Source organism: Capricornis sumatraensis, chromosome 9, assembly GCF_032405125.1.
Source record: "Capricornis sumatraensis isolate serow.1 chromosome 9, serow.2, whole genome shotgun sequence".
In the NCBI taxonomy this organism is placed as follows: Eukaryota; Metazoa; Chordata; class Mammalia; order Artiodactyla; family Bovidae; genus Capricornis; species Capricornis sumatraensis.
In genome coordinates, this window is record NC_091077.1 from 7,362,785 (window position 1) to 7,503,771 (window position 140,987).

Below are 140,987 nucleotides of genomic sequence, written 5' to 3' on the forward strand. Positions count from 1 at the left end.
TGTATAGGAATTTCCGGAATGGAAAACTTGATGGCTGATACACACGTGGAAAGGCACACACTTCTGGTAATCAGAGGATGAAAATGAGAGCCACAGTGGGCTCTCATATCATATTATATTATATTATATTACCAGGGCTGATACGGCCATGCAGAACCATCTTTTCATCTTGCTTCTTCTCCCTCAGGGTCCAAGATGTCTGCTCCAGCTGGTGGTAAAGGGGGAAGGCCTGAGGAGGTCAAATGTCATCCCTTCAGGCAAGACCAAGAGGCTGTGACCATTGCTTCCATTAGGAGTCCTCCAACCAGAACCTCCTTCTGGCGTGTACCTAGTTGCAAAGGATGCTGGGAAATGTGCTCTTTGCGGCCATTTTCTCAACCATAGTTATAGTTAAGAATGTTATTGGGGCAAAACCAGAAGTTTCTACAAGCACAGAGAACTATATTCCATATCCTATGATAAACCATAAGAGCGTCCCTGGTGGCTCAGATGGTAAAGAATCTGTGGCAGTGTGGGGGACCAGGGTTCAGTCCTTGGATGTGGGACGTTCCCCTGGAGCAGGAAATAGCAACCTACTCAGTATTCTTGCCTGGGAAACCTCTTTCTCAGAGAAGCCTGGCAGGCTACAGTCCATGGGGTCACATGGGGTCACATGGACACGACTGAGCAACTAACACACACATAACATGATAAACCATCGTGCAAAGGATATTTTTAAAAAAGAATATACATATATATAATTGAATCACTTTGCTGTACAGCAGAAATTAACACGTTGTCAACCAACAATAAAAAATACATATTGAGTGAAAAAAAAACCTAGCAGTTTCTTCCAGGTGACCCAGCTCCCAAACTCATTCACTCAGGAGTCAACAAATTTTTTCTGTAAAGAGTCAACTAGTACATGTCTTAGGCCATACCGTTTCTAACACCACTCTTCAACTTTGCCACTGTAGCATGAAAGCAGCCACATGTGAATGATGGCGGGGTTCAGCGACGATAGAACTTTGCTCGGAAAAACAAGCTGCTCTAGTTCAGGGGAGCACTGCTCACAGTGGTCAGGGGTTGGAAACAAGCCCAGGTGTCCATCAACAGATGAGTGGATGAACACAACGCAGTCCATCCATACAGTGGAGTGTTACTTGGCTTTAAAAAGGAAAGAAGCACTGATGCATGAACAATGTGGATGACCCTAAAAAGCATGGTGATGAAAGAAACAAGACGTAAGAGACTGCGTAGATATGATTCCATTCATATGAAATGTCCAGAGGAGGAGACAGAAAGCAGATTGCCAGGGGCTGCAGGGAGGGGACATTGGGGAGTGCCTGCTCAAGGGTACTGGGTTTCCACTGGGGTGATGAAAATGTTTGCATAACTTGGTGAATGTATCAAATGGCATTAAATTGTACACTTTCATTGGTTACTTTGATATTATGACAGTTTCACCAAAATGAACAGTAAATAATTTTTAAAAAAGAAATCGGGGGCTTCCCTGCTGGCTCAGTGGTAAAGAATCTGCCTGCCAGTGCAGGAGACACAGGCTGGATCCCTCATCTCAGGAGCTCCCACATGCTGCAGAGTAACTAAGCCCGTGAGCCACAACTACTGAGCCTGTGTGCTGCGACTACTGAAGCCCTCGGGCCCGGAACCTGCGCTCTGCAACAGGAGAGGCCACCACAATGAGAAGCCCCCACACCGCAGCTAGCGAGGAGCTCCTGCCCACGGCAACTGGGAAAAAAGCCCTTGAAGCAAGGAAGACTCAGCACAGCCAAAAATAAAATAAGTAATTTTTAAAAAAGAAAGGGGGAGGGAAAGAAGGAAATGCAGACTTCCCTCGTGGTCCAGTGATTGAGAATCCACCTTCCAATGTAGGAGACAGTCATTTGATCCCTGGTTGGGGAACTAAGATCCCACATGCCATGGGGCAATGAACCCTGTGTGCCACAACTACTGAGTCTGCAACAAGGATCCTGCCTGCTGCTGCTGCTGCTGCTAAGTCGCTTCAGTCGTGTCTGACTCTGTGCGACCCCACAGACGGCAGCCCACCAGGCTCCCCTGTTCCTGGGATTCTCCAGGCAAGAACACTGGAGTGGGTTGCCATTTCCTTCTCCAATGCATGAAAGTGAAAAATGAAAGTCAAGTTGCTCAGTCGTGTCCGACTCTTAGTGACCCCATGGACTACAGCCCACCAGGCTCCTCCATCCAACTGGGACCTGATAAATAAATAAATCCTTAAAAAAAATTTTTTTTTAATGTAGCCACTAAGGAGCATTGGATGAGAGGTCCTCAAAAAATTAAACAGAATTACCATATGATCCAACAACACATTTCTGAGTGTATACCCAAAAGAACTGAAAATAAATATGGAACAGATACTTGTACACCTATGTTCACAGCAGCTTTGTTCAAAATAGCCAGACGGTGGAAGCAATCCAAATGTCTGAAAAGGTAAACAAAATGTGGTCTGTACATACATGCAGTAGAACTGAGGCAGGAGAGCGATGAGCTCCAGGCTGAGCAGCTGAAGTCTGTTCCCTGTGGACAGATACTCCAAGATAAAGATAATGGCAGGGACAGAGAGGAGCTGTGTCCTGTCCAGATAAAAGATAAAGAGATCACATAGTTCTTGAGGTTGAGGAGACCTTTCTAACTACACACGTACAGAGAGGCTCCTTGGCGGCCAAAAGGGAGGCAGCGCCAACCCATCATAGGTGGTGTCAACCTTCCCAGAGGCCTCTGCGCTGGAATCCATCTTGGCTACGAGATGCTCACGCACACAGAGGAAGGCCCTGAGTTATACTAAATACAGGCTCAGAGCCAGGGAAAGCAGTGATTGGCTAGAGGAAACCGGGAAGAAAGGGCCGCATATAAATGATTTAGACTACGGCAAAGAAGAGATTCTCCGAGTCTATTCACACGCGCGCTTATTCTCTCCTGATACACACTTTACTTGTTTCACCACTTCCTGTCTCTTTAAGAATTCATTTCCACAAAGCAGAAAAGCCAGGGCCTCGCACCTGGCCTCTGGCCCTCATGGTCTCCTGGTTAGCAGTCAGCACTCTCGTTGCTGCAGCCTCTGGTGGGTGAGCTGAGATCCTGCTTCAAGCCGCTGCCGACCAAGGCCACCCAGATCAGAAAATTGTTCAGCCTTAAAATGGAAGGCAATTTTCAGACTTCCCCAGCAGTCCGGTGGTTAAGATTCCACACTCCAAATGATGGGGTCCCAGGTTCAATCCCTGGTCAGGGTACTAGATCCCACATGCAGCAACTAATAAGAGAAAGAAGAAAAAATAATCCCACATGCCTCAGTGAAGACTGAAGATCCCATGTGCTGCAGCTAACACTTGGGACAGCTAAATAAGTCAATAATGTTTTTTTTAAAGGGAGCCAATTCTGGTTCTTGCCACAACATAGATGAGCCTGGAAGGTACTATGCTGAGTGGAAGAAGCTACATACAAAATGACAATCACAGCATAATTCCACTTATATGAAGTCACTAGAGTTATCAGATTCATAGAGACAGAAAACAGAATGGTGGGTGCCAGGGGCTGGAACGGGGAGAATGGCGAGTTAGTCTCTACTGTGGACAGAATTTCAGTTTCGGAGGATGAAAATGTTTGGAAATGGCTAGTGGCGATAGTCGCACAGCAATGTGAATACAGTAAACGCTATGAGGTTGTACACTTTAATATGACTAATTTTCTGTTACCTGAGTTTCACCTCAATAAAAAATTTATTCTTATTTTTTAATATTTATTTATTTATTTCTGGCTGTGCATGCGTGCTCAGTCATGTCCAATTCTTTGTGACACCATGGACTGTACCCCACCAGGCTCCTTTGTCCGTGGGGATTTTCCAGTCAAGAATACTGGATTGGGTTGCTATTTCCTCCTCCAGAGGAATCGTCCCAACCCAGGGATCAAGCCCATATCTCGTGTCTCCTGCATTGGCAGGCAGATTCTTTACCTCTGGCGCCACCTGCTGTGGCTCAAAGGTTCAGTAGCATCCCCAGGGCACGTGGGATCTTAGTTCCCTGACCAGGGATCGAACCTGAGTCCCCTGTACTACAAGGCAGATTCTTAACCACTGGGCAACCAGGGAAGTCCCAGTTTAAAAAAAAAAACAACAACAACGATGAAACATGGCTGGCCAGATTTGGCCCTCAGGCCATAGTTTGCCAACAACTGACTTAATCCATTTTTTTAAAAAATATTTATTTTTTATTTGTTTGGCTGAGTTGGGTCTTAGTTGAGGCATGTGGGCTCTTTAGTTGTGGCATTCAAACTCTCAGTTGCAGCGTGTGGGATATAGTTCCCTGACCAGGGATGGGAACACAGGCCCCCTGGATTGGGACCTCAGAGTCTTAGCTACTGGACCACCAGGATGGTACAGGACTTAATCCATTTTTCTTCAACTTCCCCTCCTGGTTCTCCTCACTTCTCCCAACCTTAGGCTAAACTCTATCACCACCTTCCTTATACTCACCCCACCCTCCACTCTCACCTGAACCCTCTGCTCCCCCTTTAACTACGTAACCCCACTGTCTCCCCCATTTACCCACACCTCTTCGTCATGACACCTGCCAACACAGCAGGCTGTCTCAGAGAAAGTCAACAAAATGCATACTCAGTTCCTGGAGGGTGTAACATGACTGTGATGTCTACGTGAGATTACATTTCATTCCGTAATTTGTTACACTGCGTTATAATTATTCAGTTCCTAATCCTGCAATTACATAGAACAGTTTCTATGATTATGCAGTCTGTAATTACACAGTCATTCTTCCCACCATCACAATGGACAGTCACTAGATGAGAGGGAGTGCTGGGCTGCCATCAGCACCCGCCCCCACCCAACTCCTCTCTGGGAAGAGGCTGCAGAGCTGCAGCCACACTGCGAGAAGTCCCCGCATCAGTGTCTGCGCTCAGGTCCGCAGGCCACAGGAGCCCTCGGGCGGGAGTGGAGGGTTGGAAGGCAGAAGCAATCGGAGGTGTCTTGGTTTTGCTTTCACTTCACGCTGCCGGCAGTGGGGCATGGAAACATCTGATATTTTGGAATTCAAATTCCCTTGTTCAGTGACCAATTTGGAAGGCATTGAAAACCAGTTGTGGGCCTTCCCTGCCAGTCCAGGGCTTAAGACTCCATGGTTCCATGCAAAGGCACAGGTTTGATCCCTGGTCGGGGAACTAAGGATCTTGTATGCCACACGGCATGGCCAAAACTCAGAACAACAATAAAAGAAAGGCAGTTCTGATGGAGGCAGATACAAGGTATGTGCCCCCAAGTTGGAGCTTCCTAGAGTCTCCCAACTGCCCCTTCTGTGAGGGTGGGGAGCCTCAGTTCCCCCCTGGTAAGCCAGTTCTGTTGGAATGTTCTAGAAGGATGTGGTTCTCCCAGTTTGAGAGAGCAAAGGAGACATCCAAGTTAGATAACAAGATACCCACGTGTGCGCTCAGTCACCCAGTTTTGTTCGACTGTTTGGGACCCCATGGACTATAGCCTGCCAGGCTCCTCTGTTCATGGGATTTCCCAAGCAAGAATATTGGAGCGGGTTGCTATTCCCTTCTCCAGCAGGATCTTCCCAACCCAGGATCAAACCTGAGTCTCTTGCATCTCCTGCATTGACAGGTGGGTTTTTTTTTTTTTTTTTTACTACTGTGCCACCTGGAATGCCCTATAGACAACTGGACTGTTGCTGTTGTTCAGTGGCTAAGTCATGTCCAACTCTTTGCAACCCATGGACTGTAGCATGCCAGGCTTCCCTGTCCTTTACTATCTCCCAGAATTTCCCGATTCACAGTCAGTGATGCTATCTAACCATCTCACCCTCTGCTGCCCTCTAAATAAAACTCTGGTTCCTAGGCATCACCTCCAAGATTCTGACCTCTTCAGTTTGGAAACAGACCCTAAGAATCTACATTTGAATCAGAGACATTTCATAGCAAAGGAAATTTTACTCATGCCATGAAGAAGTCTCTTCTAGAGGCTCATGTCTTCAAGAGGCTGAATGGAACTGGGTGTGACTGTGGACTTTTAAGGCCCAATCATTCTGTTATGGACCTTCTCCATGCACTGCATGGTGTTTAATTTCTGTCCACCAGATGCCAATAGCACCCACCCCCAGTCATGACAACCAGAAATGTCTCCAGACATCACCAAATGTCCTGGAGAGACACAATCCAATAGTGACCCACCAAATTTTAAAATCCTAATTTAACCGCTAAGAGTTAAGATATGGAAACATCACTCGCAACAGTAACGCATGAGAAATGATTCCGGTGTTTGATGAGAGGGGACTGGACACCCTGGTAGACAAACGATGAATAGTTAGGATTTAACAAGAGTAAATATGGTAGTCTCTACTGAAACATCAAGCGTTCATTTCTGTTAACCCAGCAATCTCATCTGTATCAACTTACCCAACCGAAATAAAAAATCCAGTAGGAAAGATGTGTTGTACAATGCCGTTCACTGCCAGACTGTGATATTCTTCAATCAGGATGATTGAGTAAATGGTGGCCCATCCTGATTATGGTATTTTTTATTATTGGTAACAATCCAAAAAGAGCTGGTAGGTGCCTGTGCTGATTAGAATGTCCACAATATGCTGTTAAAGTTACAAAGAACCTTGCTGGGGGAGAAAAAAAAAAACACCCGGGTACAATTTGATCCTGTGTTTCTGAAATAAAAATGTGTTGTGTGGGAGAAAATACAAGCAGGCTGTAACAGAGTTTATGTAATATGAAACTTCTTTTTCAAAATATGTATATATTTGCACCATGCACATGGGTAAGACTGAAAAGTTCTGTCACCAGAAAGTTAAGTTGTTGTCTCTGAGGAGGTATGATTTAATTTTGCTTTTTTTCAGTTTGCTTAGCTGTAAATTCTCATTTCTTCACTAGAATCACACACCATCTGTTATTTTGTAAAAGCCTCCGGTATATGCCTCCAAGCCCTAAGGGCTTAAGAATCTTGAAAACGTTTTAAGTATTTGACCCAGAAAATGTACATGTTGTTGAAGGTGGATAAATGCCCCACCTCCCTCATCTGGGGGCTGGGACCACTCTAAGGTCAATGCTATATATTGCTCAGCCCCATCTACGGTCCCCAGTTACTGGTAGTTAATGGCTCACTGTCACAGTGTCGGACACAACTGAGCGACTGAACTGAACTGAATGGCTCACTGACGACCCCTGCAGGACTCCTTCCCGCTCTTCTTTGCGTCACCCTGGTGGCTATCTGGGGGTCATCTCTTGGATAACTCAAGTCCTCATCTCAGGGTCTATTTTTTTGAGACTCCAAACTATGACCGCGCCCTCCTCATTCTGTCCTCTGAGACAGTCCTGTAGCTGACCCTATAGGGTAGAGTGCGGCTGGCCGTCTGTCATCCCTGCACTATGCTGGGTAAGTTCCACAGGGCGCGTTGGGGCACCAGGCTCTCATTCCGCCCTCACCTGCCTCACTGGCTCCCCGCCAGCACCTGGTCTCCTCCCACGTCTTGGCCTGAAGCAGGGGGTGGGGAGTGTGGGTGGTGTGTAGGCAATGAGCAGACCATCGGGCCAAGAAGGGAACACAGATCTATGTGAAAACCCAACCAGGAACATTTAATAAAAAAATAAGCAAGTTATCCAGAACCCGACCGGGACAGCAGTTAGTTACCCCTCAGAGGACGAGGCACCGCTGGCCGGTTCTGACATTCGTTTCAGGCTTGAAGGCACGGTGAGTCCTCCAGGCTGTGCTGGGGGACGTCCTGCCCAGGCCATGGATAGCGCCCCAGTGCAGCGGAGCCCGTCCGAGGCCCCAAACACATGATCCCACCAGAGGCTTGGACAAAAGAATGCCATCAAGTAGGTAGACCACACCTGAGATGCAGGGCAGGGCGGCCAAGCAACCGAGGACAGGGGGGTCCTCGCCCCCTCCAGGGGGGCTGGGACTAGGGGAGCCTTGCATGAGGGCGGGGGGTCACTGAAACTCGTGGCTCTGCTGAGGGAAGAGTCACCCCTGCTCCTGGGCAGTGGTGGGGGGATGTTATGCACACACATTTCAGGTGGTGGGGGCGGTGCAGAAGAGGAATCAAACTCAGTCAGCCCCACCGGGAGTCCGCGAGGTCAGGCACACAGCAGGCACTCAGTAAGTGCTCACTGCATGAAGAAATGGAAGGACTCGCCCACCTCTGTGGGGGCTCGAATGCTGACTGAACAGCTGTTGTCCGGTTTCCTGCTTCACTAGCGCAGGAGATGCTCTCTGGATGTGTGAAGAAACCAATTAGAGTGAAAAGCACCTTGATTATCTTCCGCCCTAGCACCACGCTCAGCTCCCGGGCACACAGCAGGCACTCCATAAATGCACTGAGTCGGTAAGAACTTTTGTGTCACAAGTACCGGGCACAGAGTTGGTGTTCAGTATGTGTTCAGACAAATGAAAGTATGCCTCACTTGTCCCAGAGCCTGGGATGGTGCCTTGCATACAGTAGGCACTTAATAAATACTCGCAGGAATTGAAACAGTGAATGTGTATCACTAGGGCCTGATTCTTGATGGGGGATCGATAACGCTTGCTGACTGACGCCATCAGCAAGGGAACCTGGCACCCTGCGACCAATCCAAGTGTTGGGTGCACCCAGAGATGAACAGTTCCCACCCAGGCCGCCTGGCATACAGTAGGCACTCCATTAATGCTGCCTGCGTGCACGTGATTGCTGAGCAAGAGCCGGCTGGACGCCGCCCAGTGAGGGGAGCCCTCCGGGGCCTGCCAGGGGCCACAGGTCCCCGGTGGGCGTGTGGGGGCCGGGCCAGCGACCGCTGCTTTGGCTTCACGGCCACCGCCCCTCAGAGCTCTCAGAGCTCATCCCGGGCGGCACTGTCCAGCGGGGACTGGAGCACGTCGGAGTTCTTGGCCTCGCGGCTCAGGGCCTGCTGTTCCCGCATCTTCTGGGACTTGGCGCGGTCCCAGTCGGTCTTGACGTGCTCGTTGTTCCACACGACTGAGGTCTCCGTGTCGCTCACGTACCCGTCGTCCCCTGTGTAGTGCGTGGGGTAGATGAGCAGGGGCTCCACGGAGAAGGCGCGCAGGTCCCGAGGGGAGAAGTGGGCCTTATATTCAGACCTGCAGGGGAGGAGCGGGGTGGGGGTCAGAGGCAGATGGAGACAGAAGCGCGTGGCGAAGGGGACTCATGAAGGAAGCGGCAGAGGAAGAAGGCAGAGGAAAAGCCCCCTCCTGGGGCCCGCGAGCCTCACACCCCCTAACCAGGCCAGCTGCACAGCGAGACCCCAGCTCCCCTTGCCCACTGCCACCCCCGCTCACACTGGGTGCTTGTCAAACATGACTGGCAAGAACTCGTCCACAGGCAGCATTTTGGAGAGCGGCCGGGCAGCCAGCAGCTTGCGGGCGCCTTGCAGGGAGATCACGTAGGCCAGGGTCCAGTACGAGTAGTCGGCCTCCACCAGGTTCCTCACGCGGGGCACAGCCTTCTCGGGGTGCTCCACCTGCATCCGCTTCCGGCCCACGTAGCTGGGGTGCAGAATGGGGGCTCTCTCACCCTCCGCCTGTCTACCTGCCCAAGAATGCTAACCCAGGGAGCCACTGAGCCGCTGTCAGACCCTGGGGTGGGGGAATTGGGGAGCACTGCGGAGGCTGGTGTGACTGGACTGGGTAAGAACAGGTCCACAGAAGTCTAGGGCCCACAAGGAGCAGAGTGCGACTGAGAAAGAAGCTGCTCTGGGTTCAGAGGGCAGTGGGACGGGTGGGCAAGGTGGAGGGTTCAGGTGAAGCGGTCAGGAGTGAAGGGGACCCATTACTACTCATTTTAATGACACGCTGGTGAGTCTGAGGCTCAGAACCCGGATCAGGGCTCTGCACAGGGGAGGGATGAACCAACCCACCTACATGAGACTGTTCTGGAAATACGTTGGCCACCCTCCACTTAGAAGTGGTCTAAGATCCAGGCTCCCTGGGCCACACCCCACGCACCAAAGGCTCCGCCCTGCTTCCAAGCCTTGACCACACCCACCCAGGCCACACCCCCAAGTTCTTTAGCCACACCCACAGGCTTCCAAGTCAAATCTCAGCCACACTGGCTAAGTAAGAGGAAGGCCCCAGTCAAGCCTCCAAGCCCCGAAAGAGCTGGCAGGCTTCCAAGACCCCCGACTTCCAGGTCAAGTATGAGTCCTCCTGCCAACCTCCCACAAAACCCAACCTATTAACCTGCAAAGGCCCTCAGAGCTAGTCTCCAGGCCACACCTCCAAGTTCCGGCCCCACCCAGGCCCGACTCACATGAGGTCCCAGTCCAGACCCTCCCGCTCCACATCCCGCATAAGGTTCATCAGTCGCCTCTTGAAGAAGATCTCGAAGCGTAGGTCATCCTCAAACACGAGGGATTTCTGCAGCCCGCGGTCCACAACCTGAGGGAGGAGGCCCCGCTGAGATCTTGGAGAGATCAAGCCCAGGCTTGACCCCAAAGCCAGTTCTTAAGAGGTCTGGGGCACCATAAAAAAAGCAAAACACACACACACACCCCACCAGAAGTTCAGATCCACCTCTTGGCCAAAACCTTCTCCTTACCACTTGGAAGCAGACTCCACAGCCTCAGCCTGGCTGCCCCTTCCCACCCCAGGGCCTGGGCCTGCCCTGTGCCTTTGATACAGAGCACCCTTCTCCCATGCAGCAGCAGGCAGGATCCCTCTCACCCTGCTGGCCTCAGTTCCAATGTCAACTAAAGAGATCCTTCATGACTATCACCCAAAACTGCTAGCTGAGGACGATTCATAACCCTGGACCTCTCCTGTAGGTGCCTCTCACTTATTTCAACGTTAGTCATTTCTCTGTGGTTTTAGCATCAGTCTTCCCAGCTCCCAGGGCTGTGAATCCCCTGTGGGGGGCTGGGTGTGCCTTGGGGGCTGTCGTGTCCCCTGGACCAGCATCAGGTTGGGCACGCAGTCGGTACTTGACAAATCTTCCCTGAACGAATGAACTTGATAATCTTCATGGCTGAAGACTCTCTTCTTCATCTGGGAAAACGAGGCTCAGATTGGGAAATGCCTTCCTTGCTCACAGAGCTCACCCCGCTCAGAGGCAGGGCTGGACTTGAACCTGGATCCCCTCTGGCTCCACAGCTTCCTGGACACTGCAACCTTTGCCCCGTACCTTCCATGATGAATGTCAGACAAATAGAGCAACCTGGGCGAGAATGCACTGCCTCAAACACCAAATGTGGCCTCAAGTTGGATGGTTCCAGGTTCAAAGCCCCATCTGGCATCCTTGCCCATCATAACCTTTCCCTCCTAGGGTGTCTGATGAGCCTCTGTGGCTAATGGGACACCAATGTGTGGGCTGTGCACTAGTTAACATCACTGTGGCTGGTGCTATTAGTAAGCTCTGAGCACGGTGCCCAGGCTCTAGATACTTGACAGTGGCTGGGTATGAAGAGGCTTCACTTGGAGGTCCCGGGCCTCAGACCCCACCTGTTTCTACAGTCAGGCTCACCCCTCCTCAGATTCAGGACTCACATCTGCACAGTGGGAAGATGGCAGCTGCCCCACCCGGGGTTCAGGTGCCACATTCACCCAAGCAGAGAGGCTGAGTGTCCTGCAGTGGTTTGGGAAGCCTGCCTGGGGTGCAAGGGATTCCCTTCCTGAGCTGTTAAGAAGCCCAAGGAGGGGACTTCCCTGGTGGTCCAGTGGCTAAGAATCTGCCTTGCAATGCAGGGGACACGGGTTTGATCCCTGGTAGGGGAACTAAGATACAGCATGCCGTGGGACAACTAAGCCTGTGAGCCACAACTAGAGAGGCCGAGTGCGGCAACTGGAGAATCCCCTAGCTGCGACGAAAAGCCCCCGTGTGGAGGGAAGATTCTGAGTGCTGCAGTTAGGACCGGAGGCAGCCAAATAAATAAAAATCATAATACATAAGAGTTTTAAAAATAAAAAAAAAGGCTGAGGAGGGTCCTGCACCCCTGCCAGACGTACCTCCTTCCAGATGTTATAGTGGCTGAGGAAGCAGCCCAGTTCGCCCTTGGTGAGGGGCCGCCCATGGTAGGGGTCCCGGTAGCCCGGCAGCATCTGGATGCCCAGAGCCTCCACCTGGCTGGTGTTCATGGCTCTGCAAGTGGGGAGGGGTGGGGGGCAGAGGAAGGCTGTATTTATCCACAATCCCACCAGTTAGTGAGCCTCCCTTCCCCACCCTCCCCCAACCCATCCCGGACCGGATGTGGCCTGCCTGGGTGTGGTCTGCAGGTCTGAGCACCCGGCCAGCGTCAGACCAACGCCCCCTCCGCGGGGCCATCAGGGTGGTCTATACCCACCCGTGGCGCCGCTCCTCCCCCAGCAGGGTTCAACTCACTTGCCGTCCACAGCCTCCACCAGCCGGCACGCTATCTCCTGCTCTTCCAGGGCCCGCAGCATGCGTTCCCGCCGGTCCTGCCGCCGCTTCAGGTTGATCATGAAGACCTGCGGCCCACAGCCTCTGTTGGACCCTCTGGGCCTGGCCCCCGGCTTCCGGCCCCCACCCCGAGGGAAGGCCCAGCCTACCTCGTCAAAGCCCATCTTGTCTGGCGTCTTGGTGGCCACTGAGATGAACCGCGAGGGCTCCGAGGGTGGGTGCTTCACTGGGGGGCAGCAAAGCCGAGGGGTCAGCAGGGGGTCATGGAGATGGAGGGCTCCAGCCTCGCTCCTGATGCCCCCTCCCCAACCTCTGCATGGCTCCATGTCACCCCGGGCTCCTCAGCCTGATGCTAGAGACCCTGCCTGACCCAGCCCCGCCCACAGAAGCAGTGCCAGTCTCTCTCCTCTGCCTCTTACACACTCTGGCTGTTGGCACTGCTCCAGACTTACCCACCCCCTATTCCTGCCTCTGGACCTTTGCACATGCTGGGCCTCGCTGAAACCCTGTTCCTTCCTCGCTTCCTTCTGAGTTATCAGCTAAGATGTCTTCTTGGGGAGGGGGGCGATGCACCAACAGGAGTCTCCTGACCTCCCCAGGCTGAGTCAGGTACCTCTCTGGAGGCCCTCACAGCACCCAGCTTTCCGTCAAAGCCTCATTCGGCTGCCCTAAGTCCCAATTCTCTGATTATCTCCCGTGAGCTCCACCAGACGGACACCAGGTCCACCCACTCACGTTGGCTCCCTGGCACCCAACAAGGAGCTTGGCACAAACTCATAAATCAAGCAAAGGAATGACATTCCTCATCTGTGTTGTTGTCCAGTCGCTCAGTCGTGTCCGACTCTTTGTGACCCCATGAGCTGCAGCACACCAGGCTTCCCTGTCCTTCACTACCTCCCAGAGTTTGCTCAAACTCATGCCTATTGAGTTGGGGATACCATCCAACCATCTCATCCTCTGTCGCCCCCTTCTCCTCCTTCCCTCAGTCTTGAAAATGGACTAAAAACCTCTCGAGGTTTCTATCATGAGGCGATGCCATGAAATCACACGTTATTTTGGGTTAAACTGTGTCCTCCCCCCAAAAGATACACTGGCATCTTGATCCCCAGTACCTCAGAAGGTGACTTTATTTACAAACAGGATCTTTAATGAGGCCATTAGGGTGGTGGGCTCTAATCAATATGGGCTTTCCCGGTAGCCCAGACGGTAAAGAATCTGCCTGCAATGCAGGAAACCCAAGTTCGATCCTTAGGTCAGGAAGATCCCCTGGGGAAGGGAATGGCTACCCACTCCAGTATTCTTGCCTGGAGAATCCCCTGGACAGAGCTGCAGTCCATGGGGTCACAAAGTGTCAGACACAACTGAGCCACCAGCACATATACACTTGGCATGTAATCAGGATGATTGGGGTCCTTATAAAAATGGGAAATCTGGGCACAGAGCCCCCCACGGAGGGTAGACGGGGTGAGGACACACAGGGAGCTGGCGGCCCTGTGACTGGAGTGGCGCCTACAAGCCCAGGTATGCTAAGAATCTCAGGGTGGTCATGAGCGCTCCCCTTTTAGCTGCTGTGGGCAGTGCTCAGACCACATCCCCAGAGCCCTGTCTTGGCCCGTCCCTGATGGCTTCCCATAGAAGGATAGATCCAGGGGGACTATGAGCCTGCTGAGGCCCAGAAAAGCCCAGCATGCCGGTGAGCGTGGCATCCACCTCCCCAAGAACAAAGGCCCTGTGTGAGCTAGCAGGGCAGACACAGGCCCCTCTGTCTGGGAGAGGCCTGGGTGAGGCCCAGAGTCCACCCGGAGCCTCCCACCTCGAAGCCTGGGCCTCTTCCTCTAGGGACACTGCACCCTGAGGCTTCTTCCCATTCGGGACCCATCACAGCTTCCTGCCACCCGCTGCCATCCTCAGGGGACCCTGGGACCCAAAAGGGCAAGGCTTAGGGATCTGAGAATCCAGCTGCAAATCACTCTCCCTCTCTTTCTCAGTCTCTGCCTGGCCCCCTTGGGGTGTACGTGTGGGAAGGATCTGCCTGTGGGAAGTGGAGGTATCTCTTTATCCTGTCTTATCAGTTCTGGGCAAATAGAGCATATTAAGGTCCAGAGAGAGCAAGGCAATGCAGCTATGTCACAGTGATATAAAAATGCAACACCCCTAGGGACTTCCCCCGTCGTCCAGTAGCTAAGAATCCGCCTTCCTGTGCAAGGGATGCAGGTTCAATCCCTAGTTGGGAAACTAAGATCCCACATGCTCTGGGCAACTAAGCTGGCACATGGGCCCGTGAGCTACAGTGGAAAATCCCAGAGGCTGCAACTAACTCCAGACACAGTCAAATTAACCAAAAAAAAAAATGTAACACTGATAGACCTATCATAGGGTGAAGGATTAAACTTGACCAGAGAGGTCTGGCCTTTGCTCTCTGCTCCTGGGTAGTTGAAGACCTTGGAAATGTCTTTGTTTATTTCAGGCCTTGGGCCATAATGGGTATCTATGCCAACAGTGTAATTTAGCGGGGGTCTCGGCTCAGGCTCTACAGCGACTGGAGACGGGGGTCTGCCACATGGCATCAGCTGTATCTGTATGAGCCCCAGCATAAGCCCACGACGCAGAGGCTTGGGGAGCAGCCCGGGCTGGCAGTACACCATGGATGTTGCCATGTGCTAGCGCTGGGAGAAGCAAGCACTGTCCATGTGACTCCGCAGAGAACGGACACCAGGAATCCCTGTGCTTGGAACTCTCCTGGATGCTGCCCCACGTGCCTTTTCCCTTTGCCAAGACTGCAACTTGTGTCTTTTTGCTGTAATAAATTGTGAGTTTAATAGCCTGCAGTGAGCTCTGAGTACTTCTAGTAGATGACCCAACCTGAACATGTTCTTGGGGACTCCTGATGTAACTGACGTAAGAAGTGAGAGCAATCTGGTAAATATCTCCTAACTTTGCACCTACAGAAGCATGTCTAGAACTCTCTGCAATGCTGGCAAACAAGAAATGCCCTAAATGCCCCAGAGAAGATGGGTAAAGTGACCTATGACACAGCTAAGAGTAGATAAATCTGTAGCTGAACATCTACATGGAATACGAGACAGCAAGGCAAGGGAATGAGTCACAGCCACACTCAGCAGCCAGTGACGGCACAGACAGGGGCGCTGAGGGGGAGATACCGCACTTGAGCAGCGCACGGTGTGATTCCGCTGACGCGAAACACAAAATGGGAAAGCCTGTCAGCCGGTGGATTCGGGGCAGTGGGGACACGGGAGGGTCAGGGCTTGGTCTCCATCTGCGTATAAAGGGATATAAAACAATCATCACTGCACACCCATGACCCGTCACTGCTCTGTGTGCTAAGACTCAGAGAACAGGCCTTACACTGAGCCAAGTGTATGGGGCCAACTGGGAAAGACACTCCATGAGCAGGCAGGGAAGGGAGCAAGTTGCTGGATTCCCCCATGAACAGAGGGCATCTCTCCGAGGTTTTCTGTAAGCTTGAAATTTTATTGTAAGAAAGATCTTTGAACACATGTAAAATCACATGCATGGCCTGGGACCAGGTACCCACATACAGGTAGAGAGAAAAGAAGGTTTTCAGAAGAACTGTAAAGAAGGATTTGCACAAATATCTGAAACTTCCAGACCCTCCTTCTATCTGTCCTGGGTGATCTGCCTGAGCCCACAAAAAAACAGGAAAATATTCATGCCTCTGTTGTGTTTGAGTTTATAACAGTGGAGTGAACAGTTTCCTAACCAGAAACAAGAATATACGTGAAAATTTAAACTAGGACCATTAATAGTAGCCACAGAGAAGCTTCTCAGGGTCCAATCACCAAAAGGAGTTGCCAATAAGCAGAGACCCACCTCTTGTGACTATGGCGGGTTTGCCGTGCTGGGCCTGGGCAACCGCATGGGACAGACACTTGGGTGTTGGGGGCAGGAGGGGGTCTTCGCCCTGGTGACCTTGCAGCCTCCAGGTGTTATCTCAAAAGACCCGAAGTGTTAAGTGTTGGTCGCTCAGTTGTGTCTGACTCTTTGTGACCCCTGTGGACTGTGGCCCACCAGGCTCCTCTGTTCACAGAATTCTCCAGGCAAGAATATTGGAGTGGGTAGCCATTCTTTTCTCCAGGGGATCTTCCCAACCCAGGGATGGAACCCAGGTCTCCTGCATTGCAGGCAGATTCTTTACAATCTGAACCACCAGGGAAGACCCCAAAGCCCCCTCTAAACAGAGAGCAGAGTGTCATTCCATCTTCAACCACAAGGGGGAGCCATAGACAGAACCTTCTAGAAATGGATGGGGTGATGGGGACTGAGCCCCAGGACAGGGGCCTGGCCCTCCAATCCTCTCTCTGTGCAGTGGAAGGAAATGCTGTGCTGTTTCACAGGCCTTCACAGGGAAGTGGGTGCTCAGCACAGGGCCAGGCCCCCACAGGGGAGGATGTTGCTCCATTGTCTGGTTGCTTCAGAGACTCCCCAGCTAGGGCAGAGGCCCCTTCCTCAAGCAGCCTCAATGGTGGCTCAGCCCTGTGCACTCAGCCCACCTCACCAGAGGTACAGGTGCTAATATAATAGCTTATGGACTTATTTGTATATGTATTAGAAAGACATCAGCTTGCAACCACAGTAAAAACACATATTAAAGTTTCCTTTTCAAAGTGTATTCAAATAAAAAAAAGAAAGTGTCCGATAAGATAAACGTTAAACAAATAGTGGGTCTGGGGGCTGGCAGGGGCATGGGTGATGAAATGGCTGACACAGCCACACACGTGCAGGGTCATTAGTGAAACCTACTTTCCACGGCTCCTGCCTACCCCTGGGGACAAGACCCACTCCTAAGTCCAATGTCTGATGCCCCCACGGTGGCCCTGCCTGCTGGCTCTGTCCACCTTCTGCCCCACCAACCTTGCCTGTGTCCTGAGCTCACAGCCCCTCCAGCTGCCCAGCTCCTGCACATGCTGCTCCCTCCAGCTGCAATCTCCCTTCCAGCTAACTCATCCTGCATCTTAATGCCACCCCCACCAGAAAGCTCACCCTGATTTCCCCAAGCATGCCATGCATAGCCGCTTGCAAGCCATAAGAGCGGGGGCAACTGTTCACACTGGATTCTCAGTGCCCGGCAAAGAGACAGATGCCCAACAGACACTCGATCAGCGTTCACGGACAGACGCGAGACGGTGGGGAGAGGGAGGCAACGTGGCCCTCCCGGGGTGGTGCGGACAGACTCACCCATGACCTCCAGCTGCACGTGCATGAAGCTCTCGGCCTCGTCCTGGAGGGTGCTGTGTGACCGCAGCGGCACCGGCAGAAAGCCGTACACTTCCCTGTTGCAGACGTACATCTGGACCTCTGGGGCCAAGGCAACACCGATGAGAACTGAACACAGAGCAGTAGGGCCGCGGAGGCAGCCTCCTAGCAGCAGCATTAGCCTCACTGCCCGGCGTGGGGCCGGGGCATAAATGGGTCCAGCTGTTCCCAGCAACTGGCAGAGACCACCCCAGCACTCCATCTGGGAACTGCAGTCCGAAGAAGGGTTCACAGTGCCAGGCGAGAAGATAAAAAAACCTCCACCTTGCATGGGTACTGACCGTCCCTGCAGGCTTCCGTGACAAAGCAAACCACAGAATGGTGGGTGAACGGCAAATACTCACATTTACGCACAGAAATGAGATGCAGTTGGACAAACCGTGAATATCATTACCTCTGTCTGTTTGTCCTTCTCTGAATAGCTAAAACATTTTTTTGAATGGTTTAAAACTTTACAACAAGTATATATATATATATATATATATTTTTTTTTTTTTAAGTGATAATCCCAGTGAAAATGATTTTCATTCAAGGTGTGTGGGTGCTAAGTCGCTTCAGTTGTGTCTCACTCTTTGTGACCCCACGGACTGTAGTCCATCAGGCTCCTCTGTCCATGGGATTCTCCAGGCAAGAATACCGGAGTGGTTGCCACGCCCTCTTCGAGGGGATCTTCCCGACCCAGGGATGGAACCTACATCTCCTGAGGCTCCTGCATTGCAAATGCCTTCTTTATTGCTGAGCTACCAGGGAAGCCCTTCATCAGAGGGCCAGATAGTAAATGTTTAGGTTTGTGGGGCAAACTTCTCTATCTCAACATCTCAAGTCTGGCTTCAGAACGTGCCCAGAAAGGGCATGGAAGCTCTGCGCCCCTCGCCACACCGTGCTCCATGCATCTCTTCCTGCAGGTTGTTCCGGGACTATATACACTTTTATAATAAATAGTAACCTGAGCGGCTTCACTTTCACTTTTCACTTTCATGCATTGGAGAAGGAAATGGCAACCCATTCCAGTGTTCTTGCCTGGAGAATCCCAGGGACGGGGGAGCCTGGTGGGCTGCTGTCTATGGGGTCGCACAGAGTCGGACACGACTGAAGCGACTTAGCAGCAGCAGCAGCAGCAGCAGCAGTGAGTAAATGAGTTTCCTGAGTTCTGAGCTGCTCTTGCAAATCAGCAGAACCCAAGGAAGGAGCTGTGAAACCTCTGATTTATAGCCATTTGGTCAGAAGCACGGGGGCTTCCCTGGTGGCTCAGTGGTAAAGAATCCACCTGCAATGTATGCAGGAGATGTGAGTTCTATCCCTGGGTGGGGAAGATCCCCTGGATGAGGAAATGGCAACCCACTCCAGTATTCTTGCTGGAGAATCCCATGGACAGAGGAGCCTTGCGGGCTACAGTCCATAGGGTCGCGCAGTCAGACACAACTGAGCGACTGAGTATGGAGTAGAAACACAGGTGACAACCTGAACTTGTGGCCAGCATGTGAAGCAGGAGAGGGGTCAGTATTGTGGGCCTGAGACCTTAACCTGTGGAATCGGATGCTATCTCCAGGTAGACAGAGTCAAAATTGAAATAGAATTGAGCTGAACTATCAGACACCTTGCTGGTGTCCTAGAATTGCTGGTTGGCATGGGACATTACCCCATCTCCAACATACACACACGGGAGTTGGATCCTAGAACCCAAAAGACATTCCAGCTTGGGTCCATATGAGTGAGTACAGATGGTGGGCTGCATTTGGCCCACGGGCCATGAGTTGCTGACCCATCTTTAAAATAAATGACAAGTCAGCATTCAGTGTTCTCTTTCTCTTAAAAAAATTTTTTTTGCCCTAAGTATACAATTAGAGAGCAATTATGGTCAACTATAGATAATTGGAAGAATATAGGAAAATATCAATAAAGAGACTTAAAAGACCTGGAGAGTGAAATCACCCAGCAGAGCCAGGGCTGGATATAGCTGCACCTGAAGTCATCGCTGTACTCTGTAGTGCTGGTTCTGTGAACCTTCTGTGGGCTGAGAACTGGTCCCCAAGAACCAGACAGACACCCCATGACGGCAAATCCCCTGTGGGCTCACCTGCCTGCTTGCAGGAGAAGGCAAAAACAATGATGTCATCAAAGGACCAGGTGTAGTCAGGGTGCGGAGGGTAGAAGGCCAAGTTCCTGGATGCCGCCTTCCGCAGGTCGATCAGGAAGGTTGAGTGCACCATGGGGACTGCAAAGCAGCCCCGGCGGTCCCGCTTGCGGATGGGGATGTAGGCAGGCGTGCGCTTGTAGTAGCCCTGCGGGAAGTGGAGGCAGAGTTCTGCGTGGGGGTCCCTAAAGGGCAGGCTGGAGACCAGAACAAAGGGAGGCCCAGGACACCTGGAGAGTAAGACCAGCTGTCAGCTTCTGGCTGCAGTGGCCATTCCCTGAGTGCAGAGCTCTGGGCAAGGCCAAGCAGTCTCCAACCCCCAAACCTCAGTCGCTGGGCAGTGGCAGAGAACACAGGGAAATAGTCACTCACAGACCCAGATCAATACTTCTGATCAGAAAGGCAGCATTTGGGAAGGGAAATTAAAAACCTGAAAAGGGACCAGATACTTGAGCTTCTTTGATTTTAAAATTAAAACACCAGAAGCAGGACTTCAAAAAAGTCAGGGGGAATGTTTTAGAAGTTCTAAAAGCTTCTGGAACAATCTGGAATTGTTATCTATCTTCCTTGTACCCTTTACAAATTGGAATTGTTAGCATATAAATTTAGACTTCTATGAATACTTTAAAATATAGACACCACTGAATTATTCACTTTTAAAATGGTGAACTTTATATTCTATGAATTATGTATCAATTCAAAACAAAAAGACAGGAAGAGATAGGACAGGTCAGCATCCTGGCTCTAGCCACCTGGCCCCCTTCCGGTGGCACAGCCCTGCTCCAGCACCTGTCCCTCACTCCCTCTGGCTTTCCCTGCAACCCCACCCTCAACTCTGGGGTGGGGTGATCAGAGCCTGGCATTTTTCTGGCTTCAGTAACTGGTTCAGGTGGAGAAGGAGACTGGACAAGGTTCAATCAGAGTGAACTAGCTGAATGCTGCTGGAATTATTCCCCAGGAGTTTGAAAATGAAGTCTCTCAAGGGAAGGAGGAAGAGGAGTGTTGGCTGAACACAGGGATCAAGCCTGAAGCCCTACCCTGGCGCTACCACGTCCTAGCGATGTTTGCACAGGCAAGTCACTCCCCCTCTCTGTATTTGTGTTTCTGCCTCAGGGTATTGGTGGCCGGGGGCAGTGGGTGGGGTGGAAACAATCTCAGACCATCCCCTAATTTAAGGATTGTCACAATGGTGTTTATAAAATTTTCATGATGAGGCAGCATGGTAATAAGCTAGATTTCAAACCCAGCCCCTACTTGCTCTGTCCAGCCCCCGCCACCCCCAGGCCCCTGCCCTACCCCAGCAGCCCCCTGACCTGGGATGTCATCCCACACCAGAAGTTGGAGTATGCAGCCCGGGAATCCAACATGGGGGCCACCACCGTCTTATTCTCTGCGATGAGCAGGGTCAGTGTGTCAGGGTTGAGGATCAGGTTGTCGGCATCCACAAACTGCAAAACACCCAACGTGGCATCAGCATGGGCCATCAGAGTCACCTGGGCTGACATCAGCATGGGCCGGCAGAGACACCTGGGCTAGGCCACGGCTTGGAACAGCTGGAGCCGAGGCCAGAGTCCCGGGGGCCTGGGGTACCCTGAGCAGCACATGCGGCCTTGGAAGCCCCCGTGCTTCTCAATAGACAGCGCTGACCTAAGTCACCATCAGTGTTACGATCACATGATCAAATACACTACACGGCAAGAGAAGGGATGGGCCCCATGCACAGTGCTGGCGAGACCCCGGAAGTGACAGCCGGTGTACCACGTGGCTCCATTTATGGGAACTTCCAAGATGGGCAGCGCTGGTTGACGAGAAGGACGGTTGGGGCAGAAGCCACCTCTGCAGGGAGGGGCCGGGAGAAAGACACTTTTTTCTATGTGAGTTAAACACCAACCAAAAATTTTGTAAAAATGGGATCTTTATGTAAGGTTCTTTTTTCCCTTTAACACTTTGAACATCGGAGTAAAAAGATGATCACTCATTTGCAGCAACCTGGAAGGAAATTCACCAACCCACAGACAGGGTCATCACGGAGGGGTGTGCGCCTGCTGGTGCCCCCCATAAGCCACATGGCAGAGTTGTTCATCACACAAGCTGGGAACGACTCAGGAGTCTAGCCGTGGAGAATCAGCTACAGAAACTCTGGCCCTGTCGCACTGTCTGGCTAAAGAGTCGAGACAAGTGAAAATCAAGCAACAGAACACAAGTAAGGACCTCTCTATCGACCGGGATGTGAAAGCACAGATCACAGCATATTAGAGAGCTGTCAGGAGGTGGGATTCTTGGTTTTTCTTTTTTTTTTTTAATGCATCTAGTCCACAGAACGTGCTTTCCGTTACTCACGCAGGGTTTTCAGAATGCTCAAATCATTTGCTGCCAACAGCAAACACTAGTACACCAGGCTTCTCCAGCAACAGGGGAACGGCATTCCCACAAGGCGAGGCGCAGCTGGAGATGGGAGGTGGCTGCCCCTTGGGGCAGACCGTGCAGTGCTGTGACATCCCCAGCCCAGCCGCTGCGGACATTCAAATCTGCGACCTTGGAATATACACACGGTGAAAACGGCCAGGACAGTCCGGTGGTTTCTCAGAAGTGGAACGTCGAGTTACAGCGAGTTCACTCAGAGACACAGAATGAGGAACCTGGGGACGTGGGCTTAACGGACATTTGCGCACCATGTTCAGCAGCATTATCTACAGAAGCCAAACAGTGGAAACAACCACGCGGCCGTCAGCCGAGGAAAACAGAATGTGGCCCTTTCACGCACAGAACATGACTCAGCCGTGACGAGGCGTGAAGCAGGGACATATGCTGCAACACGGGCGAACTCTGAAAACACCAGGCCGAGTGAAGTCACACCGCATAGTTTACGAAATGCCCTGAACAGGCCAACGCACAGAAACACTCAGCAGATCAGTGGCCACCAAGGACTGGGAGAATCAGGGGTGACTGCTCACGGGCACTGGGTTTCCCCTGGGGGTGATGGAAGCTAGTTTTGGAACCAGACAGAGGCTGTGGTTGCAAAACACGATGAACGTACTAAAGGCCACTGATCTGTACACTTGAAAAGGGCTAATTTTATGTGACGTGACTTGTACCTCAATTAGAAAAACACAGCCAGAGTGAGTCTCTCTAGGAGGTGACATTACAAGGTATGTTTTTTTTTTCCCTTAAGCTAATTCTTACTGTTTCTTGTGTATTTTCTTACACGTAACACCCACAGTATCCATAAATAGAGAAAGAGGGCTTTTTAATAACGATTTTGAAACACTAGGGACTTCCCTGGCAGGACAGGAGATGTGGATTTGCCTGTCAATGCAGGGGGGAGTGGGTTAGATCTCTGGTCCAGGAAGATTCCATGTGCCTGGTGTAACTGGGCCTGTATGCTACAACTACGGAGCCTGCACACCCTTGAGCCCGTGCTCCGCAAGGAAAAGTAGCTCCTGCTGGCCACAACTAGAGAAAGCCCACGTGCAGCAATGGAGACCCGGAGCAGTCAAAAATAAACAAATAAATGCATGTACTCAGGTACTCAGCCATGTCTGACTCTTTGCAACCCCACAGACAGAAGCCTGCTAGGTTCCTCTGTCCATGGAATTTTCCAGACAAGAATACTGGAGTGTGTTGCCATTTCCTCCTTCAGGGGGTCTTCCCAACCCAGAGATGGAACCTGGATCTCTTGAGTCTCCTGCATTGGCAGGCAGATTCTTTACCATGGCACCATCTGGGAAGCCCCAAATAAACACATAAAGTTATTAAAAAAAAAAAAAAACACTCAACAAATGATTTCACATTCCAATATGGATTACCAAAGCCCTCAGTTAACAAAAATACATCAGTGTGTCAAAAGCTGCTTTGAGTTCTGAACCAGATCCCTGAGTTCCACCCAGGTTTGCTGAGGGAAAAAAGTGAAAACCAGCCAACCTCAAACCATGAGAGCAAAACCCAGGGAGGCAGACAAGGCGGCCCTGGGCTGGATGGTTCCAGGAGGCCTGAGCCCACCTCTGTCCCTCACTGGTTCTGAGACGCCACCCAGCAGGCTGTCACCTCTCTAAGCCTCTATTTTCCCATCTGTAAAATGGTCTGATAAGGCACCAAGTCACAGGGATCCCAGGACGAGCCTGTTACCTCCTTCCTCCTCCCAGGAGATGGCTCTGTCCTCCCCACAAGGCTCACGCCGGGATGTGAGGTCCTTCTGGCATCCAAACATCCAGCAGGGACTGTTCTCTCAGCCTCAGAACACATCCTGAAGCCACAGCCCCCTACCAGCGCCCACCCTGGCCTCCCAATGGCCCTATTTCTGCCCAATCGGCTCTGCCCCCATGGGAGCCACAGGGACTTCTAAAAATCAGAAATCAGAACCTAGCCCTCCCCTGCTCACACATCCTCCATGGCTCCCCATTACCCTCAAAGTAAAAGCCACATCCCTCCCTCTTGGCCTGTATAGTCCCGCCCCCACCCACCACTTCAGCACCACCCCCTCCCTCCATCGCTCCACTCTGGCTACTCTGGCTTCCTAGCCAGTCCCGGAACGCCCCACACTTGCTTCCTGCTCCGTTCGCTCTGCCTCAGACACTGACCCCCAGCTCCCACTGAGGCTGGCTCCTCTGCTCCTTCAGGTCTCCGCCAGGGCCCCCTCCTAAGGGAGGTCCCCAAGCCCTGGTACCTGTGACTGTGACCTTATATGGAAGCTGGGTCTCTGCAGATGTGATTAAGGTGGAGTTCATCCCTCTTACGCTGTTGGTGGGAATGTAAGTCGGTGCAGCCACTATGGAAAACTATGGAGACGACTCAGAAAACTAAAAATAGAATGACCGTATGATCCAGCAATCCCAGGTCCGGGCATATATCCAGACAAAACTCTAATTCGAGAAGACACATGCACCTCCCTGTTCACAGCAGCCCTGTCCACAACAGCCAGGACGCGCAAACAACCCGCATGTCCACCAGCAGACGAGCGGGTCAAGAAGACATGCGTACACACAATGGGACAGTGCCGTGCGCAGCAACAGGCATGCAGCTAGAGAGGCTCCTACTGAGTGAGGTAAGCCAGAAAGAGAAAGGCAGACACCGTATGATATCACTTACACACAGAAGCTACAATATCGTACCGATGAACCTGTTCTATAAAACAGAAACAGACTCACAGACTTTGAGAGCAGACTTGCAGTTGCCCAGCGGGAGTAGGGGTGGGGGTGGGAGGGGTACGGGATTAGCAGGTGTCAGCTATCATACACAGGACAGATAAACAAAAGGTCCCACTGTATAGCACAAGGAACTAGATGCAACATCCTGTGATAAACCACAGTGGAAAAGAATATAAAATAAATAAAACAATAATCACTTTAAAAAAGAGATGGGATTCATACTACATTAGTGAAAGCGAAGGTGTTCGTCTCCAGTCTGTCCTGACTCTGCGATCCCGTGGACTGTACCCGGCCAGCCTCCTCTGTCCACAGAGTCTCCAGGCAAGAATACTGGAGTGGGCTGCCATCTGCCTCTCCAGGGGATCTTCCTGACGCAGGGATTGAACCTGGCTCTCTCATACTGCAGGCAGATTCTTTTCCATCTGAGCCACCAGGAAGACCACACTAGATTAGTGCATGCATGGCAAGCCGCTTCAGTCGTGTCGGACTCTTTGCGACCCTATGGACTGTAGCCCGCCGGGCTCCTCTGTCCATGGAACTCTCCCGGCAAGAATCCTGGAGTGGGTTGCCATGCCCTCCTCCAGGGGATCTTCGGGATGCAGTGATCGAACCTTTGTCTCCCTGAATCTCCCGCACCGCGGGCAGGTTTTCCACTGCTGAGCCACAGGGGAAGCCCCAAGCTAGATTAGAGTGGGCCTTAAATTCAGTGACTGGTGACTTTATAAGAAGAGATCACGTGATCACAAAAGCCGCGCCTGCAGGGATGCTGCTGCAAGCCAAGGAACACCTGAAGCCTCCAGAAGCTGGAAGCGGCAAGGAAGCCCCCTCCCTTAGGTTTCAGACTGCTGGCCTCCAGAAGTGTGAGACAAGAAACTTGCATCATGTCAAGCCCCTCGGTGCTGGCCCTTTGTTACAGGAGCCCCTGAGCACTGACCACGCTGTCCAGTGTCTTTCGGAGCACTGGCCGCCTTCTGATACTTCCTCGTTCGGTTTTGTTTGCTTTCTGGTCACCTTCACCTTTCCTGGGAAGCTAGGAAGGTGGGGCTCAGCTTGTGCTTATGTTCACTGTGTCCCCCAGGCCTGGCACGAGGAGGGCAGGCACGGGGAGTGGCTGATAGCCACATGCTGATTGATACATTAAGAAGGTACTGATCAGAGCTTCCCTGGTGGCTCAGCGGTGAAGAATTCACTGGCCAGTGCAGGAGACACAGGTTGGATCCCTGATCCAGGAAGATCCCACATGCAACTAAGCCCGAGCTCTAGAGCCCATTCACTGTAACTACCGAAGCCTGTGCTCCCTAGAGCCTGGGCCCCACAACAAGAGACGCCACCGCCGTGAGAAGCCCGTGCACCTCAATGAAAACTAGCTCCCACTCGCCACAACTAGAGAAAGCCTACATGCAGCAACCAAGACCCAGTGCAGCCAAAAATAAATAAATAAGAAGATAGAGACCAGGACCTTCCTGGTGGTCCAGTGGCTAAGAATCTGCCTGCCAATGCAGGGGACACAGGCTTGACACAGGTTCAGTCCCTGGTCCAGGACAATCCCACACGCCACAGAGCCGCTAAGGCAACGCACCACAACTACTGGAGCCCACGTGTTCTAGAGGCCGTGCTCCACAACAAGGGAAACCACTGCACCGAGGAGCTCGCGCACCGCAACCAGAGAGTAGCCTGCACGCAGCGCAGCCAAAAAACATTTTTTTTAAGAGAAGGAAAAGATCAAAGCTTGGGGTCTGGTGCATAGATGGGAAATCACCATAGGCTTACTGTTAGTCTGACATTATTACATTCAGCCTCCACAGAGTTAAGCTCAGTGGTCAGTGTCCCCTGCCCACCGCACCAAGTGAGGGGACCACGCCTGGTCACAGGGCCAGGCTGAAGGAGCTCACAGGAGACTCGTGATCTGTGGGCATGTATCCCAATATTGCACTCAAACCTCAACCAGCCCCTTCCTGCCAAGGGCCCAGGAGGAGGAAGTGAAAGTCAGGGGTTAGCAGATCAGTGTCGCCAACATTCCCCAGCCCCCACCCCACCCTCCTGCTTCTTGGAGTCACCCAGAGGTCATCACTGCAACTGGGCAGAGATATCAGATCACCAGTGATGGTGATAAAAGGGGAGATGTCCAACCACAGGGGACATAAAAACCCACTCACTTCTGATGATTAAGAACCGAGGTGGCCTAGGATCAAGACCCAGCTCCTCCACTAACCAGCTGTGTCACCTCTGACAACTCACTTCCCCTCTTAGAGTCTCAGTTTCCCCCTCTGTAAAATGGGGTTAAGGTTGGTCTTTGAATCCCACGGCTCCGCCTTCCCTTGGAGATCTCAGACCTTCTACTGGGGACCCCTGGGTTGGGTGGCGGAGAAACTCACCAGGATGTAATCAGCCCACATATCCCGGGCTGATTTCAGAGCCGCCTGGCGCAACTTCATAACATGCTCGTAGCGTGAGTCAGACCAGTGTTTGGGGCCCTCCTCATCTGGGTAGGACCTGCGGAGAGGCAGCTGTGAGGGGAGACGCACAGGGCACTGTCGGAGCCCAGAGAGGCCTTGAGCTGGCTGAATGTGGGGTAGTCAGAGAGGGCCTCCTGGAGGAGGGGATGTGTAAGCTAAATCTGAAGGCTGGGAAGAAGCAAGGAGAAAGTAGAGGAGGACGGAGGTATGGTATGTCCCAAGTAGGGGACACAGTGTGTGCAAAGACCCAGAGGGGAAGAACGCTTGGAGAGGGGTGAGAGACAAAGGGGCCTCTACTGCCTTGTAGGGACACGCCCCCAACTCTGAGGGGATGGGGAGTCAAAGAAAACTGGGAGCCTGTCCTCCTAGACTCCTAATCTGGCTTGGGCAGTGGGTGGGTACAGAACTAAAGCCTGAAAGAACAAAAGGAACTTTCCACGTCGGCCAAGGGCTCGTGGGAAAGGTAAACAGCTGAGCTAAGAGAGGCAAGGAATAAAGCAGCGGGCGTCCACCACAAAGCCCAGGGAATGCAGGAATTCCAGGTGGAATAAAAAGAGGGGGTAAAAGTCCAGCAGGAGGATTATGGCCCACTGGGGAAGCTGGAGGCAAGGTGGGTAGGTAGCCAGAGCCGGTGCTAAAGGCTGAAGAGCTGGACTGGAGCGTCAGGGGCTGGAGGGAGGGGGCGGGCGTGTCTGTCTCAGGACAATGGGAGCCGTGGAGGGTGTGTGAGCAGGGACACAGCCAGGTGCAACCGGAGGAGGGGACCAGGGCAAGGCCTGGCGCTCACCTGGGCTCCTCCGACGGCCGCCACTCCACAGAGTGGTACAACCCCTTCACAGCCACCAGCCACTCCCGAAGCACTGCTGACGTGTTGTCTGCATTGTGGTCTGTAGCCACCCTGTAGGCGGAGCGGGACAGGGAGTGAAGTGAGGGAGACGGAGGCAGGACAGGCAGCAGTGAGGCCACCAGGGCTGCCACCTACCAGCTGGGCCGCACACCAGCTACACAGCCCTGGGCATGACACGCCCCCACCACGCCCCAGTTTCCTCATCTGTAACACAGGGGGTGAGGACTGGGCCCACTTCCCTGAGTTGTAGAGGGGACTACACAAGATCATTTTGGAAAAACACATTAGATATGATGCCAGTATTCTAGGGCATCTAGGATCTTACAACCATATTTGTTACTAAATATGTACAATTTAGTAAAAATACATTTATATCACACAGTCCGGTCCTGCCTTCTTCAACTCTCTCCTGTGAGCAGTGGAGTTGAAACATTTCTTAAGCACCAACTAAGTGCTTGGATTATCTGGACTGGAGAGAAAAGGAATAAGCCATCAGCTGAGAACTATTCTCCCAAATGAATTGTTTTTTAGTTGCCAACAACGATAACACTGATAACAGTAATAACAACAAAATCGAACAAAATTATTATGATATTCACAACTCGGGCACAAGGGCTTCACACTCATTAACTGGTTCATCTTCAAAAACAACTCAATCAGAGTTATCTTAGTATCCCCACTTTTCAGATGAGAAAACTGAGGTAGGAAGCAATGAGTCATCAGCCAGATTTGTTCCTGGCCCTGCCCCATTCCGCTTCCAGGAAGGACCTGCTCCCCCCATACCCGCAGCCATCCGCCGGGCACCCCACCCACCCACTCCAGTAGTCAGGAGGCAGGAAGTCTGATTCAGGCTGGGCTCAGGGACCAAAACGGCAGCAGGAGCGAAAAGACGTTCAGTTAGTAGAAGTGCAATGTGGGCCACGGCAACGCCCCAAAGCGGGGGGCGGTTCTCAGGCTTCCCAACTTTCAAGCTGTGAATGCTCCCAAGTGGGTTAGGGGGTTAGTCTCGGGCTGCGCGGCACGGGTGATCCCGGATATGTCCTAATGGGAGTGGGGGCAGGGAAGCCAGTAGGCGCAGAACAGTGGCTCGCCCCACCCTAAAGGGGCCAGCGGACTCAGCGCGGTTCCGCCGGTGCTAACGCGGCGGAGGAAAGCAGGCAGGAAGGCACACGCAGCTCTGGTCCGCTCTGATGCGGGACAGCAGGCAGGGCGCGCGCGCGGCGCGGGTCTGACCCGCCCGAAGGAGACAGCAAGCAGAGGGCACGCGTGGGTCTGGTCCGCCCTGCCCAGTGCGAAGACAGAGGGCAGGGCGCGGCGTGGACCCGCCGGGACAGGGACAGCGGGCCTGATGCGGAGCCGGTGGGCGCCGCGCTCACCACAGCGCCGTGCGCTCCCGCGGATGCCGCAGCCGCTCGAGCGCGCCCAGAGTGGCAGGCAGCGCGTGGGCCGCGTTGCGCGCCAGCAGCGCGATCAGCACTCGCGGCGCCTGCAGCGGCGACTCAGGGCTCCAGCGCTCCTCGGGGAAGTAGGCGGCGGCGCCGGGCGGGCCCCCCAAAGGCGGCAGCGCCAGCAGCAGCAGCAGCAGCAGTACCGGGAGCGGCCGCCCGTGTCCTCTGCACGCGCGTGGGGCCGCCGCCATCGCGCCACGAGTCGCCTTTAAGCCGCTTTTCTGCCGGCGGACGCGGACCGCGCCTTAAAGGGGACGTCAGGACCCCGCCCCTTCTCCGCGTCTTAAAGGGGAGGAGAGCTCCAGGCGGAATCAGGCTTTAGGGCCCGCCTCCAAAGGGTCTTAAAGACACAAGTGCCTCGTACCCTCAGCAGCAGCCGGCTAGGAGGAATGACGTCAACTTATAGGCAGGCTTGGGATCCCCCGCCGCCTCATAGACTTGGAGAGCTCTGAACTTGGGTCTGTGCAGTAAAAGTGTGCAGAGCTCAGAATCTGGCTTGCCTCAGAAACTGCTCCCCGCCGGGATCAACCCGATTCTCTGTCCCACTTCTATTTGTAGCTCAGTCGGTAAAGAATTTGCGTCGATCCCTGGGTTGGGAAGATCCCCCTGGAGAAGGAAATGGCAACCCACTCCAGTATCCTTGCCGGGAAAATCTCATGGACAGAGGAACCCGGTGGATTGCAGTCCATGGGGTCGCAAAGAGTTGGGCACGACTGAGCGACTAACACACACACCGATTGTGTCACGAGGCAGACCTGGATAGTTAGGATCTGGGTTGAGACTCCTGAGGTCTGAATCTCAGTTTCCTCTGCTGCAACATGGTTTTACCGTCTTAGTTTTCGATCTCCCAGAGATGTCCTCAGGGGTTGTTGGATACTAAGAGCATGGGCCCACAGACCTGGCTATAAATCCAGCCCGCGCGTGGGTCGTTGTGTGAGCCTCGGTTTGCCCATATGTAAAATGGAGTCATAACGACCTCAGGATTGTCAGAAGATAGAACTCGCTGAGCACACGCTCTGGAGACAAGGTGGGCGTTTCCCTAGAAATGCTACAAGGGGATTGTTTTTCAATAATCTAATTTTTCCCAATAATCTAATGTGTTTCTAATCACTTTTTGCTGTCAGTTGCTAAGTCGTGTCCCACTCTTTGCGACCCCATGAACGGCATCACACCAAGCTTCCCTGATCGCTTTTGTGTTGTTATAAAAAATTGTTTTAAGAAAGATGCTCCGATGTCTGTTAACGTGAGCGGTGGGGGGAGCCTCAATATTGTGAAGTAAAATTCACAGCACAGATTGTGTGTCCTCGATATGCTCAAGGGACATGAGGCAAAAGTTTAGGAGGGAAAGCTAAGGAGAAGCTCATTCTCCTGGGGGAGGATGAACATTCCAGGGCAGAATGGGAGAAAACCAGGGAGTCTGCATGTCCTCCCTCTGAAAGCTGAACTGAGAAAAACATTGGGGAAATCCCTCTTGGGACTGGTGCCGGAAGCAGCTGGAAGGCTTGTGATGTGCAGAAGCTGCCAACCTCCAGTGGACTGATGGCTTCTGGCAGGCAGGGGGAAACCAGTAAAACCTCTACTGTCAGCTGGGAAACTTGATACTAAGTTAAGATTTGGAGCAAGTAAACAATTCCAAAGGCACACAGCAAGCTGTGGGAAAAAAAAAAATCTATAGCTTGTATCACAAAACTGTTAATATCCTTAATATATAAAGAGTTATTAGAGATCAATAAGAAAAAGATAAACTCTCCTGAAGAGAAAAGTAGGTAAAAGCTCTGAACAGGCAACTCACTAAAACAAAGCAAAACATAAAAACACACAAACATATAAATGGTCAGTAGAGATATTTTTAGGTGACGCTGCTGCTGCTGCTGCAAAGTCACGTCAGTCGTGTCTGACTCTGTGGGACCCTATAGACGGCAGCCCACCAGGCTCCTATCCCTGGGATTCTCCAGGCAAGAACACTGGAGTGGGTTGCCATTTCCTTCTCCAATGCATGAAAGCGAAAAGTGAAAGTGTCGTGTCCGACTCTTCGAGACCCCATGGACTGCAGCCTACCAGGCTCCTCCATCCATGGGATTTTCCAGGCAAGAGTATTGGAGTGGGTCGCTAGTGCCTTCTAGCTAGTGGTAAAGAACCCTCCTCCCACTGCAGGAAACGTAAGAAATAAGGGTTCCATCCCTTGGTTGGGAGGATCCCCTGGAGAAGGAAATGGCAACCCACTCGAAGATTCCTGCCTGGAGAATCCCATGGACAGAAGAGGCTGATGGGCTACAGTCCAAAGGGTCAGAAAGAGTCAGACACAACCGAGTGACTTAGCATGCATGCACATAGTCATCAAAGAAATTTAAACAATGCAATCTGTGTGTGTCTATCAGATTGGCAGTCTTTCTTTTATGAAAAGTTCCAGTGTTTGGAAAGGAGAATATGCACAAATATTGTTGGTGGGAGTGTTAACAAAAGGCACAGCCTTTCTGGAGAGGAGTAGGGGTCATAATAAGCCTTGAAATGGTACATATGTTTTGACTCAGAAATTCCACAAGTAGACATTTATCTGCTGAGAATGACGATAAGTGTGGGCAGAGCTTCAGCGCTGGAATGTCCCCGGAGGAGGCCGTGGGCATACTGGCTAGACCTCGGTGCTGGGGCCTGGTTGCCTGGAGCAAGTCCCTCTCGGAGCCTCAGTTTCTACATCTGTAAAATGGAAAAGTATCGTAATGATGCCAAAACATTTGGACATATCAGGTGCCTGGCATATAATAGATACCTAGGAAATGGAAGCTTAGTGAGAAAAGCTTAACAGAAATGTAAAAGCACCCAGAAGATACGTACGTGGGCCACCAAGAGAAACAGAGTTTCACAGAGAGGCTCCTAAACACATGAAAAGACTCTCCACCTCACTCCCAATAAGATATGTTCATTGAAATGATGCTGAGACATTTTTCATCCAGAAGATCTGAGAAATCCCAAGTCAGCTGACAGCCTGTGGGGAAACAGTCCACCTCCAGCTGAGGGGGTACCAGATGCGACCACCTTGATGGAGAGCACTCTGGAAACTGCTATCGAAATGACAAACATATATGCTCTAAACCCTGAGATTTCACCTTGGGGGATTTACCCACGTACATGGAAAGTACATGAAAGGTCATTCACAGTGGCATTAGCTATCAGTGCAAAAGACTAGAAGCAAAATCCCATCATCAATTAGATTCTGGTTAAATTGATGCTGGGAAAGGTTGAAGGCAGGAAGAGAAGGGGACAACAGAGGACAAGATGGTTGGATGGCATCACTGACTCAATGGACATGAGTTTGAGCAAGCTCTGGGAGATGGTGAAGGACAGGGAAGCCTGGCATGCTGCAGTCCATGAGGTCGCAAAGAATCAGACACAACTGAGCAACTGAACAATAGGTTAAGAAGCCCATACACAGTTCCTCATCCTAGTTGCAAATCCCCAAATATTCTGACATTTCAGGATAATTTTAATCATTTAAAAATTGTCCAATCTTCATCCATCCCAGCGAGTGTGAATATTCATCAGTTTATCTGCAGCAATTGACTCAGTTCATTAAAAGGCACAGCCTTTCCGGAGAGGAATAAGGTGAAGGTGTGGGGGTCATAATAAGCCTTGAAATGGTATATATGTTTTGACTCAGAAATGCCACTGGTAGACATTTAAATCTGTTGAGAAATGACCCTGAGCTCAGTCACTTCAGTCATGTCCAACTCTTTGCAACCCTATGGACTATAGCCTGTCAGGCTCCTCTGTCCATGGGATTTCCCAGGCATGAATACTGGAGTGAGTTGCCATGCCCTCCTCCAGAGGATCTTCCTGACCCAGGGATTGAACCCATATCTCCTGCATCTCCTGCATTGCAGACAGATTCTTTACCCACTGAGCTACCTGAGAAATCCGATTGACTCTGAGATGCTACCCCAGATCAGCTGGGATGTGTCTCAGCTATTGCCACATAACAAAGGACCCCAAAAGTTAGCCACTGAAAACTACATTTATTATCTCAGAGTTTCTGTGGGTAAAGAATGTGGGAGCCACGTAGCTGGGTGGATTCCCAAAGCTCTCGAAACAGTGATACCCAAGGGAGTTGAGGAGCTGTGAGCCACTCCAGAATCCCTACATCCACCCTGGGCTCTGAGCACCCAGATTATAAACATCTTGCCCATTGGTCAGCTTCCAGTTGCACCAGCTGTTTTCTGTCCCATTTCAGGGAATTCTTGCCCTACACGCATTTACTGTTCCAACAAGGAGCTTGCTGTAGGGTCCTATAGTAGGAGGCCAGGCTGCCCCAGCCCTGAACACAGTTCCTTGCATTGTTCGAAGTGAACTCAAAACTCCCATCACCACTATCTTCCCAACCAGTGCTGGGAACCAGTAGCTGCTGGGAGAGGCCCTATAGAGTCCTGACAAGAAGAAATGGGACACAAATTCATATGCATGTCAGAGGATACCTCTATCACTTAGGTACACTCTGTGGCTTGCCATTGCCCTAGCTCACTATGAGCCTGGCCACCTGGCCAAGTCAGCAGACAAGGTGCATGCTGCTCCATCCAAGAACCCACACTCACAACCCCCCTGGAGACTCCCCTGCCTGACCCCCAGCAATTCACTGGCATGAGCCAAGAACCTCTGAGCACCTCACCTGTTTCTGCCTGGTCCCATGGCTCCTCTGAACAGTCATCCAGAATGCAGGACATGTTTCTGGCCCCAAGGGCCTTTTTCAATTCTAAAATAAAACAGAAACCCCTGGGCCCACGTGGATAAACCCTGGAATCCCAGGGCTTCCATGAATTTTCCCAGGGAGGCCACAAGAGGGCAAAGGATGGGGGATGTGTCTCAACCAGGAGCCCTAAGGGAAGGGCTCAGACGAACCTATGCCCACACCTGTGCCCATGGCAGACACTGCTAGCCAACCCTCACACTCTCACTGAGCCTGAATGGGACCTACTCCACCTTTCAGCACAGCACTTCAAACAGACCTCACAAATCAGTTCAGGGTGGAAACCCCGCCCCCAGCCACCCACCATACCCCACCCACATGACATGTAAAGCTTCTAGGAATAGAAACTTGTTTTCTAAAAACTTTTTCCATTTAAAATGTCCCCTGTTCTAAGATAACTGGGTTCTTTTTGTGTGGCCATGCACAGAACAAGGAAGTTTCTCACCCTTACTTCCTGGCTCCCAGAACTTTGCTATCTCTGAGTTTCTCCTCTGAGATTCTCTGTGTTTCTTCTCACTCTTACTTCCTGGCTCCCAGAATTTTGCTAACTCTGACTGCTCTTTCTGCATCCCTTCTTACTCTTTTTTTTTTTTTTAATACATATACATATATATGCATTGAATTGTATTTGTCTTTTTTAAAGGCTGCACTGGGCCTCTGTTGCTTCGTGGGCCCTTCTCTAGTTGCAGCGGGTGGGGGCTACTCTCCAGCTGCAGGGGCTTCTCTCGTCCCAGAGCACAGGCTCTAGGGCACATGCGCTTCAGTAGTTGCAGAGCATGGGCTTAGTTGCCCTGAGGCACATGGGATCTTAGTTCCCAGACCAGGGACGGAACCTGTGTCTCTGCACTGGCAGGCAGATTCTTAACCACTGGACTGCCAGGAAAATCCCCTTTCTTCTTTGTGTCCTTCAAATCCAGGCCCTTTGGGACACCTCTATAGTCTATCCACACTATTTCCAGGGTTGTGGTCCCTCCCATGTACCTAGTAACACCCAAGGCCAACAACAGCCTCTGATTTCTGCTTCTTCCTCATGCCTGGGCTCTGTCCCCTTGGTTTCTGCCCCTGCTCAAGTCCATCGTTTGCTCCCAGGACCAGGTCCTCAGCCTCCTCTCTAGCTTCCAGTCTGGCCTCTGTTGCCCTCTGCTCACACACTCTCCATGGCTCGCTATTGCCTGCCACGAAATGTCTAAACTCCTCTACCTGTCATGCTGGGCTCTGCACATCTTCCCTGACAGCCTCCAGCCTCCAGCCTCCTCTCCTTCCTTCTGTGTCAGCTGTGGCATTCCCTGAATAACCATTACACATTGCTCATTACCCTGTGAGTACACATGTCTCAGCAGTCACAGGCATTGGGTCAAGAAGGAAGCGACAAGGCAGGAGGGAGAAGAGACTGTTCAGGAGCCTCTTCCCTGCCCAGGAAATCCTGAGAGGCCTACTTGGGGCCTCAATGCCAGCTCAGAATAAAACAGGGAGAGGTTATTTGAATGAATAAATGTAAATATGTATCCCAAGTTTTTAAATTTTCCCTCCCTCCTTTCAGCCTAAGAACTCCTACACATCCCTCACAGCCCCACTCCAGTGCCCCCTCCTTCAGGGAACTTCCATCACTGTCCTTATAGGCTCTCCCACCCCAGATACCTTCTTTCCCAGTCCTGGCCCTGAGTCAAAAGGCTAGTGTTCACAGGAAGTGAGAGGCAACGGGGACGCTGGTAGGGCTCAGTAGATGCAGCAAGGAGTCACCAGGCTCCCCTGAGCTGTAGGGGGAGGGGCTCACCTCGATTGATCCTCTGGAGCAGGAAACCCCGGACAACATCCTCGTAAATCCCCTCGATGGTCAGTGCAGGGCTGCCCACAGCAAGGACGTCCCCTTCAAACTTAAGCAGCTTCTAGAACCAAAGCAGGTGAGGGGCTGAGCTAGAGGAGTGGGCTGTGTGTGACATGGGTTCCAGCCCCATCTGTGTCACTGATTAGTCAGTGAAATTTTGGCCTCAGTCTCCTCATCTTTAAAATGGACTCCTTCTCCAGCTTTGTCACTGATTCAGTTCAGTTCAGTTGCTCAGTCGTGTCTGACTCTTTGTGACCCCACGGACTGCAGCACCCCAGGCTTCCCTTGTCCATCACCAACTCCCAGAGTTTACTCAAACTCATGTCCATTGATTAGCCAGGGAAATTCGGGCCTCAGTCTGGTCATCTTTAAAATGGACTCCTTGACTCATTATTCCCTTGGTTGTTGTGGGGATTGGTGAAACAAAGCACATCACACCTCAGTGGGAACAGGATAGGTTTTCCTGCTGGGTCCCCTCACAGCCACTTCCTGCCTGACCCCTGCTGCAGACCACTTTCCAGTGCCCCTAAGCCGTGTGTAGCCAGGTGCCTGTGACCTCTTCCCTTGTCTACTTCCCACCTTCTCGCTCGCCAAGCTCCAACCACACTGGCCTTTTCACCGTTTTCCAGCATTCCAGAATCAGATCTACCTCAGGACCTATGCATATGCAAAAAACACCCTTCCCCTGACACGCCTCAGGCCTCTAGTTCACTGCTTCTCAAGCATCATCTTCTCAAAGAGAGCCTCCTAACCACTCAGAGCCCTCCCCCCACACACACTCCCTCTCTGCTTCCTCCTTTCTCACCTGCTGATATGTGATACATGGGACCCCATGCCAGCTCTCAAACGGCAGACATCGAGCATTGTCATGGGAGAAGCAGAGAACATTATGGAAGCCCAGGAGAGCCGTCTGACCCAGCCTCAGGGCTCAGGGAACCGAAGTCTTTAAGCATCAGGGTGGCTCTATGATGCTTGGTTGTTCTGTAGGGCCTGTCCCCCATCAGCTCACCGCTTTGCAGCTCGACTCCAGCTGGCCCAACACAAAGGGCAGGAAGATGCAGAGCAGCCAGCTGTGGATGAACCTCCTCTGTGCCGAGCTGCTATCCGACTGGAATTTCTGCATGACACACACAGCAGCTGGTCCCCCAACCACCTGAACAGTCAGGCCCATCGCCATGCCCTCCTCGCAGACCTCACCTTCAGCATGCGCCCCCTGACTTTCTCCAGCTGCTGGGTGGCCTGGTCGCAGTCCAGAGTCGTGGTCAGACACTGGTCAGCCAGCTGTAGGAAGGTGGTCACGGCGTCAGCCATGAGCTGTGGGAGGAGATGCTGAGATGAGCCTTGGAAATCCATGCTCTTTCTGGGCCCTGCGCCTGCTCAGTTGAACCCTTCTCAGTATCCAGCCTGCCCTGACCAGCTACCTTCCCCCAGGCTCCTTCTTGTCCCAAGATACAGTACCCTTGAGACTTCCCTTGGTGGTTCAGTGGCTAAGACTCCGAGCTCCCAATGCAGGAGGCCTGGTTTGATCCCTGATCAGGGAACGAGGTCCCAAATGAGGCAACTAAGAGTTGGCATGGCACAACTGAAGATTCCCATGTGCTGCAACTAAGGATCCTGCATCCAAAACTAAGACTGGGAATAGCCAAATAAATAAATATTTAAAAATACAATTTTAAAAAGGAAAAATATAGCACTCTCTTCCTCTCAGGACCTAAGCCTCATCCAGTCAGTGCCAGGAGGCCCAGCATGGGGAGCAGAGAGTTGTCCAGAGTCCAGGCTTCATGTCTGAGCTCTCTTGTGCAGTATGCAGACCGAACAACTGGGCCAGGCAGAACTGGGTCTTCTCAACCTCTATCTCTCTCACTTACCACGTCCATTAGCAGGTCCCATCCCCTTGGCCTTCAAAACCCCTGGCTTCTCTCCACCAACCTGCTCTGGTTCAGACCTTCTTGCTTCCATTCCTGCCACCGACAGCCACTGCCCCCCCCCCCTCCCATGGCAGGCAGGGCTTTCTAAAAAACTTTCAGTTTGCTCGCGCCCCTCTCCTGCTCACACACTTGCTGTGGTTCCCATTGCCCTTGAAAAGAACCCAGCCCCTGCAGCCCCATTACTCAAGGCCCTGATTCATCTGCCTCCTCACCTCTCTGTCATCTCTCTCACATAGTTGCCCACTCTTGAAATCTACAACCCAATGTCTCTAAACTGCTTTACTTTCCCAAAGGTGGACAAGCTCTCTCACCTTCCAGGGCTTAACCACACTGTTCATTACACCCAGGACATACCCTATTCCCATTCCTCCCATGGCTGCCCCAGCCTGGCAGTCCTCTCCTCCTGGAAACTCTCCCAACCCTGGAGATGGATCAGGTGCCCCCTCAGGGTTCCCATAGCACCTCGGGTGTCCCTGTCACAGCCCTGTCCATCAGATGTGGTTACTGCCTGCTCACGAGTTCGGGTCTGCGTGACCCTGGGAGCCCGGCCAGGGAGGCTCAGGTCTGTCTGGGTCATTGTGGTCTCCTCAGCACACACGTTGTACCTGTTAAGTAGGGGCTTCCATCCTTGCCTCGTCTCCTCCCAGCCTCCAACTAACCCTTACCTGCTGTGCGAGATCCTGGGCCCCAAACACTAGGCTCTGTGTTCCAAAGAAGCCAAACAGCGCTGCCAGCTGCCCCAGCTGCCCCTGGCTCCTCTTGGCCTCCCGGTAGCAAATCTGCATCAGCTCTGGGTCCCATGGCATCTCCCCAAATGAGTACACCTGCATTCCAATGACAGTCAGGTGAGAAAAACACCACCAGTGGAAAAGTAGGGCCAAGGGCCTCATGGCCAATTCACTGAAGGGGAAACACGACTGGAAACACATCCCAACTCAGCTGTCACAAAAAAAAAAAACCCACAATAAAGGTGAGGTATGGTGTGATGGACATAAAATGGTGAAACTTGAAAAAAATGATACTGTGGTGATGGCGTGACGGAGGGGAAATGGGCACACCCAGCCCTTGTCCCACCAATGCCATCACCTGATGTCCTTTTTGTGCTAGATCCTGGGGCTGCAGAAGTGGAATAATCCAAAGTGGTATTTTCCCTCAAACTGCCCACGCAAAAGTTGGAGGAGACAGAGTTTAGACAAACAACCATAGTAGTGTGTAAATGCTCATATGAGGAGGGAGGCATAAGCAGCTGCAGCTGCAGAAAGGACCAGGGAAAATTTCTGGAGGAGATGACTATGAAATGGAGATGTGAAGATTCATGAAGGGAGTGTTAGTGTTAGTCACTCAGTCCTGTCTGACTCTTTGAGACCCTATGGACTGTAGCCCACCAGGCTCCTCTGTCAATGGGATTCTCCAGGCAAGAATACTGGAAACCTCATTTAAAATGAAGTTGTGGGAGTTCCCTGGCAGTCTAGTGGTTAGGATTTCGCACTTTCACTGCCATGGCCCAGGTTCAATCCCTGGTCAGGGAAATGAGATCCCACAAGTCGAGTGGCTGGGCCAAATAAATAAATAAAATGAAGCCATTAAGCCCTAAAGGGAGAGCTCTCATGCACTGCCACTCCTTGCCCTCTGCCCTCCCCTCCAAACAGGGAAAAGAAAATTACTGCTTTACCAGTTCCACAGGAGGAAGATTTTCTCCTTACCCAGCAACAGCCCCAACCAATGAGAAACTACCACCACTCAGCCAATGAGAAAGTGTCAACATTCTGAACTCCTGCTTTCCTTCAAAGTCACCCCTCCCAACTTCCTCCTTTTTCTCTATAAAGTAACATTCCTCCCCTTTGTGAGATTTGCCTATGGTTTTGCCCTAGCTTGCATGTCCCAAATTACACTGTGGAGGCTGTCTCTCTCTCTCCCTAAAATGTTTTGTTGGTCAAATAACTGGCTGTTTCATTTTAAAGGTCAACAATGAGTTGAATGTTTCTTGGCATATAGTATGCTCTCATTTCATAGCAGAAGAACTGAGCTGACCTGCATAGAGCAGAATTCTGTCTCAGGAGATGGGGTGGGCTGTGGCCAAACAAGTGAATGGGAGGAGGAAGAGTTTCCGGGTCGGTGACTCCAGATGAATGTTACTAACTCGCTAATCTTGTCCTCTTACTCCTCCCCGCCCATCGTGGCCCACTCTGAGTAAAACGCAGCCTAGAAGAAAGTTCGGAGATTTTCAAAAGAGGATTTTCAAACAAGAAAGATGCAAGGTTCACGTGACTCTTCCATAAAGTTAAGACCCTGCCCATAAGGCCCGATGAACCAGAGCCCCTGAAGTTCACCTCCTTCCGCAGCTGGGTGCTGGAGGAACTCCCACGAAGGAGGCGGAACAGGCGATCCATGCCCTGGGTTAGAAGGGTCCGCACCGCCGCGAGTTCGGCTTCCACAGTGCTCAGCAGCGTCTGTGTGATCCGGGGCAGCTGCGCATCCACCTTCCCGCGCAGGCACGACTCCAGGGGGCCCTGGACCTCGGCTGCGAGTGGAAGACACTGGCCTGGATCTCCTCCAGGTGCTCAGCAAATAGGAGAGGGGAGGGGGGAGGTATGCGACTATTTGCTCAACGGGGTGAGGAAGATGGGAGCGCAGACTCTGAGCATCCTCCTCTATCCTATTGTACAAATGAGAAAACTGAGGCTTCAAGTGCGATGAGGATCAGCTCAAAAGTCGCACACTAGGAGGCTGAGTCCGGATTCAAACCCAGTTCTCTTTGTTACTGCGCTGAGTAGGAGCCATCTCCGCTGTTTGACGGGACAACCTCATCCCGGGTCAGACCCGCTACTGCCAACGCCTCGGCCCATCTCCCCACCCAGTCAGGGTCTGGAGTCTCACCCTCTGCGTCCCTGGCTCTCCCCCTTCCCGCGGCCCAGCTCTTCCTCTTGACTCGGCCCTTGTCTCACCCCACCCTCAGCCTAAACCTCAAAACCACGTCCATTCTCCCACTTCGGCCCCGCCCTTTCCTTTTCTGGCCCTGCCCCTGCTAGGTCTCAGGGTTCCAGATCATCGACCCCCAACCCTTACACCCAACCGGTTCCCCTTCTTTTTCTACGGCTGCCAGCCCCGCCCCTCCCACTCAAGCCCTGCCCCTCTAGGCCACGCCCCCAAACCGCACCCTTCAGCCTGGAAGCCACGCGTGCCCGCAGCCGCAGCATCTGATCCACATCTGGGCGGATTGTCTTCTCCAGGGCCGCAAGCAGCTCGTCCTTTTCGGGCTGGAAGGCGCGGAGTCCCGCGGAGGCTCCAGCCAGGACTGCAGCGTGGACGGCGTCCAGGAGCTACTCAGACCAGCAAGGGGACCCGACAAGGGCCAGGGCCGCGGTAGACCGCCAAGACGGGGCGGGGATGAGAGGGACGGAGAGACAGAGACAGGCATAGAGAGACGCGCAGAGAAACTGGGCACTCAAGTCCGACTCCTATCCCCCTCCTGGCCTCCCGAGCGTCCCTACTCCACCTCCTCGACCCTGTGCCTACCTTGGTCCAGGCCCAGGCCCGGGCGCGGCCGGCTCCTCGCAGGCCGGGCAGGGTCTGGGCTCGCAGCGCTGGCAGCAGCTCCCGCATCAGGACCGAGGTCAGCACCTGCGGGAAAGGTGACCATTGGTACTTCAGTGGGCCGAGAGGGGGCCTGGGGGTCCCGGGTGCGGCCTGGTGCGGCACTGACCTCAGCGTCGGAGCCTAGGGTCACGTCGTCGTTGCTAAATTGGCCGTGTTGTTGCCGGTAGAGCCGTATGGCATCTAGGAAGGCACGGGCTGCCGGCGCTTGACTTCGCTGCAGGACTGAGGGGGCGACTCCTAAGTGTCCACCCATTCCTCCCCTACTCTCCTCAGGCTGCCTGGTTCCCCATCACTTCAGGAGGAAGCCCTCCACCTCCACGCCAGGTTCAAACAGCTAGGTCAACCACTTCCAGACCTTTGCACAAAGAATTGCCCTCCGCAGGAAGCACACCTCCCTAAGACCATCATCAGCCCATAAGCGAGCTTTATGTTTTGTTGTTCAGATGCTCCGTCGTGTCTGATTCTTTGTGACCTTGTGAACTGTAGCACGCCAGATTCCTCTGTCCTCCACTGTCTCCTGCAGTTGGCTTAAATTCCTGTCAATGCCGATGCCATTTAGGAAAAGACATCTCCTACAGGCAGTCACCACCCAGGTCGCAAGGCAGTCTCCAATTGGCTCTCCAGTTAAGTACATTTGTTCAGTCAACAACCTGCCCAACTGTATGTGTCAGTTCTGTTCCTCTTCTTGACCTGGCTGGTCCCTCATCTTTTTGGGACTCCAGCTCTGACTTCCCCTCCCTGATCCCCAGGCTAAGCTCCCACAGGCCTGTGTCCTCATCACAGCCTTGGCCATGCATAATTGCCTGTTTCCCTTCTGTCCTTCCCCACGATCCATTTTATAGATAAGGAAACTGAGGCTTGGAGAGGATTCCACAGCCAGCAGGAGCAGAGCCATCTGACCCCAGATTCTGCACCCCACCACTGCCTGCCCTTTGCCAGGACCCACCTGTGCCTCGAAGCCGGATGCCGCCCTGCAGGGCTAGTCTCCAGGCACGCTGCGCCTCCCCTGTGGCTGCAGAGAAACAGAGGTGCTGGCGGAAGGGGTGCTGCAGGAACAGAGGGAAGCTAACAGGCATTTCCAAGAGGGGATCAGGCTCTTCCTGTGTGTGGTCTCCTGAAAGCAGACAGGGAAGCTCGAATCTTCATTCATTCATTCCGTTCATTCCCCATGAAATGCTTCCATGTGTGAGCTCAACTGCTCAAGTCATGTCCGACTCTTTGCGACCCCATGGACTGTAGCCCACCAGGCTCCCCTGTCCATGGAATTTTCGCAAGAATACTGAAATACTTAGAAGATCCTTATTCCAGCTCAGTCCCAGGAGGAGGTGTGCCCAGGGCAGATATTAATAATCTGCCTCAGCATTCTCCTCAACACAGCGGCCTGGGGAGCCACCAACAACCGTCTGAATTGGCATGTGATCTGAGTCCTGCTTGCTGGAGGGTGCTGGAGTCAGCTAGGCCCAGATTCATACCTGGCCAAACCATTTTCTAGCTCTTCGCACAGATTTCCATCACCCTAAAAAAATCCCTCAGTTTTCTTGTCTGTAAAATGAGCTAAAAAGTGATACCAATGACCTAGAATAATTGGGAGGACAAAAATGAGTGAATTTATTTCAATTAATTAAATTGGCAGTGATTTAGTTGCTAAATTGTGTTGGACTCTTGTGACCCTATGGACTGTAGCCCACCAGGTTCCTCCGTGCATGGAATTTTCCAGGCAAGAATACTGGAGTGGGTTGCCATTTCCTTCTCTAGGGGATCTTCCCTACCCAGGGATCAAACCCAGGTCTCCTAGGCTGCCTGTGGTCTCTGGCACTGCAGGCAAATTCTTTACCAACGGAGACACCAGGGAAGCCCAGATTAATTAAATTGAGATCTTGTAAATCCTTAAGTGTTTTGTTCAGATTTTCAGAGTGATATATATAAACTGCAGTAACATACAATAATGCAGAAAGAAGTGGACATTCCTCATCATGCAGCCCTTTAATCACAGCCTCCAGAGATGATAATAACTGTTAACAGTTTGGGAGACATTACTCCAGATTTTTAAATCTGCACAAAGCTATATGGGATGCATTTTTTAACAGGGTGGAGTTTTCTTTTTTTCTTTTTTTTTTTTTTCTCATTAAACTTTTTTTAATGGGTCTCAAATTCTGTGACAGATTTTTGGTCAAGTTGTTTTCATTAAAAAGTACTGATTTTAAAAACTAATAACTTAAACTGCCACACACAAAACATATGGTCCACAAAAACATTCTCCTTTCCTTCTGAAGGTTTTACGATGCATTGTTATCATTAACCAGTCTTTTACTATTAAACTTAAATGGCCAATTGAGACAAACAGTTCTGAGACCGTTCTTCCACCACTGATTAAGACTGGGGTGGCAGGTATTGGGGATAATATTCATTTAGCCTTCTGAGCTTTCTGGGCAGACTTGGTGACCTTGCCAGCTCCAGCTGCCTTCTTGTCCACTGCTTTGATGACACCCACAGCAACTGTCTGTCTCATGTCACGCACAGCAAAACGGCCCAGGGGAGGATAATCAGAAAAGCTCTCGACACACATAGGCTTGCCAGGAACCATATCAACGATGGCAGCGTCACCAGATTTCAAGAATTTAGGGCCATCTTCCAGCTTTTTCCCAGAACGACGATCAGTCTTCTCCTTCAGCTCAGCAAACTTGCAAGCAATGTGAGCTGTGTGACAGTCCAGCACAGGTGCATATCCAGCACTGATCTGGCCTGGATGGTTCAAAACAATCACCTGAGCTGTGAAGCCAGCAGCTTCCACGGGTGGGTCATTTTTGCTGTCACCAGCCACATTGCCATGACGAACATCTTTGACAGACACGTTCTTGACATTGAAGCCCACATTGTCCCCAGGAAGGGCTTCACTCAATGCTTCATGGTGCATTTCTACAGACTTCACTTCAGTTGTTACATTGACTGGAGCAAAGGTGACGACCATGCCAGGTTTGAGAACACCAGTCTCCACACGACCCACAGGGACAGTACCAATACCACCAATTTCATAGACATCCTGGAGAGGCAACGCAAGGGTTTGTCAGTTGGGCGAGTTGGTGGCAGGATGCAATCCAGAGCTTCAAGCAGGGTGGTCCCACTGGCATTGCCGTCCTTACGGGCGACTTTCCATCCCTTGAACCATGGCATGTTAGCACTTGGCTCCAGCATGTTGTCACCATTCCAGCCAGAAATTGGCACAAATGCTACTGTGTCGGGGTCGTAGCCAATTTTCTTAATGTAGGTGCTGACTTCCTTAACAATTTCCTCGTATCTCTTCTGGCCATAGGGTGGCTCAGTAGAATCCATTTTGTTAACGCCAACAATTAGTTGTTTCACACCCAGGGTGTAAGCCAGAAGGGCATGCTCACGGGTCTGCCCGTTCTTGGAGATACCGGCTTCAAATTCGCCAACACCAGCAGCAACAATCAGGACAGCACAGTCAGCCTGGGATGTGCCTGTAATCATGTTTTTGATGAAGTCTCTGTGTCCTGGGGCATCAATGATGGTAACATAGTACTTGCTGGTCTCAAATTTCCACAGGGAGATATCAATGGTAATACCACGCTCACGTTCAGCTTTCAGTTTGTCCAAGACCCAGGCATATTTGAAGGAGCCCTTTCCCATCTCGGCAGCTTCCTTCTCGAACTTTTCAATTGTTCTCTTGTCGATCCCGCCACATTTGTAGATCAGATGGCCAGTCGTGGTAGACTTCCCTGAATCTACGTGCCCAATGACAACGATGTGGATGTGGGTCTTCTCCTTTCCCATTTTGGCTTAGGTTTAACGGTGGTTTTCACGACACCTGTGTCCTGGCGGCAAACCCGTTGCGAAAAAGCCAGGGTGGAGTTTTCTGATGTATAACTGGCCTTTTGGCTCCTGTGTATGTCTGGGATACATTCAGAGGCTGCACAGATTTCTTTCCTAAGGGTCAGGCCATAGTTTATTTAATCAACCCAAAAGGATGAGTATTTGGGTGGACTCCCATCTTTTCAACATCATCAGCATTTCTGCAGATGGTTTTCATTGCTACATCTTTGCATCATTAAGCAGCAGAATAGCTCTGCAGTGAAGCAAAGGGTGTAATTCTGGCTCTCTCTCTTAACGGTATGGTAGTCCGAAGCCACAGTTTCCCCTTCTATGAAATGGGGTGATTAGTGATGGGACTGCCTCCTGGACAGAGTCAATGAGATGATGCAGGCCCTCAGTCAGATGCATGCCAGCCACTTATGTTGCTCCTTACACTATTCAGAGAGAGAAGGAGGAGGAGTAGGGAGGAAGGGGAGGTGAGGGGAAGAGAGGTTGGAGGGGCAGGAAGAGGAGGAAGATGGAAGTCTGTAGTTTCCCTGCCCACCACTGTCCATCTCTCCATATGCTTGCTGACACCAGATTTTTATCATTTTTACCCTTTGCTGCTTTGATTCTGGTTTAGTGACCTAACTCCTTCACTCTGACAAGAGTGGGTGTTTCTCTTCCAAGAGACAGAGTGCTCACCCAGAGGCAATGCTGCCCCTAAGGACACTTGGCAATTTCTGGAGGTATATTTGGTTGTCACATTTGGGATGCAGAGTGCTATTGGCATCTGGTGGGTGGAGGCCAGGGATACTATTTAACATCCTGTGGTGCAGTGGGCAGCCCTCACTGCAGAAAAAAATGATCTGGCTCCAGTATCACCAGTGCAAAAGTAGAGAAGCCAGCTCTTGGGGTCCCCAGAAGCCTTACTTGAGGAGTCTGGGCAGAGAGCATCCAACAGGCAGAGATATTCACGTTGGGAAGTCAGGACTGTGTACCCCGTCAGGGTCGTAGAGCCCAGGGGACGGTCCCCATTTTCATATTCCTGCAAAAGGCATCCAAAGAACTGTCTTGGGACAGATCTAAATGGTGGCTTCTATGTCCCAGCGTGGGATCAGGGGAAGATTTGGGGTTAACCCACCTCACTGCCTCCACCCCTCCGCCCTTCTCCACAGTGGAACACCCAGTACCCACTGTGTGTTAGGCCAGTCTGTAGTGCTATATGAGGACTATCTCATCAAATCCTCACAGCCCCATGTGGCATAGACCATCATCATCCCATTTCACAGAGGTGAAAACTGAGTCCCAGGGAGACAAGAATTCCCCAGCTGGGAAGCAGGACGCAAATGGGATATGCAAAGGCCTCGCATGGTTTCAGCCTCACTCTGCTGATGACCACAAGTGAGTCCCTACCCTGGCCTGGGCCTCAGTTTAGCCTGGCACAGCAGGAGATGGTTGCCCATCCAGGGGCCAAGCACACAGATGACCTTGATTCATATTTGATGACCGAAGAAAGGAGCGGGGCTATGCTAGGAACTGGACCCCAAACCCACACTAGGGAGGGTGGGATGGAGAGGTAGATGGACTGTAAGCCACGCACTCACCTCCCTGTGGCTGAACCACTCCAGGCGGCCATCCCCACGCAGAACACAGAAGCTTGGCTGCCACTGGGGTGGGTGGCCCCGCAGCTGGGCCAGGGGCCCTCGGTGCTCACGGACGCGGGGTAGCTTCTGTGGGAGGATGCGCAGGCAGATATCAGAAGCATCTGATGGTGTCCCAGTGTCCAAATCCCCTGGACAGCTCGTGCTGTGAGCTGGGTGCCCCCAAGTACAAGGTGCTTGGGAGCTGCTGTTGTGATGTTTTATTCTTTATCACACATGCTCACAGCATTCACTTCCAAATATGAATCGAGGCAGACACTTTTGTTATCTCCAACTTACTTGCAAGGGGATCCCCCCCATTTGAGCTTCAGATGAGACCCCAGCCCTGACCAACATCTTGATTGAGAAACTGAAAGGACGGACCTGGCGAAGCCCCGTCTGGATTCCTGACCCACCGTAACTGAGATGATGAATGTGTGTTGGGATGTCCCTGGTGGTCCAGTGGTAAAGAATCCCCCTGCCAACGCAGGGGACATGGGTCTGACCCCTGGTCTGGGAAGATTCCATGCCATGGCCTAGCTAAGCCTGCGCACGACAACTCTGAGCCTACATGCTCTGGAGCCCATAAGTCGCAACTACTAAGCCCGCACACCCAATAGCCCCCGTCCTGCAACAAGAAAAGCTACTGCAATGAGAAGCCCATGCGGGGCAACTGAAGAGCAGCCCCTGCTTGCTTGCTGCAACCAGAGAAGGCCTGCACATTGCAACGAAGACCCAGCACAGCCAAAGATAAGTTGATAAATGTGTGTTGTTTGAAGGAGTGATTTTGCAGTGTATTGTTACGCAGCACAGCTGATACGGGTGGGATTGCTAGATCATGGAACAGGTGTTAGTTTAAGTTTATGAGAAATGGCCAGGCCTCTGTCCACAGGCCCCTCCCTCAGGCAGGATGGGACATTAACTTGTTTCGTTTTCTTTATTGCTCATCTCACTACCTGTCCGCCTGAATTGTGTTGTCCCACGACTGTGCTCCAGAGTGGTGCATATTTGATGACTAAATGACCAGCATTTGTGATGTTTTAATTCTTTGGTAGAGTAGTGGGAACTAAGATATTTGTTAAAGGATTCTCCATTCCTCTTTCTAGGTCTGACATTTGTCACAACAATATTGTTAAAATGTTATTATAGAAATGATATACGTAATGCAAATAGATAAAAATAAATATTAAAGAAAACGTCCCAACTGAAGCAAGAGGAGATTCCTCCATGCTGCTTGAACCCCCACATCAGCTGTGCCCTGGCCAGGTGGCTGGGACCAACAGGTGGCGGAAGGTGCAGGTGGGGGCAACACCCAGACCCCGTGGTGCCCCAAGCGGGACAGGTGGCATCCCAGGTGGGAGTGGGCTCTGTGTCCACAGTACCACAGGGCCCCAATCCCAGGGCAGACACAGCTAGGAGATGGGGTGTCCAAGAGGAAATCTCAGAGCCCCAGTTGGGACAGATGACCCAGTGTCATAAGGACTGTGGGCTCTGGGTTCCAATCTCGCCTCTGCCTCTTGCTGGCAGTGTGACCTCAGGCAGGTCACTTCACCTCTCTGTGCTTTGGTTTCCTCAATAGTCAAGACTCATCTGAGGCTGGTGAAGATGTAGGAAGTTGGGCAGGGCACATGGAGATCCTGGGCACCATCGTCCAGCTCTGAAGACATTTGGAGCTGAGACTGGGCAGCTCCAGTCTCTTTCATTCCATCGACATACTCTTCCTGAGCCCCTACTAGGTGCAGGCACCACGTGGGAAGGGGAAATAAGACTTGAACCCTGTCCCACAAAGCAGACAAGTAGAGGAGGCAGACCTGTGACCCTGGAGCTGCGCTGGAGAAGCAGACAGATGGGGGGTTCCAGAGGAGGTGCCCAACTCAGGCAAGGGTGATGGTAATCAAGGAAGGCTTCTTGGAAGAAGTAGCAGCCAAAGTATGGGATGGAATAGGGAGGGTGGCACATGAAGAGGCCTGGGGGTCCAACGGGCATGCTGTGCCTTTGGGAACTGCACTCAGCCAGGCCACACCTTTCTCCCAATTAGACTGTGACCCCCAGAGGGCAGAGGGAAGTCTCTCTCAGTTACTGTTGTGTCCCCAGCCTCCCTGGCGGGGCTTCCCAGGGGGCACTAGTGGTAAAGAACCTGCCTGCCAACGCAGGAGACGTAAGGGATGTGGGTTTGATTCCTGGGTTGGGAAGATACCCAAGAGAGCATGGCAACCCACTCCAGTACTCTTGCCTGGAGAATCCCATGGACAGAGGGGCCTGGTGGGTTACAGTTCATGGGGTTGCAAAGAGTTGAACATAACTGGAGCAACTTAGCATCACCCTGCACCCCAGCATCCAACCAGGGACGTGGCAGGCAGCTAATGCTTAGTGAATGTTTGTTCAAAGGATGAATCTTTTTTTTCACACTTGTATCCTTTCTGCCCCCAAACTCCTCTCCCATCCAGTCTGCCACATAACACTGGGCAGAGTTCCCTGTGCTATATAGCAGGCCCTTGTTGGTTTTCCATTTTAAACAAAGCAGTGTGTACCTGTTCATCCCAAACTCCCCAACTATCCCTTCCCCCCATCCTTCCCCCTGGCAACCATAAGTTCCTTTTCTAAGTCTATGAGTCTCTTTCTGTTTTCTAAGTTCACTTATATCATTTCTTTTTAGATTGCACATATAACGGATGTCATATGATATTTCTCCTTCTCTGACTTACTTCACTCTGTATGACAATCTCTAGCTTCATCTATGTGGCTGCTAATGTCATTATTGCAATCCAATAATGAATTTTTAATAGTCACCCTAGGTCGTGGCTCCAGCCCTTGCTGGAAGAGGGACCCTCAAACAAACGGCCTCCCCAGCCTTGCCTGCTCCGCACCCCCTCCCCCCTTGCGGCACCCACTTTGCTATGCAGCAGTTGGCATCTGGCTGGCTCCTGGGGGCCCAGCTCTCTGGAGATTTGCCGCAGGACCGAGGCTGCCAGCTGCCCGCGGTAGCAAGGCAGGAAGTTCCTCAGCAGGGTGTCCACCTGGCCTGCAGGGACAAGAGGATGGTGAGGGGGCTGAATCAGGTCCTCTCAACCTGCCCAAGTGGAGGCCAAACAGGCAGAGAAGTGACTTATGGATTCCTACCCACACCCCAAAGCCTCCCCGAAAGACAAGCTCCAATTCCATTCATCAGTAACCCTCCATGACCTGTTTTTATCCACAGGGGGGTTGGTGGGGGGCAGGGGAATTAAGGGACTTGGGCTTAATTTATAACCGATGTACAACACAGCTTAATTGTATAAATCACAAATGTTAATGAGTCTGATATATGTGCACGCCTGTGAAATCATCACAGATAAAGAACAGATCATTGCATCCAAAAATTTCCTTGTGCCCCTTACCTGAGGAGACTATCAAAATCTTTAAAAACCTCACCCAGCACAAGGGGACTTTCTGGGCTGATGGACGTGTCCTGTAGCCTGATCTAGGAGGTGATTACACACGTGTTAAAGTTCTTCAAGCTCTTCTAAGATGTGTGCACTTGACTGTGTCTATAACACATCCATTGAGCAGACTGGAATGTGGATCTAATGACTGGAGCTTGAGCAGCAACTCTGGGCCAGGCGGTGACCTCAGACACAGAAGCCACGCATGGTGGAACCATGAGACGGGAGGAGTTGGGTTGTCTATCATCAGCCTGCCTTCCTCTGTCCCCCTCTATGTTGTTGTTCACTCGGTCACGTTCAACTCTTTTGCAACCCTGTGGACTGGAGCCCGCCAGGCTCCTCTGTCCATGGGACTTCCCAGGCATTGCCATTTCCTTCTTCAGGGATTCTAACCCTCTATAAGAGGGAGAATAAATATCTTGTGTAAGCCACTACAGACAAAAATGTCAAAGCTCTGCAGAGTAGCTTATTGAATCCACTCACGTACTGATAACTTGACCTTGTTTCTTGGTCTCTCTGTGAGCCGCCCCCCCCCCCCCCCATTCCCAGGGCACGTGACACAGTGAGTGCTCAGCTGTAGGTACGGAGTGTGAAGGACACTGGCCCTTCTTTGTCTCAAAAGAACTGTGACTCAGTCCCTGAGGTCCACACAGAGGGGCCTATTGGTCCCTGCCCGCCTGAGAGGATCATTCCACATCGGGCCAGGTTCGGGGCACCTCCCTCCTGGCCCCATGCCACCCCCCCCCACCCCCCGCCCACCACAACTGAACCCATGCCCCAAGTAGGATTACCACACTTACCCAAATAAAAGTGCATGACACCAGTTAAATTTGAATTTCAGGTAACTAAGGAATACTTTTTTTCAGCACAAATATGCCCTCATGCAAAATTTGAGATACAGATACTAAAGTAAGTATTCATTGCTTTTCTAGAATTCACACTAACAGGACATCGTGTGTAGCTGACAACCCAGCCCTAAATCCCACCTGCCAACATCGGGCTCCTTCCCACCTCACTCACCCTTCAGGTGCTGCTGCTGCTGTTTGTCCAGGGGGCTCGAGGGGCGCCCGCCCATCCTGCTGCCGTCTCCTGGGGTCCGCTGAGTGAAGTAAACACCCCTCTGTTCCCCACAACCCCCCAGGTTCCCCAGCTCAGGGGCCACCCTGGGAGCAAGGTGACCTGCAGGGCCCGAGTGCTGCAAGGCCAGCCGCCTGGGATCCAAAGCCAGAGCACACTCCTGGGGTGTGTGCACGTGGGACACCTGCTCCCCACTCTGCCCTGCCCCCTGCCCCGCCCACCACACCCTGCATCTGTGTCCTCCCGCTTCCCCTGGGCCAAGTTCCCCAGAACGGGTGGTTTCTGCAGGGGCTGCCCCAGGGTGCGGGTGGAGAAAAAAGACCTAGCTGGCCTTGGAGGGTGGATGAAGGGCAGACATCCGGCAGCACATGAGAGCAACTGTTAGTGTGGGGAGGCCAGGGAAGCGGGGAGAAGGCAGGGATAGGGCATGCATCTAAATCATGTTCCTATCCCCTCATCTGTACCCAGGCAGTGATTCTGGGGCCCAGGAGGATTCAGGCCTAGTCCAGCCCCGGGTTGGGAAGACAGAACTGAACTGATACCTCCAGTCCTGGGGTCCATGCTAGGGCAGGAGCAGGTGGGGTGCCACTGATCTGCTGTAGACACGTAGGACATGTCCCTTCAGATCCTGCTTTACCCGTCTACAGCAGAGGACTGTGTTGAATTAGCTGGGTCTCCTTACCCCTTCACCTGTTTTTTCACTGCCTGGCACAAAGCAGCCCTCAGTGTTTGGCAACGGAAGGAAGAGAGGGAGGGAGGAAAGACAGAAAGGCAGACAGGAAGGAAGGAAGGAAGGTCTACATTTCAGACTGAAATGTGATCAGATGGGGTTTTCACAGGATTTCAGATGAAGAGAGCATCAAATTCCAGTGGGTGCAACATGGACGTGATGGCTGGAGCATAAGCAGCCACTCTGGACCACGAGGTAAAACTCACGTGATAACAAAGGCACAACTATGATGTCAGTTGCAGAGTCCCCAAAGAGTTCATGACATTGCTCCACCAGTTCTGGGTGGCCTCCCTCCAGAGGAAAAGCTAAAGCTCCATTTTGTTTAAACCAGGAACATCTGACTGTAATCTTCACCAATTCCCCAGAATTCCTGTTTTCAACATCACTCCATAATAGCCTGAGCGCCATCCCTGAGCAGGGGATGCAGACCTGGGCAAAAGAGACCACACGGTCCAGCCCCAGTGGACCACTGGTTAGCACAGCAACAGAACTGTCAGACAGTATGGATAAGGGAGAAACATGGAATAGGAAAAAACAGAAAATGCTAGGCGCAAGGAGGGGTCAGGGAGGTTATGGTGCACCAAGATCTGAAGGGAAAAAGGGCCAAGCCATGTGAAAAGCTGGAGGAAAAAGAATGCTGAGCAGTGGGCTCAACACATGCAAAGGCCCTGAGGTGGGAATGGAGTTGGCTGGTTCCAGGAAGAACACAAGGTGGATGGATTGGAGGAGACTGAATGGGGAGTAGATGTTAGGTAGGAGGGTGGGGATTGCAGGGGCCACATGGGGGCTTGCGGGTCGAGTGAGGATGGGTTTCACTATGAAGGCAAAGGGGAGCCACAGGCAGGTCTGGAGCAGGAACAGCTGCTGCTACCAGGAGAGAGGTACAGGAGAAGTGACATGCCTCAGGCAGGGCCCTCCACACGGGGTCTTTCCATCTCATCACTTTCCCTCTACTTCTCAGCCTCCGCCTGCGGCTTCAGGGGTCATGACACCTGCTGTTGCCCAAGGTCACGGCTGGGCTGCTTTTCTTCCAAACCTCTCCTCCACCTTCCTCGGTTTCCGCTCAGAATCGGTCCCACTTCCTCACTCTCACATCTGAGTGATCAACCCAGACAAGATGTTGAAAGGAACTTCACTTTCTGTGGTTTCGGATTTGAGGTTTCAGTTCCCACGGCCCTCTCCCACTCTGCTTACCCTGGTCCCTGGAGCCAGGTGGGCCATAAGCACTCTGGGGAAATGCTGTAGCCCTGAGGCAAAGAAGCAGTGCCTCGGCGCACTCAAGGTTCTGAGCAGGCCTGCAGCAGGGCCAGGCCTGCAGCAGTCACCCTGGCCTTGGGTTTGCAGTGGGAGTTCGGCCAAGCGAGTGTAGAGAGGGTTGAACTGTGTCCCCCCAAAAGGATGATGTCTACAGGCCACTATCAAGAAACCAGAAAGCAAGCATGAGCCAGGATGTGGAGAAATTGGAATCCTCGTGTACTGTTGGCGGGAATATAAAAATGATACAAGTGCTATGGAAAATAATACGGAGGGTCCTCCAAAAACTAAAAATAGAATTACCATATGCATATGACCCAGCAATTCCACTTCTGGATGTCTGTTGAAAAGAACTGAGAGTAGGCTCTGGAAGAGATATCTGTCCACCCTTGTTGACAGCAGCATTATTCAGAATAGCAAAACACAGAAGCAACCCAAGTGTCTGCCGACTGATGAATAAATAACTGAAATGTGATATGACTGTATTTTAAAGAGGAAGGAAGGTCACACACACTACAACATGGATGAATCCTGAGGACACTATGCAGAGTGAAATAAGCCCATCACATTAATACAAATACCGTATGATTTTAATTATATGAAGCACTTAGGAGTCAAAATCATAGAGGATAAGCAATAAGGCCCTACTGTATAGCACAGAGAACAACATTCAATATCCTATGATAAATCATGGATGGAAAAGAATACAGAAAATGTATATGTATGTGTGACTGAATAATGTACTGTACAGCAGAAATCAACACACCATTGTAAATCAACTATACTACCCCCCCCAAAAAAAATTCATAACGACAGAAAACAGAATGGTGGTTGCCAGGGCTGGGGAGAGGAGAGAATAGAAAGTGAGCATTTAATAAGTATACAGTTTTTAAATAAATATATACACATATTTATACATAGCTATTATTTTTATTTAATTATTTGGCTGCACTGGGTCTTAGTTGCGGCATGTGGGACCTAGTTCCCTGACTAGCGATTGAACCTGGGCCCCCCGCACTGGAGCAGAGTCTTAGCCACTTGATCACCAGGGAGGTTCCAAGTACAGAGTTTTAGATTTAGAAGATGAAGAGAGTTTCGGGGATGGATGGCAGTGACGGCTGCTTAAAAATGCAAACATATTTGAAACCACTGAATTGTATAAACATGGTTAAGAGGGTAAACTTTATGTTATGTGTTATTTTAATACAGTTAAAAATAAATGTTAAGTCCATGTCCTAACCCTTGAAACTCCAGAATGCGATCTTATTTGGAATAAGCATTTTTACAGACATAATGAATTAAGGATCTTAAGACAAACTCTGAAGAATTTAGGACTTAGGGCGGCCTTATGCCCAAGGACAGGGGTCCTTATCAGAAGAGGATGGGAGTGAGTTCCCTGGTGGCCTAGTGGTTAGGATTCTGGGCTTTCCCTGTTGGGGCCCAGGTTCAATCCTTGGTCTGGGAACTGAGATCTCATAAACCTAGGAGCATGGCCAAAGAAAAAAACAAGACAAACCAAAAGAAAAAAAGAAAAGGACAAGTACGGAAAGACACACAGAGAGAAGGCCAGACACTGAGAGTCTGCCAGACAAGAGAGGCAGACACTGGAGGGAGGCATCACCAAGCCCCGAAAGGCCAAGAACTGCCAGCAGCAACCAGAATACATGAGAGAGACCTGGGACAGACTCGCCTGCAGAGCTTCTGGAAGGATCCAACCTTCCTGACACCGAGGTTTCAGGCTTCTGGCCTTGTGAACTGTGAGACAGCGACCTGCACTTATTTTAAGACACCTGATGTGTGGTACTTTGCTATGGCAGGCCCAGGACACTCATGCCAGACGCCCATTCCTGCCCTCCACAGGCTGGGATGAATGTTACAAGTCAGGCGCGCCACCTAGAGACCTATGGTCCCACCACCCACCAAGGACCACGAGACAGTGGAAACTTCAAACAGATGCTCCTTTTAATATCTGAGTCACCCAGAGCCACAGCCCATGCGCTAGGCCCCTGGGCGGGCCTGGTGGCCAGACCCTTCAGCTTCCAGTGGCACCACTCGGCTTTTCTAAAATGAAGCCTGGAGTGGGCTGGCAGTGGGGCCCAGCCCCAGAAGGTCCCAGGCCACTGGGGCTGCACACAGTCACAGCGGTAGCACCTCTCAGCACGGGTTACAACGTGGAATGCTTCTCGAAGGGCACGGTCAGGAGTCGGGCTGCTGCCTCGTCCAGAAACCAGCAGAGTTTCCCAGTGCTGGGCTGGACCAGTGCGGCGGGGAGCGGGTTCTCCTCCTTGTCCTCCAAAATGCGCTGTGTGGAGAGGGCAGGAGCGTGGGCCCCCCTCCCTGCACCCCAGCACCCCTCAGACCTCTCCAACCCTCAGAAGTTGAGATCACCCTTCCTAGATGTCCTGGCTTCAAGCAACCAGCAGAGACGGGGGTCTCTTCCTTTTTATCATCTGTGACTGTTTAACAGTGGGGTCAGCACACTTTTTTTTTTCCTAACACATTTTAAAAAAATATTTATATTTATGCACCAGGTCTTAGCTACAGCACTGGGCATCTTTAATTGCGGCACGCGAGATGTAGTTCCCTGACCATGGATCAAACTCACGCCCCCTGCATGGGGAGCATGGAGTCTTAGCCACTAAAGCAACAGGGAAGTCTCCAGAACACCTTTTCTGCCAAGACCAGAGAGTCACTATTTCAGCTCTGTAGCTCACAGCCCAACTCTGTCGCAACTACTCACCTCTGCTGTTACAAGGCAAAAGTACCAGCAGAAGACTCGTCGCCAAGTGGGTATGGTCAGGTTCCAACAAATCTTTATTCGTGGACATTGAAATCTGAATTCTGTAACATTTTCACACACCAAAGAATATGCCTTCTCTTTTGCTTTTTCTCCCAACCGCTTAAAAAGGTCAAAAGCCTTCTTAGCTGTCAGGAGGATTCGGTCCCTCTAGGTGTGGTGGGCTGACCCCCTAATGTGATTTCATGATCAGCAGGCATGGGAAATAGTACTTACTCTCTGCCAGCTGGGTCTGCGGCAAGCACTCTGAATCATTAACTTGTTCACTTCTGACCACAGCCCTGCAGGGTTGCCTCTGTTCTCACCCCTCTTTTTACAGTCAGGGAAGCTGAGGCTGAGGGCAGCCTCCTGTGAGTGGACTGTGAGTTGGAACTGCCGTAACTGACCCTCAGGAGGTCCATGGGGAGGAACCTTCCTAGTGCACCTTGCAGATGGGAAAGTTGAGGCTTGGTGGGGCGGTGGGGGGTTCAGTGACCATCTAAGGGCATGCTGCGTATCACTGGCAGGGCCACTGGGTCTGCTGGAGTCTACACCCTGAACCCCAACATTAGCCACTCTCATGGAGACATCTGGGCCCAACAGTTGGTGGAAGAATTGTTGCTTATTTATCTTTAAAAATATGTCTAGTTTCTTCCATAGTTGTTGGTCTTTTCAGTGATGGTAATTCAGGCATTTTTCTGTTTATTTTTATATCCACTTCATGATTTTTTTTAAATGTGGTTTTGTTTGTTTATTTGGGGCTGTGGTGGGTCTACACTGCTGCGTGGGCTTTTTCTCTAGTTGTGGGGAGTGGGGGCTACTCTCTAGCTGTGGGACACCCACTTCCATTGTGGCGGCGTCTCTTGCTGTGGAGCGTGGGCTCTGGGGCACGTGGGCCTCAACAGTTGCAGTATGTGGGCTCAGGAGTTGCGGCTTGGGGGTTCTAGATCACAGGCTCAGCAGTCGTGGTGCCTGGGCTTAGCTGCCCCGTGGCATGTGGGATCTTCCTGGATCAGGGATCGAACCCCATGTCTCCTGCCCTGGCAGGAGGATTCTTGCCAATATAAATTTATTAATATATAAATTTATAATTTATAATTTATAAATATATATATTTATATAAATTTATTAATTTTATACTTTCCTAATATATTATGTATAACTATACCTTTTTCCTTATTCCTACTACACACGATTTTCCTCCAGTTTCACCAGGGGTAGCTGTCATGCTACGGATCTATGTCTGTGTTATGGCTCTATGTTACGGATCTATTTACCATTAAGTTTTTAAGAATATGAGCCAATTCAGTGATTTCAATCTCACTATTCCTTCCTCTGACTTTTCTTAAATTTACATTATTTTCCTTTGTTCTCACTCTAAAGTGCTTGACTGGTTTATTTCAATTGTTTTCTAGTTAATAATGAAATATATATGCATACATATTAAGTGCTATGAATTTACCTCTGAGCCATCTTGGCCATATCGCGTCAATTTCAATTCACAATTCTTAACCCCTAACTAGGCTGTATTTGCAGTTTTCATCTCTCCTTCAACCCAAGAATTACTGAAATGCCTTGGGATGTGGTGCTTTCAGCACAGCAGTGTCTAGGATCGCATTTTCCGCCTACAACCTTCTAGGGAAGGGGGCCCTCACTGTTACCTTCAGAATAGCTGCCTTGCCTTCTCCTGTCGCCACAAAGATGACCGTTCGAGCTGCGTTCAGCACAGGAAGAGTGAGGGTCACGCGCTGTGGAGGTGGTTTCGGGGAGTCACTGATGGGGGCCACAATCTTCTCCCGCTCCTGGAGGCAGGGAGGCCCAAGGTGGAAACAGAAAAACATCATTTGACTTCCTGAGTACTCACACAGGCCAGGCACCGTCCAGCCATCATTCCATCCCACCCTGCTAATTCTGTGGTACTTGACTGAAGGCCCCTGTTTTGATGGGTGAACTGAGGCTCAGAAGGGTCAGGCCCCAGTGGGCACGCCTGTTGGCTGAGGCTGACTCACACCATGCTGCAGGCAGCTCCCAACCCCAGATGGCAGAGGTTGGGGCTCAGACGTGAGCAGGGCCTTCGTGGGTGTGCTCACCTGCAGGAGGGGGTGGTCTGGGAAGAGTGAGCAGGTGTGGCCATCAGGACCCACACCCAGAATCAGCAGGTCAAAAACCGGGATGGAGTCCCCTTGGAAGGCCTGGGTGGGGAAAGAAGACAGTCCCAAGAAGTTGTGAGGGAAGAGCTCAGAGGACACAAAGAAACAGTTGTCAGAAAAACAAGTTGCTATAACACAGTAAGCAAGGCTCAGCCTTACCTGCAAAAAAAAAGGAACTCTATTAATCTACAAGGCTCCACACTTCACTGTCTCAATGGCCTGACAATCTGGGGATGCAGCTGTGCCCAAGACGTGAATACCCAGGCCTACTGCCAGGGTGTCAGAAGTGAGGCCGCCTTTGGGGGTTCCCCCAGAGCAGGGCTGTGGCCTCTCAGAGAGAGGGGGATTCTCAAAGGGGTCTGCCCAGCGTGAGACTGGGTCTACTGACCACCCCCAGGGAGAGCTTCTGCCAGTGATGACCACTCAGTGTCACCAGTAGGCTTACTCCATCACTCTGGGAGAGCCCACTGGGTGGATGAGGTCTCCCTGCAGCAGCTCCAAGGGGCTCACCTGTCTCAGCTTCTTGGCGTAGTCCTCAGCCGCCTCCTCCACAGGCAACGCGGGGTTGATGGTGATCACCTGGCTGTCAAAGATAGGGAGCTTGGAGAGCAGGTGGGTCTGCAGAGGACAGACGCACAGTGTCACCAACAGCAACATACAGTCAGTGGGGCATGGGGGTTACACCAGGGACTACCTGGATCCTCCAGGTTAGGACACGACTGTCATTATACCCACCTCCTGTGTGAGTGAGGATCCCAGTGGCATTCCCCCAGAGGTCTTTCAAGTCCCTGGTGATTGGAGGTCTCCTGGCTCTGGCCTGCACCTGTCTGGCCACACCAGGATCCTGTTTCTAAACACCCAGGGTCCTTTGGGCTTCAAGATAAAACCTAGCCCCTCTCAGCCCTCCAGGAGGTCCTGCTGACCTCCAGGCCTCAGCAGGTACACCAGCTCTTGATCTGCCTGGGAAACTCTTATACATCCCTTGAGCTGCCTCCTCCGAGCAGCTACCTCTGCCTGCACCTTCCCCAACTGCTCCTTGGGGGTGTGACATGTTAACTGTGGTAAGCACTGATTTCTTTTCTAGGTTGCACTACAGGGTGAGTATGCCTGGCCCATAGCAAGCACCCCAGCCTATGATCGGTGGATTTAATGCAGAAGTATCTGGAGTCAGGCGTCCTGCAAGGCAGAAGGTTCCAGCCCTTTCCTGCAGAGATGAGCCCCATGGTCTCTGATCTGCTCTGGGATGGATGCTGGCAACCCCCACCTCGGTGCCTCCTTTCGGGGATGGCCTAGCTCAGCCAAGTCAATGCCGGGCTGATCCACAAAGTAAAAGTAGGTAAACAACAAAAATATAGTGTTTGGAGCAGAGGGGGAAGGCAGCAAGGACATGGGATAAGCCAGCCAGAACTTATGGTGCTGACTCCCCACCAAATGCTGACCTGTGGAGTGCAGGCTCTGTGTTGAGCGTAACAGGGAGCCAAGGAGGGTGTGTGAGCTGGGGAGGAGCACGATCAGACAGATCCATCGTGGGAAAGACCAGCTCTGCCCAAGGTCCCTATCTACACACACCCTTGGGGATCGTGCTGAGTGAAGTCAGGGGGGAGTACAGGCGCCCTATTTCTGTCACCTGAGTCCCCTTCATAGCTGCCCTCCCCCTAGAGGCTCAGAGCCATTTCCTCCTCCTCAGGCTAGACATCGGTTTGGCAGGTTTCCTAGAACTGGATTGGGTGGGTTCTCTCTAAACACTTTGCAGGTGCTGAGAAACCATCCCCAGGAAGGTGGGCCCCAGCTCTTCCTCCCAGCCTGGACAGCAAAAGGCCCATGGTACAGGGTGAGCCCAACTGCCTGGGGTCCATCCTCCAGGAGAGGAATGCCTCTCCATCCCTGTACCAGGCTGCTTAGTGACCCCGCCCCCATATTCACGGCCACCTGGAGTCTCAGAATGTGGACTTCCCCGGTGGCTCAGTGGTGAAGAATCCGCCTGCCAATGCAGGAGACACGGCTTTGATCTCTAATCTGGGCTGATCCCATGTGCCCCAGGGCAACTGAGCCTGTGCTTTAGAGCCTAGGAGCCACAACTACTGAAGCCCGAACTCGGCAACAAGAGAAGCCACCACAATGAGAAGCCCGCACACTGCGACTAGAGTGGTCCCCGCTCGCCACAACTAGAGAAAAGCCTGTTGCAAAAGCTCTTGCAGCAACAGAGACCTAGCACAGCCAAAAATAATTAATTAACTAACTAATTAAAAAAAAGAATGTGGCCTTATTTAGAAAGAGGGCCTTTGCAGTTGTCATTAGCATAGATGAGGTCACAGGGCATTAGGATAGGCCCTAAATTCAAAGACTTGTGTCCTTACAAGAGGAGGACACAGAGAGAATCGGATGAACAAGTGACGCAGAAACAGAGGCAGAGACTGCAGTGATGTGGCCACAAGCCAAGAAACACCTGGAACCCCCAGAAGCTGCAAGAGGCAAGGAAGCCTCCTCTCTGAGAGCCTTTGGAGGGAGCACGGGACTGCTGACACCTTGATTTTGAACTTCTGGCCTCCAGAACTGTGAATCAATGCCTGTTGTTTTAAGCTACCCACTGGTTAGTACTTTGCTACCACAGCCCCAGGAAACTAATATGATTCCCTTCCGGGGCAAACTGGCAGGAGCAAATCCTCACCCCACATAGGTTCCCACTGCAGAGCCTCTGCTGTGCCTTCTGCCCCAGCTCACCTGTGGCCAGCTCCTCGTATCTTCCTGGTCGCTGCCCAAATGTCACTTCCTCCGAGTGCCCCACTGCCCTGGCTGAAGGATGCTCTCCCTTCTCCCCTGGCACGTCTTATCATCTCACACTGTTTTTAAAAAATATTTATTGGGCTGGACTGGGTCTTAACTGCAGCACTTGGGATCTCTGATCTTCACTGTAGCATGCAGGATCTAAGTTCCCTGACCAGGGAGCAAACCCAGCCCCCCTGCACTGGGAGCGTGGAGTCTTAGCCACTGGACTACTGGGGCTCACACTATTATCTTCTGTCCAAACTGCATTACACGCGGCTATGAGCGGATTTCCACTCTTATTGCCCTGAGTGTTGGTGCCCCACCCCACTGTGAGCCCTACGAGGGAACTGTCCCTAGTGCTGGATACAAGGACAAGGACACACACATACACACACACACACTGAATATCCTTGCAACTTTCTCTTTGACTGTTTTGTTAGGATTCTGTTACTTGAGCAAGTATGCCTTTCCTAATTAAAAATCTTTCAGGCTATGATCCACCTCCCAGAATTCTGGAAATAAAAGCAAAAATAAATAAATGGGATCTAATTAAAATAAAAGCTTCTGCACAACAAAGGAAACTATAAGCAAGGTGAAAAGACAGCCTTCTGAATGGGAGAAAATAATAGCTAATGAAGCAACTGACAAACAACTAATCTCAAAAATATACAAGCAACTTATGCAGCTCAATTCCAGAAAAATAAATGACCCAATCAAAAAATGGGCCAAAGAACTAAATAGACATTTCTCCAAAGACATACGGATGGCTAACAAACACATGAAAAGATGCTCAACATCACTCATTATCAGAGAAATGCAAATCAAAACCACAATGAGGTACCACTTCACACCAGTCAGAATGGCTGCAATCCAAAAATCTGCAAGCAATAAATGCTGGAGAGGGTGTGGAGAAAAGGGAACCCTCCTACACTGTTGGTGGGAATGCAAACTAGTACAGCCACTATGGAGAACAGTGTGGAGATTCCTTAAAAAACTGCAAATAGAACTACCTTATGACTCAGCAATCCCACTGCTGGGCATACACACCGAGGAAACCAGAATTGAAAGAGACACATGTACCCCAATGTTCATTGCAGTACTGTTTATAATAGCCAGGACATGGAAACAACCTAGATGTCCATCAGCAGATGAATGGGTAAGAAAGCTGTGGTACATATACACAATGGAGTATTACTCAGCCGTTAAAAAGAATTCATTTGAATCAGTTCTGATGAGATGGATGAAACTGGAGCTGATTATACAGAGTGAAGTAAGCCAGAAAGAAAAACACCAATACAGTATACTAACACATATATATGGAATTTAGAAAGATGGCAATGACGACCCTGTATGCAAGACAGGAAAAAAGACACAGCTGTGTATAACGGACTTTTGGACTCAGAGGGAGAGGGAGAGGGTGGGATGATTTTGGAGAATGGCATTCTATCATGTATACTATCATGTAAGAATTGAATCGCCAGTCCATGTCTGACGCAGGATACACCATGCTTGGGGTTGGTGCATGGGGATGACCCACTGAGATGTTATGGGGAGGGAGGTGGGAGGGGGGTTCATGTTTGGGAACATATGTAAGAATTAAAGATTTTAAAATTTAAAAAAAAATAAAAATTAAAAAAAAAAAAATCTTTCAGGGACTTCCCTGATGGTCCAGTGGTTAAGGCTTCCTCTTCCAACGCAGGGGATATGGGTTCCGTCCCTGGTCAGGGAGCTAAGATCACACATGCCTTACCGCCAAAAAACCAAAACATAAAAGAGAAGCAATACTGTAACAAATTCAATGAAGACTTTTAAAATGGTTCACATCTCTGCCCCCGCCAAAAATCTTTAAAAATAAAAAAAAATTTAAAAAGTCTTTCAAAGTCTGGCAAAGTAAAAAAGAAGCACGAGGTCACTTTTAAATTAAGCTCTAGGGGAAGACACGCAGGACAGCAGACTTGAGAGTGGCCCCTGTCCCTGAAATGTGTCCCGGGTGCTCTCTGGGGGGTTCCGACAGGCAGGTTCATACCCCAGCTCCCTCCCTGGCCACTAGGTGACTCTCCTTGTCTGGCTTCAGTTTCTCCATCCATGAAATGCAGGTACTAACAGTCCCCGCCTCACAGGCGCTTGTGGGGTTTCATGAGATGATGTGAATAAAGCCCTGGTAATCAGTAAACCTTCCTCATTACCAAACAAACAAAAAAACCCAGCTCAAGCTTCTTTGCGAAGAGAACTCAACACACCCAGGACCTGAGCAACCTGAGGCTTCTGGCCAAATCCACCCCTCCCACACTTCCCTGGGTGGGTTTTCCACCTCCATCCACGGCAGGAAGAGTTGACTCAGATGCGGGGGGGTGTGGAGGGCAGCTCAGACCATAGCTTCTCCAGGCCTCAGTTTCCCTTCTTATAAAATGGGGGTGGGGAGTTGCCCTGATTCTATAGGAGTCTGGGGCCCCAGGACAAAGATAACCAGCCACGGAGTTGTCAGCGCCACAAGCAGAGTGGAGATCAAAGAGAACTCTCCAGGTTAAAGAAGGGGAAACCGAGGCCCAGTTTCCACACCAGATCCCGCCTACCTGGCTCTTTCCTAACTCGGCCTCTGCACTTACTAGCCTGCAGCGCCTGAGCTTCTCGAAGTCCCTGGAATGGACCACTCCGTTTCGCCTCTATGCCTTTGCTCATGTCATGCCCTCTACCTGGCCACCTGAATCGCACACGACTTAGCGACAGAGCACACACACACACAAAATGCATCACCAGTCCACCCGGGTGGCAGTGGAGGTGCACCCTCTGATGGAACCTCCGGGCACCCAGCAGACCATTCCCAGCTCCAGTCCAGGCAGAGGGCACGGTGCTACCCTGCATAACTCTCGTCGCCTGGTTCAGGCGGTGGGCGCGGCCTTTTCGAAATGACCCCCGGTGGCCTCCGTAGCCGGGTCCAGGCGATGAGCGCGGCCCTCTCGGCGTGACCCCCGGCGGCCCCCGTAGCTCTCACCCGGTAGAGGCCGTACGTGCTCTCGGCGTGCTCGAAGGGCACGAGGCGCTCGTCGCAGAAGCCCAGCGTCCAGCGCGCGAGGCTGGCGGGTCCAGCGGGGGCGGCGGCAGCGGGCAGCTCGCGGGCCAGCATGGAGACAAGGCTGCCGCCGGACAAGCCGAGCGTGAAGCGGCCGCCGGCATCCGCCAGGCAGCATGCTGCCTGCTGCACTACCAGTTGCGCCAGCGAGGCACCCAGCTCCTGCGGGCTCGAGAAGACAGAGATGAGGCGGGGGGCCGGCGCGGCCATGGCGATGGCGGCGGCAGGCAGGAGGAAGCCCTCCCGGCGGCCACGAGTGCGCCTGCGTGAACGCCCGTCCCGCTCCCCAGGTGCCTGCAGCACATGCGCAGACCCACGAATGACGTCCCAGAGGGGCCGGGCGGTGAGTCCGGATTCGCTCACTTATTTTTTTTTTTGCCTGATCATGGAGCTTTTTCCTGGGCTGAAGCAGGCAGAGTAGGTGCAGCTGAGCTCTACTTCCCGATATCAGGGCGGGGCTAGAGACCGGAGCTCAGAGCTTCGAGGCTCGCAGTGAGGGGGCCCTGGGGTGGAGTTGGAGGGAGCCGATTTCTTGGAGGGCGGGGATTTTGGTGGACTTTGAAATTTCTGAACTAGCACGTTTGTCTTGTTGGTATCTGTTGTTTCTCTCTTTAATTAAAATATAATTATGTATTTTAAAGTATATACTTGATAAGGACGAGTGTATTTGGTTTATTCAGAGTTCTCTCAACCCTCCTGAACTGTGGCACGGTGTAGGAGCTGTGTTGAATTTCTCCTGTATGTTTCTGTGGAGATCTCCTCCCCCGTGGGTCTTGCCTGAAGAAGCTCCCAGACTGAGACTAGTGGGCCTTGGCTGATATGATAGAAAGGTGGTGGTTTAGTCGCAGAAGCCCAGCGTCCAGCGCGCGAGGCCAGCGAGGGCGGCGGCAGAGGGCAGCTCGCGGGCCGGCATGGAGACAGAGCTGCCTGGCTCCTCTGTTCATGGGATTCTCCAGGCAAGAATACTGGAGTGGGTTGTTATTTTCTTCTCCAGGGGATCTTCCTGAGCCAGGAATCGAACCGGGGTCCCCTGCATTGCAGGCAGGCAGATTCTTTACCGACTGAGCCATGAGGGAAGCCCGATAAGATAGAATATTCAGGGAATAACATGAGCAGGGAGGATTGGAAGGGGCAGGATGTCTGGTAGGTCAGGGCAGCTGGACCACCTCAGAACCTGAGAGAGTTTAGGATAGTGTAGTAAGTGCAGTGAGGTTTGCATAGGCAGTGCATCTTTCAAAGAAGTAGCCAATTAAGAAAACAGTTCCATTTATAATAGAAGCAAAGAGAATAAAATACTTAATAATTTCAGCAAAAGAGGCGCAAGACTTATACGCTGAGAACTATAAAGCTTTGCCGAAGAGCAACTTAAAATGTGATCTTAATAAATGGGAAACATCCTATATTCATGGATTGGAAAACTCCATATTGTGAAGATAGCACGTGTGCTTGTGTTCAGTTGTGTCTGACCCCGTGGACTGTAGCCCGCCAGGCTCCTCGGTCCATGGGATTTTCCAGGCAGGAATACTGGAGTGGGTTACCATTTCCTCCTCCAGGAAATCTTCCCAACCCAGGGATCAACGCTGTGAGTCCTGCATCTTCTGCGTGGGCAGGCAGTTTCTTTACCACTGAGCCACATGGGAAAGCCGTTAAGATAGCAACAATCCCCAAATTGGTCTATAGACATGATGTAATCCCTTTCAAAATTCTGAGAGCCTTTTCTGAGATATCAACAAACTGATCCTAAAATTCATGAGGAATTGCAGGGGCCCCCAAATAGCCAACCAGTCTTGGAGAACTAAATTGGAGGACTCACACTTCTTGATTTCAAACTTACTACAAAGCTATAGTAATCAAACTGTGGTATTGACATACAATAGACATATATCAATGGAATAGAACTGAGCTAGAACAACAAACCATATGTTTGTGATCAGTGGCTCTTCAACAAGGGTGCCAGAAGCATTCAGTTCGAAAAGAATAGTCTTTTCAACAACTGGTGCTGGGAAAATTAGACAGTCACATGCAAAAGAATGAAATTGAACCCTGTAGTAGGCAGAAAAATAGTCCCCCAATGGTGTCCACACCCTAGTTCCCTAAATCTGAATTTGTTAGGTTACTTGGCAGGGGGAAATGAAGATTGCAGATTGAATTAGGTTACATGAATGAGCACAATATCATCACAAGGGTCACGGAAAACGGGAGGAGGAGGAGGAGCATGAAAAAGACCCAACCCACTGCTGATGGCTTTGAAGATGGAGGAAGAGGCCATGAGTCAAGGAATGTGGGCAGTTTCTAAATGCTGGAAGAGGCAAGGAAGTGGATTGTTTCAGAAACTCCAGAAGCAATGCAGCCCTGCCAAACCTTGACTTTAGCCAAGTAAGATCCAGTTCTGACTTCTCACGTTCAGAACTGTAAAATAACTGGCGTTAAGCCACCAAGGTTGCGGTGTTTGTCACCTCAGCACTAGAAAACTAATACAGATCCCCACCTCAAACCGTATACAAAAGTTTAAATGTCAGGGCTAAAACGAAAACATTCTTGGAAAACAGATGCATCAATCTTTATGAGCTTGGGTTAGAAAATGATTCCAAAAGCAAGAGTGGGGCTTCTGTGGCAGTCTAGCAGTTAAGGCTCCATGCTCCCAGTGCAGGGGGCACAGGTTCAGTCCCTGGTTGGAGAACTCAGTTCCCAAATGCTGCATAGTGTGGCCAGAAAAAAGAAAAACCGGGCTTCATCAAAATGAAAAATATTTATGTTTCAAAGGATACTACCAAAAGAGTGAAAAGACAATCCACAGGATGGGAGAAATTTGCAAACCATATCTTACAAGGATTTAGTATACAGAATTATATTAAGAACTCTTCCAACTCTAAACAGACAACCCAGTTAAAAACTGGGCAAAGGATCTGAATGACATTTCTTTTCAAAGGAGGTGTACAGATGGCTTCCCAGGTGGCTCAGTGGTAAAGAAACTGCTTACCAATGCAGGAGATGCAGGTTCGATCCCTGGATTGGGAAGATCCCTCTGGAGAAGGAAATGGTAACCCATTCCAGTATTCTTGCTTGGAGAATTCCATGGATCCTGGTGGGCTACAGTCCATGGGGTGGCAATGAGTCAGACAGGACTTAGCAACTAGACAACAACAAACACATGAAAAGATGTTCTGCTTATTAGCCCTCAAGAAATGGAAATCAAAACTATAAGGAGATACCACTGGATAACCACCAAAATGATCACAATAAAAAAGAGAACTTCCCTGGCAGTCCAGTGGTTAAGACTCCAAGATTGCACTGCAGGGGGCGCAATTTTGACCGTTTGTTGGGGAACTAAGATCCTGCATGCCTAGCAGTGTGGCCAAAACAAGAAAAAGAAAAGAAGTACTGACAAGGATATGGGGAACTGGAACTCACACACTGCTGTTGGGGGGAATATAAAGTGATACAGTCACTGTGGAAAACAGTCTGGCAGTTCCTCAAAAGGTTAAACATAGTTACCATGTGACCTAGCATTTCCACACCTAGGTTTACACCCGAGAATTCAGGACATATGTTCACACAAAAACTTTTACACAAATGATCACAGCAGCATTACTCACAATAGCACACCCCCCCCAAAAGGAAATAAATCAACATCCATCAACTGGTGGTTAAAAAAATAGATGCTTTTGAACTGTGGTGTTGGAGAAGACTCTTGAGAGTCCCTTGGACTGCAAGGGGATCCAACCAGTCCATCCTGAAGGAGATCAGTCCTGGGTGTTCTTTGGAAGGACTGATGCTAAAGCTGAAACTCCAGTACTTTGGCCACCTCATGCGAAGAGTTGACTCATTGGAAAAGACTCTGATGCTGGGAGGGGTTGGGGGCAGGAGGAGAAGGGGACGACAGAGGATGAGATGGCTGGATGGCATCACCGACTCGAGGGACGTGAGTTTGAGTTAACTCCGGGAGTTGATGATGGACAGGGAGGCCTGGCGTGCTGCCATTCATGGGGTCGCAAAGAGTCGGACACGACTGAGCGACTGAACTGAACTGAACCCATACAATGGTATATTGTTTGGCTATAAAAAGGAATGAGCTACAACTTGGATGAATCTAAAAACATGCTGAGAGAAATAAGTCAGACACCATAGGCCACAGATTGTGTGATTCCATTTCTGTGAAGTGTCCAGAATAGATAAATCCATAGAGACAGAAAGTAGTAGTTGCCAGAGGTTGAGGACAATGGATATGAGGGGTTTTGGGTGATGAAAATGTTCTGGAATTAGACATAGGGGATGCTTGCATAACCTTGTAAATATACTTAAAGCCGCTATGTTGCAATATTTAAAAGGGCGAATTTGTGGTCTAAATAATTAGCTCAATTAAAGATAGTGATTTGGGCACAAGGAACAATCGGAATGAAGGCGTTGAAGCCAGACACAGGCTGGAAACAATTATCCATGGTACAAGGGAAGCAGCCTGCAAGACAGCAGTGCTAGCCAGAGAGCCTGGACTCTCCCCTGAAGTTATGGGGACGCCAGGAGAGTGGGGCAGGGACCCAGCCTGCAGCCCCCTCCTCGGGAAGCTCTTGGCGCGAACTCTCCTCTTCCATATGCCCTCTTGAGCAGCTGCTGCTGCTTCCTGGTCCCTTGTGCACGGCTCAGCCCCTGCCTCTCACAGCACACGTGCCAACACCAGGCTGGGCCGTTTCTCTTCCCACAGATACAGGCGTCCTCTCTGTGCACATTCTTCCAGGGTCCATCCAGAAAGGAGCAGCTCGTGGCGGAGCACCATCAGCTCCCACCTCTCTTCATGATTTTCTGAGGGTCCCCAGGGGCAAGTCATGGAGCTTCTAATTTGGTATGGGGAAAAAAAAAAAAAAAAACATCTATCAAGCCACAAGGAGGCATAGAGGAACCTCTGATAAAAGAAGTCACTCTGAAAAGATGACACCCAGTTTGATTCCAAATCCATCCATGAGTCTGGGAAAAAAAACTAGGGAGACAGTAAAAAGAACAGTGGTTGCCTCAGGTTGGGATAGGAGTGATGAGAGATGGAACATAGGATTTTTAGAGCAAGAGAAACTATTCTTTGTGATACTCTTAAGGGTGGTTGCAAGCCATTATGTATTTGTTGAAACCCATAGAATGTACAACAGAGTGGAACCCTAATGTAAACTGTGGACTTGGCTTAATAATAATGTATCAACATTAACTCATCAGGTGTAACAAATGTAACCCATGAATGTCAGATGTTAATTCTAGTGGAAACTGGTCAAAGGGCATAAGAGAATTCTGTACTTTCTGCTCATTTTTCTGTAAACCTCAAACTGCTGTAATAAATAAAATCTATTAATCTTTAAGAGCAAACACACACAGAGCCGGAACAGAAGAGTCATCGGGATTATTTTCTTGCTGGTCTGGAGAGAACCTCTTACATTGTTGCAGCTAGAGTGACTGACTTTGCAATGAGAAAGGTCCCCACTAGACCACTTCCTCGCCAGAGCCCCTGACAATAACTTCATTCCCCTCCCTGTGTCTTCAGTTTCCTCATTTGTTCAACAGGGACCGTGATGACACCTTTGGAGGTGGTCGGATGTCTGAAGGGATGTTACCTGGAATGCACTTGCTTATCAGCACACCAGGGGCCTCCATCCCCACCACGACATATCTTTCTCACCTTCACTGGGCATCTCAAAGGCTCTACCTGGCATCACCTTCCTTGCACTGTGGGCAGTGAAGGACCAGCACCCCACAACAATAGTTCATCCATTCTTAGGCTGGTCCAGGGCTCATCCAACCCCTATCCATCCCCAGAGTCACCCCCTGGGTGCCCCCACCTAGCACCTAGCAATTTTCATAAGATTTTCTTCCTCTCTCCTTTGGAGACAAGATAAGACAGACATTGTAATTCTGGAGGAGGAAGCTGAGAAGATGAACTCTGGAGCTCAATGTCCTGGGTTCAAATCCCAGCTCAGACAGTTACCCTCGCAGGCCTGGTGGCTCTCACTCAGAGCTACAGCCACACATGCTGGCCCCCCAGAGAGGGGCGGCCAGACCTGCCGAGACATACCATCTGTCCCGGGCCATCCTGTGCACCTGCCAGAACCCAGAGGCTGTAGGGAGGTGGTAAGAACTCTAACCCGTGGCCCCTCCACCCCCTACCCAGTCCCCAGACCCTGGACCTTGCAGGCTGGAGAAGAGGCAACAGGAGCTGTCAGTAAAGGCCGAGTGTGTTCTGCCCGTGTCTGGCGACTAACCATGTGTTCCCTGGGAGGGGCCTGCTCTCTGAAACTCACAGGGTTCTGGGCCACATGGGGACAAAAGATGAGTGACTGAGCTCCTATCAGGCACCAGACGCTCTGCAGGTTTATTTCTTAAACTCAACGAGGAAACAAAACCTCAGTGCTTGAAAAGGCCCATGCAAAACAGCACGGGGTCATTTGCTACTGGCCTTGCTGTTCTAGCTGCCGGACGGTGCTGCCAGAGGGAGGGACGGGGAGCAGTCTGGGTGGCCAGGCCCACCGATGGGTGTCTGGGATGAGCCACCGACGAAGCTGATGGGAAGGTCCGGGCTGTCCTGGCGGGGTGGTCTTGGGATGTCACCAACCAAGGGTCCAAGTTGTTACTAGCAAGGTCAGGGGAACAGTCAATGGGGCAGGAACCCCTGAGGGCATCTCAGAGGCCACCCCTGACCTGGCAGCTCCCCCAAATCCACTGCTGCCATTCCCCTGGGTCCTGCCAGCAGCCACGGCAGGTGGGGTCCCCAAGAGGCCTCCTCCAGTGTAAGCATCTGAGCAGTGGGCCAAGCAGCCACGCAGGGCCATCTTCAGGTCCCCTCCAGCAGGAGCTCCATGGTGACAACTGGGCAGGAGCAACATCCAAGTGGTCACAGTCAGTTCCAGAAGTTTCTGGGGCATCAGGAAATGCAGGCAAGAGAAGCGAGAGCCACCAGGGACAGGAAGTGCAAAAGGCAATTGGCCCAGCTGGGCAGATTCCTTGCTGACCTGAAGGGCCCTGGGCTGAGGCCCCCTTGAACCCAGGTTGTCCAGACAGACCATCCCTAGCTCCGCATTCAGCAAGGAAGGCAGAGGGGCTGCCTGGAACTCCTACAGGGCTAAAATGTCCTGGCATCCAGCAGCCTAGGGAGGGCTGGGCTGGGTGGGGTTTGTTAATAAGGCACAGCTGAGAGGGAGGTGGAGCGGCCCCACTCTGGGTTTACCACCCTCCGAGGGAGGACCCGCAGAGGCCCCCAGGACAGCTGTGGGCCCCCACACAGACTGCAGCTCCCAGAAACGTCTGTTCTACTTTTGGCAGGAAGTGGGCAGGAGAGGAGAGATGGAGGAAGAGGGGAGCGCAGTTAGGGACAGCGGGGAGGCCCAGAAGCAGGGAGCACAGACAGACACACAGACACGGGAGTGGAAGACAGGCGGGGGCAGCCAGCTGGTGGAGAGGAGGAGGAGGGAGCCGGGAAACAAGGGCTGCTCCTGCGATCCGGCTTCTCCGCCCCAGAAGAGACCAGGGCTGTCCGTCTGGCTCCAGCCCGCCTTGCTCGCTGGGCCTGGTGTGGAGTCTTGGGCCGACACAGGAGTGTCAGAGGGCGAAGGCGCCTGAGCAGATGCGGGTGTAGACTCCCTGATCCAGAGGCAGGTAGTGGCCTTGCTTCAGGTCCAGGAAGAAGAGCCGGTCCGAGGTCTGGCGTGGGTCGAAGCCCTCGTGCTGCAGCCGGGTCTTCTGAATCTTGAAGGTGCCTGTGGGGACGGGGGCGGAAGTAGGGGTGGGGTGGGAGCTTGGCAGGGGGCTGCCAGGAACCCCACCACGCCCCAGCTCACTATTCTTTCCGGCACCTCCAGGCCTCTGAATGGGCTGTCCCCTCTGCCAGAAGCATTCTTCCCCATTTTGCCCGCCTGATTCCTCCTTGGCCTTTGGATCTCAGCTTCATGCTGCCTCCACCAGGGAGGCCTCCCTGACCACCCCCCGTGTGGCCCAAAACCATGTATACTCCCTGCCTGTCACATGTCAACCCCACACAAGACCAAGAAGGTGAAAGGGCTAGGTCGGTCACACAGGAGGTCAGGGGTCAGCAACTTATAGGCCCATGATCCACCCACGGACCAAATTCAACCCCCCAAATGAGGAAGCCACCCCTGGACACATACAAACTACTTACTGCTGTTTCTGCCCTATAGCTGAGGAGATGAATCATTGCTGCAGAGGCTGTGGCCCGCGAAACTGAAAATATTTACTATCTGGGCCTTAAAGAAAAAGTTTGCACTCCCTGCAGTAGACAATTAAAGAGGGGTTTTGTGAAAGATCTGGGTTTGTAGAAAATCGAGGGAGAATCCCTGTGTGCTCAAGAATTAGGAAGGTTGGTTTTCTTTTTTTTTTCCTTTTTAATGAAACTTCAGGGACTTCCCTCGTGTTTGGGACTCTGCACTTTCACTGCAGGGGATACAGGTTTGATCCTAAAATCCCGCAAGTTATGCTGCTTGGCCATTAAAAAATAAGGAAGGAGACTTGAAAAGCACAAACCTCAAGATTAAAAAAGCAGGGGCGGAGGTGATGATGGTGGTGTTTACCTTTGTATCAAAATTAAAGCTTCTTTTCAATAAAGGGCACCATGGACAAAGTTAACAGATTCCAAAATAGAGGAGATTTAAAATGTCTGAAATTGCTAAGGAATTAACATCTGCACTATTAGGAGGAACTCCCGTAAATCAGAAAGAAAAAATGAGACAATACTAAGATCGGTCAAAGATACGAGCAGGTGATTTACAGAATAGGAAACCTCAAAGGTGTGAGATGATTCGCTCACACTTCCTAATCCTCAGAAAAATGCCGAAAAGGAAGAGATGCACCAAACACTGCAGGACAGCCAGTGGGGTAGGAGTGAGGAACGGAAAGAAGGAAGCGTGCAAATACGACGAGAGGAGAGCTCAGCTCATAGTGCCAGCTGGCCGTGGACAGCAGGTTAGACCAGGTGCAGGGGCGGAACCAGAACGGGTAAGTAAATGGTTGAGAAACTAACAAATGGACGGACAGAGAGGCAGGGGGCCGCACCTGTAGTGTCCACCTGGGGCAGGAGGCGCAGGAAGATGGGCCGGGCATAGGGCGCCAGCACCTTCTGCAGTTCCTCGTACAGGGCGTTCGGGCTCAGCTGGCCGTGGGGGTCTGCAATGGCCGCCATGCCTGCTTTGCCCTCTACTCCTAGAGACAGAGATCTGGCTGAGACCCCCACCCTTGCCCCACCATGAGACCAGATCCATCCTCCAGTGGTGGCCTCTGGCTTCTGATCTCCAGCCCTATCCACCTGGGATAATGCTCGCTGAAGCAGTGAACGCTTTACTGAGCTCCTGCTGCACTCCCTGCAACCTTGCTGCTGCTGCTAAGTCACTTCAATCGTGTCCGACTCTGTGCGACCCCACAGACAGCAGCCCACGAGGCTCCCTGGGATTCTCCAGGCAAAAACACTGGAGTGGGTTGCCATTTCCTTTTCCAATGCATGAAAGTGAAAAGTCAAAGTGATGTCGCTTAGTCATGTCCGACTCTTAGCAACCTCATGGACTGCAGCCTATCAGGCTGTTCCATCCATGGGATCTTCCAGGCAAGAGTACTGGAGTGGGGTGCCATTGCGTTCTCCGCTGCAACCTTGAGCCACAGCTAATTTCATGAGCCCATTTCCTGGATGAGGAAACTGAAGCGCAGCATCAGGCATGAGGAATAATTCCAGATCCAGGCCACCACCCTGTTGAGTGGTTGTCCAGGCTGTGCACTGCTTTAGGTCTTGCCTACCAGGGCACCTGTACCTCCAAGTTCCTCTTGGCTGGGCTCCTCTGGGGCTGCCCCCAGGACCCTGGGACCACCCCCAGAGCCCCAGCTTGCCTGGCACAGCCACTCCATACACAGCCACATCTGTCTGGCCCAGCAGGCGACTTAGCACGCCTTCCACCTCAGTGGTGGAGACGTTCTCCCCACGCCAGCGGAAGGTGTCCCCACTGCGGTCCCGGAAGTACATGTAGCCCAGCTCATCCATCACCAGCACGTCACCTGGCAGAGGGGAGAGCGGGAGGTGAGACGGTGGCCCGCCACCCCCACAGCTGGCCCCCGGGCTCTGCACACCTGACAGGTAGGCGCTGTCACCCTTGCGGAAGACGCTGTGGGCGATCTTCTTGTTTGTGGCGCTCTCACTGATGTAGCCATCAAAGCGACGCAGCGGGTCCTGCTGGTTGATCTGACCCACGAGAAGGCCGGGCTCCCCTGGGGAGGAGGCAGCACTCAGGCTGTGCCGGGCGGGCAGGAGGTTCGCCCCCTAGCTCCCCGGGGGGCACTGGACAGGACCCTGCTCACCGGTCTGGCACGGGATGCAGAGGCCCTGGGCATCCCGCAGGAGTTCCATGGTGTCCTCGTTGACCTTCACCAGCCTGATGGGGTACACGTGGGGCAGGATGCGGCTGTTGAAGCCACAGGAACCAACCTGGGATGGGGCCAACCCAGTCAGCGAGGAGCCCTGCAGTGACATGGCGTGGCCTTCCCCGACCCCCACCCCCAACACCTTGCCTCTCCTGCCTCGGGGCCTAGAATTAGCACTAACTCTGTGACCTTCGATGATCTAAACGAGGGGGTTATGAAGTGCAGGCTCCCATCAGGGATCACGCCCCCTCTCTCCCTGTTCCCAGCCTCCCTTGCAGTCACGTGACGAGACCTGCCAGTCAGCCACCACTTCTTGGTCCTTAAAACCCTCCAGGCTGGCAGGAAGGGGATGCCCAGAGTGACTCTGAAGCCGTGAAGGGACCCTGGCAGAGCTGCTGCCCAGTGCATGGCACACTGCCTGGCTCAGCTCTATGAGCAGAAATGCCCATCTAGTGGGTTTGCACTGCCGCACATGGCTGGGCATGTTTGTTACAGCAGCAACCTCTGCTGGTTGGACAAGAGTGCACTCTGGGGCTGCACATTCAACTCCTGTGCACGGTGCGGACCAGGCCTTGTCGTCCAATGCTGGGGCCCCAGCAGCAAGAGACAGAAAAGAATGCCTGCCTCCGGGGCGCTTGCTTTATTCTCCTTTCCTGTCCCTGACATTGGGTGGGAAACGCTTGATAAGGGAGAAGGAGGGTCCTGCAAGGATATATCAGAGATAATACTTGCTAATCATAAACGTCTGCGTGGTTTCAGAGAGCTTACTGCAGGGGGAAAGAGTGCTATGCTGAGTTCAGGATGTTCCATGATCAGAACAAACCTAAATTGTTAATCCCATTTACTGATGAGGAAACTGAGACCCAAGAAGCCTGAGTGACTTGCCTAGTAGATCAGCACCCCATTCCTGGCCCTGGGTCCCCCAGAACCCTGCTCTCCCTTCCACCTCTATTGCTACAAATTGAGGCTCTGAAAAGCTGAGGCACAGAGCCATGCTGTGAATCGGAACTTAGGGGCAACAGTCAGGTGACTGAGCAAGCTGGCAGGAAGGCTGCCCAGCACCCTGGCCGAGATGCCCACCACAAACCAGGCTGTTCTATGGGAACCCAGGCCGGCGAGGCAGAGGGAGCAGTGCTCCCGGAACCCCCAGCCCTGCCTGGGCCGCCCCACCCCCGCCCACCTTCCCATCCATGTTGGCTATGCTGCAGTTGCACTCGGTGGCCCCGTAGAACTCGCCGATCTGGCGGACGCCGAAGCGCTCCGTGAACTCCTCCCAGATGGACGGCCGCAGCCCGTTGCCCACTGCCAGGCGCACACGATGCCGTCCTTCCGCCTCGCGCACCGGCTGCTTCAGCAGGTAGCGGCAGATCTCCCCGATGTACTGGACCACCTGGGGGAGGCGTGGGAAGCGGGCAGTGGGCACCTGAGCTGGGGCAGAGAGGAGCCCACTGGGAGCAGAGGCTGCTGCGGGCTGGAGGCCCCCCAGACGCAACAACCTTCTTCCTCCCATCTGGGCGCTAGGAGCAAAATGGCCTTAAAGATTGACAGCAGGAGAACAGTCCAGACCATTTATACCTATGCACTCGCTCAGAGCCCTGTCTGAGCTCAGGCTGCCGGCCCACAGCTCTGACCTAGGGGTGGGATAACTGTCAGGTCATGTTCTTTGTGGCTTCCCTGAAGTAACAGCACAGACCTAGCCCCAGTGGCTCAGGGAGTCACCTACTGATCACCCCTCTCCGCCGGCTCCTTCTCTCTCTTTCCTGTGGCTCCACCTCTGGGGTCGTCTCCCAGATACCCCAGTTGCCCTTGAGTCCTCATCTTCAGGTGGGTTTCTGAATGTACCCTCCCCACTTTACAGATGCTCACAGACAGTAAGCGCCCACCATGGCTGATAACGTGGTAAAATCTGATTGGAATCTGGCCTCCTGGCTCCAGAGTCTCAATGAAACGGTTACATGTTCAGAATGAAGCACCATGGCAATCATAGCTTCAAAGTGCTCACACCAAAACGCATTATAAAATTGGACCTGTGGTCAGCTCCATCTGGCCCTGCCTTCCTCACTGCCTTGTGTCTCTCCAACTCCTGTGCTCACTCGGCCCTTGTCACATGGGTCGCCTCCTCAGGGCCTTTGAACATACCGTGCCCTTTGCCTAGGACACTCCTCCCTCTGATGCACTGAGAGTCAGGTCTCAGTCCAAATGCCACCAAGGCTGAGCAGGACTTGGTGCAGATCTGATGAATACAAGCCTGTCGAACACAGAGCTCATCTGTTTAATCCTCCCAACACTCTCTATTGAAGGTGAAGTCACCAAGAACCCAGAGAGGAGATACAGTTGGGCGAAGATCACCAGGAGGCAAGTCTGGGCAAGGCAAGATCAGAGACCCCTGATGGTTTCTCTCCCTCTGCCCTCTGCTCCTTCACGTGTCTTGGTGGCCCAGCCCACCCTATTTCCAGGGCAGAGCAAGTCATACAGCCTGGCCAATCAGCCCAGTCCATCCTCAGACACTGATTGGTTCAAGGATAAGCATGTGACCACAGCTCAGCCAATGAGAATCATCCCTGAGACTTTTAATGGATGGTGGGAACACAGGCTGTTTGTCAACCGGAGCTGCTGGGAACCCTCCTGCGGAAGGAAGAGTGGAGAGGAAGCCACTCACTAAGGAAAGAAGAGATCAAGAGGAAGAGAAAAACAAGAGAGAGATAGACTTCCCCCCACCCCAATCAAGGTGTGCCTGAAGCTGTCCACTATTTGGCCTCTTCAGTTTCATAAGTTGCTATATCTCTTTCATCAAGAAAGCGAGAGTTTAGGTTAGGGCTGGGGTTAGGGTTTTGGTTTTACCTGTCAGCTGACAAAGTCCTGCCTAAGAACAGAGCTGCCCTCCAGACCATCACAAGTCGTCCCAGGCAGCTTTCAACTGTCCTCTTCAGAAATTAGGCTGGGGAAGGGATAACACAACCACAACGGAGGCCGCTGAAAGTGACAATGACATCCCCGTGGCTCTGAGGCCAGCTCTGCATACTGAGAGTCAAATAGCTGATCTTTACTCTGGCCTGGACCTTCGGACAGACCCAGGGCTAAAGGGAAAGCAACTCAGGTCAGCTCAGAGAGGGAGACACCAGGTGCCCCATGCTGTGACCTCCAGCCTGCGGGGCAGCATCTGGGCAGAAGCTAGGAGTGAATTGTCAACCTGGGACCCCCGCTACAACTGCAAATGTACACACCCAAACGGACAGGGAGACACAGGAACTGTATACCCATGGATGGATGATGGGTTGACTTGTCTATTGCCTGCCCACCTGCTTTATGCAGCCAAGAAAGCAGATTACAGCCTGCTGCCTCTGATGAGGACAGCTGGCCAGTTGATCTGGGCCAGCACCCACTGCTGTAAAAAAAAAACCAGCCATGCAGTTTCCCCCACCCAACAGCCATGAGATGGGATTTCTGAACCCAGCAGCATTTCTTAAGTCCTGGTGGCATCCCTGGTGGCTCAGATGGTAAAGAATCCTCCTGCAGTGCGGGAGACCTGGGTTTGATCCCTGGGTAGGAAAGATCCCTGGAGAAGGGAACGACTACCCATTCCAGTATTCTTGCCTGGAGAATTCCATGGACAGAGGAGCCTGGTGGGCTACAGTCCATGGGGTCATAGAGAGTTGGACACGACTGAGTGACTTTCACTTGAGGATTCCACCCTATCTAATCTTTATAGAGCTCCCCAATGCTTTCTCTTGGTCACAGAAATAACTCCTCAAGGAAACAGAACGGAAGCCTTTCAGGGGCCTGGAGACAGTGAGCAAAGCCCGATGCAACATATGCATGTCAAGGACAAAGAGAGGGACCACCAGACACTGTGGGCCTCCCAGTAGGAGGCCATGACACCACCCACAGGGAGCCCCAGACAAAAAAGTAGACGTTGAATCAATCAAATATCTGTCTAAAGCAGTGGTTTTCAACCATGGCCAAGACACTTGACAACGTCTGGACACATTTTTAATTATCACAGTTGGGAGGTGGGGTCCTGGTGGCATCCAGTGATTTTAGGCCAGAAATGCTGTTAAAGATCCTACTGTGCACAGGATGGCCCCCACCACAGAGAATGAGGCAGCCAAGTCTCCACAGCACTGCAGTTGAGAAATGCTGAGCTTCCACTATGGAGAACAACACAGACAGTCCTTAAAAAACTAAAAACAGAGCTCCCATATGACCCAGCAATCCCACTTCCAGGCATATATCTGGACAAAACTCTAATCTGAAAAGATACATGCATCTCAGTGTTCACATGGAAGCAACCCAAATGTCCATTGACAGATGAATGGATAAAGAGGATGTGGTGCGTATACACAATGGAATAGACACACTACTCAGCCATAAAAAAAAGAACGAAATGATGCCATTCACAGCACCGTGGATGGACCTAGAGAGTACCATATAAAATGAAGTAAGTCAGGCAGAGAAACACAACTATCATGTATCACTTACATGCGGTATCTAAAAAACCGATGCAAATGCACTTATTTACAAAACAGAAACAGACTCACAGACATAGAAAACTAACAGTTATGAAAGGGGATCGGGGGTGGGAAGGGATAAACTGGACTCTGGGATTAGCAGATACACACGACTATATATAAAATGACCGCAGGACATGCTGTATAGCACAGGGAGCTATACTCAATACCTTGCAATAACCTGTAAAGAAAAAGAATCGGAAAAAGAATAGATATATATAACGGAATCACTTTGCTGTACACCTGAAACTGACAACATGGTCAATTAACTACACTTCAATTTTTAAAAATAGATTAAAAAAAAATTGCTGGGCTTAACCCTACTCCCAAGGTACAGGAAATACCAGAGTGACAGGAGTATGTCAAGGGACCTTGCAGCAATCCCCAGACTGGGAACACACCACAGGGCAAACCCCCTTTCTTCAATAAAAAAATTATAAGGGGAGGGAGGGAGAAAAAGGAGAAAGAATGAGAGAGAGACAAGGAATCTTACAAGAAACATCAACTAGTTGCTGTGTGTAGGTTTTATCTAATTAAAAATTTTTAAAAATATATAGAAACAAGAAAGCCCATATTTTTGACATGGTAAAACACTGGGGATGAGTGTCCGGGTTCCTGATGGTTGAGAAATCCTGTCGCTTTGGGGCTGTGATAATGATACTGCAGCTATGTGGCTGTGGGGTTTTTCTCCTCCTTTTTTTTTCTCTTTATTTTATCGTGGTAAAATACACATAACGTAAAATTCACCACCTTAGCATTTTCTTTTTCCATCTTAGTCATTTTTCTGTGTGTGCATGCTCAGTCCCTCAGTCATGTTCGACTCTTAACAACTCTATGGACTGTAGCCCGCCAGGCTCCTCTGTTCTTGGGATTTCCCAAGCAAGAATACTGGAGTGGATTGCCATTTCCTTCTCCAGGGGATCTTCCCAATCCAGGAATCAAGTCTGTATCCCAATTGGCAGGCAGATTCTTTACCAGTGCGCCACCTGGGTAGCCATTTTAAAGGGGTATTAAACATATTTACATTATTGAGCAGCCTTCACCACCATCCATCCCAGAACTCTTTTCATCTTGTAAATCTAAAACTGTATCCCCATTAAATGCTAATTCCCCATTCTTCCCTCCTCCCAGCCCCTGGCAACCACCACTCTATTTTCTGTTTATGATTCTAGCTACTGTGAGTACCTAATGTAAGTGAAATCAGGCGGTATTTGTCTTTTTTTGATGGGCGTATTTCATTTCGCATAATATCTGCAACGTTCATCCACATTGTAGCCTGTGTCAGAATCTCTTCCTTTTCGAGGCTGAATAATATTCCATTGTAGGGATGGACCATTTTGCTTATCCATTCATCTGTGGATGGACACTCGGGTTGCTTTCATGTTTTATCTATTGTGAATAATCTGCTATGAACATGGATGGACAAATAATCTCTTTGAGACTCTGCTTTCAGATCTTTTGTTTTAAGAACAGTCCTCACCAAACACAAAAGCCCACACAGAGGTCCCATTTACAAGAAATGTCCAGAACAGGCCAGCCCACAGAGACAGAAAGCTTCCTGGTTGCCATGGGGCTGGGAGGGAGGAATGGGGAGTGGCTGCCAGTGGGGACAGGATTTCCTTTTCAGGTGATGGAAGGTTTTCAGAACTGTATAGAGGGGCTAGTGGCGCAACACTGTAAACAGACTAAATACCACTCAAGTGTCCACTTCAAATGGCTAATCTTACGTAAATTTCACCTCAATTAGAAAAAAACCCAATCATCTTTTGGAGGTTTTACTGAGGTATCTATGCAGGAAACAGGCTGCTGTCTGGAGCTGCTTCATAAGACTGGAGGAGGGACATGGGTGGGGAGGCGGAGAGGGGAGGACAGGGTATCTGACTCCTCTGGAGCTGAAGGATGGGTGCCTGGGAAGCCCCTAAATGTTTCTGTCTGCATTTGTATTTGCAACTGTCAATAATTAAGTTAATCAAATGGACTGTTTTCTATGTCAAGATTCAGATTAGCAATTTTTCCCAAGATCCCCCCCACACACACACACCTCCAAGTAGAACATAAAATCCTCAGAAGCAGAGCATGGCACAGCCCTCACCCTGAGGGACCCCACAGGATGCCAGCCCAGAGCCCCCACCTTGCCCTACTGTGTGATTCAGGCAACTGGCTGAACCCCTCCCAGCCCCCGCCTGTTCAAGGTGAGGGCAGTACCTCCCAATTTGTCAGTCTCTGGACACACCCCCTTCTCACTCTTTCCTCCACCTGGAGGAAGGTACTAGCACCTGTATTTCCAGCCCCACCATGGCACTGAAACCTTTCGGCTGTCTCCTCGCACTGAGGAGGGCAGAGGGGAGGAAAGGACTTGTCTTAACCCCTACCTGCTCTGCAGGACAGTGGATGCCCCCCACCTCTGCCTCATGCTTACCCCACCAGGAAGCATGACCCACCCATTTGCCTGCAGCTACCAGCAGGGAAAACCTTTCTGGCACAGGGTGTGGGGAAGGTAGCATCTTAAGGAGCTCAGGCAGTCTGCCTCCAATCCTAACTGCATTAGAAGCCTCAGTTTCCCTACCTGCAAAACGGGTGTGATGCCTTTGCCTGCTCCCAAGCAGCTATGAGGATACAAGGAGCTTACATGTTGAAGGTTTAGTCTCTGGCCCGACAGAGAGCATAAAGCACCGATGACCCCCTCTGAGCCCCCTCACGTCCCTGCAAGGCAGCCATTCAGAGAAGGCAGACGGGTGGGAGGAGGGTAGGGGTGAAAGAGGGGCGGGGCCTGACCGGGCGGGGGCGGGGCCTGACCGTGCAGTTGTACTTGACGCAATCATCCCAGAAGCGGCTGGCTGAAAACTTCTTGCGCAGGACCACCGTCAGCCCATAGATGAGACACTGACCCACGCCCATGATGTTCCCTGCAGAGAGTGGACTCGGTGAAGGGTCCCTGGTCCCCCGCCCCCTTCCCCGCCCGAGCCGCCCCGTGGTACCTGCCGAGTGGTACAGGGGCAGACAGTCGTAGAGCACATCTGCTGCCTGCATGCTGTAGGAGTAGTGCCCAAATGCCGCGATGCGGTAGTACCTGCGGGGCAGGGAGTGCAGGGGCTGGGGCCCACGTCCCCGAGAAAAGCGTGGGAGTTGGGGGGGCAGCGTGCTGGGTACTGGGGACACAGTAGGGACCCAGGCGGAGCCAGCCCAGCTCTTAGGGGCCTTAGAGGCTGGCGGGTGAGGAACATGCAACAAAGAAAGGAAATGATGCTTGGTGCCATGAGGAATATAACAGAGCAACAGAGAGAGGCTGAAGGGGACAAAGCCAGGGAGGCTGGGGTATCCTCGCTGGGGAGGTGACTGAGACCTGGTAAGAAGGCGCTGTGGGGAGAGCTAGGGAAGGGCAAGCAGGTGAAGTGCAGAGCATATGCAAAGGTCCTGAGGTCAGAAGCAACCTGGCAGGTTGGAGAAATTGAGGACAGAGCGAGCAAAGAGGCAGAAGAGGAAAATGGCATCAGAGAAGCGGCAGGTGGCGCACAACACGAATGAGGCTTTTTATCCAAGGGCCAAGGTAAGTACAGGGCGGTTTGGCATGAGTTGGGATGTCCTCTGGTCGTGGAGGAGAGGAGGGCTGTTGGGGGCAGGTGGAGGCTGAGGAGGGGCAGAGGACAGCACTGGGTCCTGAGATGGGCTGTGGGTTTTACCCAGTTGAGATCAAGATGCCCACAATATCCTCAACAAGAGCTGGGGACGGGGGGGGGGGGGGGGGGGGGTGGGGAGGGAGGCAGGAGGATCAAGCCTTAGAGACGACCTGGAGTGGCTCTCCAGTGCGGGTGGGGGTGGGGGGCGGCGGAAGCGGGGTGGGCAACACCCACGAGCCCCTCACCTGCTGTGCACGATGATGGCAGCCTTGGGCAGCCCCGTGGTCCCCGACGTGTAAATGTAGAAGAGTCGATCTGAGAGAGACACGGGTGTTGGGGACCAGAGGCTGGGCTGGGTGGGACGAGGGGACAGGATAGGCACGGGCAGGGGGATCCCACCTGAACTCACCATCCATGCCCTTGCCAGGGGGCTGCGCCAGGGGGTCTGTGGAGGTCTCCTTCAGCAGCAGGTCCAGGAGTTGGGTGTCCGGTAAGACGCCATCAGGCCCCACGTCTCCAGAACAGAACTTGACCAGGCTCTTGCCCAACTGCCCGCTCACCTCCGCCACCGCTGCAGCGCGAAACATGTCGTGGTTGAAGATGGACAGGTGCCCCTCCCAGGGCCGGGGAAGCACTGCCTCCTTGCCCTGAGCAGCCCCAGGCCCCCACCGAGAAGATGCTACCCACACCCGGCCTCACCCGCCGCCAGCTCCCCTCCGAAGACCAGGGCTTTGGCGCCCGAGGTGCCCAGGCAGAAAGCCAGGGGCTCCCGCCGCAGGTTCACGTTGAGCAGCGCGGCCTCCACACCTGCCTTGGCCAGGCCCAGCCAAAGCCCCACAAACTCGGGCCGGCCCTCCATGAAGATGGCCACCACGTCGCCCGGCGCGAAGCCCAGCCGGCGGAACAGGTTGGCCACAGCGTTGGAGTAGGCATCCAGCTGCGCGAACGTCCAGCACGCACCGCTGCCCGCGTCCACCAGCGCCAGGCGCTCGGGCCGCCGCTGAACCACCGCCTGGAAGATCTGCGGGATGGTGTGGCGCGCGCGCTGGTGCCGCCGCAGCTCCAGGCGCACGCGTATCAGCACGGAGAGGCCGCTGCGAGGGGGGATGAGGAGCCGGTGTCACTGGGTGCCCCGCTCACCCCAGGATACCTCCCCAAGCCTCGGCATCCCCACACGGAGAGGGCAGAGGAAGAGACCCCAGTTCCCTAAGGCCGGCGAGGGTTCAAAGAGGATGCTTGGGGTGCCGGGTCTCTCGGAGGACTAAGGGCAAAGGGCTATTTCCCAACCAGCCCAGAAGGAGGCGGATTCTCAAAGCTGGCTATGCAGTGTTAATCAGACTCACCCTGTCCTCCCGCATCACAGCTTGCCCGGTGACCCTCAGGAGCTAGGGCCCAGTCCTCCTTTCTCCTTACTGGGGGATCCAGAGTACCCCATGCTGACTCCACACCGCCTCCAGCCTGGACTCCTCATGCCCTGCCTGCCTCAGCTGAGCCCTGGGGTCCATCCCTGAGCTGCGTGGCTGCCCCACTCCCGAGTCACTGAATGGCACTAGGCTGAGGTGACTGGGCCATCCGGCTCGGGTGCCCCCACCTAAGGTGGGGAGCTGCCTCTGCCCAAGGTGGGGCCAGGAGACAGGCTAGTGAGAGGCCCCAGTGGCAGGTGTCCTGTTCCTCTGTCCCCACCTGACAGCGGATACAAGGCGATCAGACGTCAGAGGGGAAAGGAGAACTCCAGGAGAAGGAGCCAGCCTCCTGAATGACCCTGTTGGGATGAGCAGCCATCGCTGACGCCAGGCCGTGAGATGAGACTTGAACTTGTTTGTATTGTTTAAAGCAAAAGTGATGGCTTTTAGATCACGAACCGAGAAAGCCAGAATTTCCTAGTGCAGGAGCTCAAGAAACAAGTGGTCTCCTGGCTTTATCTGGCTCCCTGGCCCACCATCCAGAGCCCCTGGCTCTGAGAGGTAACTTGGTGCTGGGTTAAGCCACTGATGAGTGAGGACCTGTTTGTTACAGCAGCTTCCTCTGCCCTGACCAATACAAGTGGTCTTGACTCTGCTCCCTCTTTAGGCTTCATCTGGCTATTGTGTCCCACCAGTTTTAGCATCAAATTGGTTATCAGAACCATCCTTTGTGTCCCTACTGCTTCCTCGGTGCTGATTCCTTAATTCCCTGCAATGGCTTCCTCAGACTCAACAGATTCACAACAGACCTCAGCGTTTTCATTCATTCATTCGTTCCCTCTGTTCTTAATTCATGAAGGCACCTGATGTGTATCAGGACCTACTGTGTTGTTTTTTTCAGTTTGAAGATCTAATTGGCTTTATTTATATTTTAATTAGAAGATCTAATTGGCTTTATTTTTGTTTGTTTCAGGATTTCTTTTTTTCTTGGTACCAGCACCTACTGCACGCTGGGCATTCTTGGCTCAGAGATGACTAGATCCAACCCTTCGAGGCTCATAGTTTTCCCATGAGAGAAACCCCCTCTACATAAATGAATGAGCATGAGGAAAGTGCTCGATGATGACAGGGCTGTCAGAGTGACATGGGTCAGAATGGAGGCAGTGGTGGCCCCGGAGAGAGCCAGGTAGGTAAGGCCTGTGCAGGGAGGGCCTCAGAAGTGAAAAGCAGTGGTGTGAGCGTAAAGCCAGGTTCACAGCCAGTGCAAAGGTCCTGGGGTCGGACTGGACCTGGGGAATGGAGGAAGACAAGGTCTTGGGTGGGTCAGGAAGGTCTGTTAGAGGAGAGGTTGGATCCACACAGCCACCTGCAACGCAGTTTCTAAAAACAAGAGGTCAGGGTTCTGAGAGATTTATGAGACTTCCTGTTTGGGTCAAGCTGCGCATCCTGAGAGTCCCTGGAGGGCCCCTCTAGCTGCCCCTGGGAAGGGACCGGGATCCTGTGGCCCTTGTGACTTGGCTCAGCCAGAGCACCTGCACACACGTCTCCTGCCAGCACACTGAGCTAAGCACAGCCCTACACACCTGCTCATTCTCCGGTGACTCCTTTCACCTCCTCCCCCAGGGAGCCTTCCAGGCCTCGGGCCCTGTGCTGTGCCCACTGCTCCCCCATCATGTCCCCAAAGGGGGCCAGTCCGGACTGCGTGCTGGCTGGGCTCAGGGAATGTTCTCTTGTCCACCCCAAGAGCCCTCCCAACCCTCTTAACCCGCAGCCCCCCATCAAAACCCCTGAAGCCACCCTGTTGTGAGTCCATTTTCCCCAGGGTTTTGAGCAGCCAGGGAAGTCACCTCTGCTCCAGCCAAGGAGCCTAGCATGTAGCAGATGCTCAGTAAACAGAAACTGAATGGCTGTTCTTGCCTGAACTCAGGACCTGGTGTGCCTGCCCTCTCCAGCAGCCAGCACAGGAGCACAGACTACTCCATTCATCCCCAGATGGGGAGCACCTGCTGTGTGCCAGGCCTAGAGAGACCCAACCCTCCTCCCCCTCCGTCCTCCCCACAGATTTCCCCCTCACTCACTCACTCCAGCCTCCTTGCTGTTGCTTGAGCACACCTGGTGGGCTTCCACCTCAGGGCCTTTGCACAGGCTCTGCCCTCTGCCTGGACCACTCCTCCCAACATCCAAGTGGCTCCTCGTCCATCTCGGTGCGGTCTTGGCTCAGGTGGCCATTCCTGGACGCCCACCGGTTACTGCACCACCCCCTCCTCTTCCCTCCCGGGTCCCTGCTCTGTTGTCTTGTTTTCTGGCTGCAGGGCATGGTTTGTGGGATGTCACTTTCCCAAGCAGGAATGGACTCCCATCACTAGGCCACCAGGGAACTCCCTCCTACTTTTTAAAAAAATTATTATTATTCTTTGGCTATGCCTCAAAGCATGTGGGATCTTAGTTCCCCACCAGGGGTCAAACTCACAGCCTCTGTAGTAAAAGTATGAAGTCTTAACCACTGGGCCGCCAGGAAAGTCCCCTCCCTGCTTTGTTTTTTTTTAACACGGACTTATGGTCTTTAAAGGGCTTCCCTCGTGGCTCAGATGATAAAGAAACTGCCTGCAATGCAGGAGACCTGGGTTCAATCCCTGGTCTCAGGAAGATCCCTGCAGAAGGGAATGGGAACCCACTCCAGTATTCTTGCCTGGAGAATTCCATGGATAGAGGAGCCTGGCAGGCTACAGTCCATGGGGTCGCAGAGTCAGACATGACTGAGCAACTAACACACACACACACACACACAAATGCCAAATGCAGTTTACTCGTTCACCATCTGCCTCTGAGTTGTCTCTCCCTGCTCCTGGTAGACAGGACTTCTGTCTTTTCATTCTCAGCCCAAGAGAAACAGCAGTGGAGCAGACAGACCAAGGTTCATCCTCTTGGAGTAGAGTGAGCCTGCCACAAATAATTGCATGGGACACTTGGAGGAAGGGAGGAGTGTCTGGGGCTCCCAGGCCAGGCCTGAATCTCGCAACCAAAGGGAGCAGCTGGCCAGGTCCTGGTCAGATCCTTGGCAAAGGCAGGAGCAGCCACACATGAATAGGGTCTCGGGGCAAGGCCTGTCTGTCTAGGGGCCAGCAATGGGGACAGATGTGAAGAGCAAGGACAAGGAGTCCTGGGCAGCTCCCTGCCCACCAGGTCCCTTTGGGTTCCTGCCCTGTTCCTCTTGGTGGCTGAATGGATCCTTGTAAGCGAACATCTCCAGTTGGAGGGTTCCCTTCATCAAAGCCACTGTTTGCAGCAACCTGGTGAGGGGCCCCAGAGGAAGCAACTCCCTCTGCATCTGACTAGGAGCCTGGCACATAGTCTGTGCTCTGTAAACAGAGGTTGGATGGTTGTATGCACATCCCTGAACATGGAGCCCAGAATCCTGTCCCCTCCTGGCAGCCAGTCCAAAGGCAGAGTTTCCATCATTCAACCCAGAAGCAGTGAGCACCTCTTGTGGACAGGTGACCTGGTCAAGTGGAAGAAGGCAGGTCAGTGGGGGCCTGGGGCGGAGGGCAGGGACACCAACAGCAAAGGGGCAGGAGAGGTCCTTGGGGAGATGGGAAGGTCCCATGTCTTTCTGAAGCGATTAACCCAACTTTTACAAATGTGTATTTGTTTGTGGCTGCTCTGGGTCTTGCTGGTGTGCGTGGGGTCTCTCTGGTTGTGGCCAGTGGGGGTGGCTCTCTGCTTGTGGTATGCAGGCTTCTCATTCCAGTGGCTTCTCTGGTTGTGGAGCACTGGCTCCGGGGCAGGTGGGCTTCGGGAGTCGCAGCTCGAGGGCTCTAGAGTGCAAGCTCAGAAGCTGTGCATGTGGCCCCTCGGCATCTGGGATCTTCCTTGACCAGGGACTGAACCGGCATCCTTTGCACTGCAAGGCAGATTTTTAACCCCTGGACCACCAGAGAAGCCCAGGAATGTTCTATATCTTGATGGTGGTGGTAACCTGGGTGTGATACCCTAAGCCCCACTTGACCACTTAGAATGGGTACATTTTATTATACGTAAATTATACCTCAAAAGCAATCCATGAAGACAGAGCAGGTTGGTGGTTACTAGGAGCTGCGGAAGGGGGAATGGGAAATGACTGCTAGTGGGGACAGGGTTTCCTTTTGGGGCGAGGGACATGTTCTGGAATTAGAGCTAACGGTTGCACAACATTGTGAATGTACTCTATGTTGCGGATGGTAAATTATATGCATTTTACTACAACAAAAATTACTGAAACTTGTGACGCCTATCTGTGGCAAGGTTAAAAAAGGGAGTCCTTGCCTTCCAGAGATATACTCTGGAAAACTAACAGATGAAAATGTGCCACTGAGATTCAGACAGAGGAGGAAGTGGGCGGAGATGAGGAAACAATCATATGAAGATCACGAAGGCTGTGGGGTTGGCCACGTGGGCTTATTACATTATTCTTTCTACTTTTGCAGCCTTGAACTTTCCAGAGTAAAATTTTTAATACAGAATTTTAAAAAATAAAATAAAATTTTAAAATTAAATAAAATAAATTTTAGTTTGAAATAAAATGTTTCCATTTTAAAAATTAAAAATTTTTAATTTTTTTTTTTGTCCACACTATGAGGCTTGCAGGATCTTAGATCCCTGACTAAGGAGCAAACCTGGGTGCCCTGCAATGGAAGCATGGAGTCCTAACCACTTCACTGCCCAGGGAATTCCCTAAATTTTAAAAAATTAAAAATCAGTTTAAAAAATAATACTTTAACTCTCCAAAGGCTCCCATTGTTTTGTTAATCAAATGCCTTCCCTGTGTCCTGGGAAGCCCAGCATGGACCGGCCCCATGCATCTGACCACCTCTTCACCCTTCGTTCCCCCAGCTTGCTCTTGCCTCCTTTCCTGATCTTCAGCAAGTCAAAGGTTCCTACCCTAGGGCCTTTGCACAGCTTCCACTGCCTGGAGAACTCTGCCCTAGCCCCTCATTGAGGCTCAAGGGTAATTTGCTACCCAGCAGTGGGTAACGGTGGGTAAATACACTCCCAGTTCCCACCCCAATATGGTTTTATTCCTTCAGAGCAATCATCACAACCTGAAGCTGTGGGCTTCAGTTCTTCCCTTGTGGGTTTCCTAAGTTCTTTGTCTGTTTCCATGACAGCAGGCACCCCATCTGTCTGTCTGTTGTGTCCAGAGCTGTAATTCCAGCACTAGAGATAGGGCCTGGAATGTAAGGACAATGCTGGTGGCCCACAGGCTGGCCTGACTGCGACCCAGTCTCTTCCGTCTCTGGGACTGCAGTTGTGGAAGAGTGTCCCCCAGATTCATGTACACCTGGAACCTCAGACTGTGACCTTATTTTCAAACAGGGTCTTTGTAGATATAACTAAAGTAAATATGAGATGAGGTCTTCCTGATTGCCTAGATGGGCCCTAAATCCACTGACAGGTATCTTTATAAGAGAGAAGTGGAGAAGGCAATGGCACCCCACTCCAGTACTCTTGCCTGGAAAATCCCACAGACAGAGGAGCCTGGTGGGCTACAGTCCATGGGGTCGCAAAGAGTCGGACATGACTGAGCCACTTCACTTTCACGTTCGCTTTGTTTTTAGTGTTTGCAAACATAGGTTTTTGATGGTTTACCAAAGATTAGCCTTTTTATATTGTGTTGCAACCATTTCTATCTATTCTCCATTAGAAGATGAAGGATACCATAATGTAAAATGTACAATGAACATCTAAATGGAGGTATTTCTCACTGATGTGAAATATCTGCAGGTTGCCATGATATAAGTGATCATTTAATCTTTCCATGTATTAAAGTAAGACAGAAGTTGGCTGTAATGTTTCAATAGTAATATCCTTGATTTGTAAGAGGAACACAATGACAGGTCACTGCACTATTGATCTATCTTATAATATCAACACAAGTCATGATTATTACTTGAAAATGTTGAAGTAAAGACAGCGATAATCTAGAAATGTAAGAAACCCTTCCTGGAAAAGGCACGGAATTAGTGTATACCATGCTTGCGAAGTGCTTCCTAGGCTTTGTTTGGTAAGCTGTAAAAATCACAAATCTCACATCATTATATATAAAAAAAAAATGAATATATTTCTCCGTACTTTTGATCTGTATTTAATCACGGATCATACCGTGGCTTCTAAAAGGTTTTATTTCAACTATGTGTCAAAGTAATACATGGTTATTAATAAAAGTGAATGGCTTTTAAAAAAGAAGAAGAAGAGAGAGGGACGTCCCTGGCGGTCCAGTGGTGAAGACAGTGCACTTACTTCCACTGCAGGGGATGTGGGTTCGATCCCTGGTTGGGAAACTAAGATCTTGCATGCTAGCGATGTGAGTGGCAAAGAAGTATTGATCTTAAAAAAGAAGAAGGGAGAACACAGAGGCCCAAGGGAGAAACCCTGGGGAGACAGAGGAAGAGACTGGAGAGATGCAGCCACAAGCTAAAGACACCCAGAGTCCCCAGAAACCAATTTTGGCTTCTGGTCTCCAGGACTTTGAGACAACAGGTTCCTTTTGTTTTAAGCTACCAGGATTATGGTACTTTGTTACAGCAGCCCCAGGAGGACCCTGGTGGGTACATCCTGCACTGGGCCTCCTGGTTAATGGAGGCAATAAGATTCTGTGCTTTCCAGGTCACTGGGGGATAAAAGAGATAGATGGAGACTTCTAAGGACAGGGCCTGACATGTCTTACATTCTAAATAAACTCTGCTGCTGTCCTGTCCTCAGGGAGGTATGTACTATCAATAAGAAATCAGAATTGAATTAGCATTTCGTCTGCCCAGCAACTTGACTCACGCTCAGTTGCTTCAGCCGTATCCGACTCTTTATGACCCTATGGGCTGTAGCCCTCAAGGCACCTCTGTCCATGGAATTCTCCAGGCAAGCATACTGGAGTGGATTGCCACTTTCTTCGCCAAGGGATCTTCCCAACCCAAGGTTCAAATCTGGGTCTCCCACATTGTAGGCAGTTTCTTTACCATATGAGTCACCAGGGAAGCTCCCAAACTTGACTCATACCCACCCTGAAAGGAAGTTCAGTTCAGTTCAGTCGCTCAGTCGTGTCTGACTCTTTGCGACCCCATGAACCACAGCACACCAGGCCTCCCTGTCCATCACCAACTCCCGGAGTCCACCCAAACCCTTGTCTATTGTGTCAGTGATGCCATCCAACCATCTCATCCTCTGTCGTCCCCTTCTTCTCCTGCACTCAATCTTCCCAGCATCAGGGTCTTTTCCAACGAGTCAGCTCTTTGCATCAGGTGGCCAAAGTATTGGAGTTTCAGCTTCAACATCAGTCCCTCCATTGAACACCCAGCACTGATCTCCTTTAGGATGGACTGGTTGGATCTCCTTGCAGTCCAAGGGACTCTCAAGAGTCTTCTCCAACACCACAGTTCAAAAGCATCAATTCTTCGGCACTCAGCTTTCTTCACAGTCCAACTCTCACATCCATACATGACCACTGGAAAAACCATAGCCTTGACTAGACAGACCTTTGATGGCCAAGTAATGTCTCTGCTTTTGAATATGCTGTCTAGGTTGGTCATAACTTGCCTTCCAAGGTGTAAGCATCTTTTAATTTCATGGCTGCAATCACCATCTGCAGTGATTTTGGAGCCCAGAAAAATTAATCAGCCACTGTTTCCACTGTTTCCTCATCTATTTCCCATGAAGTGATGGGAAGCCAACTTTTTCACTCTCCTCTTTCACTTTCATCATGAGGCTCTTTAGTTCTTCTTCACTTTCTGCCATAAGGGTGGTGTCATCTGCATATCTGAGGTTATTGATATTTCTCCCGGCAATCTTGATTCCACCTTGTGCTTCCTCCAGCCCAGCATTGGGCTTCCCTGGTGGCTCAGAGGGTAAAGTGTCTGCCCACAATGCAGGAGACCTGGGTTCAATCCCTGGGTCGGGAAGATCCTCTGGAGAAGGAAATAGCAACCCACTCCAGTATTCTTGCCTGGAGAATCCCATGGAGGAGCCTGGTAGGCTATAGTTCACGGGGTTGCAAAGAGTTGGACACGACTGAGCAACTTCACTATCACTGCAAGGAAGAAAGAGGAACAAACAAGTTCCAAGAGTGGGGGCCAGCACAGAAAATCCCCAAGGAGTCTAGGAGATGGGGCAAGACATCACCTGAGAGCCTTGTACAAACACTGATTCCTCAAGTGTCTGTCCCAGAGCTCTGAGCTCCAGCAGAACCCAGAGGAAAGAAGTGGCCTGGAGTTGACAGCTTTGGTACCACCTACCCACTGTGTGCGACAGATCCTGCCCTCTCTGGGCCTCAGTTTCCTTACTTTGAATCAGAAGGCTAAAAGTCACAACCTCTCAAGTATTCTGCAGCTCAGCAAAGTGTAGGTACTGCCATCACCCCGTTTACAAACAGGAAGCAAGGCCCAGAGTGGCAATGCCTCCGTACATGGGGAAACAATAGGATTCTTGGCCTAATACCTGTCAAGTGTATTAAATGCCTGACCAAGGAAAAGAACTGAGTAAGAGGGATTTATCACTACTCTGCGCAGGAGGATCCTGCCTCTAGACTTTGCACCTGGTGTTCCCTCTGCCTGGAGCAGGTCTTCCAGAATTCTTAGGCTTTGCAAGCTTGGTTCCTTCTTTGACCACCTGTGCAGGGTGCCCCATGCCTACTGCCCTGGCTGAAGTAGTCAAGCATGAACCCTGACTCCCCCCTTCATGCTGTATTCTTTGTGTCACTTGCTCTTTTTAAAAAATAAATTTTATTATTTGCTTTTATTTTGGGCTGTGCTGGGTCTCCATTGCTGCTCGGGCTTTTCTCTAGCCGTGGTGAGCAGGGGCGACTCCAGGGGCGGTGCACAGGCTTCTCACTGCGGCTTCTCTTGGAGACACAGGCTCTAGGGGCAGGGCTTCAGCAGTCGCAGCAGGCGGGCTCAGGAGTCGCTGCTCATGGGCCCTGGTGCACCGGCTCAAGTCGCTGTGGTGCACGGGCTTAGTCGCTCCACAGCACGTGGGGTCTTCCCAGTTCAGGGATGAACCTGTGTCTCCTGCACAGGCAGCCTGGCTCTTCCACCACTGAGCCACCAGAGAGGTCCCCTTCCTGTCACTTTCTGATGTTTAAATTATTTCCTTAATTCCTTCTCAAGTGTCCTTCTCTATGCTGTGGGCTCTGGAGGACACCAAAAGTGCCTGGTGTGTTCACAGCACGTCACAGTGACCCCGGCATCCCGAAGCCCAGATGGGGTGTGGTGCCCAGGAGGTCCTTAAGGCTGGGTACAACAAATTACTTTCTCTGTTGAAGACTAGCTGGAGCCTGACAATCTCACCAGCACGGCCAAGGCCCCACATCACACACCTGAAACAGTGCAGTCCCCTCCTCCAAGCCTCCCACCTCCTCCCTGGGCCAGGCCCCACCCTGTGTGTAGTGGGGTGAATGGTGGCCCCGCAAAGACACATGAAGTCCTGACCCTCCAAACTTGTGAATGAGCCCTTATGTGGAAAATGGGTCTCTGCAGATGTAACAAAGTTGAGGATCTTCAGATGAGATCCTCCTGGATTTAGGGTAGGCCCTAAATCCAATGGGTTTCTCTGGTGGCTCAGATGGTATAGAATCCACCTGCACTATGGGAGACCTGGGTTTAATCCCTGGGTTGGGAAGATCTCCTGGAGGAGGGCGTGGCAACCCACTCCAGTTTTCTTGCCTGGAGAATCCCCATGGACAGAGGAGCCTGGCAAGCTACAGTCCATGGAGTCGCAAAGAGTCAGGCATGACTGAGCGACGAAGCACAGCTCAATCCAACGACCAGTGTCCTTCTAAGAGGCAGAGGAGGAGACACAACCACAGAGAAAAAGGCCACGTGAAGGTGGAGGCAGAGATGGACTGAGGGAGGCAACCGCAAGCCAAGGAATGCCAAGGATTGCTGGGAGCCACTAGACGCTAGGAGACAGGCATGGAACAGATTCTCCCTGGGGCTTCCGGAAGGCCCTACCCACACCTTGACTTCAGACTTTGTGGGTGCGTGCTAAGTCGCTTCAGTCGTGTCTGACTCTTTGTGACCCCATGGACTGTAGCCCGCCAGTCTCCCCCGTCCATGGGATTTCCCAGGCAAGGATACTGGATTGGTTTGCTATTTCCTTCTCCAGGGGATCTTCCCATCCCAGAAATCGAATCCTCGTCTCTTACGTAGGAGATATTGGCAGGTGGGTTCTTTACTACTTGGGCCACCTGGGAAGACTCAGACTGCAGGCCTCCACAAATAAATTTCTGTTGTTATAAGTCACCCAGTCTGTGCTATTCTGTTCTGAGAGCCACAGGAAACTAACACACACTGCTTCATCTCCAACCTTTGGTTGCCTTCCTTACTGCTCTCACCCCTGTGCCCCATTCAAGGGGAGAGAGGGGTGTGTGTCTCCATTCCCACTACCTGGGAACAAGAGCACTTCCTGCCTGGCTGCCCCAAATCCTCCTCACCAAGCCACCATCCTCCTCTTTGCAGGTCAGCCTGGCTGTGCTGCTTCCCTACTCAGAACCATTCCCTGGGAACATAGGACTCTTCTGCTCAGTGTTCAAAGCCCTGGAAATCTGGCTCTGACTCCACAAGTGGCCAACTCACAGACCCCCTGCCATAAACAATAGCTGCTTTCACACCCCCTGCAACGTGGGCCATGGCAGTCCCGTATTCCCTTTCTTCTGTCCAGAGACGTGGTCAGCATGTGATGGCTGGGGCCGCAGCAGCCAATCTGAGGCCATGAGGGCAACCAACTGGAGACGCCAAGCCTCTGCAGCAAGGATGCCAGAGCAGAAAGGCAGAAGGGACCTGGGTCAGTAGGACATGTTGAACACAAACTGATCAACCTGGAGCCATCTCATGTCCCAGTACCCCACTGCATGTGGCTGTAAATGTGCTTTACTACTGATGCCGCTTCTCATCGGGATTCCCACTATTTGCAGCTGAAGCCTCCTCACAGAGGACGCCTCCCCGGAGGAGTCAATCCACACGTGCAGCACACCTCCATGAAGGACTGCGACCTGCTGGACGTCATGACAGGAACGGGGACACACAGGTGACCAAGGCAGTGTGATCTCTGCCACCACGCCGCTGCGCTGCTGCTGCTAAGTCGCTTCAGTCGTGTCCGACTCTGTGCGACCCCACAGACGGCAGCCCACCAGGCTCCCCCGTCCCTGGGATTCTCCAGGCAAGAACACTGGAGTGGCTTGCCATTTCCTTCTCCAGTGCATGAGAGTGAAAAGTGAAAGTGAAGTCACTCAGTCATGTCCGACTCTCCTGGGTCTACAGTTAATAATCAAGGAGAAAGCAAACAAAAACCATTACAGTTTTATATGTTTCCTAAGATAAAAAGCAAACAAGACGATGTGATCAGGCACAACCAGGACCAGATTTCACCCACGGGGACGGGGAGCCTTGACTGAAGAAGCAACATTTGCACTGAACTCTGAAGGATAAGAAGGAATCAGCCATAGGTTAAGCTTAAGGGAAAGAATTCCAGATGGAGGGCTCCACGAGTGCAAAGACCTGGAGGCAGAAAGGAGATTGGCAGATTTGAAAGAGAGCAAAGGCCCACAGGGGAGAAGAGAGAGTGAAGCAGAGATGGGGTAGAGAGAGCACGGGGTCAGGAATATCTCTCATGGCTCTGAATCGCCCCACTAACTCATGGATTGATTTTGGCACATTAAAGTCACGTGGGGGAAATGACAGCGCATTATTCATGTCTAGCTTCCAATGAGCAGAAGATGGATGGATATGTGTGCTCAGTTCATGTCCGACTCTTTGTGACCCACTGGACTATAGCCCACCAGGGGCCTCTGTCCATGGGATTATCCTGACAAGAACCGGAATGCCATCCCCCTTTCCAGGGGATCTTCCTGGCCCAAGGACCAAACCTGGGTCTCCTGCGGGTCCCGCATTGGCAGGTGGATTCTTTACTACTGAGCTAGCCAGGAAGCTCTGAGCAGAAGATAGGAAGGGATCCAAATATCCTGCAGTAGGCGAGGGATTAGGTGAACATCAGCTCGAAGTTACAACAGAAAGCTGCACACGAGAAAGGCACCCCCACTGCGAGGAATGAGGAAGGACCCTGACGGCAAATGGGAAGTCAGTGCTGATCTCCTAGCAAAGGCAGCTGACTGAGCGCCCAGACGCTGACTGATCATCACACCTCCCTGCATCCCCCCGAACAGCTAGTAAGGGGTTTATTTTTTTGTTTTAGTTTTTTGTTTTATTTGTGGCTGCTCCACACAGCATGGGGGCTCTTAGTTCCCTGATCAGGGGCTGAATTCATGCCCGCTGCAATGGAAGTTTGAGGTCTTAACCACTGGACCACCAGGAAAGTCCCTAAAGGGATTTTTTTTTTTAAGTGTGTATTCACAAGGACAGGTAAGATGGGCATAGAGACCAAGTCACCTCACTTTGAAAAGCTGGGAAACAGCAGATAAGAGGTGGGGGCTGTAGAAGGTAGGAGAAAGAAGAATCCTGGGCTGCAGAATTGGCAGAAATCTGTTTAAGAAACCCCTTCTGGGACTTCCTTGGAGGTCCGATGGTTAAGACTCTGTGCTTCCAATGCAGGGGGTACGGGTTCCATTCTAGGTCAGGGAACTAAGATCCCACATACCACATGGCATGGCCAAAAAATAAGATAAAATTAAGAATCTCCCTCTGTAAAATAAATGTCATGAGGATGCATGTACAAGGTAGCAACTATAGTTAATAATACCTCATTGCATATTTGAAAGTTGCTAAGAGAGTAAATCTTAAAAGTTCTTATCAGAAGAAAAAAAAATTTTCTCACTTTGTATGGTAATGGATGTTAACTAGATTTACTGTGGCTAATAATTTCATAATATACAAAATACAATATATATAATATAATCGTTTCATAATATACATAATGCACTCTACTTCTCAAAAATTCACTTTAATGCCTCTTCACTTATGCGAAAGACCTAAATGAGTACCTGTTTTTGCTAACCATAAGAAATCCAAAGAGGACTTTCACTTTTACGGTAAAAGGCAAAATGTGGAAACAGCCTTCAGTGTTTGTTTTCCAGGGAGCTGTTATGGGGCAGCATGAACCCAAAGGAGCAAGAGAGGCACCGCCAAGCCCCTTACCCTGGAACTAAATACACTTGGCATCCCAGTATCAAGCCACTGTAGCTTTGAACTCTGTGAGCACCTGACATTTATCTCAATTTCTTTTGTGCATCCATTAGCAAGATGCATCCTAAGGTAATTGCTTCTTTGCATTACATCATTTTGGCTTATGAACAGTTTCATAGGAATGCTCTGTTTTTGTATAGCAGGGGAAACCTTTATGCAAATAGCAAATCATTATGTTGCCCACCTGAAACCAAGAGTATTATACGTCAGTATCTCAATCAGGGCTTCCCTGGTGGCTCAGTGGTAAAGAATCTGCCTGCCAGTGCAGGAGACAGGGGTTCGATCCCTGGTCCAGGAAGATGCCCACGTGCCATGGAACAACTAAGCCCCTGTGTGCAACTGCTGAGCTCGTGCTCTAGAGCCCGGGAGCCACAACTGCTGAGCCCATGCCCTAGAGCCTGCACTCTGCAACAAGGGAAGCCACCGCAGTGAGAAGCCCGCACACTGCAGCTAGAGAGTAGCCCCCGCCTGCTACAGCTAGAGAGAAGTCCACACAGCAAGGAAGACCCAGCACAGCCGAAAATAATGAATAAATAAAATTTAAAAAGAAAGTGGCCCCTTTGCCACCCAGGAGGAGACTGAACATCCAACTACAGGGTGGTTTCTGGGTGGGACACCTTCCTGCAAATGGGTGTTAACGTTCACCTGCCAGATCCTGAGCTTCCAGCCCTCTTCCCCCTCTGCATTCCTGGGACACTGCTGGTGGGGTCTCTACCCCAGGCAGCAGACCAGAAGAGTTTCCTATGGGAAGACGTGACCAGGCCCAGAGGAAAGACCTGAGGACACTGCCCTGCGGTTTCCCCAAAGCACCACCTGCCAGGTGACCCTCATTGTGAAGCTCAGCTGACAAGACCCCTCGCCCCTTACGCACACTCATGCTGAGAGCTTCTGATTGGCTTTATGACTGAAGACCACCAGACTCCTGGGGGGCTCCTCTAACAGGGGTGATGGAGACTAAACTAATCAAAGAAGAGAAGCTTTGAGGAAAAAAAAGATCGTGCAAAGAGGAAAAAAACTAATAAAGTCATTAATAGTCATTAATATTCCTGAAGATGTGAGAAGATTTACTGCATCCATGAAATAAGAATTCTATTTAAAAAAAAAAAAGCTTTCAGGGAATGAAGAAAAAAAAAGAAAGTGAAAAATTTAAATGTGAGGGCACCATGAATATACAAAATACAACATGACCCAAGTGAAAAATGTAGACTTAGTAAATAGTAATAGTAATGTATCAATAATGACTTATCAGTTGTGACAAGTGTACTATAATAATACAAAGTCTTAAAAATAGAGAAAACTGCAGGGGATAGGGAGGGAGTATATAATACTTTCTGCTCGATTTCTGTAAACCTATAACTGACAGTAAAAAATGAAGTCTTTGTAAAAAAGAAAAAACATAATTAAAAAATCAATAAAAAGTTTATTAATTTGAACAAATGATAATCATAATAAAAATTTTTAATGTGAGAGTATAAATTAAACATTAATAGAAGGGTTATAAGTAATTTGAAGAAATATCATAGAAAGTAGAATAAAAAGACAGAGATGGGAAATAAAAGAGAAAAGATAAGAAAATTATAGCATCAGTCCAGAAGATCCAACATCTTATTCAACAAATAGTTATCAAGCTAGACGTTGTTCCAGGCACTCTACAACAGGAGTTCAAAGAAGAACAAAAGAAGGAAAGGTGAGGAAATCACCAATCATAGGATTAAAAAAACTTCCTTGACCTGAAACCCCACCAACAGATCATACAATGAATGGAAATAGCCCACTATCTTGAAAAGATCCCACAAGCTGCCAGAGAGAAAAACAAAAAAGCAGGCTACCACAAAGGATCAGGAGTCAGAGGGTTTTAGACTTCTCAGTAATAACCATGGTGTGAGAAGAAAATAAGACATGCCTTCAATTTCGAAGGAGAATAATATCCAAACTAGAAGCCTATACCCAGACCATCAGTCAAGTGTGAGGGTGAACATATTTCCATATATGGAGGGTCTCAAAAACTTAAATTCCCATGCGTCATTTCTCCCAAAACTAATAAAGATGTGCTCCAACTAATTGAAAGAGTAAATCAAAGAGGAGGACTACCAGGAACCCAGGAAACAGGGTATCCAGCCCACGTCAAAGTGATGCTGATCTTCAGGAGGATGGCTAGGAGCAGGGCTGGGGTGATAGTGACACCCCAGGTGGAAAGGGCAATGTGCACAGTTTGGACAGATTGGAGACTAGAACAGAGATTTCTCCAAAAAAGGTAAAATTGAAAGCCCATCTGATACTATAAACATAAGAGAGAGAGACAAATGTGTGGAGTTTGAGCTTGAAGTAGAGATAGATACACAGAAAACTAACAAATACAAAGGCAATCAATAACTCCAGAGAAAATACATAAAGTTGTTTAGCTTATATTAAAAACAAACATCCTTTTGGCAGTCTACTAATTTAACTTATATGCAGAGTACATCATGAGAAGCGCTGGGCTGGAGGAAGCACAAGCTGGAATCAAGATTGCTGGGAGAAATATCAATAACCTCAGATATGCAGATGACACCACCCTTATGGCAGAAAGTGAAGAAGAACTAAAGAGCCTCTTGATGAAAGTGAAAGAGGAGAGTGAAAAAGTTGGCTTAAAGCTCAACATTCAGAAAATGAAGATCATGGCATCCAGTCCCATCACTTCATGGCAAATAGATGGGGAAACAGGGGAAACAGTGGCTGACTTTATTTTTCTGGGCTCCAAAATCACTGCAGACGGTGACTGCGGCCATGAAAATTAAAGGACGCTTACTCCTTGGAAGGAAAGTTATGACCAACCTAGACAGCATATTCAAAAGCAGAGACATTACTTTGCCAACAAAGGTCCATCTAGTCAAGGCTATGGTTTTTCCAGTGGTCATGTATGGATGTGAGAGTTGGACTATAAAAAAAGCTGAGTGCCGAAGAATTGATGCTTTTGAACTGAGGTGTTGGAGAAGACTCTTGACAGTCCCTTGGACTGCAAGGAGATCCAACCAGTCCATCCTAAAGGAGATCAGTGCTGGGTGTTCAGTGGAGGGACTGATGTTGAAGCTGAAACTCTAATACTTCGGCCACATGATGCGGAGAGCTGCCTCATTTGAAAAGACCCTGATGCTGGGGAAGATTGAGGGCAGGAGAAGAAGGGGACGACAGAGGATGAGATGGTTGGATGGCATCACCGACACAATGGACATGGGTTTGGGTGGACTCTGGGAGTTGGTGATGGACAGGGAGGCCTGGCGTACTGCGGTTCATGCGGTCGCAAAGAGTCAGACACGACTGAGCGACTGAAGTGAACTGAAACACCACATACACCACAGTTTTTATAAGCTTTTTGCTTTTTGTTGGTGATTTTTCTGTTTAAAATGGGTCCTACGCATAATGCTGAAATGATGTCTAGGGTTCCTAAGCACAAGAAGGCTGGGATGTGCCTTTTGGAGAAGATGTGCATATTAGAAAGTTTTATTCAGGCATGAGTTATAATGTTGTTGGCAGTGAGTTCAGTTGTAATAAATAAACAATATATAGGAGGTGTCTTTAAATAGAACACGTATAAAACAAGATTATGTATTGACTGGTTGATGGAAATGTTGTGATCAGAGGCTCTCAGGAACCTAACCCTGTATTTTCCCTAGGAAGAATGGTTCAGTATTTGCTAATTCAATGTTTGCAGCAATTCTGTAGAACAGATGATGAGAATCTACTGTGATAATACTGGGACAATGAAGGAATGGAAAAACATGTCTGGGTATGTATGGGGGGTGGGTATGTGTACAACATGCACAGGAACAGAAAGAAAATGAGGACAGGGGGATAAAGGGGTGCTGAATCCTCATCTTCCATAGAGGGAGAGGACAGACGGGCTCTCAAAGTAAAAAAATGCAGATACTGTCACATAAGCCATTTGGAGATTCAAACAAGAGGTAAGAATCACTCCTGACAGAGAAGAGAAAATGTGGGTCAAGGTTGAGCAGGCAGCTGCCACTTGGGGTAGACGGCTTAGAATCTTTCATCTTGAACCTTGCATGACTTTAATAAAAGTAAAACTTTCAAGTGTTAAGTGGAAAGAAGAAAAAAAGCACGCGGTGAAGAAAATGATGATGAATGTGTGGCCACTTGTGAGCACCAAGAACAAGAGGTCTGGGACTTTCCCAGCAGGGGGCATGGGTTTGACCCTGGGTTGAGGAACAAAGGTCCCACAAGTCGTGGGGTGTGGCCAAGTATTTTTAAAAAAGAACAAAAGGTCTGCATATATTTCTTTTTCAAAATATGTATGTATTTGTTTGGCTGCGCCAGGTTTTGTTTGCGGCAAGCAGGTTCTTTAGTTGTGGCCCCCTATGAACTCTTAGTTGAAGCATGTAGGATCTAGTTCCCTGACCAGGGATCGAATCCAGGCCCCCTGCATTGGGAGCATGGAATCTTGGCCACTTGACCACCAGGGAAGCCCCTACATAACTATATCTCGGCAAAGAGACATAAGACATTTCTGAGGAGGGGAACTGCAGGGCTGCAGGCAGTCCAAAGAGGGCAACATTCACTGCAAAACTCTCTCTAACATCTGAATTTTGTGGCTCAGAGGTTAAAGAGTCTGCCTGCAATGCGGGAGACCTGGGTTCAATCCCTGGGTCGGGAAGATCCCCTGGAGAAGGAAATGGCAACCCACTCCAGTATTCTTGCCTGGAGAATCCCATGGACAGAGGAGCCTGGTGGGCTACAGTCCATGGGGTTGCAAAGAGTCGGACACGACTGAGCGACTTCACACACACACACACACGTATTAATTGCTACAAAAAACTAACTGAAAATGTAAAATGTCAAAAGTTAGCTGTTTATACACTCAACTCCCTGGTCAAATCCTGACATCTTGACCATTCAACTAATAAACAGAGTTGTTCCGATGAGCGACCTCAGTGTTTATTGAGTTGACCTTACAGCCAGCCTTCAAAGTACGGTTCTAAAATCCCCATGCCAGATGGTGGATGAAGTGGGGGCTCAGAGAGGTGAATTAACATACCCAAGGTCACACAACAAGTACAGGACAGAACAACCCAGCCTCAGGCCCCCTGGCAGGGTCCCTCTGCTCCTGGCCAAGCTTGCCCCGAAGCTTGAGGGCAACATTCAACGTGCACCACGTGGCAGACCAAGCGCCCACGCTGCACACAGCAGGTACTCAAGCCACGTTTTCTTGAAGGAGAGGTGCTGTACACAGTGCACTCTTACAGACGAAGGAGCGGAGACCCAGAGGGTGAAATTTCACGGGCTAGCTACTCTGGCTCCAGCCACCAAGCTCCTAACCACTGAGGTACCCACTGCTGCCTGAAGGCAATCAGTGCCAACAAGTCTGAGCACCTACTTTGTGCCCAGCTCTCCTCTAAGAGCTTCCCATGGATGAATTCAATAGGGTACCCCCAAAACCCCAGGAAGGGATACTAGTGTTACAGCCATGGGGAGAGGGTTAGCACTAAGGGTCAGAACCAAAGGAAACAGCCCCCGCAAGGATGCTTCCTGTCCACAGACAACACAGCAAAGAAATGCGAGCTGAGGCCGCAGGGGCTCGTGCTCACGTTACCCGAGCATTCACGGCCCTCTCCGGAGCACACCCACGGGCGAGCAGTGGACTTCGGCGCTGGGCTCCAGCCACATGCCTGGGCTGCCCTGCCTGGCAGCAGCACAAGCCACCCCCACTCTGGGGACAAAGAGGCCACTGTCTGCCTTTGGACCCTTCCTGAGACTTCTTCTTGTCCCTCTGTTCCTTTTGCCCCATCCTGTTTTCCACCCTGAGCTCCAGGGCACCAGGGCAGGAAGAAATAAACAAGGATGAATGTGATCAGATTTCACGATGAAAATAGAGGAGAGCTGGAAGAACTGGGGCATGGTGCTTAAATATTTTTGAACCTCAGATCTAAATGCAGCCAGCCTCCACAACTACTCCAGCACAACACAGCAGCTAAGAACAGCCTCTAGAGCCCTGCCCCTCCCTGGCTATGCATTTTTAGGCAAATGACCTGCCTTACTTGTTTGCTTTGGTTCATCAACAATCCAACGGGATTAGTAAGCATTCCTTCCTTACAAGACTGTGAGGACACTAGAACACTGGTATTATGACAAGCTGCACTGGTTAGCTATTGCTGTGTAACAAATTACACCCAAAGTTACCGACTGGAAATAACAAACATTCATCACCTCACAGTTTCAGGAATTCAGGAGCATCTTAGCTGTGTGGTCTGGCTCTGGCTCTCTTGAAAATCAAGGTGTTGGCTGGGCCTGTGGTCATCTCAAGGTTTCACTGGGAAAGAATTCACTTCCAAGTTCACTCATGTGAAACTCTCCAGAGAGCTGCCTTACTGACTGCCATGTAAGGGACCCACGAAAGAGCACCCCAGATGGAAGCCACAGTCTTTGATGACCTAATCTCGGAAATAATATCCTATCGCTTCTGCTATATTCTGTTCATCAGAAGTGAATCACTAGCTAGGCAACCTATATTTGCCTGTAAAATCTTTGCCACTTTGGTTAAATACATAAGTATTGTTTCACAGTGTCCTATGACCCTATGTGACCAAGTGTTTTTAAACCTTTTAATATTTTTTTAAAACCTTCCCCAAGATGAAATTTTCAGAGAAGTCTTTTTGACCTCAAACTAACTTTGGGATTTTTTTTTAGAGGGCCCCTAGCATATTACAAAAGATTTGTTCTCTCTTCTCACAAAAATAGAGATGTTAAACTAATTAGACTTATTTGGTATGTTAAGTTACATGTGAAGAAGCATTAAGAAGTAAAAATGCTAAGCTTTCTTTATATTGTATTTATATAGGTATATAAGTATTTTTAAAATTATATCATGTTCCTAGAAATATAATATATGTTCAGCTCAGTTCAGTTGCTCAGTCGTGTCTGACTCTTTGCGACCCCATGAATCACAGCACAACAGGCCTCCTTGTCCATCACCAACTCCCGGAGTTCACCCAAACTCTTGTCCATAAAGTCGATGATGCCATCCAGCCATCTCATCCTCTGTCGTCCCCTTCTCCTCCTGCCCCCAATCCCTCCCAGCATCACGGTCTTTTCCAATGAGTCAACTCTTCCCATGAGATGGCCAAAGTATTAGAGTTTCAGCTTTAGCATCAGTCCTTCCAATGAACGCCCAGGACTGATCTCCTTTAGAATGGACTGGTTGGATCTCCTTGCAGTCCAAGGGACTCTCAAGAGTCTTCTCCAACACCACAGTTCAAAAGCATCAATTCTGGTAATGTTGCGATAAAACATTATAATACATATAGTGATATTCTATTTATAATAATAATATAATAACTGATAATATCAGTCATAATTCTAGTTATTGTCTTACAGTGCTATGTATCATAGAAATAACCAAATTTCCCTGTCAACTACACTGTAATGAACTCTAATCAGATCTTTAGCTATGGCATTTTAAGTCTTTTGACATTTACGGACAGTTATTGCTTTACTCTGAGGCTTTTCCTAAAGAGTTCCTACAAGAGTGTTCGTTCTTCGGAGAAATTTCTAAAAAGAATTCTGACAAGTACTCTAGGATACAAGTTTATGGTAATTTTCAGATCATAACATCAACTGGGTAAGGATATATAGTACTCCAAAGAAAAACTAGATTCATAAACTGCTAACAAAAGATGAACACCAAAAACTAACTGCATAGGACTGAATGAACTGATGAAGATGATTATAATTTTTATGATTTTTTTGTTTAAAACATTGCTGGTTCTTTCATGTTTTGTTTTTCCAGGTTTAAGGAAATCTTCTTATCTTTTCTCTTAAAAGCTTTCAGCAATTTGGTAAGAAACATTTGTGAACTAAAAAAAAAAGAAGTGAGTCACTAGGTCCAGCCCACACTCAAAGGAAAGGGATCACACAAAGCTATGAAGACCAGAGGTGCAACCATCTTCCAGGCTGCCTCCTTACAGAAAGTGTGCCAAGCTCTGTGCTGGGGATTCAGAGTGGACTCAGCTCCTACCCTGTTCCAGGGGAGACAGGCCTGGGCATGGATAGCCCCTGCTCCATAGAGCAGAGCTGGGGCCTAGGCAAGTCCAAGGAAGGAGGTGGGGAAAGGTCCATCAGCCAAAAAATATATCCTGTGCACTTGCTGGGTGCCACCCTGATGGGAGGAGGCCAGGGCCACAGGGGCACAGTCTGTGCCTCCTGCTCCCACCAGGCCCACAGTTTAGTCCAAGGGGGAAAAGAGACCCCAAAATTAAAAGGCAAGAAGGCAGACACACAAGATAATTATAAGTGACTGATGCTGCTCGCGGTTACAAGTCAAGTTCTGGAGCTACACTGTCGGGGTTCAAATCTTGCCCCTGGTATCGGCCAGCTGTGTGACCTTGGGCAAGTGACCAAACCATGCTGTGCCTCAATCTGCTCATCTGTAAAATGGGACAAGACAGTACAGACCTCCCAGGGTGGCTGGGAGGACTTGAAAAAGCCATGACTCCCAGGGCGCCTCACACAGAGGGAGCCCTGCGTCAGTCTTGGCTATTCTCCTAGAAAGCAAGAAGGTAAGAGGGTCTACAGAGACACAGGGTCAGGGGAGGGCTGTCTGAGGAGATGACATTTAACCCATGATGAAAATAAAGAGCAAGGGAACCGTGATCTGGACAAAGGGAACAGCAAGTGCAAAGGCCTTGGGGCTTGAATAAATAGGAGCGTGTTTAGGAATGGCACAGAGGCCAGTTTAGTGGGAAGAGTGACAAAGAAAAGGACAGGAGGTTGGGGACAAGGTCAGAAAGCTCACTTGGTCTAGATTCTTAGAACAACAAGGAGCCGTGGGAGAGTGCTGCCCAGGAAAATTCAGCAAAGGTTCCTCTGAGGGAGGCAACATCATAAGGCATCAGCAGGTGAAAAAGAAAAAAAAAGAGGGCCCGTGGGCTTCCCAGGTGTCTCAGTGCTAAAGAATCCTCCATACACAGGAGACTCGGGCTTGATCCCTGGGTCAGGAAGATTCCCTGGAGAAGGAAATGGCAACCCACTCCAGTATTCTTGCCTGGAGACTCCCATGGACAGAGGAGCCTGGTGGGCTACAGCCCAGGGGGTCGCAAAGAGTCAGACATCACTGAGCGACAGAGCATGCACACGTACATGTTCCAGGCAGAGGAAGCAGCCTCAGCCTGACAAGGCAAGTTGGTCTGGGGGCCCGATGGAGATGTGGGGAGTGGCAAGTGGGCAGGCAACAGAATGGCAGAGCCCCAAGGCCACAGCTGGGGACTGAGTCTTTTCTACTGCAGCGGGTAGAGGTCGTGGAAAATGTGTGAGCAGAGAGCACAGTCTGAGCTGCATGTCAGAAAACCAGGGGCAGGGACCAGGGTGTAGAAAGGAAAGGGTGGGTTCTAAAGAATTCAGAACTAGTCAGTTAGCAGAGGAACTTTTTCCAACTCTACACCATCCCTGTTGCTCACAGAAACTCAGTTTATCTTTACAATGGGTTAGTCCTCCCATCTTCTCATGGGCACCAAGACTGGCAGACCCATAGCAAGTGTTCACGGACTTCCACATGGAGGCTATTCCTAAGACTTGCTCCGGTGGAATGCCCAGAAACATTTATGTTACCCCAGAAGGACTCCCAACAGCTTCTCAGAGCAAGGCCCTCAGAGACAGCCCAGAGACCTTCCAAGGATCCCTGCGAACCCTCCCTAGAGATAGTCAGTCACCAGAGACCTCTAAGCAAGCCTTGGAATACACAGCAACCTCTCGGCAGGCCTTGCTGCTGCTGCTAAGTCACTTCAGTCGTGTCCGACTCTGTGCGACCCCATAGACGGCAGCCCACCAGGCTCTTCCGTCCCTGGGATTCTCCAGGCAAGAACACTGGAGTGGGTTGCCATTTCCTTCTCCAATGCATTAAAGTGAAAAGTGAAAGGGAAGTCACTCAGCCGTGTCCGACTCCTAGCGACCCCATGGACTGCAGCCCACCAGGCTTCTCCGTCCATGGGATTCTCCAGGCAAGAGTACTGGAGTGAACAACCCCCAAAATCACGCACAGATCTCAAACTCTCAAACAGCATTCTAACTACAGAAAAATCTGTAAATGGCCCTAAATAGACAAACACCCTTCAAAGACCCTGAAAACCCTTTATACATTCCCCAGGAAGCCCTTTCATCTTCTCCGAGAAAGTTCCCGACAGCCCCATAGGAACCTACCAGAGTCCCTGAAGAGTCCCCAGTCCTCCAGTTACCAAAGCCTCATAAAGACCCCCCGCCCCCCTAAAACGCACCGCTCCCCCTCCATCAGTGTCAGCTCTCCGGAAGACTTACTCGCACTCCTAATACCCCCAAGCTGTCGTCCAGCTCCCTGAAGTCACCCACTCAGTCTCAAGGGCATTGAAACCTACTCATCTCCCTCCAAAGACCCTCAAGTTGTCCCCTGCAGGTGCCCTCAGAGTCCCCAATCCACTCTTTTCCGTCCCAGCACCGCCCCTAGCCCCGCCCTCACCCAAACCCCGCCTCCCAGCCTCCAAAACCTCTCCCCCTGTCTTCACGCCGCCCTTGCAGACCCCTTCTCTTGGTCCCCCGTGGACACTCAGCCCGCCCCCGACCCCAGCCCCTGGATCAGGCCCGGGCTGCACTCACAAGAGGTCCCGCCTCGCGGTTTTGCAGACGATGCGCAGGAAACGCCAGCCGCCGCCGCCCACGTACACGCCGAGAGCCGCCGCCGTGCTCCAGGTCCATGGCAGTCCGAGCAACCATAACAGCACCAGAGAGGCCACGGAAGCCGAACCTGCACCTGGAACCCGCATCCTGGGGAGGCGGAGAGCTCTGAGGCCGCGGGCAGCCGGGCCCCGCCTCACGACCGACCCAACCCCGCCCCCAGACCGAGCTCCGCTCCCGCTTCGAGCCAGGCCCCGCCCCGATGTCTGGGATTGGACTGGTCTCGGACAGGCTCCGCCCCGTCCCAGACCTCCCTGCTTCAAGCCCGGCCCAGGCTTTTCTGCCAATCATTAGCGTATCTCCACGCCCCCGACACAGTCTCTGTTCGGACGTCAGTCACTGGCGAGCCCCGCCCCATGCCTCGATTGAGCGGCCGTACCCCGAACCCGAGCTCCACCTTAACGACTTACCCACAAGCCTAGGCTCCACCTTGGCCCCACCACAGACCCTGGTCCCGTGCTTTCCTCTAGGTCCCGCCTCTACCCGCCTCCGCCACTCGCTTGGCCCCACCCCCAGGTTGGGCCTCTGGCACCGCCCGTAAGCTCCAGGCACTGTTCCAGAGCCCCGCCCCCTCTAAGCCAGGTTCGGTCCCTAGGTTGTCCCATGGCCCCGCCCCACTGAGTCAGGCCCCGCCCTTGGGGCTCAAGCCCCGCCCCCGGCCCTGGGCTTAGCGGGAGTTCGCAGGCCTGAGTTCCACCCCGGCTACCGACCCCGCCCTCAGGCTTTGGCAGTCACCACCCCCCGGGCCCACCTAGCACCCTAGGCCCCGCGCCACCTGCCCTCCCAGACAAGCTCTCTTCCGACCCGACTTAGAGCCCCCCTGCGGCACAGCCGAGGCCCGCCCCGTACCGGAGACCAGGACCATAGAGAGGGGTTTCTGGCCAGAGTGACGACTGCCAACGAGACCCGGGGGCTAGAACGTCCTGGCAAGGACGGCTGTTGTCTCCAAGACCAAATTTCGCCAGGCTCCCAGCTCCCCTCCCAGCCCGGTAATTAGAAAACTGTGTGTCCCTCAGCCAAGAGGCGTGGCTCCCGGCTCTCCCGGCCCAAGCCCTAGATGGCAAACTGAATTCTAACCGCTCGGGGACGATAAAGTCCCAGTTTATACCCAGGGCCTACCTGTACTGGGTTTTGGCCCAGGTTGTTCTAAATCCAATCCCTAACGCCTCTTCGGTTTTAAACACACGTTCCAGGAAACTGAGGAGCCCTAAACTCACAGCCTAGGGGTCCCAGAATATCCAACCCGTGGGTGGTGGTTTAGTCGCTCAGTCGTGTCCGACTCTTTGGAACCCCATGGACTGTAGCCTGCCAAGCTCCTCTGTCCATGGGATTCTCCAGGCAAGAATACTGGATGGGTTGCCATTTCCTTCTCCAGGGGATCTTCTCGACCTAGGAATTGAACCCAGGCCTCCTGCACTACAGAAAGATCCTTCACCGACTGAGACGTGAGTTGTGAGGGAATCCAACCCCTGTCTCAGTCTTAAAGGTATATTCCAGGGACCCAACTAATCCCAAATCCGAATCTCCAAATCTTGTGAGTTTAGTCTCAATAACACCCCAGCTGCCCAGGGAAGATAAAAAAATCCACACACCAGGTCCCCATCCTTCCACAGGAAGCTCCACAGAGTCCTTTATTTGCAACCCTAACCCTAAATGCTCACCTAGAGACCCTAAAGCCCTCCAGCTGATCCAGTGAGGGCTAGTGCTGTTCTCACTGCTCACCACCTTGTTCCCTGGCTGACCTGGAGCTGCTCACAGATCCTCAGGCTTTGGCTGCTCCGTCGTGGGCTCCCAGAAGCTCAGGCAGGAGGCGGACACTGACAGTGAGGCCAAGACAGAGGACCTCCCCTTGGGGCTTCTGGTTCTGCAGTCTCATGGGGCCTGCTGTGACTGCATTGTGCCCATGTGGGCTTCTGCCTTGGAACCCTCTCTCGAAGCTCCCCCCTCCTCTGCCCCCTTGCCTGTCCCACCCCTGCTTGTTTCTTCCCTGCTTGGCCGACCTTCTCAGCTCTCTCCTTGGGAGGCAGCCAGCGCCTGCTTCCAGCACCATTTAGAGGACAGGACTGGGCAGGCACTCCCCCCATGCATGCTGCCATTGGTCCCTGCGGGCTACCTAGGGTGGGTGAAATGGGGACAAGGAGGCAGATCCGGAGGACAGGCCCAGATCCAGCCATTGGTCCCCGACTTTCTCAGCTAGGGTTCAGGAATGCCCAGAAACTATAGCAGCTACTCTTTTCCTTCCAGATAGTGCTATTGTGATCACCCCATTTTACAGGTAAAGAAACTGAGGCTTGACACTGTCACACTAGCTGGAGTTGAGATTCATTCTTTCACAAATGTGGGCAGAGAGCTTGCTTCCCTTCCTTCCCTTTCAGTCTTCCTTAAACTTCTCTGCCAGAGTCCAGCTCCAGCAGCCAGAGATTCAACCTGAAGGGGTGGGCAGTGTCGGCGAGAAACTGAGACAGCCTCTCATTTTTCTTGGACTGCCTGTTTATTTCAAGCTTATGATTCTCTTTTATCCTTTTACAAAGCATTAGGTCAGAGGTTTGATATTTTTAGTTCCCATTGACCCAGATTTATTTTTCTCCAAAAATCATTGTTGCCCCTCAAAAGGAGTTCCTTCCTCAGCGATTCTCTTATCTACTTTTTCTCACGTGTCCTTGTGAATACACTGTAACTCATGCTAATGTCTGGGCTGCATACCACATTCCTCAGTTTATTTCTTATCTTTCTAAGTCCTGTTTGCCCCTAGTACCCTAAGCTCACTATTTCTTAGAAAGGGCTTCTAGCTAATAATATCTCTAAAGTCTGTAATTTCTATAAGCTATAGTAGAATATTGTAGCATTACAGCAATCCTTAAATCTTTAGCTTCTATTTTAATTATTCCTAAGCCCTAAATTCAGCAAACTCCTTTGCCATAAACACTTTTCTCACAAATGGGCTTCAGATAGCAATCCCTCCCATGGGCTCAAGCTGCGACCTGTGTGCTCACCCTGGAACACTTTTTTGTAAAAGTCCTTGAACAAATGTTAGTGATTAACTTTATGAATTATTCTTTGAGCACAGCTGCAAAAGGCTTTATGCCTTCTCATGCTCCTCTCAAAAACAATAAGCACCTTAATATTCTCTTCAGTCAGCTCAGCCGAGGAAAGGGAAAAACAAGTCAGAATCACAAAGCCTAACTTCTTCATTCTGGGTCCATGCCTACGGAACAAAGGGAGGGGGTTTAGGGCCCTGCCTCTATTTTGTCGGTAATGCCTAACGCGGCTCCCTGTTCTCCATCTTGCCCTGATTCCCCCCACCCATCCCCCTCCCCCATTCTGCTTCCCTTTTCAAGTTTTCCGCCTCCTCCTTTAGCCTTCCTCCACTTCCCCGTTTGCTCATTTTCTCCTCCTCCACCCACACCTCTTCCCTTTCTCCTCTCATCCTGTGGCCTTCCCTCCTCCCCTCTTCTTCTTCCACTTTCTTCTCTCTCCTCCTCCCCCCATCTTTCCAGGTTTACTGAGCCCTGGCTAAATACCAGTAGTACACATGGGACTGTTGTTAAGATTCTGTGTTTCCACAGGGTTCATCCCAGGTGGAGCAACTTAAGATCCCATATGCCACATAACAATCTCTTCTAACTCCTCCCATGGCTACTGGAGACACTCTTCTGGGTCTTCAGTCAGCAATCCCCAAGTCCTAACGGCGCTGGAGACCCACCTTTTTCTTAAGATGGTGCCAGTAGTCCAGTGGAGGGACCATTTCCATAGCACTGACTCAAGCTGTTTTCAGTGAGCAGTGTTCTTTTTTTACCCCTGCTGCTGCTGCTAAGTTGCTTCAGTTGTATCCAACTCTTTGCAACCCTACAGACTGTAGCCTGCCAGGCTCCTCTGTCCATGGGATTCCCCAGGCAGGAATACTGGAGTGAGTTGCTGTGCAACTCCAGGGGACCTTCCCGACCCAGACATTGGACCCAGGGATCGAACCCACGTCTCTTACATCTCCTGCATTGGCAAGCAGGTTCTTTACGACTAGCGCCACCTGGGAAGCCCTTTGTCTCTGTACATAAGGGCTTCCACACACCCCCAGAGACATCACACAACACAGGGCAGCCTTCCCTTCCTAAGATCTGAATAATTCCCAGTTCCGAAAACAGAGCAGTTCTCCAGGGTTCCAGATGACCGGTAAAGGAACAGTCCTGCCCCATTTCCCCTTTCTGTCCAGAAGGGGAAACTGAGACCTGGACAAGGGGAGCAGAACTCAAGCTTCAGGGTCAGAGCAGACTCTGAGCCTCTCCAGTGGGGTGATCCTGGGTGGGCCACCTCTCACCTCTGCGCATTGATTGCCCTCTGGCTGATCACCTCCCAGGGCACCATGCACAAAGTTTCGTGGGGGCTTCTCATCTGGGGAATGAACAGGCACACAGTAGGTGGGGGACACAGAAAGACAGGTGTCTCCCTTCCCCAGGTAATCACAGGGGTCTGCAGCCCTCAGCAGAGGGAATTATTGGAACTTTCTGGAAGAACGAGAGAAGTGAAGCGTACGTTGAAATAAAGTAAGTGGACCATCACAGCGTGGGAATTGCGCTATAAATAGAACATGAGCACTGGGGGGGAGGGAGTATTTTCTCCCAGCCCAGTTCAAGTGCCCACCACAGTAGTATTAGTTTAGTGGGCTTGCCATAACAACAAATTGAGTAGCTTAAGATAACAGGAGTGGATTGTCTCGCAGTTCTTCCTGAAGCCGGGTGCAGAAATCAGAGTGTCAGCAACTTCACTCCGTCTGGAATTTCTAGGGGTCCTTTCTTGCCTCTTTCAATTTCTGGTGGTTCTGACCTCAGGTGTCCTCAGTGAGCAACAGCCTGAAGCACAGCTCGAGTTCCCAGCTGGAGACTGAGGCCGGGTTGGTGGGAGACCACCAAATCCTAGCCAGTGGACTGGTGGTCAGTAACAAGGCCCTGGCCCTTTGGCTTTGCAAAAAAAGAATTTCCACAAAGATGGAAAGTAGTCAAACAAAGTATTTATTAAGAGGAACAAGAGGACGGTACATGTGGGTGTTCATTGGAAGGACTGATGGTGCAGCTGAAACTCCAGTACTTTGGTCACCTGATGGGAAGAACTGGCTTCTTAGAGAAGACCCTGATTCTGGGAAAGATTGAAGGCAGGAGGAGAAGGGGATGACAGAGGATGAGCTGGTTGGATGGCATCACCAACTCGACATGAGTTTGAGCATGCTCTGGGAGTTGGTGATGGACAGGGAAGCCTGGCGTGCTGCAGTCCATGGGGGTCACAAAGAGTCGGACACGACGGGGCGATTGATCTGACTGACGTGGATAGGCACATGGGCAGACTCAGAGAGAGAAAGAGCCACTGAGTTGCGCCCTTCTGGTAGCTGAGTTACTTTTAGGGGGCATTTCTTCTGGGTTTCCTTTGGCCAGTCATTTTGATTTCCTGGTTCGCAGTCCATGTTTGGTGTATCTCAGGATCCTCCCACGTGTGCTCATGCATCTCTTAGCCAAGATGGATTCTACTGAAAAGGCATAGAGCATCCCTTCACATCGCCTTCCTTGACTTCTAAAGAGTCTTTCTGCACGTGTGGTCGGGAAGTTCTCCTGACTTCGAGAATGAGAAACACGTGGTCTGGGCAGGGCCCAGCCTCCTCCTCTGATTGTCCTGCTGTGTTTGCCTTGGAGTTTCAGTCCACAGGGAATGACTCTCTGATCCCTTTACTCTGGGTGGGGGTGGGGGCATCTCCCTCCTGCCTCCAGTTCCAGGCATTCCTTGGCTTGTGGCCACCTTCGTCCAATCTCTGCCTCCATCTTCACATTGCTTCCCTGTGTCTGTATGTCTTGTGCCTCTTACAAGGACACTTGTCGTTGGATTTAGGACCTACCTAGATAATCCAGGATGATCGCATCATGAAATTTTAATTTAATTACATCTGCAAAGACCCTTTTTCCAAAAAAAGGTCACAGTCACAGGTTCTAGGGGGTTAGGACTTGCACATGTCTCTGTAAGGGCAACCAGTTAGCCCAGTAACAGCAGGGTAACGTATTAAAGCAGTGATTCTCAACTAGGAGGTGATCCTGCCCACTCTGGACATTTGTTGACACCTAGAGACATTTTAAAAAGTATTTATTTATGTATTTATTTATTTCTATGGCTGTACTGGGTCTTAGTTGTGGCATGTGAAATCTAGTTATCTGACCAGGGGGTAAACGTGGGCTCCCTGAATTGGGAGGTCAGAGTCTCAGCCACCGGCAGCCATGGAAGTCCCTGGAGGCATTGCTAATTGTTACAATGAATCATGTGTGGTGGGAGTGGAGGGTGTTATGATATCTAGTGAGTCCAGGCCAGGGATTCTGTCAAATCTCCCGTGATGTTCAAGACAGCCCCCAGAATGATCTGGCCCCAAAGGGCAGAGGTGCTACAGTTTGGAAATTCTGGGATAGCTGAAAGGTCCAGTCAAGCTGGAATGAGCTGTGCGGTCTGACAGATAACCATTGGCTGAGTGACTGGTCCCAGGTTCTGTGCTTCACTGTAAAATGGAATAAAACCACGCAGGCCTTATAGGGGTGTTCTGAGAACACAAGCCCAGCGCCTCTGTTGACCTTAAAAATAAAAGTTATTTTACCAGCAAAGATGAGGTTATAGGGGAATAGCATGGAATTGCAATTCAGGACACGCAAGCCACAGCAAAAACCATAGGCAAGTCCAATGATTAAAAAAAAAACACACACACACCAGACAAGGGGACTTCTTGGTGGTCCAGTGGATAAGACTCTGTGCTCTCAATATACACACCCAGGGGCTGGGTTCAATCCCTGGTTGGGGAACTAAGATTCCACATACAACTAAGCCCGCGATGCAACAAACACCCAGTGCAGCCAAAATAAATCAGCTCAGCTCAGTCGCTCAGTCCTGTCCGGCTCTTTGCGACCCCATGGACTGCAGCACACCAGGCCTCCCTGTCCATCACCAACTTCCGGGGTTTACTCAAACTCATGTCCGTTGAGTCAGTGATGCCATCCAACTATCTCATCCTCTGTCATCCTCTTCTCCTCCTGCCCCCAATCCTTCCCAGCATCAGGGTCTTTTCAAATGAGTCAGTTCTTTGTATCAGGTGGCCAAAGTATTGGAGTTTCAGCTTCAGCATCAGTCCTTCCAGTGAACACCCAGGGCTGATCTCCTTCAGGATGGACTGGTTGGATCTCCTTGCTGTTCAAGGAACTCTCAAGAGTCTTCTCCAACACCACAGTTCAAAAGCATCAATTCTTCGGCGCTCAGGTTTCTTTATATAGTCCAACTCTCACATCCATACATGATTACTGGAAAAACCAAATAAATGAATAAATAATCATTTTTTTAAAGGAGAGGGTCATTCTTTTACAGAGAAAAAGGAGGAAGTTGAAAGGCATTGTTTTAGGAAAATCCATTGGAGAAAAGTGAGAGTTCAGGTGATGACAGTTCCTCATTGGCAAAGTTCCTGGGGGAGTCGATTTCCTGTAGGTGATGCAATGTACATCTTTTCTTCCTGGTGCCTGTAACTGATGAATCTGCTGTTGGGGCCTGTAAAGGACAGTTCTTTCTGTTATTGACCTTGAGTGTAGTGCGTGAGAGCTCCCCCTTCTGGCCTCCCAACACCATTTTCCTGAGGTTTGCTTTTATCTTCCTTCACACCTCATAAACATCATAGAAAAATTCCCCATTGTTGAGATCATTTTGCTCTCAGTAACATCTTGAATTCACAACAAGTTGGGACTTCCCACGGTTCTGGCAGACTGAGGAAAATCTGACCAGGAAATTGTTTCTGGACGGAATTGAAGCCACATGCCTCAGATGGGACTCAGACCCACAGTCTCCCAGCTGAAACGTCACACCTGATCACAGGGCTTACTGAAGCTCAGCTGCTTTTGTCTTGGTGCAGAAAGAATTCAACAAGAGGCAAAGTGATAGGTAAGAAGTGGATTTAATAGTATAGGATGCTTGTGAAGGAAACAAGCAGGCAGGCAAGAGCACTCTGCCACCCTGAGAACAAAGCATGGGGGTCGAACCCAGGTCTCCTGCATTGCAGGTGGATTCTTTACCATCTGAGCCACAGGGAGCCCTTCCCTGGTGGTCCAGTGGTTAAGGATACACCTGCCAAAACAAGGCACACAGGTTCGCTCCCTAGTCCAGGAAGAACCCACAGGCCTTGGAGCAGCTAAGCCCGGGCACCACAGCGACCGAAACATGAGCTCCTAGAGCCAGCGTTCTGCAGCAAGAGAAGTCACCACAGTGAGAAGCCCGCACATCCCAATGAAAGGCAGTCCCCTCTCCCCGCAACTAGAGACATCCCACAAGCAGCAACGGAGACCCAGGACAGCCAAAAATAAATGAGCAAGCAGATACATCTTTAGAAAGAAAAAGTGGGGAGGAAAGAATGCCACTTTCTTCCTCATTCTTGGATAGATGTCAAGACTTACATCATTAGCTCTTCTTCTAACTCTGTATGGTCTAACTGGGACTCTTACAGGCTACCTAGAATCCTATGGATATTAGCAAAAAGTTTGTAACATAGACTGAAATACGGTAATTCATCTCAGGTTTCAGTATAACGTCACCTTTCCCCTAGTTTCTTTCACCTTCCCCCATATTCTTGTGCACTCTACGTGCAGGAATGCGGTTTTTCAGGGTTCTTTATCTTACAAGGCCAAGAGCGGGTCTTGTATCTTTTACTGTGATACTGGCCTAAGTAAGTTTGTTTAATCTCAAAGTGTTCCAATTGTTGCTTAGTCGCCAGAAGGCCTGGGCGTTTCCTGATCGGTGTCTAGTTTATAATGATCTCCTGAAGTCCTTCTCTACCTATCATCCCCAAGTGGGATTTCTAACCATGTAACTATCTTACTCTATCCCTATCAGAATGAAATCGTATCCGATTCTTCTTCAACCCCATGGACCATAGCCCACCAGGCTCCTCTGTCCATGGGATTTTCCAGGCAAGAATACTGGAGTGGGTTGCCATTTCCTTCTCCAGGGGATCTTCCCAACTCAGGGATCTAACCCAGGTCTCCTGCATTACAGGCAAATTCTTTAACAACTGAGCTCCCTTGTAGGGAGATCAGTTCAGTTCAGTTGCTCAGTTGTGTCCAACTCTTTGCGACCCCATGAATCGCAGCATGCCAGGCCTCCCTGTCCATCACCAACTCCCACAGTTCACTCAGCCTCAGGTCCATCGAGTCCGTGATGCCATCCAGCCATCTCATCCTCTGTCGTCCCCTTCCCCTCCTGCCCCCAATCCCTCCCAGCATCAGAGTCTTTTCCAATGAGTCAATTCTTCACATGAGGTGGCCAAAGTGCTGGAGTTTCAGCTTTAGCATCATTCCTTCCAAAGAAATCCCAGGGCTGATCTTCAGAATGGATTGGTTGGATCTCCTTGCAGTCCAAGGGACTCTCAAGAGTCTTCTCCAACACCACAGTTCAAAAGCATCAATTCTTTGGCGCTCAGCCTTCTTCACAGTCCAACTCTCATATCCATACATGACCACTGGAAAAACCATAGCCTTGACTAGACGGACCTTAGTCGGCAAAGTAATGTCTCTGACTAAAAATTAATGCATACGGGTCTTCCCTGGTGGTCCACACTCCCAAGGCAGGGGGCCTGGGTTTGATTCCTGATCAAGGAACTAGATCCCACACGCCACAACTAAAGATCCTGCATGCCACAGCTAGGACCTGGCATAGCCAAATAGATAAACAAAAATAAGTATTAAAAACAAAAACAAAAGCTGTGGACAACAAGGTACAAAAAGACACCCCCCCCCCAAAAAAAAAAAAAAAAAACCCAACTGCCACTTCTGAAGATCAGGGAGCAAAAGCAGGGTGTCAGGAACAAAGCTTCATCTTCGGCGTGAACACCAAAATTGCAACTAGCTGCTGAACAGCTATTGACAGGAGTATGTTGGATCCCACCAAAAAAAGATACCCAGTGTCCAAGGGCAAAGGAGCAGCCCCAACAAGACAGCAGGAGAGGTGCAATCGCATTTCAAATCAAATCTCAGACCCACCAGAGATGCTCAGAGGGCGCAAACAAAACCTTGTGCACACCAGGACCCAGGGAAAGGATCAGTTACCCCCATCAAGAGACTGGGCCAGACCTGCCTTTGAGTGTTTGAGTGTCTCCTGCAGAGGCAAGAGTCAGCAGTGGCCTGCCTCAGGGACAGGGGCTCCGGCTGCCGCAGACCCGGGCATCGTGGCATGTGGCCTAAGTCATCTTGGAGGAAGTCACCATTAGCCCCACCACAGAGGCACCGAGCAGATGACCCACAAACTGGAGAACAATTACACCAAAGAAGTCCTCACACTGTTGCAAAAGTTCTAAGGCCCACAACAGATTTCCCAAACTGGGGATCCAGCCGAAGGGCTGAGAACGCACAGGGAAACAAGACTCTCGGAAGGCACAACAAAACCTTGTGTGCACCAGGACCCAGGAGAAAGGAGCAGCGACCCCGCAGGAGACTGAGCCAGACTTGCCTATGAGTGTCCAGGAGTCTCTGGTGGAGGTGTGGGTTGACAGTGGCCTGCCAAGGGTCAGGGGCACTAACGACAACAGTCCTGGGAGGCTCCACATTCTGGCATAAGTCCTTTTGAAGGAGGTGGTCATTACTGCCATTAGTCTGACCGTAGTCTGGCCTCAGGCCAAACCACAGGAAGGGAACACAGCCCCACCCATCAGCAGAAAATTGGATTAAAGATGTACTGAGCATGGCCCCACCCATCAGAGCAAGATCCAGATTCCCCCACAGCCAGTCCCTCCCACCAGAAAGCTTCCACAAGCCTCTTATACTCATCCATCAGAGGGCAGACAGAATGAAAACCATAATCACAGAAAACTAATCAAACTGACCACACGGATCCCAGTCTTGTCCAACTCAAAGAAACTATGAGCCAATGCCGGGTAGGGCCACCCAAGATGGACGGGTCATGTAGACTTCTGACAAAATGAGGTCCACTGGAGAAGGGAATGGCAAACCACTTCAGCATTCTTGCCCTGAGAACCCCATGAACAGTATGAAAAGGCAAAAAGATAGGACCCTGAAAGATGAACTCCCCAGGTTGATAGGTGCCCAATATGCTCCTGGAGAAGAGTGGAGAAATAACTCCAGAAAGAATGAAGCAAAAACAACACCCAGCTGTGGATGTGACTGGTGACGGAAGTAAAGTCTGATGCTGTAAAGGAAAATGTTACATGGGAACCTTTAATGTCAGGTTCATGAATCAAGCTAAATCGGAAGAGTCAAACAGGAGATGGCAAGAGTGATGGTCGACATTTTAGGAGTCAGTGACCTAAAATGAACAGGAATGGGTGAATTTAATTCAGATGACCATTATATCTACTACTGTGGGCAAGAATCCCTTAGAAGTAATGGAATAGCCCTCACAGTCAAGAAAAGAGTCCAAAATGCAGTACTTGGGTGCAGTCTCAAAAACGACAGAATAATATCTGTTCATTTCCAAGCTAACCATTCAATATCACAGTAACCCAAGTCTATGCCCCAACCACTAATGCCGAAGAAGCTGAAGTTGAACAGTCCTGTGAAGACGTACAAGACCTTCTAGAACACACACCAAAAAAGAGATGTCCTTCTCATCACAGGGGGTTAGAATGCAAAAGTAGGAAGTTAAGAGATCCCTGGAGTAACAGGCAAGTTTGGCCTTGGAGTACAAAATGAAGCAGGGCAAAAGCTAACAGAGTTTTGCTAAGAGAATGCACTGATCATAGAAAACACCTTCTTCCTACAACACAAGAGACGACTCTACACAGGGGCATCACCAGATGGTCAATACCAAAATCAGATTGATTATATTCTTTGCAGTCAAAGATGGAGAAGCTCTATACAGTCAGCAAAAACAAGACCTGAATATGACTGTGGCTCAGACCATGAACTCCTTATTGCAAAATTCAGAATTAAATTGAAGAAAGTAGGGAAAACCACTAGACCATTCAGGTAAACCTAAGTTGAATCCCTTATGATTATACAGGGGAAGTGACAAATGGATTCAAGGGATTAGATCTAATAGAGTCCCTGAAGAGCTATGGACGGAGGTTTGCGACATTATACAGGAGGCAGTGATCAAAACCATCTCCGGGAAAAATAAATGCATGGAGAAGAAAATGGCAACCCACTCCAGTATTCTTGCCTGGAGAATCCCATGGACAGAGGAGCCTGGTGGGCTGCAGTTCATGGGGTCACATGACTGAGTACCCGTGCATGAGGCTGGAGGGAGATGAGTTGGTAGCGATAAACTGCATAGAACTAAAAAAAAAAAGAAAACAAAATGCAAAATGGCAAAACAGCTGTCTGAGAAAGCCTTACAAATTGCTGAGAAAAGAAGAGAAGCAAAAGGCAGAGGAGAAAAGGAAAGATATGCCTATTTGAATGCAGAGTTCCAAAGAATAGCAAGGAGAGATAAGAAAACCTTCCTCAGTGATCAATGCAAAGAAATAGAGGAAAACAACAGAAAGGGAAAGACTAGAGATCTCTTCAACAAAATTAGAGATACCAAGGGAACATTTCATGCAAAGATGGGCTCGATAAAGGGCAGAAATGGCAGGGACCTAACACAAGCAGAAGATATTAAGAAGAGGTGGCAAGAATACACAGAGGAACTGTACAGAAAAAATCTAATGACCCAGATAATCACGATGGTGTGATCACTGACCTAGAGCCAGACATCCTGGAATGTGAAGTCAAGTGGGCCTTAGGAAGCATCACTGGAGGTGATGGAATTCCAGTTGAGCTATTTGAAATCCTAAAAGATGATGCTGTGAAAGTGCTGCACTCAATATGCCAGCAAATATGGAAAACTCAGGAGTGGCCACAGGACTGGAAAAGATCAGTTTTCATTCCAATCCCAAAGAAAGGCAATGCCAAAGAATGTTCAAACTACGACACAGTTGCACTCATTTCACATGCTAGCAAAGAAATGCTCAAAATTCTCCAAGACAAGCTTCAACAGAACATGAACCGAGAATTTCCAGATGTTCAAGCTGGATTTAGAAAAGGCAGAGGAAGCAAAGATCAAATTGCCAACATCTGTTGGATCATAAAAAGCAAGAGAATTACAGAAAAACATCTACTTCTGTTTCATTGACCACGCTAAAGCCTTTGACTGTGTGGATCACAACAAACTGTAGCAAATTCTTCAAGAGATAGGAACACCAGACCTCCTTACCTGCCTCCTGAGAAACCTGCATGCAGGTCAAGAAGCAACAGTTAGATCTGGACATGAAACAACGGACTGGTTCAAAATTGGGAAAGGAGTATGTCATTTGTATATTGTCACCCTTATATAACTTATATACAGAGTACGTCCTTCGAAACACTAGGCTGGATGAAGCACAAGCTGGAATCAAGATTTCCAAGAGAAATATCAATAACCTCAGATATGCAGATGACACCACCCTTATGGTAGAAAGCGAAGAGGAACTAAAGAGCCTCTTGATGAAAGTGAAAGAGGAGAGTGAAAAAGCTGGCTTAAAACTCAGTATGCAAAAAACGAAGATCATGGCATCAGGTCCCATCACTTCATGGCAAATAGATGGGGAATCAATGGAAACAGTGACAGACTATTTTTGGGGGCTCCAAAATCACTGAAGATGGTGACTGCAGCCACAAAATTAAAAGATGCTTGCTCCTTGGAAGAAAAGCTATGACCAACCTAGACAGCATATTAAAAAGCAGAGACATTACTTTGCCAACAAAGGTCTGTATAATCAAAGCTATGGTTTTTCCAGTAGTCATGTATGGATGTAAAAGTTGAACCATAAAGAAGGGTGAATACAGAAGAATTGATGCTTTTGAACTGTAGTGTTGGAGAAGACTCTGGAGAGTCCCTTGGACAGCAAGATCAAACCAGTCAATCCTAAAGGAAGTCAATCCTGAGTATTCATTAGAAGGATTGATGCTGAAGCTGAAGCTCCAATGCTGTGGCCACCTGATGTGATGAACTGACTCATTGGAAAAGACCCTCTTGCCGGGAAAGATTGAAGGCAGGAGGAGAAAGGGACGACAGAGGATGAGACGGTTGGATGGCATCACCAACTCAATGAACATGAGTTTGAGCAAGCTCTGGGAGATGGTGAAGGACAGGGAAGCCTGGCGTGCTGCAGTCTACGGGGTCACAAAGAGTTGAACAGGACTGAGTGACTGAGCAACAACAATCGGGTATGCCACCTGCACATACCACCACCAAAGCCACCCCTCCTGCCCACCTCCTGGACACATACTTACCCTCACCCCAAATAAGGAATAAGCTTTCCCCCGTCCCAGTGAGTGAGCAAGCAACAGAAAGTGTTACTTGTTCTGTCTCCCCACTGCTACAGCAGGGTTGCCAGTAAAGTCTTGCCTGAACTTCTTAACTGGCCTCTGATCAATTTCTATTGATCAAGGAGGCCAAGAACCCACCCCTGGTCAGTAACACCTGATGGTTCTCTGCCGGTCTCACCTGGCTCAGGCATTCAGCTACGTTCTGCTAGCCGCTAGGCTGTAAGGTCACATGTGTGGCAGTTGGTCCTGGCAGTTGGCTGGGCATCTAGGTGTCTTCCATGTGGCTTCTGAACCAGTAGACTGGCACAGGGTCACAGGCCAAACCCTGCTCACTATGGGCAAAGAATGGTTTTCACATTTTTGAACAGTTTAAAAAAAAAAAGAAGATTGGTATCCCATAACAAATGAAAATTCTAGGAAATTCAAATTTCCATGTCTGTAAATAGAGTTTTATTGGAAGCCAGACACATAAATTCTTTTTCATATTGTCTAGAGAAGCTTTTGCACACACATAATGAGAGAATTCCAAGTTGTAGCAGAGACCATATGGCCTACAATGTGGCAAATATTTACTCCCTGGCCCTTTACATAAAAAGTCTGCCAACCCCAGGGCTAGATCAGCTTCCTTACATGGGCTGTCAGGAGGCCACATTCCAAAAGAGAGAGCGTGGGAGGCGAGAATAGCCTTATCCTGAGAATTCGCCTCTTCCATCACATTCTGTTGGTCAAAAGCAAGTTAAGAATGGGCTTCCCTGGTCGTTCAGTGGTTAAGAATCCACCTGCCAATGCAGGGGCCACGGGATCGATCCCTGGTCCAGGAAGATCCCACACGCCTCGGAGTAACCAAGACCGTGTGCCACAACTGCTGAGCCTGCGCTCTAGAGCCCGTGCTCTGCAACAAGAGAAACCACCGCGATGAGAGGTCCACACACCACAATGCAGAGTGGGCGCTGCTCGCTGCAGCTAGAGAAAGCCTGCGAGCAGCAATGAAGACCCAGCAGAGCCATAAATTTTAAAAAATCTTTTTTAATGAATAAACTTAAAAAAAAGGCAGGGGGGGGGGCAAGTTAGGAGAGGGAAACTAGTCCCCAGGGCTTGATGGGAGAGGGTTGCAAAATACTATGACGGTGAGTTGGACACTTAGACGCCATGGAATGTCAAGGTGGGCTGTCCAGACAGAATTCAGGAGGGAGGAGGGAAGAAAAAAATCGTTGAGTCTTATTAACTTCTAACTGGAATCGTGCATGTTTTCTCATGGGCTATCAAAGCAGCTATTGGCCAATTCTGTGACTCTGTCACCCGCGTAAATCTCAGATAATTTCATAGCACCTTATGGTCATGGCAGGCGGGTACCTTCAAATATCATTTACACTCGTCTCTACTTAGAAATCACAGTAAACTCAACATTCAAAAAGCTATGATCATGGCATCCAGTCTCATCACATGGCAAATAGATGGGAACAGACTTTTATCTGGGGGGTTCCAAAATCACTGTGGATGGTGACTGCAGCCACAAAATTAAAAGACGCTTGCTCCTTGGAAGAAAAGCTATGACAAACCTAGACAGTATATTAAAAAGCAGAGACATCACTTTGTCGACAAAGGTCGGTATAGGAAAAGCTATGGTTTTTTCAGTAATCATGTACAGATGTGAACATTAGATCATAGAGAAGGCTGAGCGTTGAAAAACTGATACCTTTGAAATGTGAAGACTCTTGAGAGTCCCTTGGACTGCAAGAAGATCAAACCAGTCAATCCTAAAAGAAATAAATCTTGAATATTCATTGGAAGGACTGATGCTGAAGCTGAAGCTCCAATACTTTGGCCACCTGATGCGAAGAGCTGACTCACTGGAAAAGACCCTAATTCTGGGAAAGATTGAGGGCAGGAGGAGAAGTGGGCGACAGAGGATGAGATGGTCGGATGGCATCATCAACTCAATGGACATGAGTTTGAACACTCCAGGAGACGGTGAAGGACGAGGAAGCCTGGAGTGTTGCAGTCCATGGGGTCACAAAGAGTCAGAAACGACTGAGTGACCAAACAGCAACTTAGAAATCACAGTCATTAATTAGTAGAGCTTTTGTGATTTAGGATTACCAAATGCGTTCATGAAGATTGAATTCCTGAGTGCATTCAGTAAGATTCACTTATCTTTTTACATCACAACTGAATAAGCTATTTTCACTCCCGCATCTCAGTCTGACTGGCTTCTTAATTTCTTCTCAGCTCTCTCCTGAGACCAGCCCATGAGCAGCTGGCCCTGTGCCCTCAGAGGCAGCAAAGAATCAGGTCGAGGTTTAGGCAGATTACTGACGTCCTAAACTGGCCTCCTAAGGATTCCTAATCCTGGGGCAGCAGCCAGCCAGCAGGCTCAGGGTCACACAAGGTCCTTCCACCCTGTCCCCAGCACCCAGCCAGAGTTGCCATGGCCTCCCTTTTCTCTGGCCGCGTCCTGATCCGAAACAACAGTGACCAGGATGAGCTGGACACAGAGGCTGAGCTCAGCCGTCGACTGGAAAACCGGCTGGTGCTGCTGTTCTTTGGTGCTGGGTCTTGCCCGGAGTGCCAGGCCTTTGCACCCATCCTCCGGGACTTCTTCGTGCGGCTCACAGATGAGTTCTACGTGCTGCGGGCAGCCCAGGTGGCCCTGGTGTACGTGTCCCAGGACCTGACGGAGGAGCAGCAAGACCTGTTCCTCAGGGACATGCCCAAGAAGTGGCTCTTCTTGCCCTTCGAGGATGACCTGAGGAGGTGAGACAAGAGGAGAGGTCAGGGAGGGCTTCCTGGAGGAGGGGCTGTTTCTGCTGAAAGTGAAGTGTTAGTTGCTCAGTCATGTCTGACTCTTTGCAACCCAATAGACCGGAGCCCCCCAGGCTCCTCTGTCCATGAAATTCTCCAGGCAAGAATACTGGAGTGGGTTGCCATGCCCTTCTCCAGGGGATCTTCCCAACTCAGGGATTGAACCCAGGTCTCCCACATTGCAGGCAGATTCTTTATCACTTGAACTACCCAGGAAGACCATTTGCTTATTGGTGTATCTGTTCCATCTGGAGTTGATAAAAGCACCCTCTGTGGGCCAGTCAGGACAGAGAAGTCAGGCGTGGAGATGGGGGAGGGAGGGGCATCTATGCCCATTTCCACCCAGCTGCAGGGGAGTTTACCAAATGTGAAACCAACACTCAAACACTCAAAGAAATACATAATAACAAACTGCAGCCATTCCAAAAGCGAAAGGGAGAGTGTCATGTGAAAATATAACAGGGAGACCTTGCTGAGATTTGGGAGTTGGGGGATGCTTCCCAGAGGAAATGGCTTCAAAGGGAGAACCCCAAGGACAGGGAGGAAAGGAGGGCAAAGAATGAGGAAAGGCAAGGGTTTCCAGGCAGAGGACAGACACAGCACAAAGGCTCAGAGGATTTCAGAGAAAAAACAGCCAGTTCAGGGAGCTGTAACACCAAAAGTAAGAAGCCCCCTGGTACCATCCATGCATGTTAAGTCACTTCAGTCGTGTCCGACTCTTTTGTGACCCTATGGGCTGTAACCATGGGCTGTAGGCATCCTCTGTCCATGGGATTTTCCAGGCAAGAATACTGGAGTGGGTTGTCATGCCCTCCTCCAGGGAATCTTCCCAACCCCAGGATCAATAGAGTCTGTCTCCTGCGTTGGCAGGCGGGTTCTTTACCACTAGCACCCACCTGGGAAGCCAGCAGGCACCGTGTGCAGCAGTGCCCCCAATGTCGCCTAATAAGTGGGCCTGTGATCCTCAGACAGCAGCGGAGCTGAGAGAGAGAGAGGTGGTTGGGTTCAAGCTTTCCAGTGAGCTGCCCGATAAACAGCGTGAACATTTGTGGCTATTTTCAAACTTTCCCCTTTTCTGCAATGAGACTGTCATTCTTTTTATTTATTTTTTGGCTGCACCACATTGCATGCAAGATCTTAGTTCCCCCACCAGGGATCAAACCTATGCTCCCTGCAGTGGAAGCATGAAGTCTTAACCACTAGACCACCAGGGAAGTCTCAGACTTACATTCTTTCTAAGCCCGCAATTTTTACCATGAAAAATTTCCTGCAAGCCACACAGAGCATCCAAGAGGAGAAAAAGAGAAAGATAAGAATAATTTCAAAGATATCAAAAAGTTGGAAAGAGCACATAAAGAACCACATGAAAATTATTCATAGTTTTCTATTTGCTTTATCTCCACTAGTGTGAAGTTTGTGCTGAACCATTTGAAAGTGAGTTGCAGATTTGGGGACATTTTACTGATCTCATCAGTTTTGTTACAAAACTTATAAGTTTCTAGTCATGGAGACCTTTATCGGCTACCCAAGATAATCAGAGTTTGCAAACTTGCTCACTCCCACAGGCTTCTGCAGCAGCTGCTGCTGCTGCTGCTAAGTCGATTCAGTCGTGTCCGACTCCTAGCGACCCCATGGACTGCAGCCTACCAGGCTCCTCCATCCATGGGATTTTCCAGGCAAGAGTACTGCAGCTGAGAAGGCTCCATTCCCCAAAGGGCAAATATCTCCCTCCCGTGGGGCAAGAAATGCCTACTACAAGGGCATCACAGCCAAACACTGACTTTGTTTGGAGCAGGGTCCTCTCAACAACAGGTGGTGCTAGTGGTAAAGAACCTGCCTGTCAATGCAGGAGACGTAAGAGTCGAGGGTTCAATACCTGGGTTGGGAAGATCCCCTGAAGAAGGGGATCTCACAAAGAGTCGGACACCCTTCCCCCAGGCAAGTATCCAGACAGTTTCTACCCACTACCCTTCCTACATACCAGGCTGCCAGATAAAATATAGGACACCCAGGGAAATTCCTTGGTGGTCCATGGGTTAAGACTCCAAACTTCCAATGCAGGGATTGTGGGTTTGATCTCTAGTCAGGGAACTAAGATCCCATAGGCCGCATGAAAGTGAAAGTGAAGTCATTCAGTCATGTCCGACTCTTTGAGACCCCGTGGACTGTAGCCTACCAGGCTCCTCTGTCCACGGCATTTTCCAGGCTAGAGTCCTAGAGTGGGCTGCCATTTCCTTCTCCAGGGGATCTTCCCAACCCAGGGATCAAACCTGGGTCTCTCGCACTGCAGGCAGACGCTTTACCATCTGAGCGATCAGGGAAGCCAAATTAGGCTGCATAGCCAAATTAAAAATAATTTTTAAAAAATAAAACACAGAATACCCAGTTCAATATAAATTTCACATAAGCAATGGCGAATTGGGAGTATAAGTATGTCCCGCATAATTCAAAGATATACTTATAAAAAGTTATTTGTTGTTTACCTGAAATTCCAATTCGTTCACACAGGGTATCCTCTATTTCTAGTTGCTGTCTGGCAACCTATTCCTTTGGGATTTTGCAAGCACTATGTTTCTCTGTGTGAAGGCCAGCAAAAGGGCCACCCGAGAACCCAAATTAAGAACTGTGGATGGATGGGCCCAGCCCTGGCAGCCTCCTTTACTCTATGAAGACTGCATAAGATTCTGGCCTAAATGGGAGATGAAGTCTGGGGTCTCCAGTGGACGGCTTCTGACAGCCCTCCTCTCGTACAGAAAACAAAATCAAGTTCTTCCCATGGCCCTGCACCATGATCAGGGCTGCCCTCCACTCTCTCCCTGATGTCCAGGCCTCTGCACCAGCTGAGCCCTCTGCCTGGGAAAACCTTCCCCTGTTCTCCGCTTCCTCATCCTGCAGATCTCCGCTCCAGGGGCACCTCCTGAGAGAGGCCCTCTCTGGCGCTAAGTCCTTTAGCCAGTTTAATATCTCTTTATGGAATTGATCAATATTTGTTCACTCATCCCATGTGCGTTTTCTGAGCATCTACTCTATGCCCCGCACTGTTTCAGGCACTGGGGACACCCGGGTATCGAGACAGAAATCCGTGCCCCAGTGAAACTGCTTTCTATTATGGGAGAAATGACAACAGGAGAAATCAGCTATGCAGTGTGTTGGGTGCTGAGAGTCGTGGATCAGGCATTGAAATGTAAGGCTGGGTGTCTGCAGCAAACAGCGTCTTAATCCTCAGATGTCTGGGGAGAGCGCTCCAGGTAGAGGACGCGGCCAATGCAAAGGCCCTGTGGTGGGTGCGTGGCCGGGGCGCTGGAGGCACAGCCAGGAGGCCACGGTGGCCCCGGCCTCTCTGGGTTCCTGGGCGTTCCCAGAGACTGCTATGGGACACTTGCACACAGAAGGCGCTCAGTAAGTACTAGGAGGAGGGGTGGAGGGTTCCTCAGCTCAGGATGTAGGACGAGGGTCCGATCGCACTGACCCACCCGCCCCGCAGGGAACTTGGGCGCCAGTTCTCCGTGGAGCGCCTGCCAGCTGTCGTGGTGCTGAAACCCAGCGGGGATGTGCTGACGCTCGACGCGGCCGACGAGATCCGGCGCCTGGGCCCTGCCTGCTTCGCCAACTGGCAGGAGGCGGCTGAGGTGCTGGACCGCAGCTTTCTGCAGCCCGAGGACCTGGACGACCCCGCGCCGCGGAGCCTTACTGAGCCCCTGCGCCGCTGCAAGTACCGCGTAGACCCGGCTGCGCGGGGCGCACGAGGCAGGGGAAGAGCGGGCGGCTCCGGACAGGAGGGCGAGGCCGAGGGCGAGGCCGCGGGACTGTTCTGACCCCTGCGGGGTGGACAGGACTGGGGGTTCTATGATGAAACCTCAAGAGGAAGATTGGGGCGGAGCCGGGGGGAGGGGGAAGCTGGCTGCTCCGATCCTTTCGGAGCGGGGTGCGGGGAACAGAGAGGGGCAGGACTGTGATGAATCCTCCCCCCAACCCCCAAGGGCAAGTGGGACTGGCGGCTGGGGTCTTTTCTGAATCCCCTGTAGGAAAGAACACAAGGATGCGGGGCGGGGGGAGGGGGGAGAGATTCTTTGATGAGCCCTCACCTCCCCCTGATTGAGGGCTGGAGGAGACGGGAGCGACAGAGGATGAGATGGGTGGATGACATCACCGACTAGATGGACGTGAGTTTGAGCAAGTTCCGGGAGTGGGGATGGACAGGGAAGCCTGGCGTGCTGCAGTCCATGGGGTCGGAAAGAGTCAGACACAACTGAGCGACTGAACAACGACAAACCCCTCCTCCCGGTAGTGGGCGGGACCAGAGAGGGGGAAGCTGTTCTGAGCCCCGAGGTGGAAGGCTGGCGGGCAGAGCCAGCAGAATCTCTGAAAAGCCTCAACAAGGCGGGAAGCGGGGACAGGATGAGGGGAGGGAACCTCTCTGAGTTCAGTCCAGGAAGGAGGAGGATGTCCTCGGTGGCTCAGTCGTATCGGACTCTTTTGCGACCCCATGGACTTTGGCCTGCCAGGCTCCTCTGTCCGTGGGATTCTCCAGGCAAGAATACTGGAGTGGGTTGCCATTTCCTATTCCACTGGATCTTTCCAACCCAGAGATCAAACCCACTGTCTCTTACGTCTCCTGCATTGGCAGGCGGATTCTTTACCACTAAGGCCACCTGAGAAGCGCAGGAAGAGGGAGGTTCAGTTCAGTTCAGAGGGAGGGGACCCAGCTTAAAGCCGAACCCCAGGGCTGGGGATGGAAGCTGTCTTTATTCTGAGCCCAGCCCCAGGAGCAGAGGGGCCGTAGGGGTGGGGCTGCTCTGAGCTACCCGGATGCGGAAGAAAAGCCTAGAATTGGGGCGTAGAGAAGGTGTTTTTGAGGCCCACCCTCCAGGAGTGAGTGAGGGCGAGGGCGTGTGTTAATGGCATGGCGGAGAGAAGCAGAGCAGGACCTGATGGAGTCAGTTCTGACCACCCTCCCACCCCCCCGACCGGGAAACTCCCACCCCGCCACCCCCGCCAACAGATAGAGGATGGGACCCCGGGCAGGGCGGATGACGGAGGTTTCTAGGTGAGATCCTCCTCCGAATCTGTCACCCAGGGCCTGTCTTGGTTCTCCAGTGGCATGTCTGAGTCATATTTTAAAATATTCGGAAATATCTTTAAGACTGAAGGAGGTGAGGTGGTTAATAGTTGCAAAAGGGGAAACTACAAACTAAAATCGAATGATGGTGCTGAGAACGGCTCGCCCATCACACGCTAAATGAGTTGTTCACGTTATTTCACGCGCTAACTTGCAACAATCCTTTAACAACAGATTCATCGTTTACAAAGGATGCGGTTCAGTATTTGGTGTCGTGTGCGCTGAGTCCCGGACTTAGAGCGAGGGTTCAGTCTCCCTGTCCTTGGTGAACCCCGAGGATTCCCCGTGGGGGGTGGGGGTGGGGAGACCACGGAATATAGATAACAAAAATGCCAGGCGGGAACACTTCCTGGCTGTGTGACTATAAGACAGTCATCTCCGCCTTTCTAAGCCTCCTTTTCTCCTTCTGTGCTAAGTTGCCTCAGTCGTGTCGGGCTCTTTGCGACTCCACGGACTGTAACCCTCCAGGCTCCTCTGTCCATGGGATACTCCAGGCAAGAATACCGGAGTGGATTGTCATGCCCTTCTCCAGGGGATCTTCTCTACCCGGGGATTGAACCCTGGTCTCTTAAGTCTCGGACACTGGCAAGCGGGTTCTTTACCACTAGGGCCACCTGGCAAGCCTCCTTTCCCCTGGGAAATGACAATAAGATAAGCTTCTACCTGGCAGGTCAGCCAAGGAGCCGGAGCTGGAGCTCACCCCGTGCACCAATCTCTTCACTTTGTCTCTGGCGCCGCCTGGCGGCGGGACGTGTCCTCTGAATGGGGCTAAACATGCTAGTAAACGCAACCCACACCTTCTCCCGGCTCCGGGAAAGGGTAAGCGGGCAGGGAGTTGAGGCTCGGATTCGGGAGGCCCTAGAGGCTTTGGGCGGAGAAGGCGATGGCGCCCCACTCCAGTACTCTTGCCTGGAAAATCCCATGGACGGAGGAGCCTGGTAGGCTGCAGTCCATGGGGTCGCTAAGAGTCGGGCACGACTGAACGACTTCACTTTCGCTTTTCACTTTCATGCATTGGAGAAGGAAATGGCAACCCACTCCAGCGTTCTTTCCTGGAGAATCCCAGGGACAGTGGGCCCCTGTCTATGGGGTCGCACAGAGTTGGACACGACTGAAGCGACTCAGCAGCAGCAGAGGCTTTGGGGCTGGACAAGTGCTTCATTTCATGCTCATCCCTAACCCCCAATCTCCACGGAAGGAGAGGCCACCTGTTGCTGAAAGTTCACCCTGTACTCAACCCTGCGGTCATTTTACCCATCAGGCACTGGGCTGGGGGCTCAAGGCTCACAAACTTTTCCCAGAATTTGAAACCTGAAAAAGATAAATGACTCCACAAATTGGAGAAAAGACATGGAAATTCAAAACCAGTAGGATCAATAACACTTCTGGAAAGTAGTATAAAGCACTGGTTTTATACAGCCAGGCTGTCTGTGATGACTGTGTGACCCAGAGAGTCACTGAACCTCTCAGGGCCTCAGTTTCCTCTTCTATAAAGTCCAGATGATGGCTATGTCATCTTTCAGGCCTGATACATTAAGACAGGGACCTGCTTGCATCAGGCCACGTTGACCTCAGTTACCCTTAGATTCTGGATGTAGCAGGAATGCACTTTTGAAACCTTTTTCAGATTTGATATTTCAAACTTTACAAGAATTCCAGAGCCAGAGTACAAGGCAACCCATTCATTCATGTCCAGCAAGGCTTTATTGAGGACCTACTATGTGCTGGGTGCAGATCCAGACACAAAGGGAACACAGCAGTGGACATGTGAAGCAGACATCCCACAGTCCTGAAGCAGCCCTCCTCTCCACCCCCCCACCCCCCAGCCACAGACAGCAGGAAAGTGCATGCAATGTGCTGCCAGAGACGCCAAGTGCTGCAGGAAAGCAAAAAGACAAAACAACCCAAATGAACAAAGGATATGAAGACGCACTTCTCCAAAGAAGATATGCAAATGGCCAACAAGTGCCTTGGCCACCAAGGAGGCACTACATCCCTGGTTATTACGGAAATGCAAATCAGGATTGCAATGAGATACCCCTTCTCATCCTATAGGATGGTTATAATCAAAAAACAAAATAACAATTGTTGATGTGCAAATCGAGAAACTGGTGTACTGTTGGTGGGAATGTAAAATGATTTTGGGGTGTCTGGTGCTGGCATTGTGTAAAACAGGCAGTTCCTCAACAGTTTAAATATAGTTACCATTATAACCCAGCCATTCCACTCTGGGTATAGACCAGAAAGAAATGAAAACCGAGACTCAAATTGTTCCATGTACCTGTTCATAGCAGCACTATTCATAACCAACTAAAGGTGGAAACAACCCAAATGTCCATCAACAGATGAATGATAAGCTGAATGTGGTCCATTCATACAATGAAATATTATTCAGCCATAAAAAAAGGAATGAGACATGCTACAGTACAGATGAGCCTTAAAAATCTTAGCCTCAGGGAAAGAAACCAGACACAAAAGACCACATATTGTCTGGTTTCTTTCATATGAAATGTCCAGAAAAGACAAATCCGTAGAGGACAGAAGGTAGATTAGTGGCTACCAGGGGCTGAGAGAGGGGGAATGGAAAATGACTGCCAATGGGGGGTGGGGTGGGGAACGGAAATTCCAGAACTAGATCGAGGTGATGTTGCACAACGTTGTGTATGTGCTGAAGACCTCGGAATGGTTCACTTTAAAATGGTTATTATGTCATGCAAGTTTCAGTTATATTTCTAAAACTTAAAAATAAATAAATATGGAGAAGGAAATGGCAGCCCCCTCCAGTATTCTTGCCTGGGAAATCCCATGGGTCTGGCAGGCTACAGTCCACGGGGTTGCAGAGTTAGAGATGACTGAGCATGCACCTTCTTTTTACAGCATACATAGGGGGAAAAAAAGAAATTAAATATTATGAATATATACAAAGAACATCCATGAGCTTATATATATATATATATATATATACATACATACATATATATACATATATATTTTTATACAGAATTATGATGCATCTATAAAGTTCTGGAGGAGTCTCCCATGTCCTGGGGCTTATAGGCAGATACTTGGACTTAATACCAAGCCTAGCAGCTAAGCATGTGAGTTGCAGATTTGCCATCACAATTAAATGATCAGCCTCGCCGTGCTTGTTATGCCAAGTTAACAGCACTGGTGGAAACGGGTGGAACTCTGAGACCTGGGATGGGTAGATTTAGGCAGACATGAGGCTGCACACTGCATACCTCTAAATTGCCCCAAAGCTCCTTTGCCCAAGGAGCCGACCTCTCCCCAGTCTCTGAAGCAGTTACCCCTGCTCTGCACACAAGTATCTCAGTTGCTACACCTGGAATAGTTGCCTTCCAACCCAGTGGCTAGTCTCCTTATGGCCCCTGTTTGGCCACTAATAAAAGCCAGATGAGTCATGGAAAAATGATAGATCATCACAAATTTAGCTAGGTGGTGATTAAAAAAATCACAATTCTAAGTGAGGAATCTCTTCTGGAGCAAATTAACACAGCACCAGGCACCTGATAATGGAACTTCAGACTTGGAGAATGCTTTCTTCTTCATTCACATTGCATTTACGAAGCGGGAACAAGTGTATAAACTTTGGTTGATGCCTTAGTTCAGTTCAGTTCAGTCACTCAGTCGTGTCCAACTCTTTGCGACCCCATGAATCGCAGCACGCCAGGCTTCCCTGTCCATCACCAACTCCCACAGTTCACTCAAACTCATGCCCTTCGAGTCTGTGATGCCATCCAGCCATCTCATCCTCTGTCATCCCCTTCTCCTCCTGCCCCCAATCCCTCCCAGCATCACGGTCTTTTCCAATGAGTCAGTTCTTCCCATGAGATGGCCAAAGTATTGGAGTTTCAGCTTCAGCATCATTCCTTCCAATGAACACCCAGGACTGATCTCCTTTAGGATGGACTGATTGGATCTCCTTGCAGTCCAAGGGACTCTCGAGAGTTCTCCAACACCACAGTTCAAAAGCATCAATTCTTTGGTGCTCAGCATTCTTCACAGTCCAACTCTCACATCCATACATGACCAGTGGAAAAACCACAGCCTTGACTAGACGGACCTTAGTCGGCAAAGTAACGTCTCTGCTTTTGAATATGCTATCTAGGTTGGTCATAACTTTTCTTCCAAGGAGTAAGCGCTTTTTAATTTCATGGCTGCAGTCATGATCTGCAGTGATTTAGGAGCCCCCCAAAATAAAGTCTGCCACTGTTTCCACTGTTTCCTCATCTATTTCTCATGACGTGATGGGACCAGATGCCGTGATCTTCGTTTTCTGAATGTTGAGCTTTAAGCCAACTTTTTCACTCTCCTCTTTCACTTTCATCAAGAGGCTTTTTTAGTTCCTCTTCACTTTCTGCCATAACAGTGGTGTCATCTGCATATCTGAGATTATTGATATTTCTCCCGGCAATATTGATTCCAGCTTGTGCTTCTCCAGCCCAGGGTTTCTCATGATGTACGCTGCATATAAGTTTAAAAAGCAGGGTGATAATATATAGCCTAGACATACGCCTTTTCCTATTTGGAACCAGTCTGTTGTTCCATGTCCAGTTCTAACTGTTGCTTCCTGACCTGCATACAGGTTTCTCAAGAGGCAGATCAGGTGGTCTGGTATTCCCATCTCTTTCAGAATTTTCCACAGTTTCTTGTGATCCACACAGTCAAAGGCTTTGGCATAGTCAATAAAGCAAAAATAGATGTTTTTCTGGAGCTCTTTTGCTTTTTTGATGATCCAGCGGGTGTTGGCAATTTGATCTCTGGTTCCTCTGCCTTTTCTAAAACCAGCTTGAACATCTGGAAGTTCACGGTTCACGTATTGCTGAAGCCTGGCTTGGAGAATTTTGAGCATTACTTTACTAGCGTGAGAGATGAGTGCAATTGTGAGGTAGTTTGAGCATTCTTTGGCATTGCCTTTCTTTGGGATTGGAATGAAAACTGACCTTTTCCAGTCCTGTGGCCACTGCTGAGTTTTCCAAATTTGCTGGCATATTGGGTGCAGCACTTTCACAACATCATCTTTCAGGACTGGAAACAGCTCAACTGGAATTCCATCACCTCCACTAGCTTTGTTCGTAGTGATGCTTTCTAAGGCCTCAAGGCAATGCCAGTTCCTTTGTTCCTTATCATAATATAGACCTTACTGCTGCTGCTGCTGCTGCTAAGTCACTTCAGTCGTGTCTGACTTTTAGCGAGCCCATGGACTGCAGCCTACCAGGCTCCTCCGTGCATGGAATTTTCCAAGCAAAAGTACTTAGGGACCCCAAATATCTTGACATCCCATAGAACACCATACCGGTCCATTATATGGAAGACATGCTGACAAGCCCTGGTAGACAGGAAATAATTATCACTCTAAATGCTTTTGTGATTAATATATACATATGCAGAGATATATACACAGACACACAAATATGTATATATTGTGTTGCCAACTAAAAGGAAAATACACAATGTGAGAGTTGTGAGTTAAATTTTATTCAGGGTCTTACTGAGGACTATAACCTGGGAGACAAGTCTCTCAGATAGCTGTGAGGAGCTGCTCAGAAGAGGTGGGAGGAAACTAGTTTACATGTTTTGCTGTTAAGGAATACATGTAATCAGACATAAATCTGGGTGAAATATTACTACTACTCACAAAGAACAGATGTTTCAAGTTCATGGTTATACTGTTTTTCTATGTATGGGAAGATGCAAGAAATAGGGTTCATTAAAATTATTCTTGAAATGCAAAAAAAAAAATAAAGAAATAATAACCCTCCAAACGGTGCCGTGGGAAGAACAAAGTCTAGCAGTGAAGGACGGGTGTGCTGCTTGGGGAGGAGGCCCAGGAGGGCCTCTCTGAGGTGGTGACGTCTCTGCACAGCCTTGAAAGAAGGTGAGCGGAGGGGACATCCCAGTCAATTGCCAGGTCCGCGGCTAGAGATCGCGTAGCAAAGTGCATTATTTAAAAATTCGTGCGAGTTTCTTTTCTTTTCCCCCAAACAACGATAAAACAGGCGCTTGGAGCGGCAGGAGGGGAAAGGCGGACACTTTAATGAGTTTAGTGGCCTGTGAGGGTCCCTGGACACAGCCACTGTGCGCTCATCCCACGTGGGACCGCCCCTTATTCGCTCCGCCCCTTGCTGGCCACGCCCCTCGAGAGCCCAGAGGCCGGGAGCTGGCGCCCACAGGGTCCCCAGAGAGAGGAGACTTCGTATCAAGTTTTCCCAGCCCTTCCTCGTCCCCACCGCGACGGGCGTCCCAAGCTCTCTGTGGCCCTTCCAACTTTCAAAAACCGCCCCATTCTGGACCGCCGAGGGCCCTAAGACTCTCCTCAACTGCCCTGCCCTCTAAAATCTCTTTGATTCTTCAGCTGTCCCCCAGGCCCGCAGGACCCCTCCGATGGCCAGGTCGTACGGCGGCCGGGTGCTGGCCGCGATGGTCTTGTTGGGCATCCCCGCGGCGGTGCTGGCGGCGCTGGGCGCGCAGCTGCTGTTCCAGCTGCAGGCGGGCCGCGCGGAGCTTCGAGGACCGCGAATCGACGGGCTGGGCCCGGAGCTGGGCGCCGGCCCCCGGCTGCCGGAGGACGCGGCCGGGGCGCTGCTGCCGCTGGCAGCCGCACTCTCCGCGCTTGCCCTGGTGCTGGGCCTCACCTGCCTGCTGCTCGCCGCCCTCTGCGGCCACCTGGGCGCCGAGATGGCGCGGGGACCGGGCTCTAACAGGTAGGAGGACCGGCCCCACTGCCTGGCTGGGGCCTGGACGAGCCCGGGCGAGCCGCTGCCCTTCTCTGGGCCTCAGCTTGGGGGAGAGCTTTCCTCCCTCCCTGCGTCTTTCCCTTCCTCCTTCCGTCCACCCATCCCTCCCTCTCTCCTATATTCGTTGAAAATTTACAGCAGGTACAACTGCTGCTGTGACTCCCCATTTCACAGATGAAGAAACTGAGGCTCAAAGAAGGCCTAGAGTCAGCTAGCCCCAGTGTTCATAGAACTTGTTATTTAATGGAACCCTAAGCTCTAGGTGCCTCCCACATCTTGTGATTAGTGCAGTGAAGCCCCCTGAACGGCTGGTACCCGTTATCATCCTCCTGTTTAGTCTCAGACAGGGGAGGCTGCTCAGTCTAGCTGCTAGGTTTGGAAGGGAGTGGACTGGATTTGAACTTGAAGCTGATAGAGCCAGGAACCCGTGCCCTGGCTAGGGGTGGGTGTGGGGGTGGGAGTAGCATCCCTTGTCAGGCACCTGAGCTCAGGGAGATGGGCACAGGGGGTGGGGCATTACATGTGGAGTGAGGACCGTTCCTTGAGCCAAAGACTTGGCTGTCCCACCCTCCTGGGGGAGGGGAACCAGGATTCTGGCCCAGGCTTCCATAGATTTGATCAGATGGGCACCTCCACCACTGAATCCCATCCAAACCATGTACCCTCCACCTGCTAGTTCATGGGGTGCTGAAAAGCATGCATTCTGTCAGTTTGGAAATATGTGTTGGGTGCCTGCTGGGGGCTGAGACCAGCACTGGGTATTGGGGACTCAGCAGGATCCAAGTGGATATGGACCACCTTCCTGGGGATGCAGATAATGAAGGAGAAAACCAGATTAATAATGTCAAACAGTGATGAATGCTGGAAAGGGAAGAAAAAGAGGTGGAGCAGGAAAGGGTAGGGATGAGACCACGCATCGTGAGGATGGGGGTGAGTCCGACCATCAAGGGAGGACTGAGCTGAGACTTGAAGAAGGAAAGGAGGCTCAAGATCTAAGGGACTGTGATCCAGGCAGAGGGACCCGCATGTGGAAAGGCCCTGGAGCAGGGATGAGCTTGAGGTGTTAAAGGGGGATGGAGGTGATTGGTGTGGCTGGGGTGGGGGTAGATAAGGGAGACAGGACCAGGAAGTGGGAGTGAGAGGTACTGGATTTTTTTGGCTACACTGTGCAACTTGCGTGATCTTAGTTCCCTGACCAAGGATAGAACCCACACTTCCTGCAGTGGCAGTGTGGGGTCTTGGCTACTGGACCGCCAGGGAAATCCAAGAGGTACTGGATTACGTAGAGGTTCCTGTGCTCTGGTGAAGAGCTCAGGTTTTCACTCTGACTGAGAAGGCTGTGAGCCAGGAGGGGAGTGACCTGACTTAAGTGGGTTTGGAAGAACTCACTCTGGCTACTGTGCAGAAAAGGGGTCAGGAGGGGAGTTGGCAGAAAGAGAGAGAGAGCCATTTCTATGGTACTGGTGGGAGGTGAGCAATGATGGAAGCTCCTTTTCTTGATCTCACAGGACTCGAGAAGAGCATGCACACAGCAGAAAAACTTAGCATAGGGCTGGGTTCAAAACTATGTCCTCAATTCACACAGCTCTTGGGAATCTCTGTTTCTATGGCGGCTGATAACAAATTCGCCTCAGTTTCCTCATTCCCAAATAAGCTTATGGTCAGTAAAATAATGGAAGTCAGCTGCCTAGCAAGTATCCACATGCGACGGCTGCTTCATAAATGTTGGATGGTCTAGTGGGCTCATGTATATCAGGAGGTTGTTTTCCCTTGTGGCTCAGATGGTGAAGAATCTACCTGCAATGCAGGAGACCCAGATTCAATCCCTGGGTTGGGATGATCCCCTGGAGAAGGAAGTGGCAACCCACTCCAGTATTCTTGCCTGGAAAACTCCATGGGCAGAGGAGCCTGGTGGGCTACAGTCCACAGGGTGGCAAAGAGTCAGAGACGACTGAGTAACATTTTCACTTCCACTGTATCGGTGGGTTATGGGGGAGGGGAGTGGAATGGATGATGACCAGGTGGATGAATGGAAAGATAGATGGTTGGTTGGCTCAACGAATGGTGACTGGGAGACAGATGATGGATGGGTGGGTCAGGGGTGGGAGATGGATGGATGGACGAATGAATGGATGGTGAATGACAAATGGATAATGGATGATAGTGGCTGTTTAAATTAATGGGTGGATGGATTAACACAGCATGGTTAAATGGGTGGATGGCTGTATGGTTGAATACATACGGATGGATAGGATGGATGGATGGATAGTAAATGGTGGCGGATGGTAACGAATGGTTGAGCAGGGAGGGGGACGGATACATGGGTGGATGTTTGGGTCCTCACAGAGACCTCCAGTTCCCCAGAGCTGGACCATTCTCCCTTCCTCTCCTCTCCAAGCTTCTTCTACCAATTCTGCCTCCTGAGTCCATTTTCTTCCTGCCCCCCTCCCTGCCAGGTCTGACTGGTTTCTCTATGACTGCCGCCTCCTCAGACATGTGGCTCTCGGCCTCTTCTGTTGTGGGGCCTCCGTCTACTTGGCAGGTATGTGCTCAGGATAGAACATGGGGTGTAGGACCCTGAGTTGGAGCAGCCAAGGGTAATGGCCCCACAGTTAGGGTCAGCTCTGGAGCCAGCCTACCTTTTTCACTCCTGATTCTGACACTTGCGCCCATGGCTGGCATCTGATCCCAACGGGAGTCCATAAATGGTGGTTGTCCTCAGAACACTCGTGATTCATCACCTGTCTACACCTGGTTTGAACAAGAGTTTCCCAGTCTTTGCTGGTTTCTGGAGATCATGTTTCACAGGTTGGCCTTAGCAAACCAGTGTTTTGATCACAAATATCAGAATCCAGCTTAAGAAGGGCTTAAGAAAAAGAAAAAAAAACAGCTTCCTAAACCAGAAATGCAATTTTAAATTCCCAAATATGAAGCAGAGTAAAAACTAATAACTTGGGTGCCAGAAAGACACACAGTCTTCCCTTCCCTAATTTGTAACTCTTCTTTGATCACCCACACTTGCTGGTAAAGAAATCAAATCATCACATTTCTTTGAAGAGACTGTTGACATCTTATATTTTGTTGCAATCTTGAAAAATATGTTGCTGATTCTGGAGACTCAGTGTTAAATCTTCCATAGATCTCTAGTAGCCCTATAGACAACCTGTTTTACTGGAGGGGAAAAAATAAGCTTACTGAATAACAAGGGATTTGCTGTTACGGTTTTTTTCCTTAGTACCACAATAGAGAAATAGAAGTTTAGAAGATATATTTTTAAGATTATTTATGAAATATGAGCCTAGGGTTTATTGTGGGAATTTGTACACACAGGATAGCTAACTCTGCATCAGTCTTGTTGTTTGACTTAATAAAACACTCTGGATGTGGGCTTTTTTAAAAAGGAGAGTGGATGGAGTGACTCATCTATCCAAAAAGATCAAGGGTTAGTGGCTTCAGGTGTGCTTGGATCTAGGCACTCAAATGAGGTCAGAAAAAAAAATGCTTCTCACTTCACCTCTTCACCCACTGTGCCCTGAGAAAGAAGTTTTTATCTGTAAGCACTTTCAACATAGTACCTATGACCTCAAGCCTTTTCAGGGGCTGACAAAACTGTTATAGACTTGGAGAATAAAATATTCTTGTCCTAAAATACAGAGAAACTCACAAAGGGCACAAAAACTATGTCAGCCTCATTAAACATTAAATTAAGAATCTGTTCAGCTCCCATTTATATTCTTTTGGAGGTTAGGTGACCTCACTCAGCAAGA

At 50.6% G+C, this 140,987-nt stretch overlaps 6 protein-coding genes, 1 non-coding gene and 1 pseudogene across 7 annotated transcripts in view; 3 read left to right on the plus strand and 5 right to left on the minus strand.

Annotated features, from left to right (window-relative positions):
• Positions 1–7,109: 7,109 nt before the first annotated feature.
• On the minus strand, positions 7,110–29,892 carry COLGALT1 (collagen beta(1-O)galactosyltransferase 1). Its single transcript, XM_068979746.1, has 12 exons — positions 29,630–29,892; positions 28,194–28,304; positions 27,326–27,443; positions 21,120–21,254; positions 19,750–19,954; positions 17,595–17,714; positions 12,527–12,603; positions 12,339–12,445; positions 11,966–12,098; positions 10,275–10,402; positions 9,305–9,511; positions 7,110–9,106 (listed from the first exon to the last, which is right to left on the minus strand). The coding sequence occupies exons 1-12, from the start codon at positions 29,890–29,892 to the stop codon at positions 8,839–8,841; spliced, it is 1,872 nt and encodes a 623-aa protein (XP_068835847.1). The 3' UTR covers positions 7,110–8,838.
• Positions 29,893–30,067: 175 nt separating this feature from the next.
• Positions 30,068–51,736, minus strand: NIBAN3 (niban apoptosis regulator 3). The gene is given in 17 exon segments (XM_068980054.1): positions 30,068–30,161; positions 31,180–31,241; positions 31,244–31,322; positions 34,361–34,442; positions 36,211–36,322; positions 37,271–37,378; positions 37,459–37,575; positions 38,855–39,013; positions 40,520–40,710; positions 41,347–41,509; positions 41,706–41,810; positions 41,893–42,008; positions 42,733–42,900; positions 46,530–46,644; positions 47,204–47,329; positions 50,131–50,261; positions 51,682–51,736. Coding segments are annotated over 17 exon segments (1,983 nt in total).
• TRNAE-UUC (transfer RNA glutamic acid (anticodon UUC)) lies at positions 39,647–39,718 on the plus strand. The gene has a single exon. It is a non-coding gene; the product is annotated as a tRNA-Glu (tRNA).
• On the minus strand, positions 43,913–45,619 carry LOC138085596 (elongation factor 1-alpha 1 pseudogene; annotated as a pseudogene).
• Positions 51,737–55,692: 3,956 nt separating the features above from the next.
• Positions 55,693–64,746, minus strand: PGLS (6-phosphogluconolactonase). The gene is made up of 5 exons (XM_068980244.1): positions 64,407–64,746; positions 59,159–59,266; positions 58,589–58,690; positions 58,160–58,300; positions 55,693–56,024 (listed from the first exon to the last, which is right to left on the minus strand). Exons 1-5 carry the CDS (start codon positions 64,692–64,694, stop codon positions 55,887–55,889), a joined length of 777 nt encoding a protein of 258 aa, XP_068836345.1. The 5' UTR covers positions 64,695–64,746; the 3' UTR covers positions 55,693–55,886.
• A 6,147-nt stretch (positions 64,747–70,893) lies between these two features.
• On the minus strand, positions 70,894–109,196 carry SLC27A1 (solute carrier family 27 member 1). Its single transcript, XM_068980245.1, has 13 exons — positions 109,100–109,196; positions 108,173–108,340; positions 83,695–84,089; positions 83,405–83,566; positions 83,241–83,310; positions 82,357–82,448; positions 82,175–82,284; positions 76,051–76,260; positions 74,808–74,934; positions 74,580–74,717; positions 74,343–74,507; positions 73,521–73,667; positions 70,894–72,211 (listed from the first exon to the last, which is right to left on the minus strand). The coding sequence occupies exons 2-13, from the start codon at positions 108,337–108,339 to the stop codon at positions 72,054–72,056; spliced, it is 1,941 nt and encodes a 646-aa protein (XP_068836346.1). The 5' UTR covers position 108,340; positions 109,100–109,196; the 3' UTR covers positions 70,894–72,053.
• Positions 109,197–124,969: 15,773 nt separating this feature from the next.
• Positions 124,970–129,158, plus strand: NXNL1 (nucleoredoxin like 1). The gene is made up of 2 exons (XM_068980055.1): positions 124,970–125,295; positions 128,828–129,158. Exons 1-2 carry the CDS (start codon positions 124,970–124,972, stop codon positions 129,156–129,158), a joined length of 657 nt encoding a protein of 218 aa, XP_068836156.1.
• A 7,709-nt stretch (positions 129,159–136,867) lies between these two features.
• Positions 136,868–140,987, plus strand: part of TMEM221 (transmembrane protein 221) — a 5,841-nt gene continuing 1,721 nt past the window's right edge. Inside the window, exons 1-2 of the mRNA XM_068979453.1 lie at positions 136,868–137,187; positions 139,677–139,762. Of these exons, the coding sequence (XP_068835554.1) occupies positions 136,868–137,187; positions 139,677–139,762 (406 nt within the window). The remainder of the gene's footprint in view (positions 137,188–139,676; positions 139,763–140,987) is intronic.

Excerpts from the sequence above, each read along its gene's own strand:
- SLC27A1 (XM_068980245.1), bottom strand. The coding sequence starts at position 108,339 with ATGCGGGTTCCAGGTGCAGGTTCGGCTTCCGTGGCCTCTCTGGTGCTG. Across the intron at positions 82,449-83,240 it reads GCCATCATCGTGCACAGCAG|GTACTACCGCATCGCGGCAT; the intron begins GTGAGGGGCTCG and ends CCTGCCCCGCAG. Across the intron at positions 82,285-82,356 it reads GCCCCTGTACCACTCGGCAG|GGAACATCATGGGCGTGGGT; the intron begins GTACCACGGGGC and ends CACTCTCTGCAG.
- NXNL1 (XM_068980055.1), top strand. The coding sequence starts at position 124,970 with ATGGCCTCCCTTTTCTCTGGCCGCGTCCTGATCCGAAACAACAGTGAC. Across the intron at positions 125,296-128,827 it reads TTCGAGGATGACCTGAGGAG|GGAACTTGGGCGCCAGTTCT; the intron begins GTGAGACAAGAG and ends CCCGCCCCGCAG.
- COLGALT1 (XM_068979746.1), bottom strand. The coding sequence starts at position 29,892 with ATGGCGGCGGCCCCACGCGCGTGCAGAGGACACGGGCGGCCGCTCCCG. Across the intron at positions 19,955-21,119 it reads GGTGTGGGATGACATCCCAG|GGCTACTACAAGCGCACGCC; the intron begins GTCAGGGGGCTG and ends CACTTCCCGCAG. Across the intron at positions 17,715-19,749 it reads CTTCTCCTGCAAGCAGGCAG|AGGTCCAGATGTACGTCTGC; the intron begins GTGAGCCCACAG and ends CCTTGGCCCCAG.
- PGLS (XM_068980244.1), bottom strand. The coding sequence starts at position 64,694 with ATGGCCGCGCCGGCCCCCCGCCTCATCTCTGTCTTCTCGAGCCCGCAG. Across the intron at positions 58,301-58,588 it reads CAGACCACCCCCTCCTGCAG|GAGCGGGAGAAGATTGTGGC; the intron begins GTGAGCACACCC and ends CCCTGCCTCCAG. Across the intron at positions 56,025-58,159 it reads GCAAGGCAGCTATTCTGAAG|CGCATTTTGGAGGACAAGGA; the intron begins GTAACAGTGAGG and ends CTCTCCACACAG.